Raw genomic sequence first — 144,179 nt, 5'->3', positions numbered from 1 at the left:
TACACAAATGGGGAAAAAATGGACCATAATTCTTAAAAAAGAAATTTAATATCATTAAATAAAATTTAATTTAATTTCTAATTATTAATAAAATATCTTACCAGAATGCTAGCCACACTTTCTAAAACTATGACCAGTGCCTTATTTAAATCTTGAATTATATTTCTAGTCTAGGAGTTCCAATCAATTTTGTTGTATACAAAGGCCATGATACTGATTATAGGAATATGCCAGATGTCTGTTTCAGCATCTGAGTAAATAAATTAATGAAACTCCTATGACTCTAAGTTAGGGTAATGTCATCTTTCATATCTGTATTAAAAAAACACAAAAAAAAACAAAAAAAAACTGGACATACATTCCTCATTATCAGTTCCCATCCTGTTTGTCATTTAAATATTTTGGACATTCCTTTTACATTCCAGCCAAGATCTTGCAGCGGACAGTAGAAAATGGCAGTTTGAACTTCAGATCATTGTGTCAACCGTCTCGTGCAAACCACAAAACCAGGCAGTGTAATCAAGATCTACCTAAGAATGAAAAATACTATCAGATACAATTTCACATTACATCTAAAAAAGGATAGCTATATTTAACTTGATCTAGTAGAAAATGTACAACTATCATACCCATATAATGTAGATTAACAAACTGATTCAAGATAAATACTATTATCTTCTTATCTTATATAATACAGACGTTACTTCAAAAAAGAAGATGATTACGTCCTACGCGTCAAACATTTAGTCATGCATATTAACCAATGACTTAAATTCTGCCAAGTCACTGGTTTTCCTGGCTAGCTCAGGCAACCCATTCCATGCTCTAATAGCACTAGGGAAGAAGGAGTATTTGTACAAATTTGTCCTAGCATATGGGACGAGGAATGTGCCTTTATCTTTGTGTCTTTCAGAGTATTTTATTAAATTTTGTTTTTGTATTTGAAGATTATGGTTCAGTGTTTTATGTATGATTGCTACTTTACTTTTGAGCCTTCTGTCCTGAAGACTTTCTAAATTTAGTGATTTTACTAAAGGTGTTACTCTAGTCAAATGTGAATATTCGTTTGTTATGAATCGCACTGCTCTATTTTGTGTCTGTTCTAGTTTCTTAATGTTTTCTTGAGTTGTGGGGTCCCAAACGGAGGATGCATATTCTATTATTGGCCTAACCAAAGTTTTAAATAACATTTTAGTTTTATGTTCTTATTTGATTTATAGAAATTTCTTTTAATAAATCCTAATGCTTTGTTTGATTTTTTTGTAGTTTCATCAATATGTGGATTCCATGACAGTTTTTCATTTATTATAACACCTAGGTATTTTGCGTTTTTAGTCTGTGTTACCGGTTTGCCATGAATAAGATAAGTGGAATTAATTTGTTTTAGTTTTTTTGTTACTCTTAACAACTGACATTTTTCTTGGTGGAAAGACATGCTCCAATTTGATTCCCATTTCTGTAATTCATCTAATTCTCTTTGTAAAATATCTGTGTCTTGTGTTGTTTTTATTGTTCTATATATTATGCAATCGTCTGCAAATAATCTGACATTTGTTCCTGAAGTAATGCAATTTGGTAAATCATTTATGTAAATTAAAAATAGTAGTGGACCCAAGACTGTTCCTTGAGGTACACCTGAGTTTACTATTATCGGTGTTGATTTAGAGCCATTTATTATTACAGTTTGTTCTCTCCCTATCAGAAAGTCCTTAATCCACTGATGCAGTGGACCATTAATGCCGAAATATTTTAATTTTTTAAGCAAACTATGGTGGTGAACTTTGTCAAAAGCCTTAGAAAAATCTAGTAAGATAGCATCTATTTGTTCACTATTATATTAAGCCAATCCTACACCCATACTACTTGTATACATAAAATTGGGTGGATCTAGAATTTTAGATCTAGATAGACTAGATTTTTATTAAAATTCTAGATCTTTTCTATTAAGTAATAAAAACCTTTAAAATGTATTTTAATATGGATGAAGCTGAACAGAAAGGATTGGAAAATAGTCGATGCCAACGCAGAGGCTCTTGTTCTTGTATGAGCCATAGTTGTCTATTGACTGAAGGTGGTGGAGATAATTCAACAAGATGATTTACAATGTAATTCAAGAGATCTGTCTAGGTTAGTTCATTATTTTTCTTGAAGATTTCTATGATCAAGTCTAGATTTTCTAGATCTAGCATCATATACAATAATTTCTAGAGATCTAGTGCTAAGTCCTATACATATGGGATCTAGATCTAATCAAGATCTATCTAAAATCAGAATAAAAAATATGGAATGTCACACTAGATTTAGAATAGAATAGCAAAGTTTTACCAATATCTAGATTTTTAGTCCAGTAAATCAACTTATATAGATCAAAATATAAATTAAATTCACCTTTATCTATCCCTTAGTCTGATGGACTGTTAAGGCACCACACAAGGTTTGTCGACCATTCTTTTCCTCACCGTCTTTTGAATGACTAATTCCTGAGAATAGTAAACCGTTATTGTTAAAGAATATACAGGTAATCAGTGCTTTTTTGTAAAGAAATAGGTGCCGGAGCTCAGTGATGGATTGCCTTTTAACAACTAATAAATAAATAATAAACTTTAAAATACAAAAGTAACTTTTTCGCTGCATTGAAAAAAGTGCCGGTACGCTGTACCAGTGCTTACTGTAATGCTGCTGACCTGAAAAATTGTAGTTAAACTAAATAATACAGTAATATTAAGCCCATACTAATTAGTCTTAGATATATAGATCTAGAAATTATATTGACATTGTGTAGATCTAGTCAATCTAGATTTCAAAGCAAAGAAAACAGAAGAACGGTAGACCATAAGGCAAAGACGATAGGATTGACATGGACCAAGCTGAAGAAATCCAGAATATTTATTAAAAATTTTAAGTTAGATCTAGACTAATAATCTAGAATACTAGGACTATAGTAATCTATACATTCTTTTCTAGACTCTACTAGACAAACTCTAATGATGATTCTAATATTAAATATGTAGATCTAGAGCAGTGGTTCCCAAATTTTTTTTGTCTCGTAGACCCCTTGCCATGTTTTCTGCTTTTTGGTAAAACCCCTGCTTAACTTATATTTTTTTTTTTGTATTTTTTTTTTTTAGATAAATTTTTTTAAATTTTTATTTTTATTTATTTTTTTATTTTTTTTAGATAATTTTTTTTTTTTTTTTTAATTTTTTTTTTTTTCGAGAATTGACTTTCCCGGTACTGACTTCACTGTAGACCAGTGGTTCCCAAACTTTTATAAAAAAAATTTTTATAATTTTTTAAAAAAATTTTTTTATTTTTTTTTTTTCCGAGAATTGACTATCTTGGGACTAACTTCACTGTAGACCAGTGGTTCCCAAAATTTTAGTAAAATTTTTTTTTTTTTTTTGTTGTTTTTTTAGAAAAAAAATTTTTTTTTAATTTTTTTTTTTCAATTTTTTTTTTTAGATAAATTTTTTTTTGTAATTTCTTTAGATAAATTTTGTTTTAAATTTTTTTTTGAGAATTCACTATCCCAGGACTAATTTCACTGTAGACCAGTGGTTCCCAAACATTCAGTAAATTTTTTTTTTTTTTTTTTTTTTTTTTTTTTTTTTTTTTTATATAAAATTTTTTTTTTTTATAAAATTTTTTTTAAATTTTTTTTTTCAATTTTTTTTTTTTAGATAAATTTTTTTTTGTAATTTCTTTAGATAAATTTTGTTTTAAATTTTTTTTTTTTTTTTTGAGAATTCACTATCCCAGGACTGATTTCACTGTAGACCAGTGGTTCCCAAACATTCAGTAAATTTTTTTTTTTTTTTTTTTTATTTTTTTTTTTAATTTTTTTTTTTTTTTTATAAAATTTTTTTTTTTTAATTTTTTTTTTTTTTTTTAGTAAATTTTTTTTTTTTTTTAAATTTTTTTAGATAAATTTTGTTTTAAATTTTTTTTTTTTTTTTGAGAATTCACTATTGCGGCACTGACTTCACTGTAGACCAGTGGTTCCCAAACTTTTTTGTTTCGTAGACCCCTTGCCATGTTTTCTGCTTTTTGGTAGACCCCCTGCTTAACTTATATTGCTTTTTTTTTTCAATTTATTTGAAAACTAATTTATAATTTTAGTGAGTTGAAGAGTAAAATGCAATTTAAAAATACATATAAGTATTAAATAATAACTCATTTTTATTGATAAAATTCAAATTTAACCAATTTAATATGTATTGCTGGAATCATCAAACACACTGGAAATGTTTTTTTACCCAGGCTTATCATCTGTTCCTATGGATGTCATGTTTCATACATTCTATAAAGAAGACATTCAAACAATAAATATTAATTAATTAATTTGTTTTAAGTATCATTGTAAAAATTTTCGCAAAGAGTTTCTCGTGTATCTTTCACGTGTCCGCCGAACTGTTTTCACTAAAGGGGAAGGGACGAAGGCGAGTAACTGGCGCCTTAGCCGGTAGGCTTCAAGCAGGAAGAGCTCATTAGCCACATAGCAGAAGGAAAACTGAATTTAAAAATCTGCTGCCTTGCAACTATTCCCAAACATGGGAAAGCTGTCGTGGGTCAACCCTGAGGAAAAATAAGGAGCTGGCAACCCCTAGGCAGTTTACAGCACACAGCACTACACCCCATCAGAGCCTGTGACGCCACTGGTTCCAAACTGATCCCAAACTGTATATATTTCCTTTGCAAAGAATCACATAAGAAGCTTTTAATTTGATAACTCATGCCACCGATGTGCCCTTGAACTGTATTTTTGTTTAAAGAAATTCTTTTAATAATATCAGATGTAGGTGTGTGTAAAACAGTTTTCACAACTACAACGGCTGGTAAAATCAATGTTTTACCTATGTTTCCATATTTTGCTATAAGTAAAGAGATATTGTAAGATGCTCACAAACCAACATCTTCTCTATATATATATGATGTTGAAGTGAGATTGTGTGGGTCTATTCTTAACTTTATCTTTGAGTGCTAGAAAATTTTTAAATCTTTATCTATTTTGTTAGGGTGACATTGTCTCAGATGATCCTCTAGCAATTGGTTTCGTATCATTATTTTAAAAAAGTCACTTAGGCAACGGCTTGTTTGACAAGGAAGGAATGAATCCCAGTTTTAAATAATCAATGCTGGACAGTGTACATTTCTTTTCGTTAAACATTTGTTACATGCAGACAAAATTAAAATTTTTAAATAAGTATTGAGAAGATTCTTTGGTTTGATTAGCAGGATATATATTTAAATGATTTACCAAGATAAAAATCATATATTACTGTATAAAATAATTACATTAAATGAATGTAAAAATTAAAAAAAGAGTGATTAAGTCCCTTAATGTAATTAACACCATTTTTTTTACAAAATACATTAAATTCTTACCATTACCTATCAATCAGTCTGTTGAACCATGGGGGCACCACACAAGATCTGTCAACAGCCCTTCTATATTCCTCTCTGTACTTAGCCCTGGATAAACCATTTCATGGCAGACCTGCCCATTCTTTCATGTCTTCACATTGCTCTCTGTCTTTCATTCTTCATCCTGGAACTCAATGGTCAAAGGAGCATAACCCTGGTATTATTTTCTGGAAATAAAAAAAGACTGATTTAGTCCCTTAATGTAATTAACACAATTTTTTTTAAAAAATACATTAAATTCTTACCATTACCAATCAATTAGTCTGTTGAACCATGGGGGCACCACACAAGATCTGTCAACAGCCCTTCTATATTCCTCTCTGTACTTAGCCCTGGATAAACCATTTCTTGGCAGACCTGTCCATTCTTTGATGTCTTTCCATCTCTCTGTCTTCCTTCTTTGTACACAAATGGGGAAAAAATGGACCATAATTCTTAAAAAAGAAATTTAATATCATTAAATAAAATTTAATTTAATTTCTAATTATTAATAAAATATCTTACCAGAATGCTAGCCACACTTTCTAAAACTATGACCAGTGCCTTATTTAAATCTTGAATTATATTTCTAGTCTAGGAGTTCCAATCAATTTTGTTGTATACAAAGGCCATGATACTGATTATAGGAATATGCCAGATGTCTGTTTCAGCATCTGAGTAAATAAATTAATGAAACTCCTATGACTCTAAGTTAGGGTAATGTCATCTTTCATATCTGTATTAAAAAAACACAAAAAAAAACAAAAAAAAACTGGACATACATTCCTCATTATCAGTTCCCATCCTGTTTGTCATTTAAATATTTTGGACATTCCTTTTACATTCCAGCCAAGATCTTGCAGCGGACAGTAGAAAATGGCAGTTTGAACTTCAGATCATTGTGTCAACCGTCTCGTGCAAACCACAAAACCAGGCAGTGTAATCAAGATCTACCTAAGAATGAAAAATACTATCAGATACAATTTCACATTACATCTAAAAAAGGATAGCTATATTTAACTTGATCTAGTAGAAGATGTACAACTATCATACCCATATAATGTAGATTAACAAACTGATTCAAGATAAATACTATTATCTTCTTATCTTATATAATACAGACGTTACTTCAAAAAAGAAGATGATTACGTCCTACGCGTCAAACATTTAGTCATGCATATTAACCAATGACTTAAATTCTGCCAAGTCACTGGTTTTCCTGGCTAGCTCAGGCAACCCATTCCATGCTCTAATAGCACTAGGGAAGAAGGAGTATTTGTACAAATTTGTCCTAGCATATGGGACGAGGAATGTGCCTTTATCTTTGTGTCTTTCAGAGTATTTTATTAAATTTTGTTTTTGTATTTGAAGATTATGGTTCAGTGTTTTATGTATGATTGCTACTTTACTTTTGAGCCTTCTGTCCTGAAGACTTTCTAAATTTAGTGATTTTACTAAAGGTGTTACTCTAGTCAAATGTGAATATTCGTTTGTTATGAATCGCACTGCTCTATTTTGTGTCTGTTCTAGTTTCTTAATGTTTTCTTGAGTTGTGGGGTCCCAAACGGAGGATGCATATTCTATTATTGGCCTAACCAAAGTTTTAAATAACATTTTAGTTTTATGTTCTTATTTGATTTATAGAAATTTCTTTTAATAAATCCTAATGCTTTGTTTGATTTTTTTGTAGTTTCATCAATATGTGGATTCCATGACAGTTTTTCATTTATTATAACACCTAGGTATTTTGCGTTTTTAGTCTGTGTTACCGGTTTGCCATGAATAAGATAAGTGGAATTAATTTGTTTTAGTTTTTTTGTTACTCTTAACAACTGACATTTTTCTTGGTGGAAAGACATGCTCCAATTTGATTCCCATTTCTGTAATTCATCTAATTCTCTTTGTAAAATATCTGTGTCTTGTGTTGTTTTTATTGTTCTATATATTATGCAATCGTCTGCAAATAATCTGACATTTGTTCCTGAAGTAATGCAATTTGGTAAATCATTTATGTAAATTAAAAATAGTAGTGGACCCAAGACTGTTCCTTGAGGTACACCTGAGTTTACTATTATCGGTGTTGATTTAGAGCCATTTATTATTACAGTTTGTTCTCTCCCTATCAGAAAGTCCTTAATCCACTGATGCAGTGGACCATTAATGCCGAAATATTTTAATTTTTTAAGCAAACTATGGTGGTGAACTTTGTCAAAAGCCTTAGAAAAATCTAGTAAGATAGCATCTATTTGTTCACTATTATATTAAGCCAATCCTACACCCATACTACTTGTATACATAAAATTGGGTGGATCTAGAATTTTAGATCTAGATAGACTAGATTTTTATTAAAATTCTAGATCTTTTCTATTAAGTAATAAAAACCTTTAAAATGTATTTTAATATGGATGAAGCTGAACAGAAAGGATTGGAAAATAGTCGATGCCAACGCAGAGGCTCTTGTTCTTGTATGAGCCATAGTTGTCTATTGACTGAAGGTGGTGGAGATAATTCAACAAGATGATTTACAATGTAATTCAAGAGATCTGTCTAGGTTAGTTCATTATTTTTCTTGAAGATTTCTATGATCAAGTCTAGATTTTCTAGATCTAGCATCATATACAATAATTTCTAGAGATCTAGTGCTAAGTCCTATACATATGGGATCTAGATCTAATCAAGATCTATCTAAAATCAGAATAAAAAATATGGAATGTCACACTAGATTTAGAATAGAATAGCAAAGTTTTACCAATATCTAGATTTTTAGTCCAGTAAATCAACTTATATAGATCAAAATATAAATTAAATTCACCTTTATCTATCCCTTAGTCTGATGGACTGTTAAGGCACCACACAAGGTTTGTCGACCATTCTTTTCCTCACCGTCTTTTGAATGACTAATTCCTGAGAATAGTAAACCGTTATTGTTAAAGAATATACAGGTAATCAGTGCTTTTTTGTAAAGAAATAGGTGCCGGAGCTCAGTGATGGATTGCCTTTTAACAACTAATAAATAAATAATAAACTTTAAAATACAAAAGTAACTTTTTCGCTGCATTGAAAAAAGTGCCGGTACGCTGTACCAGTGCTTACTGTAATGCTGCTGACCTGAAAAATTGTAGTTAAACTAAATAATACAGTAATATTAAGCCCATACTAATTAGTCTTAGATATATAGATCTAGAAATTATATTGACATTGTGTAGATCTAGTCAATCTAGATTTCAAAGCAAAGAAAACAGAAGAACGGTAGACCATAAGGCAAAGACGATAGGATTGACATGGACCAAGCTGAAGAAATCCAGAATATTTATTAAAAATTTTAAGTTAGATCTAGACTAATAATCTAGAATACTAGGACTATAGTAATCTATACATTCTTTTCTAGACTCTACTAGACAAACTCTAATGATGATTCTAATATTAAATATGTAGATCTAGAGCAGTGGTTCCCAAATTTTTTTTGTCTCGTAGACCCCTTGCCATGTTTTCTGCTTTTTGGTAAAACCCCTGCTTAACTTATATTTTTTTTTTTTGTATTTTTTTTTTTTAGATAAATTTTTTTAAATTTTTATTTTTATTTATTTTTTTATTTTTTTTAGATAATTTTTTTTTTTTTTTTTAATTTTTTTTTTTTTCGAGAATTGACTTTCCCGGTACTGACTTCACTGTAGACCAGTGGTTCCCAAACTTTTATAAAAAAAATTTTTATAATTTTTTAAAAAAATTTTTTTATTTTTTTTTTTTCCGAGAATTGACTATCTTGGGACTAACTTCACTGTAGACCAGTGGTTCCCAAAATTTTAGTAAAATTTTTTTTTTTTTTTTGTTGTTTTTTTAGAAAAAAAATTTTTTTTTAATTTTTTTTTTTCAATTTTTTTTTTTAGATAAATTTTTTTTTGTAATTTCTTTAGATAAATTTTGTTTTAAATTTTTTTTTGAGAATTCACTATCCCAGGACTAATTTCACTGTAGACCAGTGGTTCCCAAACATTCAGTAAATTTTTTTTTTTTTTTTTTTTTTTTTTTTTTTTTTTTTTTATATAAAATTTTTTTTTTTTATAAAATTTTTTTTAAATTTTTTTTTTCAATTTTTTTTTTTTAGATAAATTTTTTTTTGTAATTTCTTTAGATAAATTTTGTTTTAAATTTTTTTTTTTTTTTTTGAGAATTCACTATCCCAGGACTGATTTCACTGTAGACCAGTGGTTCCCAAACATTCAGTAAATTTTTTTTTTTTTTTTTTTTATTTTTTTTTTTAATTTTTTTTTTTTTTTTATAAAATTTTTTTTTTTTAATTTTTTTTTTTTTTTTTAGTAAATTTTTTTTTTTTTTTAAATTTTTTTAGATAAATTTTGTTTTAAATTTTTTTTTTTTTTTTGAGAATTCACTATTGCGGCACTGACTTCACTGTAGACCAGTGGTTCCCAAACTTTTTTGTTTCGTAGACCCCTTGCCATGTTTTCTGCTTTTTGGTAGACCCCCTGCTTAACTTATATTGCTTTTTTTTTTCAATTTATTTGAAAACTAATTTATAATTTTAGTGAGTTGAAGAGTAAAATGCAATTTAAAAATACATATAAGTATTAAATAATAACTCATTTTTATTGATAAAATTCAAATTTAACCAATTTAATATGTATTGCTGGAATCATCAAACACACTGGAAATGTTTTTTTACCCAGGCTTATCATCTGTTCCTATGGATGTCATGTTTCATACATTCTATAAAGAAGACATTCAAACAATAAATATTAATTAATTAATTTGTTTTAAGTATCATTGTAAAAATTTTCGCAAAGAGTTTCTCGTGTATCTTTCACGTGTCCGCCGAACTGTTTTCACTAAAGGGGAAGGGACGAAGGCGAGTAACTGGCGCCTTAGCCGGTAGGCTTCAAGCAGGAAGAGCTCATTAGCCACATAGCAGAAGGAAAACTGAATTTAAAAATCTGCTGCCTTGCAACTATTCCCAAACATGGGAAAGCTGTCGTGGGTCAACCCTGAGGAAAAATAAGGAGCTGGCAACCCCTAGGCAGTTTACAGCACACAGCACTACACCCCATCAGAGCCTGTGACGCCACTGGTTCCAAACTGATCCCAAACTGTATATATTTCCTTTGCAAAGAATCACATAAGAAGCTTTTAATTTGATAACTCATGCCACCGATGTGCCCTTGAACTGTATTTTTGTTTAAAGAAATTCTTTTAATAATATCAGATGTAGGTGTGTGTAAAACAGTTTTCACAACTACAACGGCTGGTAAAATCAATGTTTTACCTATGTTTCCATATTTTGCTATAAGTAAAGAGATATTGTAAGATGCTCACAAACCAACATCTTCTCTATATATATATGATGTTGAAGTGAGATTGTGTGGGTCTATTCTTAACTTTATCTTTGAGTGCTAGAAAATTTTTAAATCTTTATCTATTTTGTTAGGGTGACATTGTCTCAGATGATCCTCTAGCAATTGGTTTCGTATCATTATTTTAAAAAAGTCACTTAGGCAACGGCTTGTTTGACAAGGAAGGAATGAATCCCAGTTTTAAATAATCAATGCTGGACAGTGTACATTTCTTTTCGTTAAACATTTGTTACATGCAGACAAAATTAAAATTTTTAAATAAGTATTGAGAAGATTCTTTGGTTTGATTAGCAGGATATATATTTAAATGATTTACCAAGATAAAAATCATATATTACTGTATAAAATAATTACATTAAATGAATGTAAAAATTAAAAAAAGAGTGATTAAGTCCCTTAATGTAATTAACACCATTTTTTTTACAAAATACATTAAATTCTTACCATTACCTATCAATCAGTCTGTTGAACCATGGGGGCACCACACAAGATCTGTCAACAGCCCTTCTATATTCCTCTCTGTACTTAGCCCTGGATAAACCATTTCATGGCAGACCTGCCCATTCTTTCATGTCTTCACATTGCTCTCTGTCTTTCATTCTTCATCCTGGAACTCAATGGTCAAAGGAGCATAACCCTGGTATTATTTTCTGGAAATAAAAAAAGACTGATTTAGTCCCTTAATGTAATTAACACAATTTTTTTTAAAAAATACATTAAATTCTTACCATTACCAATCAATTAGTCTGTTGAACCATGGGGGCACCACACAAGATCTGTCAACAGCCCTTCTATATTCCTCTCTGTACTTAGCCCTGGATAAACCATTTCTTGGCAGACCTGTCCATTCTTTGATGTCTTTCCATCTCTCTGTCTTCCTTCTTTGTACACAAATGGGGAAAAAATGGACCATAATTCTTAAAAAAGAAATTTAATATCATTAAATAAAATTTAATTTAATTTCTAATTATTAATAAAATATCTTACCAGAATGCTAGCCACACTTTCTAAAACTATGACCAGTGCCTTATTTAAATCTTGAATTATATTTCTAGTCTAGGAGTTCCAATCAATTTTGTTGTATACAAAGGCCATGATACTGATTATAGGAATATGCCAGATGTCTGTTTCAGCATCTGAGTAAATAAATTAATGAAACTCCTATGACTCTAAGTTAGGGTAATGTCATCTTTCATATCTGTATTAAAAAAACACAAAAAAAAACAAAAAAAAACTGGACATACATTCCTCATTATCAGTTCCCATCCTGTTTGTCATTTAAATATTTTGGACATTCCTTTTACATTCCAGCCAAGATCTTGCAGCGGACAGTAGAAAATGGCAGTTTGAACTTCAGATCATTGTGTCAACCGTCTCGTGCAAACCACAAAACCAGGCAGTGTAATCAAGATCTACCTAAGAATGAAAAATACTATCAGATACAATTTCACATTACATCTAAAAAAGGATAGCTATATTTAACTTGATCTAGTAGAAGATGTACAACTATCATACCCATATAATGTAGATTAACAAACTGATTCAAGATAAATACTATTATCTTCTTATCTTATATAATACAGACGTTACTTCAAAAAAGAAGATGATTACGTCCTACGCGTCAAACATTTAGTCATGCATATTAACCAATGACTTAAATTCTGCCAAGTCACTGGTTTTCCTGGCTAGCTCAGGCAACCCATTCCATGCTCTAATAGCACTAGGGAAGAAGGAGTATTTGTACAAATTTGTCCTAGCATATGGGACGAGGAATGTGCCTTTATCTTTGTGTCTTTCAGAGTATTTTATTAAATTTTGTTTTTGTATTTGAAGATTATGGTTCAGTGTTTTATGTATGATTGCTACTTTACTTTTGAGCCTTCTGTCCTGAAGACTTTCTAAATTTAGTGATTTTACTAAAGGTGTTACTCTAGTCAAATGTGAATATTCGTTTGTTATGAATCGCACTGCTCTATTTTGTGTCTGTTCTAGTTTCTTAATGTTTTCTTGAGTTGTGGGGTCCCAAACGGAGGATGCATATTCTATTATTGGCCTAACCAAAGTTTTAAATAACATTTTAGTTTTATGTTCTTATTTGATTTATAGAAATTTCTTTTAATAAATCCTAATGCTTTGTTTGATTTTTTTGTAGTTTCATCAATATGTGGATTCCATGACAGTTTTTCATTTATTATAACACCTAGGTATTTTGCGTTTTTAGTCTGTGTTACCGGTTTGCCATGAATAAGATAAGTGGAATTAATTTGTTTTAGTTTTTTTGTTACTCTTAACAACTGACATTTTTCTTGGTGGAAAGACATGCTCCAATTTGATTCCCATTTCTGTAATTCATCTAATTCTCTTTGTAAAATATCTGTGTCTTGTGTTGTTTTTATTGTTCTATATATTATGCAATCGTCTGCAAATAATCTGACATTTGTTCCTGAAGTAATGCAATTTGGTAAATCATTTATGTAAATTAAAAATAGTAGTGGACCCAAGACTGTTCCTTGAGGTACACCTGAGTTTACTATTATCGGTGTTGATTTAGAGCCATTTATTATTACAGTTTGTTCTCTCCCTATCAGAAAGTCCTTAATCCACTGATGCAGTGGACCATTAATGCCGAAATATTTTAATTTTTTAAGCAAACTATGGTGGTGAACTTTGTCAAAAGCCTTAGAAAAATCTAGTAAGATAGCATCTATTTGTTCACTATTATATTAAGCCAATCCTACACCCATACTACTTGTATACATAAAATTGGGTGGATCTAGAATTTTAGATCTAGATAGACTAGATTTTTATTAAAATTCTAGATCTTTTCTATTAAGTAATAAAAACCTTTAAAATGTATTTTAATATGGATGAAGCTGAACAGAAAGGATTGGAAAATAGTCGATGCCAACGCAGAGGCTCTTGTTCTTGTATGAGCCATAGTTGTCTATTGACTGAAGGTGGTGGAGATAATTCAACAAGATGATTTACAATGTAATTCAAGAGATCTGTCTAGGTTAGTTCATTATTTTTCTTGAAGATTTCTATGATCAAGTCTAGATTTTCTAGATCTAGCATCATATACAATAATTTCTAGAGATCTAGTGCTAAGTCCTATACATATGGGATCTAGATCTAATCAAGATCTATCTAAAATCAGAATAAAAAATATGGAATGTCACACTAGATTTAGAATAGAATAGCAAAGTTTTACCAATATCTAGATTTTTAGTCCAGTAAATCAACTTATATAGATCAAAATATAAATTAAATTCACCTTTATCTATCCCTTAGTCTGATGGACTGTTAAGGCACCACACAAGGTTTGTCGACCATTCTTTTCCTCACCGTCTTTTGAATGACTAATTCCTGAGAATAGTAAACCGTTATTGTTAAAGAATATACAGGTAATCAGTGCTTTTTTGTAAAGAAATAGGTGCCGGAGCTCAGTGATGGATTGCCTTTTAACAACTAATAAATAAATAATAAACTTTAAAATACAAAAGTAACTTTTTTGCTGCATTGAAAAAAGTGCCGGTACGCTGTACCAGTGCTTACTGTAATGCTGCTGACCTGAAAAATTGTAGTTAAACTAAATAATACAGTAATATTAAGCCCATACTAATTAGTCTTAGATATATAGATCTAGAAATTATATTGACATTGTGTAGATCTAGTCAATCTAGATTTCAAAGCAAAGAAAACAGAAGAACGGTAGACCATAAGGCAAAGACGATAGGATTGACATGGACCAAGCTGAAGAAATCCAGAATATTTATTAAAAATTTTAAGTTAGATCTAGACTAATAATCTAGAATACTAGGACTATAGTAATCTATACATTCTTTTCTAGACTCTACTAGACAAACTCTAATGATGATTCTAATATTAAATATGTAGATCTAGAGCAGTGGTTCCCAAATTTTTTTTGTCTCGTAGACCCCTTGCCATGTTTTCTGCTTTTTGGTAAAACCCCTGCTTAACTTATATTTTTTTTTTTGTATTTTTTTTTTTAGATAAATTTTTTTAAATTTTTATTTTTATTTATTTTTTTATTTTTTTTAGATAATTTTTTTTTTTTTTTTTAATTTTTTTTTTTTTCGAGAATTGACTTTCCCGGTACTGACTTCACTGTAGACCAGTGGTTCCCAAACTTTTATAAAAAAATTTTTATAATTTTTTAAAAAAATTTTTTTATTTTTTTTTTTTCCGAGAATTGACTATCTTGGGACTAACTTCACTGTAGACCAGTGGTTCCCAAAATTTTAGTAAAATTTTTTTTTTTTTTTTGTTGTTTTTTTAGAAAAAAAATTTTTTTTAAATTTTTTTTTTTCAATTTTTTTTTTAGATAAATTTTTTTTTGTAATTTCTTTAGATAAATTTTGTTTTAAATTTTTTTTTGAGAATTCACTATCCCAGGACTAATTTCACTGTAGACCAGTGGTTCCCAAACATTCAGTAATTTTTTTTTTTTTTTTTTTTTTTTTTTTTATATAAAATTTTTTTTTTTTATAAAATTTTTTTTCAATTTTTTTTTTCAATTTTTTTTTTTAGATAAAATTTTTTTTGTAATTTCTTTAGATAAATTTTGTTTTAAATTTTTTTTTTTTTTTTGAGAATTCACTATCCCAGGACTGATTTCACTGTAGACTAGTGGTTCCCAAACATTCAGTAAATTTTTTTTTTTTTTTTTTTATTTTTTTTTTTTTTTTATTTTTTTTTTTTTTTTTATAAAATTTTTTTTTTTTAATTTTTTTTTTTTTTTTTTAGTAAATTTTTTTTTTTTTTTAAATTTTTTTAGATAAATTTTGTTTTAAATTTTTTTTTTTTTTTGAGAATTCACTATTGCGGCACTGACTTCACTGTAGACCAGTGGTTCCCAAACTTTTTTGTTTCGTAGACCCCTTGCCATGTTTTCTGCTTTTTGGTAGACCCCCTGCTTAACTTATATTGCTTTTTTTTTTCAATTTATTTGAAAACTAATTTATAATTTTAGTGAGTTGAAGAGTAAAATGCAATTTAAAAATACATATAAGTATTAAATAATAACTCATTTTTATTGATAAAATTCAAATTTAACCAATTTAATATGTATTGCTGGAATCATCAAACACACTGGAAATGTTTTTTTACCCAGGCTTATCATCTGTTCCTATGGATGTCATGTTTCATACATTCTATAAAGAAGACATTCAAACAATAAATATTAATTAATTAATTTGTTTTAAGTATCATTGTAAAAATTTTCGCAAAGAGTTTCTCGTGTATCTTTCACGTGTCCGCCGAACTGTTTTCACTAAAGGGGAAGGGACGAAGGCGAGTAACTGGCGCCTTAGCCGGTAGGCTTCAAGCAGGAAGAGCTCATTAGCCACATAGCAGAAGGAAAACTGAATTTAAAAATCTGCTGCCTTGCAACTATTCCCAAACATGGGAAAGCTGTCGTGGGTCAACCCTGAGGAAAAATAAGGAGCTGGCAACCCCTAGGCAGTTTACAGCACACAGCGCTACACCCCATCAGAGCCTGTGACGCCACTGGTTCCAAACTGATCCCAAACTGTATATATTTCCTTTGCAAAGAATCACATAAGAAGCTTTTAATTTGATAACTCATGCCACCGATGTGCCCTTGAACTGTATTTTTGTTTAAAGAAATTCTTTTAATAATATCAGATGTAGGTGTGTGTAAAACAGTTTCACAACTACAACGGCTGGTAAAATCAATGTTTTACCTATGTTTCCATATTTTGCTATAAGTAAAGAGATATTGTAAGATGCTCACAAACCAACATCTTCTCTCTATATATATGATGTTGAAGTGAGATTGTGTGGGTCTATTCTTAACTTTATCTTTGAGTGCTAGAAAATTTTTAAATCTTTATCTATTTTGTTAGGGTGACATTGTCTCAGATGATCCTCTAGCAATTGGTTTCGTATCATTATTTTAAAAAAGTCACTTAGGCAACGGCTTGTTTGACAAGGAAGGAATGAATCCCAGTTTTAAATAATCAATGCTGGACAGTGTACATTTCTTTTCGTTAAACATTTGTTACATGCAGACAAAATTAAAATTTTTAAATAAGTATTGAGAAGATTCTTTGGTTTGATTAGCAGGATATATATTTAAATGATTTACCAAGATAAAAATCATATATTACTGTATAAAATAATTACATTAAATGAATGTAAAAATTAAAAAAAGAGTGATTAAGTCCCTTAATGTAATTAACACCATTTTTTTTACAAAATACATTAAATTCTTACCATTACCTATCAATCAGTCTGTTGAACCATGGGGGCACCACACAAGATCTGTCAACAGCCCTTCTATATTCCTCTCTGTACTTAGCCCTGGATAAACCATTTCATGGCAGACCTGCCCATTCTTTCATGTCTTCACATTGCTCTCTGTCTTTCATTCTTCATCCTGGAACTCAATGGTCAAAGGAGCATAACCCTGGTATTATTTTCTGGAAATAAAAAAAGACTGATTTAGTCCCTTAATGTAATTAACACAATTTTTTTAAAAAAATACATTAAATTCTTACCATTACCAATCAATTAGTCTGTTGAACCATGGGGGCACCACACAAGATCTGTCAACAGCCCTTCTATATTCCTCTCTGTACTTAGCCCTGGATAAACCATTTCTTGGCAGACCTGTCCATTCTTTGATGTCTTTCCATCTCTCTGTCTTCCTTCTTTGTACACAAATGGGGAAAAAATGGACCATAATTCTTAAAAAAGAAATTTAATATCATTAAATAAAATTTAATTTAATTTCTAATTATTAATAAAATATCTTACCAGAATGCTAGCCACACTTTCTAAAACTATGACCAGTGCCTTATTTAAATCTTGAATTATATTTCTAGTCTAGGAGTTCCAATCAATTTTGTTGTATACAAAGGCCATGATACTGATTATAGGAATATGCCAGATGTCTGTTTCAGCATCTGAGTAAATAAATTAATGAAACTCCTATGACTCTAAGTTAGGGTAATGTCATCTTTCATATCTGTTTTAAAAAAACACAAAAAAAAACAAAAAAAAACTGGACATACATTCCTCATTATCAGTTCCCATCCTGTTTGTCATTTAAATATTTTGGACATTCCTTTTACATTCCAGCCAAGATCTTGCAGCGGACAGTAGAAAATGGCAGTTTGAACTTCAGATCATTGTGTCAACCGTCTCGTGCAAACCACAAAACCAGGCAGTGTAATCAAGATCTACCTAAGAATGAAAAATACTATCAGATACAATTTCACATTACATCTAAAAAAGGATAGCTATATTTAACTTGATCTTATCTTATCTTATCTTATCTTATATAATACAGACATTACTTCAAAAAAGAAGATGATTACGTCCTACGCGTCAAACATTTAGTCATGCATATTAACCAATGACTTAAATTCTGCCAAGTCACTGGTTTTCCTGGCTAGCTCAGGCAACCCATTCCATGCTCTAATAGCACTAGGGAAGAAGGAGTATTTGTACAAATTTGTCCTAGCATATGGGACGAGGAATGTGCCTTTATCTTTGTGTCTTTCAGAGTATTTTATTAAATTTTGTTTTTGTATTTGAAGATTATGGTTCAGTGTTTTATGTATGATTGCTACTTTACTTTTGAGCCTTCTGTCCTGAAGGCTTTCTAAATTTAGTGATTTTACTAAAGGTGTTATTCTAGTCAAATGTGAATATTCGTTTGTTATGAATCTCACTGCTCTATTTTGTGTCTGTTCCAGTTTCTTAATGTTTTCTTGATTTGAGGGGTCCCAAACGGAGGATGCATATTCTATTATTGGCCTAACCAAGGTTAAGTAACATTTTAGTTTTATGTTCTTATTTAATTTTTAGAAATTTCTTTTAATAAATCCTAATGCTTTGTTTGATTTTTTTGTAGTTTCATCAATATGTGGATTCCATGATAGTTTTTCATTTATTATAACACCTAGGTATTTTGCGTTTTTAGTCTTTGATACTGGTTTGCCATGAATAAGATAAGTGGAATTAATTTGTTTTAGTTTTTTTGTTACTCTTAACAACTGACATTTTTCTTGGTGGAAAGACATGCTCCAATTTGATTCCCATTTCTGTAATTCATCTAATTCTCTTTGTAAAATATCTGTGTCTTGTGTTGTTTTTATTGTTCTATATATTATGCAATCGTCTGCAAATAATCTGACTTTTGTTCCTGAACTAATGCAATTTGGTAAATCATTTATGTAAATTAAAAATAGTAGTGGACCCAAGACTGTACCTTGAGGTACACCTGAGTTTACTGTTATCGGTGTTGATTTAGAGCCATTTATTATTACAGTTTGTTCTCTCCCTATCAGAAAGTCTTTAATCCACTGATGCAGTGGACCATTAATGCCGAAATATTTTAATTTTTTAAGCAAACTATGGTGGTGAACTTTGTCAAAAGCCTTAGAAAAATCTAGTAAGATAGCATCTATTTGTTCACTATTATCTAAACCTTTTGAAAAATCATCAATTAGTCCTATTAGTTGTGTTTCACATGATCTATATTTCCTAAAGCCATGTTGGTATGGTGTGAGGACATTATGTTTGTCTAAGTGGTTTATGATGTTGCTACATATTATGTGTTCTAGGATTTTACATGTGATGCTGGTAAGTGATACTGGTCTGTAGTTCCCTGGGTCAGATTTTTCTCCTTTTTTAAATAGGGGGGTGACATTAGCTTCTTTCCATTCCTTTGGTACTCTGCCCTGGTTAAGTGAAGCCTGAAAGAGTATTTTGAACACTGGGGCTAGCTCATTACTTAGTTCTTTGAGTAATCTAGCTGGAATACCATCAGGTCCAGAAGCTTTATTTGGTTTGGTGTTGGCTAATAGTTTTTGAATTCCATTTTCTTGTACTACTATATCTTCTATGTTGTCTACTTGGTTCAAATTCAGTAATATGTCTTTGTCTCCTGGGGCTGAGAATGCTGATGCAAAGTATTTGTTTAGAATGTTTGCTTTAGTTTCATTATCATTATGTATTATGTTATGTTCATCTTTTAATGGCGCTACGCCTGTTGTTTCCATTTTCTTAGACTTAATGTATGACCATAGGTTTTTGTTGTTATCTTTAGATATTACATTGTTTATGTATTCACTCTGCAGCTGTCTGCTTACTTTTTGGGTTAAGTGTTTAATTTTTATATACTTTTTGTAAACTCTTTCTGCATTAGTTTCTTTAAATTTTCTATAGAGGTTTTCCTTCTGTTTACAAAGCTTCTTTAGTCTATTATTAAACCAGCATTTATTTATTTTGTTTGATGTGTATTTAGTTGGTATATGATTTTCTATTATGCTTTTAAGATGGTTTTTAATGAAATTCCAGAGGTCATCGACTGGTTGGTTAATGTCTTTTTCTAATAAGAATGTTTGTTGAAAGTTTAGTGCAGCTTGGTGTAGTTGTGTTAGGTTACATTTATTCCAGAGTAAGATTTTTCTTTTGGGTTTTGTATTGGCTACTGCTTTTATCTGACTGTGTATTTTTATGATCTCATGGTCTGATAGACCAGGGATAATTTCATAATCAACTACTAATCCAGGTCTGTTGGTTAAGAAGAGATCTAATGTGTTGTTTAATCTAGTTGGCTTTTTACTGATTTGATCTAGTAGAAGATGTACAACTATCATACCCATATAATGTAGATTAACAAACTGATTCAAGATAAATACTATTATCTTCTTATCTTATATAATACAGACGTTACTTCAAAAAAGAAGATGATTACGTCCTACGCGTCAAACATTTAGTCATGCATATTAACCAATGACTTAAATTCTGCCAAGTCACTGGTTTTCCTGGCTAGCTCAGGCAACCCATTCCATGCTCTAATAGCACTAGGGAAGAAGGAGTATTTGTACAAATTTGTCCTAGCATATGGGACGAGGAATGTGCCTTTATCTTTGTGTCTTTCAGAGTATTTTATTAAATTTTGTTTTTGTATTTGAAGATTATGGTTCAGTGTTTTATGTATGATTGCTACTTTACTTTTGAGCCTTCTGTCCTGAAGACTTTCTAAATTTAGTGATTTTACTAAAGGTGTTACTCTAGTCAAATGTGAATATTCATTTGTTATGAATCGCACTGCTCTATTTTGTGTCTGTTCTAGTTTCTTAATGTTTTCTTGAGTTGTTAGGGTTAGGGTTAGGGTTAGGGTTTATAGAAATTTCTTTTAATAAATCCTAATGCTTTGTTTGATTTTTTTGTAGTTTCATCAATATGTGGATTCCATGACAGTTTTTCATTTATTATAACACCTAGGTATTTTGCGTTTTTAGTCTGTGTTACCGGTTTGCCATGAATAAGATAAGTGGAATTAATTTGTTTTAGTTTTTTTGTTACTCTTAACAACTGACATTTTTCTTGGTGGAAAGACATGCTCCAATTTGATTCCCATTTCTGTAATTCATCTAATTCTCTTTGTAAAATATCTGTGTCTTGTGTTGTTTTTATTGTTCTATATATTATGCAATCGTCTGCAAATAATCTGACTTTTGTTCCTGAAGTAATGCAATTTGGTAAATCATTTATGTAAATTAAAAATAGTAGTGGACCCAAGACTGTTCCTTGAGGTACACCTGAGTTTACTATTATCGGTGTTGATTTAGAGCCATTTATTATTACAGTTTGTTCTCTCCCTATCAGAAAGTCCTTAATCCACTGATGCAGTGGACCATTAATGCCGAAATATTTTAATTTTTTAAGCAAACTATGGTGGTGAACTTTGTCAAAAGCCTTAGAAAAATCTAGTAAGATAGCATCTATTTGTTCACTATTATATTAAGCCAATCCTACACCCATACTACTTGTATACATAAAATTGGGTGGATCTAGAATTTTAGATCTAGATAGACTAGATTTTTATTAAAATTCTAGATCTTTTCTATTAAGTAATAAAAACCTTTAAAATGTATTTTAATATGGATGAAGCTGAACAGAAAGGATTGGAAAATAGTCGATGCCAACGCAGAGGCTCTTGTTCTTGTATGAGCCATAGTTGTCTATTGACTGAAGGTGGTGGAGATAATTCAACAAGATGATTTACAATGTAATTCAAGAGATCTGTCTAGGTTAGTTCATTATTTTTCTTGAAGATTTCTATGATCAAGTCTAGATTTTCTAGATCTAGCATCATATACAATAATTTCTAGAGATCTAGTGCTAAGTCCTATACATATGGGATCTAGATCTAATCAAGATCTATCTAAAATCAGAATAAAAAATATGGAATGTCACACTAGATTTAGAATAGAATAGCAAAGTTTTACCAATATCTAGATTTTTAGTCCAGTAAATCAACTTATATAGATCAAAATATAAATTAAATTCACCTTTATCTATCCCTTAGTCTGATGGACTGTTAAGGCACCACACAAGGTTTGTCGACCATTCTTTTCCTCACCGTCTTTTGAATGACTAATTCCTGAGAATAGTAAACCGTTATTGTTAAAGAATATACAGGTAATCAGTGCTTTTTTGTAAAGAAATAGGTGCCGGAGCTCAGTGATGGATTGCCTTTTAACAACTAATAAATAAATAATAAACTTTAAAATACAAAAGTAACTTTTTTGCTGCATTGAAAAAAGTGCCGGTACGCTGTACCAGTGCTTACTGTAATGCTGCTGACCTGAAAAATTGTAGTTAAACTAAATAATACAGTAATATTAAGCCCATACTAATTAGTCTTAGATATATAGATCTAGAAATTATATTGACATTGTGTAGATCTAGTCAATCTAGATTTCAAAGCAAAGAAAACAGAAGAACGGTAGACCATAAGGCAAAGACGATAGGATTGACATGGACCAAGCTGAAGAAATCCAGAATATTTATTGAAAATTTTAAGTTAGATCTAGACTAATAATCTAGAATACTAGGACTATAGTAATCTATACATTCTTTTCTAGACTCTACTAGACAAACTCTAATGATGATTCTAATATTAAATATGTAGATCTAGAGCAGTGGTTCCCAAATTTTTTTGTCTCGTAGACCCCTTGCCATGTTTTCTGCTTTTCGGTAAAACCCCTGCTTAACTTATATTTTTTTTTTTGTATTTTTTTTTTTTAGATAAATTTTTTTAAATTTTTATTTTTATTTATTTTTTTATTTTTTTTAGATAATTTTTTTTTTTTTTTTTTTTAATTTTTTTTTTTTCTCGAGAATTGACTTTCCCGGTACTGACTTCACTGTAGACCAGTGGTTCCCAAACTTTTATAAAAAAATTTGTATAATTTTTTAAAAAAATTTTTTTATTTTTTTTTTTCCGAGAATTGACTATCTTGGGACTAACTTCACTGTAGACCAGTGGTTCCCAAAATTTTAGTAAAATTTTTTTTTTTTTTTTTTTTTGTTGTTTCTTTTATAAAAAAAATTTTTTTTTAATTTTTTTTATTCAATTTTTTTTTTTAGATAAATTTTTTTTTTTTTATTTCTTTAGATAAATTTTGTTTTAAATTTTTTTTTTAAGAATTCACTATCCCAGGACTAATTTCACTGTAGACCAGTGGTTCCCAAACATTCAGGAAATTTTTTTTTTTTTTTTTTTTTTTTTTTTTTTTTTTTTTTTTTTTTTTTAAATTTTTTTTTTTATCAAATTTTTTTTTTTTTTTTTTTTTTTAGTAAATTTTTTTTTTTTTTTTTTTTTTAATAAAATTTTTTTTTTTAATTTTTTTTTTTTTTTTTTAGTAAATTTTTTTTTTTTTTTTCTTTTTTTTTTTTTTTTTTTAAATTTTTTTAGATAAATTTTGTTTTAAATTTTTTTTTGTTTTTTTTTTTTGAGAATTCACTATTGCGGGACTGACTTCACTGTAGACCAGTGGTTCCCAAACTTTTTTGTTTCGTAGACCCCTTGCCATGTTTTCTGCTTTTTGGTAGACCCCCTGCTTAACTTATATTGCTTTTTTTTTTCAATTTATTTGAAAACTAATTTATAATTTTAGTGAGTTGAAGAGTAAAATGCAATTTAAAAATACATATAAGTATTAAATAATAACTCATTTTTATTGATAAAATTCAAATTTAACCAATTTAATATGTATTGCTGGAATCATCAAACACACTGGAAATGTTTTTTTACCCAGGCTTATCATCTGTTCCTATGGATGTCATGTTTCATACATTCTATAAAGAAGACATTCAAACAATAAATATTAATTAATTAATTTGTTTTAAGTATCATTGTAAAAATTTTCGCAAAGAGTTTCTCGTGTATCTTTCACGTGTCCGCCGAACTGTTTTCACTAAAGGGGAAGGGACGAAGGCGAGTAACTGGCGCCTTAGCCGGTAGGCTTCAAGCAGGAAGAGCTCATTAGCCACATAGCAGAAGGAAAACTGAATTTAAAAATCTGCTGCCTTGCAACTATTCCCAAACATGGGAAAGCTGTCGTGGGTCAACCCTGAGGAAAAATAAGGAGCTGGCAACCCCTAGGCAGTTTACAGCACACAGCGCTACACCCCATCAGAGCCTGTGATGCCACTGGTTCCAAACTGATCCCAAACTGTATATATTTCCTTTGCAAAGAATCACATAAGAAGCTTTTAATTTGATAACTCATGCCACCGATGTGCCCTTGAACTGTATTTTTGTTTAAAGAAATTCTTTTAATAATATCAGATGTAGGTGTGTGTAAAACAGTTTTCACAACTACAACGGCTGGTAAAATCAATGTTTTACCTATGTTTCCATATTTTGCTATAAGTAAAGAGATATTGTAAGATGCTCACAAACCAACATCTTCTCTCTATATATATGATGTTGAAGTGAGATTGTGTGGGTCTATTCTTAACTTTATCTTTGAGTGCTAGAAAATTTTTAAATCTTTATCTATTTTGTTAGGGTGACATTGTCTCAGATGATCCTCTAGCAATTGGTTTCGTATCATTATTTTAAAAAAGTCACTTAGGCAACGGCTTGTTTGACAAGGAAGGAATGAATCCCAGTTTTAAATAATCAATGCTGGACAGTGTACATTTCTTTTCGTTAAATGTTTGTTACATGCAGACAAAATTAAAATTTTTAAATAAGTATTGAGAAGATTCTTTGGTTTGATTAGCAGGATATATATTTAAATGATTTACCAAGATAAAAATCATATATTACTGTATAAAATAATTACATTAAATGAATGTAAAAATTAAAAAAAGAGTGATTAAGTCCCTTAATGTAATTAACACCATTTTTTTTACAAAATACATTAAATTCTTACCATTACCTATCAATCAGTCTGTTGAACCATGGGGGCACCACACAAGATCTGTCAACAGCCCTTCTATATTCCTCTCTGTACTTAGCCCTGGATAAACCATTTCATGGCAGACCTGCCCATTCTTTCATGTCTTCACATTGCTCTCTGTCTTTCATTCTTCATCCTGGAACTCAATGGTCAAAGGAGCATAACCCTGGTATTATTTTCTGGAAATAAAAAAAGACTGATTTAGTCCCTTAATGTAATTAACACAATTTTTAAAAAAAAATACATTAAATTCTTACCATTACCAATCAATTAGTCTGTTGAACCATGGGGGCACCATACAAGATCTGTCAACAGCCCTTCTATATTCCTCTCTGTACTTAGCCCTGGATAAACCATTTCTTGGCAGACCTGCCCATTCTTTGATGTCTTTCCATCTCTCTGTCTTCCTTCTTTGTACACAAATGGGGAAAAAATGGACCATAATTCTTAAAAAAGAAATTTAATATCATTAAATAAAATTTAATTTAATTTCTAATTATTAATAAAATATCTTACCAGAATGCTAGCCACACTTTCTAAAACTATGACCAGTGCCTTATTTAAATCTTGAATTATATTTCTAGTCTAGGAGTTCCAATCAATTTTGTTGTATACAAAGGCCATGATACTGATTATAGGAATATGCCAGATGTCTGTTTCAGCATCTGAGTAAATAAATTAATGAAACTCCTATGACTCTAAGTTAGGGTAATGTCATCTTTCATATCTGTATTAAAAAAACACAAAAAAAAACAAAAAAAAACTGGACATACATTCCTCATTATCAGTTCCCATCCTGTTTGTCATTTAAATATTTTGGACATTCCTTTTACATTCCAGCCAAGATCTTGCAGCGGACAGTAGAAAATGGCAGTTTGAACTTCAGATCATTGTGTCAACCGTCTCGTGCAAACCACAAAACCAGGCAGTGTAATCAAGATCTACCTAAGAATGAAAAATACTATCAGATACAATTTCACATTACATCTAAAAAAGGATAGCTATATTTAACTTGATCTAGTAGAAGATGTACAACTATCATACCCATATAATGTAGATTAACAAACTGATTCAAGATAAATACTATTATCTTCTTATCTTATATAATACAGACGTTACTTCAAAAAAGAAGATGATTACGTCCTACGCGTCAAACATTTAGTCATGCATATTAACCAATGACTTAAATTCTGCCAAGTCACTGGTTTTCCTGGCTAGCTCAGGCAACCCATTCCATGCTCTAATAGCACTAGGGAAGAAGGAGTATTTGTACAAATTTGTCCTAGCATATGGGACGAGGAATGTGCCTTTATCTTTGTGTCTTTCAGAGTATTTTATTAAATTTTGTTTTTGTATTTGAAGATTATGGTTCAGTGTTTTATGTATGATTGCTACTTTACTTTTGAGCCTTCTGTCCTGAAGACTTTCTAAATTTAGTGATTTTACTAAAGGTGTTACTCTAGTCAAATGTGAATATTCGTTTGTTATGAATCGCACTGCTCTATTTTGTGTCTGTTCTAGTTTCTTAATGTTTTCTTGAGTTGTGGGGTCCCAAACGGAGGATGCATATTCTATTATTGGCCTAACCAAAGTTTTAAATAACATTTTAGTTTTATGTTCTTATTTGATTTATAGAAATTTCTTTTAATAAATCCTAATGCTTTGTTTGATTTTTTTGTAGTTTCATCAATATGTGGATTCCATGACAGTTTTTCATTTATTATAACACCTAGGTATTTTGCGTTTTTAGTCTGTGTTACCGGTTTGCCATGAATAAGATAAGTGGAATTAATTTGTTTTAGTTTTTTTGTTACTCTTAACAACTGACATTTTTCTTGGTGGAAAGACATGCTCCAATTTGATTCCCATTTCTGTAATTCATCTAATTCTCTTTGTAAAATATCTGTGTCTTGTGTTGTTTTTATTGTTCTATATATTATGCAATCGTCTGCAAATAATCTGACTTTTGTTCCTGAAGTAATGCAATTTGGTAAATCATTTATGTAAATTAAAAATAGTAGTGGACCCAAGACTGTTCCTTGAGGTACACCTGAGTTTACTATTATCGGTGTTGATTTAGAGCCATTTATTATTACAGTTTGTTCTCTCCCTATCAGAAAGTCCTTAATCCACTGATGCAGTGGACCATTAATGCCGAAATATTTTAATTTTTTAAGCAAACTATGGTGGTGAACTTTGTCAAAAGCCTTAGAAAAATCTAGTAAGATAGCATCTATTTGTTCACTATTATATTAAGCCAATCCTACACCCATACTACTTGTATACATAAAATTGGGTGGATCTAGAATTTTAGATCTAGATAGACTAGATTTTTATTAAAATTCTAGATCTTTTCTATTAAGTAATAAAAACCTTTAAAATGTATTTTAATATGGATGAAGCTGAACAGAAAGGATTGGAAAATAGTCGATGCCAACGCAGAGGCTCTTGTTCTTGTATGAGCCATAGTTGTCTATTGACTGAAGGTGGTGGAGATAATTCAACAAGATGATTTACAATGTAATTCAAGAGATCTGTCTAGGTTAGTTCATTATTTTTCTTGAAGATTTCTATGATCAAGTCTAGATTTTCTAGATCTAGCATCATATACAATAATTTCTAGAGATCTAGTGCTAAGTCCTATACATATGGGATCTAGATCTAATCAAGATCTATCTAAAATCAGAATAAAAAATATGGAATGTCACACTAGATTTAGAATAGAATAGCAAAGTTTTACCAATATCTAGATTTTTAGTCCAGTAAATCAACTTATATAGATCAAAATATAAATTAAATTCACCTTTATCTATCCCTTAGTCTGATGGACTGTTAAGGCACCACACAAGGTTTGTCGACCATTCTTTTCCTCACCGTCTTTTGAATGACTAATTCCTGAGAATAGTAAACCGTTATTGTTAAAGAATATACAGGTAATCAGTGCTTTTTTGTAAAGAAATAGGTGCCGGAGCTCAGTGATGGATTGCCTTTTAACAACTAATAAATAAATAATAAACTTTAAAATACAAAAGTAACTTTTTCGCTGCATTGAAAAAAGTGCCGGTACGCTGTACCAGTGCTTACTGTAATGCTGCTGACCTGAAAAATTGTAGTTAAACTAAATAATACAGTAATATTAAGCCCATACTAATTAGTCTTAGATATATAGATCTAGAAATTATATTGACATTGTGTAGATCTAGTCAATCTAGATTTCAAAGCAAAGAAAACAGAAGAACGGTAGACCATAAGGCAAAGACGATAGGATTGACATGGACCAAGCTGAAGAAATCCAGAATATTTATTGAAAATTTTAAGTTAGATCTAGACTAATAATCTAGAATACTAGGACTATAGTAATCTATACATTCTTTTCTAGACTCTACTAGACAAACTCTAATGATGATTCTAATATTAAATATGTAGATCTAGAGCAGTGGTTCCCAAATTTTTTTGTCTCGTAGACCCCTTGCCATGTTTTCTGCTTTTCGGTAAAACCCCTGCTTAACTTATATTTTTTTTTTTTGTATTTTTTTTTTAGATAAATTTTTTTTAATTTTTATTTTTATTTATTTTTTTATTTTTTTTTAGATAATTTTTTTTTTTTTTTTTTTATTTTTTTTTTTTTCGAGAATTGACTTTCCCGGTACTGACTTCACTGTAGACCAGTGGTTCCCAAACTTTTATAAAAAATTTTTTATAATTTTTTAAAAAATTTTTTTTATTTTTTTTTTTCCGAGAATTGACTATCTTGGGACTAACTTCACTGTAGACCAGTGGTTCCCAAAATTTTAGTAAAATTTTTTTTTTTTTGTTGTTTTTTTTATAAAAAAAAATTTTTTTTAATTTTTTTTTTTCAATTTTTTTTTTTAGATAAATTTTTTTTTGTAATTTCTTTAGATAAATTTTGTTTTAAATTTTTTTTTTTTTTTTGAGAATTCACTATCCCAGGACTGATTTCACTGTAGACCAGTGGTTCCCAAACATTCAGTAAATTTTTTTTTTTTTTTTTTTTTTTTTTTTTTTTTTTTTTTAATTTTTTTTTTTTTTTTTTTTAGTAAATTTTTTTTTTTTTTAAATTTTTTTAGATAAATTTTGTTTTAAATTTTTTTTTGTTTTTTTTTTTTTTAAAATTCACTATTGCGGCACTGACTTCACTGTAGACCAGTGGTTCCCAAACTTTTTTGTTTCGTAGACCCCTTGCCATGTTTTCTGCTTTTTGGTAGACCCCCTGCTTAACTTATATTGCTTTTTTTTTTCAATTTATTTGAAAACTAATTTATAATTTTAGTGAGTTGAAGAGTAAAATGCAATTTAAAAATACATATAAGTATTAAATAATAACTCATTTTTATTGATAAAATTCAAATTTAACCAATTTAATATGTATTGCTGGAATCATCAAACACACTGGAAATGTTTTTTTACCCAGGCTTATCATCTGTTCCTATGGATGTCATGTTTCATACATTCTATAAAGAAGACATTCAAACAATAAATATTAATTAATTAATTTGTTTTAAGTATCATTGTAAAAATTTTCGCAAAGAGTTTCTCGTGTATCTTTCACGTGTCCGCCGAACTGTTTTCACTAAAGGGGAAGGGACGAAGGCGAGTAACTGGCGCCTTAGCCGGTAGGCTTCAAGCAGGAAGAGCTCATTAGCCACATAGCAGAAGGAAAACTGAATTTAAAAATCTGCTGCCTTGCAACTATTCCCAAACATGGGAAAGCTGTCGTGGGTCAACCCTGAGGAAAAATAAGGAGCTGGCAACCCCTAGGCAGTTTACAGCACACAGCGCTACACCCCATCAGAGCCTGTGACGCCACTGGTTCCAAACTGATCCCAAACTGTATATATTTCCTTTGCAAAGAATCACATAAGAAGCTTTTAATTTGATAACTCATGCCACCGATGTGCCCTTGAACTGTATTTTTGTTTAAAGAAATTCTTTTAATAATATCAGATGTAGGTGTGTGTAAAACAGTTTTCACAACTACAACGGCTGGTAAAATCAATGTTTTACCTATGTTTTTATATTTTGCTATAAGTAAAGAGATATTGTAAGATGCTCACAAACCAACATCTTCTCTATATATATATGATGTTGAAGTGAGATTGTGTGGGTCTATTCTTAACTTTATCTTTGAGTGCTAGAAAATTTTTAAATCTTTATCTATTTTGTTAGGGTGACATTGTCTCAGATGATCCTCTAGCAATTGGTTTCGTATCATTATTTTAAAAAAGTCACTTAGGCAACGGCTTGTTTGACAAGGAAGGAATGAATCCCAGTTTTAAATAATCAATGCTGGACAGTGTACATTTCTTTTTGTTAAACATTTGTTACATGCAGACAAAATTAAAATTTTTAAATAAGTATTGAGAAGATTCTTTGGTTTGATTAGCAGGATATATATTTAAATGATTTACCAAGATAAAAATCATATATTACTGTATAAAATAATTACATTAAATGAATGTAAAAATTGAAAAAAGAGTGATTAAGTCCCTTAATGTAATTAACACCATTTTTTTTACAAAATACATTAAATTCTTACCATTACCTATCAATCAGTCTGTTGAACCATGGGGGCACCACACAAGATCTGTCAACAGCCCTTCTATATTCCTCTCTGTACTTAGCCCTGGATAAACCATTTCATGGCAGACCTGCCCATTCTTTCATGTCTTCACATTGCTCTCTGTCTTTCATTCTTCATCCTGGAACTCAATGGTCAAAGGAGCATAACCCTGGTATTATTTTCTGGAAATAAAAAAAGACTGATTTAGTCCCTTAATGTAATTAACACAATTTTTTTAAAAAAATACATTAAATTCTTACCATTACCAATCAATTAGTCTGTTGAACCATGGGGGCACCATACAAGATCTGTCAACAGCCCTTCTATATTCCTCTCTGTACTTAGCCCTGGATAAACCATTTCTTGGCAGACCTGCCCATTCTTTGATGTCTTTCCATCTCTCTGTCTTCCTTCTTTGTACACAAATGGGGAAAAAATGGACCATAATTCTTAAAAAAGAAATTTAATATCATTAAATAAAATTTAATTTAATTTCTAATTATTAATAAAATATCTTACCAGAATGCTAGCCACACTTTCTAAAACTATGACCAGTGCCTTATTTAAATCTTGAATTATATTTCTAGTCTAGGAGTTCCAATCAATTTTGTTGTATACAAAGGCCATGATACTGATTATAGGAATATGCCAGATGTCTGTTTCAGCATCTGAGTAAATAAATTAATGAAACTCCTATGACTCTAAGTTAGGGTAATGTCATCTTTCATATCTGTATTAAAAAAACACAAAAAAAAACCAAAAAAAACTGGACATACATTCCTCATTATCAGTTCCCATCCTGTTTGTCATTTAAATATTTTGGACATTCCTTTTACATTCCAGCCAAGATCTTGCAGCGGACAGTAGAAAATGGCAGTTTGAACTTCAGATCATTGTGTCAACCGTCTCGTGCAAACCACAAAACCAGGCAGTGTAATCAAGATCTACCTAAGAATGAAAAATACTATCAGATACAATTTCACATTACATCTAAAAAAGGATAGCTATATTTAACTTGATCTTATCTTATCTTATCTTATCTTATATAATACAGACATTACTTCAAAAAAGAAGATGATTACGTCCTACGCGTCAAACATTTAGTCATGCATATTAACCAATGACTTAAATTCTGCCAAGTCACTGGTTTTCCTGGCTAGCTCAGGCAACCCATTCCATGCTCTAATAGCACTAGGGAAGAAGGAGTATTTGTACAAATTTGTCCTAGCATATGGGACGAGGAATGTGCCTTTATCTTTGTGTCTTTCAGAGTATTTTATTAAATTTTGTTTTTGTATTTGAAGATTATGGTTCAGTGTTTTATGTATGATTGCTACTTTACTTTTGAGCCTTCTGTCCTGAAGACTTTCTAAATTTAGTGATTTTACTAAAGGTGTTACTCTAGTCAAATGTGAATATTCATTTGTTATGAATCGCACTGCTCTATTTTGTGTCTGTTCTAGTTTCTTAATGTTTTCTTGAGTTGTGGGGTCCCAAACAGAGGATGCATATTCTATTATTGGCCTAACCAAAGTTTTAAATAACATTTTAGTTTTATGTTCTTATTTGATTTATAGAAATTTCTTTTAATAAATCCTAATGCTTTGTTTGATTTTTTTGTAGTTTCATCAATATGTGGATTCCATGACAGTTTTTCATTTATTATAACACCTAGGTATTTTGCATTTTTAGTCTGTGTTACTGGTTTGCCATGATTAAGATAAGTGGAATTAATTTGTTTTAGTTTTTTTGTTACTCTTAACAACTGACATTTTTCTGGGTGGAAAGACATGCTCCAATTTGATTCCCATTTCTGTAATTCATCTAATTCTCTTTGTAAAATATCTGTGTCTTGTGTTGTTTTTATTGTTCTATATATTATGCAATCGTCTGCAAATAATCTGACTTTTGTTCCTGAAGTAATGCAATTTGGTAAATCATTTATGTAAATTAAAAATAGTAGTGGACCCAAGACTGTTCCTTGAGGTACACCTGAGTTTACTGTTATCGGTGTTGATTTAGAGCCATTTATTATTACAGTTTGTTCTCTCCCTATCAGAAAGTCCTTAATCCACTGATGCAGTGGACCATTAATGCCGAAATATTTTAATTTTTTAAGCAAACTATGGTGGTGAACTTTGTCAAAAGCCTTAGAAAAATCTAGTAAGATAGCATCTATTTGTTCACTATTATCTAAACCTTTTGAAAAATCATCAATTAGTCCTATTAGTTGTGTTTCACATGATCTATATTTCCTAAAGCCATGTTGGTATGGTGTGAGGACATTATGTTTGTCTAAGTGGTTTATGATGTTTCTACATATTATGTGTTCTAGGATTTTACATGTGATGCTGGTAAGTGATACTGGTCTGTAGTTTCCTGGGTCAGATTTTTCTCCTTTTTTAAATAGGGGGGTGACATTAGCTTCTTTCCAGTCCTTTGGTACTCTGCCCTGGTTAAGTGAAGCCTGAAAGAGTATTTTGAACACTGGGGCTAGCTCATTACTTAATTCTTTGAGTAATCTAGCTGGAATACCATCAGGTCCAGAAGCTTTATTTGGTTTTGTGTTGGCTAATAGTTTTTGAATTCCATTTTCTTGTACTACTATATCTTCTATGTTGTCTACTTGGTTCAAATTCAGTAATATGTCTTTGTCTTCTGGGGCTGAGAATGCTGATGCAAAGTATTTATTTAGAATGTTTGCTTTAGTTTCATTATCATTATGTATTATCTATTAATCTAGATTACTAGGACTATAGTAATCTATACATTCTTTTTTAGACTCTATTAGACAAACTCTAATGATGATTCTAATATTAAATATGTAGATCTAGAGCAGTGGTTCCCAAAACTTTTTGTCTCGTAGACCCCTTGCCATGTTTTCAGCTTTTCAGTAGAACCCCTGCTTAACTTATATATTTTTTTTTTGTATTTTTTTTTAGATAAATTTTTTAAAATTTTTATTTTTTGTTTATTTTTTTTTAGATAATTTTTTTTGTTTTTTTTTTAATTTTTTTTTTTTAGATAATTTTTTTTTTTAATTTTTTTAGATAAATTTTGTTTTAAATTTTTTTTTTTTTCTTTCGAGAATTCACTATTCCAGGACTGACTTCACTGTAGACCAGTGGTTCCCAAACATTTAGTAAAATTTTTTTTTTTTTTTTTTTTTTTCAAAATTTTTTTTTTTTTAATTTTTTTTTTTTTTTTTTTTTTTTAATTTTTTTTTTTTTTTGATTTTTTTTTTTTTTTTTTCAAAATTTTTTTTTTTTTTTAGATAATTTTTTTTTTTTTTTAATTTTTTTAGATAAATTTTGTTTTAAATTTTTTTTTTTTTTTTTTTTTTTGAGAATTCACTATTGCGGGACCGATTTCACTGTAGACCAGTGGTTTCCAAACTTTTTTGTTTCGTAGACCCCTTGCCATGTTTTCTGCTTTTTGGTAGACCCCCTGCTTAACTTATATTGCTTTTTTTTTTGCAATTTATTTGAAAACTAATTTCTAATTTTAGTTAGTTGAAGAGTAAAATGCAATTTAAAAATACATATAAAGTATTAAATAATAACTCATTTTTATTGATAAAATTCAAATTTAACCAATTTAATATGTATTGCTGGAATCATCAAACACACTGGAAATGTTTTTTTACCCAGGCTTATCATCTGTTTCTATGGATGTCATGTTTCATACATTCTATAAAGAAGACATTCAAACAATAAATATTAATTAATTAATTTGTTTTAAGTACTAAAAGTTTTCACAAAGAGTTTCTCGTGTATCTTTCACGTGTCCGCCGAACTGTTTTCACTAAAGGGGAAGGGACGAAGGCCAGTAACTGGCCCCTTAGCCAGTAGGCTTCAAGCAGGAAGAGCTCATTAGCCACATAGCAGAAGGAAAACTGAATTTAAAAATCTGCTGCCTTGCAACTATTCCCAAACATGGGAAAGCTGTCGTGGGTCAACCCTGAGGAAAAATAAGGAGCTGGCAACCCCTAGGCAGTTTACAGCACACAGCGCTACACCCCATCAGAGCCTGTGACGCCACTGGTTCCAAACTGATCCCAAACTGTATATATTTCCTTTGCAAAGAATCACATAAGAAGCTTTTAATTTGATAACTCATGCCACCGATGTGCCCTTGAACTGTATTTTTGTTTAAAGAAATTCTTTTAATAATATCAGATGTAGGTGTGTGTAAAACAGTTTTCACAACTACAACGGCTGGTAAAATCAATGTTTTACCTATGTTTCCATATTTTGCTATAAGTAAAGAGATATTGTAAGATGCTCACAAACCAACATCTTCTCTCTATATATATATGATGTTGAAGTGAGATTGTGTGGGTCTATTCTTAACTTTATCTTTGAGTGCTAGAAAATTTTTAAATCTTTATCTATTGGAATGTAAAAGGAATGTCCAAAATATTTAAATGACAAACAGGATGGGAACTGATAATGAGGAATGTATGTCCAGTTTTTTTTTGTTGTTTTTTTTTAAATACAGATATGAAAGATGACATTACCCTAACTTAGAGTCATAGGAGTTTCATTAATTTATTTACTCAGATGCTGAAACAGACATCTGGCATATTCCTATAATCAGTATCATGGCCTTTGTATACAACAAAATTGATTGGAACTCCTAGACTAGAAATATAATTCAAGATTTAAATAAGGCACTGGTCATAGTTTTAGAAAGTGTGGCTAGCATTCTGGTAAGATATTTTATTGATAATTAGAAATTAAATTAAATTTTATTTAATGATTTTAAATTTCTTTTTTAAGAATTATGGTCCATTTTTTCCCCATTTGTGTACAAAGAAGGAAGACAGAGAGATGGGAAGACATCAAAGAATGGACAGGTCTGCCATGAAATGGTTTATCCAGGGCTAAGTACAGAGAGGAATATAGAAGGGCTGTTGACAGATCTTGTGTGGTGCCCCCAAGGTTCAACAGACTGATTGATAGGTAATGGTAAGAATTTAATGTATTTTGTAAAAAAATGGTGTTAATTACATAAAGGGACTTAATCAGTCTTTTTTTATTTCCAGAAAATAATACCAGGGTTATGCTCCTTTCACCATTGAGTTCCAGGATGGAATGAAAGACAAGAGAGCAATGTGAAGACATCAAAGAATGGGCAGGTCTGCCATGAAATGGTTTATCCAGGGCTAAGTACAGAGAGGAATATAGAAGGGCTGTTGACAGATCTTGTGTGGTGCCCCCATGGTTCAACAGACTGATTGATAGGTAATGGTAAGAATTTAAAGTATTTGTAAAACATTTTCTAGCTATGGTTATAATTACATTATAACAAGGGTAATAAACTTGTAGCTTAATTTTGTTGTTTTTTTTTAAGTAGAAATGAAATTTAATTTTTTTAAGAAGCGGCTTAATCTCTATATTCCCTTTTCAAGAAAATAAAACCAGGATTATGGTCCTTTTACCATAGAGTTCCAGAAGGAAGAATGAAAGAAAGACAGAGCAATGGGAAGGCTTCAAAGAATTGGCAGGTCTGACATTAAATGAAGTTTTATCCAAGGCCAAGTAAAGAGAGGAATAAAGAAGGATGGTTGACAGAACTTGTGTGGTGCCCCAATGGTTCAACAGATTAGGTAAAGGTAAGAAAATAATGTATTTTGTAAAATATTTTGTAGTCATGGTGATCATTTCATAAATACTAAAGTAATTTAAATTGTGGAATTAAACTATTTTCGAAATTGCATTTTGTATTGTGTTGCTATTTTGATTTGGAGCTTTGTTTTTGTTGTGCCGCTTTTTTTAATCTGTGCATTTTTTTGGTGGCTATTTTTAATCTGGCATGTTAATATTGAGGCTGTTTAGAATCGACTTGGGATTAGTTTTGTTAACCAGTTATTTTGAATCGGACTTGTCCATTTTGTGTGTATTATTTAGCAACGACTTCCTTTTTTTTAATTTTTTTTTTTTTTATGTTGGCTATTTGGAATCGACTTGCAATGGCTGTAGCTGTTTGATTCTTACTTGTCATTTTTGTGATTAATGCTCGGAATAGAACTTGTACATTTAAAAAAAAATTTTATGTGGTTATTTAGAATTGGCATTCAAGTTTTTCGTAGTCGCTGTTTGAATCGACATATGCTTTTTTGTGATTGCTGTTTGGAATCAAACTAGTGCATTCATTTTATGGTTATTTAGAATGGACATTTTTAAAATTTTTTTTGTAACTGATGTTCGACATCGGACTTGTGTTTTTTTTTTTTTTTTTTTTTTTGTTTAGAATCAATGTGTTTTGTATAGTGGCTGTTTGAAAAGAAATTTGCTTTTTTCGTGATGGCTGTTTGGAATGAAATAGTCCTTTTTTGTAATGGCTGATTGGAATCGGACTTGTGTGATTATGTTATTGATGTTCAGAATTGGACTTGTGTCTTTTTATGATCAGTAATATAAATCCGACTTGCGCATTTTTTTTTTGGTGGTTATTAAAATTTTTGTGATGGGTGTTTTTAATCATACTTATTTTTTGTGTGGGCTGTTTGAAAAAGACTTGTGTTTTTCTGTGATGGATATTCACATTCCGAGTTGTGCATTTACTTTGTGTTTTTTTAGAATGGCATTTTTATTTGTTTATTTTATGTGATGGCTGTTAGAAGTCTGACTTATGCCTCCTTTTTAAGATCGGTGTGGAGTTCGAAACTGGACTTGGTGGGGTTTTTTTGTGATCAATGTTCGGCATAAGACTTGTTTTTTTTTTTTTAAATCAACTGCTTTTTTTAGTAGTGGCTGATTGAATTGACATTTGGGTCTTTATTGATGGCAGTTTGGACATGTGTTTTTTTAATTGATGTTCTTTATCAGATTTGTTAGTTTTTCTTTTATCAATGTTTTAAATTGGACTTGTGCATTTTTGTGATCAATGTTCTGCATTAGACTTGTGGGCTTTTTTTTGTGATGGCTTTTTATGAGCTCTGTTTGAAATTAGACTTGTGTGTTTTTTGTGATCATTGTTTAGTAGCGGATTTTTTTTTTTTTTTTTTTTTAAAGAATCATGTGCTTTTTTTAGTAGCTGAATGAATTGACATTTTCTTCTTTGGAGATGGCTGTTTGGAATCAGACATGTGTATATTACTTAAGCTCTTCATCGGATTTGTGTGTTTTTATGATCAATGTCTGATATGGTGTTTTTCGTAGTGGTTGTTTAAATTAATTGCTTTTTTTTTGTGATGGCTGTTTAGAATCAGACTTTTGCATTTTTTTGTTTGTTTGTTTGTTGTTATTTAGAATTAACTTGATTATTTTTTGGCAGTTAATATTTGGAATCTACTTGATAACTTTTCTTTATGACTGCTTGGAATCGACTTTTGTGTTATTTGTAGTGGCTGTCTGGAATTATCTTGTATTATTTTGTTATGGCCTTTCAGAATCAAACTTATATTTTATCTTTTTTTAGGTTATTTAGATTTTATTTTTATTTTTTTGCTTTAGCTATTATAATCCAAATTTGCTTTTTTGTGATGACTTTTCATATTGACACTGGTTGAATAAAAATTTAATTATTTTTTATTTCACATGATGCAAGTTTACCTTTTATTTTGCAGTAATTAGATTCATTGTGAAGATGTGTGCACTGGGCTGGAACATTTCCAGAGAAAGCTGGACTAGCCATGCATCAGGTAATTATTTACTATTACTGAATGTTATTAAGGTATTATCTTACACCTATCTTTTCCTCAACTGATCTTAGGTACCCATTAGAGTTGGGTTGACTTGGAATTATCATAAATATCCTGGAATTCAAAACCCCAGTCTTTATGATGTTGTAACCTTCAGCCACCTAATCATCTAGTTAGTAGGTGAAAGAAGTGTATACCAAAAAATGGATGCAAAAACTATTATCTAACATAGAGAACATAAATTTAGATCTCTACTCATCTATCATGATCTAGTCAATCTTGATTAGAGTTTATAATAATTTTAGATTCTAGATCTAAAGCTAAATAATATATTCTATTTCTATATTTTTCAATAGACTCTAGACTAGATTGTCACTAGATCTTGTTAGTCATCTAGACAATCTCATCTTATTTCTCAGTTTACTCAAGACTATGGTCTCTAGCAAAGGTTAGAATTTTTTTTTTAATTCAGGAATTAAAAGGGCGCCTCGGAGTAACCCACCCAACTCTAATGGGTACCTGACATTAGTTGGGGAAAAGTATTTGCATATGGCCATTGTGCTGGCAGTGCTGGCCTTTGGGGATTGGATGCCATAGGCAAGGTGAATTTGGTGGCCCTTAATTAAAAAGAAATTGTGAAAAGTTAAAAATAAGGCTATTTCAATTGTTTGGTTGAAATAATCAATGCTGGCGAGTAACAAAATATTATAATGTCATTTAATTCCTTAGTTTTCAATTTTTTTTTTTTTTAGATCTTGATATATGTATTACATACTTTTTATTTTTATATATGTTATGGATTTAGTTTATTTATAAAGCAGTTTAATAAATATTCTTTTCAAATTTTTTCCAGCATACTAGCCAAGATTGGTACCTCTCCACAAATCAACAAAGACATCAACAAAGCTTTGTTAAAGCTAGTGACAATTTACATATGTTTTCTTATGTGGCTTAATTATAATAATGTCAAGAAAGTTAATTAAATAAGAACTATACATTTTATTGTTAGGCTTATGTTAGTCTTAACTATTTCTGTAATTCTTCATTATGGGGGGCATTATGAATCTTAGATAGTTTTCAATGGACCTCATTCACCAATTGTAAACAAACAACATTTAGCCACGTGGTGCTTTATCTCTTCTATATAATTTACGATCTCATGTTTAATTTATGATGGTTGTCACGAGACAGTTTTTTTCATTGTTTTATCAATAAGATCACGTGACTAAATGTTGGTGAATGAGGTCCATTCTAAGATAAGTTAATTTTTATTGATCCAATCAAATGGATATTCAGTTTGACTACAATTTTGCTTATAAAAAGCTCAATCATATAGTTTTGTATTAAATAATAGTTTAATTGCGTTTTAGGTACTGATAGTTAGTATGCTATGTAATATTTAAATGCAGTTTTTTATTATTAAAGATCATTGTTATGTAAAGAATGATTTTCTGTAATATTAGACATAATTGTAGGTCTTTCTGTGTAGCAACTATACTGCACACTTTTTTTTCATTCCTACGAGTAGATAATATAATTTATTCAATGATAATAAAGAGCTTTGAAATAAATGTCTTTATAATTCTGTACTTATTTCATAATAAAGTAATTTTTACTATCCAAGAAGAAATGCATTTAGAATTTCTATGTGAGAATGATATTTAAATATGTACAGTAGCATGACAAAAGAGCTTTTACATTATATTCTAAAAAGATGTATTACTCTTGCTTATAGCTATAACAATATTTGTCTTGATCTTTTGCAAAAATCAATTTTAAGATAAAACTTAAAATTCTGAAAATCACTATAACCCAAAATAGTGTACTATTCTGTTCATGCGTCATGGTCCCTCTCTCAACCTTGCTGATGAGATCCAAAAGAACGCTTCGAGTTACATTTGGCACCAACATAGTTGCAGAAGCTGCTGGAGGAAATTTCACGGTTTATACTCCCAACGCCTAAGGGGCTTCACTCCTGATTATTCCTTGAGGTTGTTACCGCAATGCAGCGTGGGTTTGAAATCACAGTACCCCTAGATGAATTGCCTAACTAGGCTGACGAGCTCCATCTACCCGAAGCTCCCGGTTTTGTGGCGCCAAGTATCCGCCTTCACCTGTTAGTAAGAGCAGTTTTGCCGGGCTTAGTATCTAAGCCACACGAGAAGGCCAGGTGCTGGACTTGGTTGTCAGAGGCTATCTGAGACGCTTGCCTTTAGGAGTATTTTATATACAATGGAAGCTTATCCCCACTGACACCCCCGGCCATGACAACCACATTAAGGTGCACAATACTTTGGTATCTAACTGTGCATTGTACCTGACTTAGTACACTCTGATAAAATTTATAAGATTGAAAAAGGTAACAAAAACTATTACCTTAAAATGCATCAATGCATTTCTATATGTTTTATTCTTATTCTCTTCCTATCAGTTATAATCTGGCGATATAAATCTATTATTTCTGTTGTTGTTGTTTTTTTCCATATCAGTTTTAAGCTGGCGATATTAAAAATCCACTAGGTTATTCCCCCCTTGGAAACTACTTTTAGTCTTGATCCAGCGCCTAGACAACGCAAAAAATCTGCTTAGAGACATAAATAGTTCTGTGAAGTTATAATTTGATTAAAATTTAAGGTGCTATTGACATGTATTATTATGAAGATAAAGTTGAAATAAATATTGAATTAAAATAGATCTAGGCTTATATCTAGTCGAATAGTAAAATTAGAAAATAGATCTGCGAAGTTATATTTTGATTTATGATGCTGTCAACATGTAATATTTTTAAGATAAGGTGGAAATTGATATCGATCTTTTTTTTCTTTTAGCCTTTATTATGGTCATATGGAGTTAAAGGGAAACTCCGATGACTTTGACAATTTTTGATATAATATGTGTTTTGATTTACAGATAATGAATATATGATTCTTTTTTTTTTTATTTGCAATAATAACTTAGTAATTGATGTTTTTCTGACGTAATTTTTCTGCGCATCCAAAACAGTCAGACTTTCACCGGGTTTCTATGTGACGTCACAAAGGTGTTTTAATCTATTGACTATTGAAAGTATAACAGGAGACCATACAGCAAAGTTTACATTCTCGTAAAAGAAATATATCTTTGTCTATGCAGTTAGATCTAGGATCTTGTAAGCAAAGAAAAAATGCGTATTAAAAGTAGATTTACATGCTTGACTAATCACGGCAGTGTGTATTTTCTCGCCAGACCACTCAACACACAACAAACACTATCGCTCGGTTGTCTTGTCATGACCGACTACACGTAGTCTAGACTAGTCTTACACTGACCAGTTTGTTCGAATCATTCAGACACACGATCTATTTACTTCTTGGGATAGGGAGAGGCTTAGATGAAAATGTTACTTTTTTTCTGGAGTTAGTTATCCTAATGCTTTTGGATCTATCTATACATGTTTATATAAATAACTGTATCATAGCTCTGGACTAGGCCGTCACTAAGCCTAACAGCCTAATAGCTACTGTAAGAATGAAGCGATACGATTGGTTAAAGTTTCAAGTTTCTCTTTCAGTATTGTTTAGGGAAGTGACGCATGAAATAACTTAAAAAAAAATCTCACAGAACCCCGTTTTTTTGGGGGCGTGGAGAATTTTCTGTCTAATTTATTAAATATAAAATTTTCTGAGCATTTAAATAACAAATGATATAATGTTTACTATTACAACTTTTTACGCAGAATTTAAATAAGTCAATAACTAAAATTTGAAAAACTATCGGAGTTTCCCTTTAATGCCTTTAATAGATAATATTTGGAATCTTTTTTTTTCTGTCAATGATGGGTGGGTGCATTGGTGGATTTATTTATTTTTTTGCACTACCACCCAATCTTCAATTAAAAAGTGATGCATCTTAGTAATCTTACTTTTTTTTTCTCGCTTATTTATAATCCCTCACACAGTGTCACACACATACATACACACACACACATTGGCAGACTGGCTGCATGGAGCAGCACATAATCCCCCAGCATCCTCATGAGATCCTGCTGTCGTGTATGGGACGCCACTATATGTAAGCATTCATTCACTAAAGCCCCGTGCTGCACGCATTTTACTTAATGATTACATTGAATAATATTATTTTTTTATGTAAAAATGCATTTAATAATGGTCACCTTGTCATATAAGAGCTGAAAATGACCAAAAGATTCATTGTTTTTACTTGATATTCATACACAATGGTTAAAGGGAGCCCGCCATGTTTGGTCTCATCGTTTGTTGTTTTTTTTTAAGGTCATACTATAAAAAGACATCCAATGAAAATTAATGATTTAAGTTTGAAGTTTCTTCCCTCCTATATAAATGCGTTTCTTGACTATAAAAAGAACTGCTAAGACATATATATATATATATATATATATATATATATATATATATATATATATATATATATATATATATATATATATATATATATATATATATATATCTTCTGTTTACAGACAAGAATAATCCGATTGGTTCGCGTGATTTTTTTTCTCTTATATGATTGGTTGTCAATGGACGCTTTAACACAGGCTCACAGCTGAAGTGAACTTATTAGTCCTACGTAGATAAGAATCTAGAGATCTATAACTTTGCTTAATTCTTTTTAAAGTTTAATTTTATCCAACAATTTCTTAAATCAAATAATGTTTTTAAAGAATCGTCATCGTGTAGACTTCGTAGATCTAGAAATTAAAATTGGTTTAAACAAGGAAATTACTCTGGCAACAGAAGCCGAAAGAGTCACAAGTCTATATTCTAGATATTAAGATAGATATGTAAGAGTAAGAGTATGATCTACTTGATTTAGAAAATCGCGATCTAACTTATCTAAGCATAGGTTGGTGAATGCTACAATCCCGAATTAGACATATTATAGATCTAGATCTAGAATTTTACAATATGGATTTAGATCTACGTAAGAGATCTAGAAATGTATATCTAGCCAATCTAGGTCTAGAATACTCTAGAACTAGATACTAGGATATCAAATCTACACTAATAAGACGGCCACGTCAACGACAAGTTGTCGTTTATTGGACCGCGCCAGGTTTCGTAAACACATTTGACTGAAGTATATGTGGCTTAAAGATTCAAACCTTCTTCGCAGCTTTCAAAAATATTGCAAAACAAAATGCAATGAGTGTTTAAATAACTCTATATATCCATATGACTTTTATTTTTATATTTTTATTTTAATTGCGAAAAAAAATGTTCATGACATTCATGACCCCTCCCCCTCCCTTTTTCCTGGCGATGTCTAGATCTAATTCTAAGGTACAGGATCTGATTAATTTGTGTTATAATCATGTCCCAATAAAAATAATGGCTTAAATCAAAAGTATAATTAAATAAATACAGGTTGGGAGCCTTGTAATTTAGGTCAATAAGTTTTCAATTGTCTATCAGTACGCTGACGAAATGGCATGACCCAACAGCGCACACCTATCTCTCTTTCTCCACTTGTTTAGCCGAAAAAAAGTATGGTGTTCTGCACTGATCATTTATGTTAAAACTAATTTTATTTATGTATATCTAAAGAAAGAAATAAAGAAGTTTTGTGTTGTTGTTATTTTTTTTGTTCCTTTTTAATTATGTTTATAGATGTTTAGATTTTTTTAAAATTCTTAGTTCATTGTTTACTTTATAGTGAAAATATACAATAGGCATATAAATACATTTAAAAAACTATTTTAAAATTCTCAAAGCTATTCTCATTTAAAAATCTTTTTACCAATGTTTTGCAAACGCGTAGATGAGTGTAAAAGACAATGACTTTTCAATGAACCATCTCTCCTTATATAAATTTTTATTACTTCTATAGCTGCCATTCTGTCTAGCATTCAACTAGGTGTTAACTAGAGTATCCAGCTTTAATAAGTACATAAAAAAGGGGGATTTATAGGCAGAGGAAGGCCCTAAAGAGTGTTAACCATAAGGCATAATTAAACATCTGGACCACTCTTAAGAAGATAAGCAAATGTGGGTGGGTTGAACAAGACTACATGACGGATATGAGTGTAAAAGAAGCCTACATGATGAAAGTAAAAAAAAAATGTTGCCTATAGTTAGGATTAGTTAGTTGCAATGTCGGCAACTTCACCACTGTCTGGTCCCAAGTCCGGAATGCGAAAAGAGGAGGGACGAGCATCTCTTCATATAAATTTAACTAGTAAACTAGAATAAATTTAAATTAAAAGTGATGAATTGCTACACATTATGAAATATGGCCAAAATAGAATACCATACGTTTTGTAAACAGTCAAAGACAAACAAAAAAAGCAAAAAAAACACATACACAATACCTTTCGTGAAGTCACAAAAAAAGTTAAAAAAACAACAACATTTATTTGAAATACACAATAAACATGAGATATAGATCTATTAAATATTAAATACAATCGACATACATTACATTGATTATTTATTCTAGATTAAAGACAGCGCTACATCATTATTTCTTTCTATGGCTAAATTAAATTAATCACAATTAAAGAAAATTTCATTTGACCCATTTGTATAACCGATAGGGACAAGAGCTGGGCCCTGTCACGTGACCAACTAGTGAAATCGCGAATGACGCAAATGTATAAAAAAAAAAAAAGGCTGAACGAGTGATTGGATTGGATGGTGTTCTTGCGCTGGAGTAAAAAGAAAATGATTTCATTGTGAAAATTAAAAGATTAAAAATGTTTTAGATATATTACTAGTTGTAATCCTTGCGACTGCTGTTAAATTACTGTCAGTCAGCATCGACCAGTTCTTACAGTAATATTAGAACATAAAACACTCCAGCGGGCCACTTGTGGCCAGGGGGGTCGTTATTTGCTCAGCCCTGCTCTAGATCTAGAACTAGATATACAAGATTTAGAAGTTCAGACGCCCAGATAACTAGATCTATTCCGCCCACCATGTTGTTTTTAAGCATATTGATCTCCTTTATCTATATTGAACTTCAAATAACATGTTTTAAAGAGAGTGTTTTGTTCTTATGCGTTCAACTATGTTTTTTTTATTTACTCAAATGAAGGTCTAAATAAAATGTTAATAATCATTTGATGAACAACTTGTTATTTCCTTTTTTTTTTCTATTTAAGAAATTATCAACAACAAAATATATATTAACAATTAGATTTATTTTTTATCTATTAAGTCACCAAGCAAAGCGAAATATTGATAAAATAAAACAAAAATATACACGAACATAATGAAACACGCATCTATATCTACACGATATGTTTAATTATTTTTCTTTTCAACAAAAGTATGCATTGTGAGTAAGTGATCTATACTATATAGAGCAATGACAATAAATTATAAAGATCTAGTACGGGAAACGTATTACTATAAGAAATAAGCATTTTATTATAGAAGATTAACAGTATCTTAAAACTTTAATTTTTATCTGTTTATGATTAAGACTACACCACGAAGAGAAAAAATTGTATTGAGCTGACACAGATCTAGTGACGACGTAACCCCTTTCTCGCTCGCCGTTAGGTCTTCTCAGTCCGTGATTATAATACTTACCACTACCCCTGGCCCACCTCTCGGGGGGGGGGAGGAATATGTAGAGTGTAAGAAAATCTTTGTTAAACGAAACATAATATAGCACCTGTTAATCTGTTATGTTTCACACTCCGAATTATAGTTTGGGTAGCGCGGGGAACATAAGCCTATGTTTAAGAAACAGATAAATAATAAATAAGCATATACACTACATACACACTGCCTAAATTTCCAGACACCACTATTTAGTTGTACAACATAATATTATGTGTTCATAAGATTTCGTGGATAAATGTGCTTTATGTCATCAGCATTAATTTGTGATCTTTAAGGGAATTTAAATAGCTTTTTCAGGTGATATACACTGTTACTTGACTCCAAGAAGAAGTTATTGGTGTTGTGATGAAAAGATCAACATCTAGCAGAAGTCTGACAATCCTGGAGAAAGAAATGAGATGAATAACAGCCACTGATCTTTTTACCATTAAAATTCATTATATTGATATGAATTCAGACATGAATTAAATACCAAACAAAAGACTTTCTTTTTTTTAAACATATACCAACATTAAATCTTAATTATAAATTGAAAACATTGTTTAGAACAAACATTTAATGGAACTTTTGGATAATGCTCAACTGACCAGAGATATACTTATTCTAAAGGAATTATTATTTGATATCACTTTGATGCATTTGTAACTGTATTTCTATATGTGGATTATGTTTGTGTAACAGCTATGAAGGATATCCAGCATTTTCTCATTCAACCAGTGATTTGTAACTGAATGCTTGAAGTTACAGTATATTATTATTATTAAAATTGGACTCAAGTCAGTGTGTACTATTTATATTTGTTACATGCTAAGTGTAGGTCCGGGACACAATAACACAGACCATTCTACATTTTGATGACCAGCAAGTCAGTGTGTACCATTTATCTTGGTTACATTACAGGTGTTACTAGTTGTTCTTAGCTAGATATCAAATTCATACTTTCATAGTGCAAAACCTATCAGTTTTGAAAAATATAAATTAAATTCTCAAAGATATGCCTTTTGAGGTCTGAATTTTCTTGAGCTGTATAGAGGAGACTCTTGCATTACTAACCATTGCTTTGACATCAGCATTTTTTCATTCATAATACAACTCAGGTTGTTGACAGACTGTAACAGACATCCATCCAAAGTAATAGATTGTCTACTAGGCATTTTATTATCATAATCTGGTTTAGTAGCCTGCTAGCCCAATTTTAGACTGACATTTTTAAAAATGAAATAGAAGCTAAATATCATCAGCAAAATTCAAATCCTCTAAGTTTAATAAATCAATTAAGATAATTTTTAGCAGAATGCCTTAAAGAGCTAAAATTAAATCAATTTTATAAGAAAATGATCAATATGCCTATTTTACATAAGGGGGATGTACTGTGAAATTTCAATTTTTTTATATAACTTTATAGTTAAGAAGATAGGCTTTAGGCATGTCTAGTCTAGTCTTTTGGGTCTCTATGGAGATGGTGGCCATCTAAAAAATAAACACAATGTTTAAAAATAACTTTTTTTATATATATTTTTAATTAGTACAAATTTTATTAATTTTTTTCTAACTTCTATCACAGTCCCAAACATTGACAATGTGATAAAGTGACCCCCCCCCCCATTATGTTTGCCTTTTTTTTCATTTCTTTGGTTGGATTTTAAGTACATAACTTTGGATTGTTGTACTTTTCAAATAGAGTGGTCTCTAATTTTTCTGCTTTTTTTCTAGTTAAATCAGCTAACCCATTTTTTTTACCACAGGTTATGTTGTGTCAACTAGTTTCTGTATATTTCAGTTGGTATTGTTTGTAGTTTGCTCATAGCCTGAGCAAATACTGATTTCCTAAGTTTATTATAAGTGTAAAAAAAAAAAGGTAAGAAAGTGAAGCAAATCAGCTAAACCTTACAAAAAAGAAGAGTAATATATTTACTTTATTTTTTTTTATTTGTTAGAGGGACATTTTTTTAAACAGAATAAGTACATGTACATTTTTTAATGACGGTCAACTCTCCACAATGTGCTCTTTTTATTTTAACATTTGTTAAGTCAAATCTTTACACTCTAACAAGTGTCAAGATGTGAGGCCAACATCTTAAAATATCTTTGAACAGTGTCCTAAAAAAAGAGCAAAAATACACAAGTTAATAAAAAGGTAAAAATTATGAGTAAGAAATAAAAACAAAAATACGCAAGTTAATAAAAAGGTAAAATTAAGAGTAAGAATAGACAATCTCTAAACTTGTAACAAAGTTTCAGACATGATTTTAATCTAACCAAAGCCATTTAAATCAAATTTAGTATTTCAAAAAAATTTGAATATAGACATTATTCAACATTATTTACAGAAATGTATTGGTGACCTTCAAGAAAGGAAATATGAACAAGTTCTGAACTCCTATTGGGCTGTCAAATGAAAAATGAACAAATTGCAGAATCTTAATGAACTGTCAAGGAGATATGAACAAGTTCCATACACCTAATAAGTTCTCTAAGGAAACATGAATAGGTTCTTAACTCCTAATGAGCTGTCTAAGTAAACATGAACATGTTGCAGACTCCTTTAGTTGTCAAGGAATTATGAATGAATTTCAAACTCCTTATAAGTTGTATAATAAAATATAAACAAGTTGCAAACTCCTAATGAGCTATATATTATGAAATATGAACAAGTTGCAAACTCTTAGTTAGTTCTCTAAGGCATTATTTTTCTTAATGGAACACTTCACACATTTTGAGTCATTAGCGAAACATTTTTTTTTACAGAGATAAATTTATGTTGTGGTTACTAGTTAAATAGGGTTCTACAGAACACAGTTTGGGAAACACTGATCTAAGAAAATATGAACAAGATGCAAACTCCTGATGAGCTAAGAAAATGTTAACAAGTTGCAAACTCCTAATGAGTTCTCAAAGTAAGTATCAACCAGTTGACAACTCCTTGTAGTGTATGGTTGTTGACCTGAAGCACCAAACTGCTGCGTCCTGCGGGAGGTTAGGACTAGGAAGTAATTATCTTCAACTCTGAAGGAACATCCGAAACATGTAAAACATTTTACAACAAACAAAACAGAACTTGAATTACATTATAAAGAAAATCAAGTTTAAATGAAATGAATAACTGTAATCTATCCTGGGGGAAAGCCTAAATGTAATAAACTTAGTAATAATGAAAAAATTGTATTCCAAAGAAAATCTAACTCACTAAAAAAATGTACTTTCAAATAGGCATTCTGGAGTCAAGAACACTAATGACAAGGCGGCTTATCTTGCATCATTCTCATTGCATAACTAACCCTAATCATAAAACACACACACACATATCAATGATACCATAACACTCCTAAAAAGTTGTCATAGGAAAGGGTTCCATACTCCTAATGAGCTGTCTAAGAAATTAAAAAGAAATTCAGAAATACTAATGAGTTCAAAAAGGAAATATGAACAAGCTGCAAACCACTAACAAATCCAGAACCTTTAATAAGGAGACATGACAAACTGCTTGTTAACTGTAGGCCACAAAAACAGATTTATAACCTTAATATCAACTTTCCTATAGATTACAAGGACTGAAAAGGGAACTTTTTTTTAGACTTCTATAAGATAAGCATAGGTGATAAGAATGTTTTACTAGATTTTTATGCGCTAAAAAGATTTGATCAGATTGTTTCACCAGACATCTATGAACTTTACAAAGTTTGATCAAAATGTTTCACTAGACTTTTATGCATATTACAAAGTTGGGTCACAATTTTTCACTACACTCATATGAACTAAACAAAGTATTATCAGAATTTTTCACTAGACATTTATGCACTAAACAAAGTTTAATCATAACGTTTTACTAGACTATATTCAAAAATCATAGTTTGATTACAATGTTTCACTAGACATTTAAGATCCATTTAATTTAAAGTTTAGTAAAAATGTGTCATTAGACTCCTATGTGCTTTAGATAGTTTCATAGTTACCTGACTTTGGTTCGAAAAGTAAAGGCTGTTGGTCATTGTGCTGGTCATATGACACACTGCTTGTTAACAATAGTGTGCTCCCAGATTCTGAAGGCCTTTCAGGACTTGTCCCAAACAAAGAAACCACTTTTTCATTTTGTTTTTGGATTGTTGCTAAAGCATGATGGAAACTCTCTTCAGTAGGTGATGTTAGCTCTGCATGGTGCTGCTTCATATGTAGATCATTAGATGAACTGTGAATGCTGATAATATGCTGTGTAAATCATTAGATGAACTTGGTATAAAAATGTGATTGATCATTACATGTTTATTTATTATGCAATAGTAAATCAATAGCAGAACTAAGAACACTGATCTGTAAGCAGTCAGAAACTTTTTCTATATCAGCAGCATGTACATTCCTTTGATCTAAAAAAAAAAAAGTTGATAAAATATTGCAGCAAAAATTACATTTTAAAATGCAAAATTTAAAATATAAAAAGTGTAATGCATAAGTTAAATGTAATATAATGATGGTATCCTTATCTTGAGTCCACTTCCTCATTAATGTTTTGTCAGCACTCACTAAAAGAGAAAACTAAGCTGTTTTGAGTACCATTTTATAAAGTTCTTCAGAAGGTATTGGTTGTAATTTGACAAGATGCTTTCAAAGGTTTCTAAACTTATTTAAGTTTCAGTACTCAGGCAACATTGTTCTGATGAAGGGCTGCACTGTATTGCTGTGAAACATCATTTACTAGACAAAAATGACAGTGCCTAACATTTGGCTTGGCAGTTTTTTTGGTACTGCTGCCAAGGTGGCTGATGACATTTCTCATCACAAACTATTAGGATGGTTCAACATTGATTTTTTTCCATTACATTGTCAAAGTTTAGTTAGCCTTTCCATTTTTTTATCTTTTCTAGAAGTCAGAATCTTTTTATATTTCTATAAATATGGGTGAACAGACTTCAGACAGATCTTTTTGGAGACAGCTTGCCACTCAATGCACCAAACAGAGGGGGAGGATCTAAGTCTAAAAGTATGGTTATTGTTTATTTAGTTGTTTTTTTTTGCTGCTATACTTGCAAGCATGCCCCTTGTATCAGTGGGTTGAAATCAATCACAATTGAATTTAATGTCCAGCTTTGTTTTAAAAACAAATTATTCCAATACAACTTTTGAGGAGTACACATAATAACTATTATTTCATAAGAAATATCTAGTCATTATTATTTGGTTGTTAATGCATAAATTTAAATAACATACCTGATGTTTCTGAAGAGGGATCACCAAATCAAATCCTGTAAACATATATATATATATATATATATATATATATATATATATATATATATATATATTCTGCGGCATTTTACATCTGGAGAGACGATCTTTTACCTTTGCAACTTCTTGTGTGACTAAAGAGGCCAATCCTTGATACACTGCTGCGATCGCAGGTTGGGTATATATAATCACCAGGCGCCGTTGCATTTTTACCCTTCTTTCTGCTTCTGTTGTGTATGACATCTGCAATCCGTGACCCTTCCTTTATGCTCTCTCTCCATATATATATATATATATATATCTGAAAAAATATTATAAACTATGATAATGAATAATGTTTAGTAGTCTAAATAAAGATCTTTTAAAACCATCTATTTTTAGAAATAAAAAGTAAAGTGTTAGCAGGTCAGGAGGCCCTGACTCCGGCTCCAAGTCAGGTCTGGGCCTTTCTGCTAACTAGAATTTATATCACAGTCTGTAGGCAGATGGTAGCACTACTGGGTGGGTTTGATCTGTACATCTCAGTCTGTGACCAAGGAGCTAGAGTTGCCTAAACAACCAGACAGCACAACTAAACTAATTAATCAAATGATGCACATGGGGATGCATTGGGCACACAATGGGAAGAACAGCAGACAACATTGCAAGACTAGACTGGAACCCAGAGAGGAAGAAACAAAACAAATAGAAATAATAGGAATACATAGGGAATTGGGGGGGGGAGAGTAATATTATTCTCAAATTAAAATGACAACAATAACATGATAAAGCGTAAATCTAGGTATACATTTTTTTATGTGATCAAAATTGAATTTAAATAGATTTAGGACTACATATGATGGAATTATTGTATAGATCTATGAAATTATATTTTAAATGTTTTGATGAAGATTTAAGGTGCTGACAACTTGAAACATTTTTCAATAAAGCTGAATTGAATGTTGAATTTAAATAGATCTAAGCCTAAATCTAGTGGACTAGTCTAGTGTAATGTTGTGTGTTATGAGACTTGTTGCATAGTATCTAGTATGTGCCGGAGGATACACGCAATAAATAACTTAGGTTTTTATAGAAAAGAATTTTATTTATAAATATTTATTATTTAATAGAAATATACGAGGTACAAGGAATGTGACTAGGTAGCCAAGGTCACTGAAGCTAACTGACAGGTTCAAGAAATGGATGAAACTGCGGAAGCGGGCTGGGAGGGAGTCAGGGGGTGGGGTGAAACTGCGGGAGCGGGCAGGGTGAGGGGTGGGGGCGTAGAGCTGGATGCGTGAACAACAGATTGACCAGAGAATGATGACTTCCAGGTGTGAATCTTACTGTAACAGGGGCCAGATGCGTTGCGGAATCAAACAGGTACTCTTGTCGCTGTAGGCCAATGAAGATATGCTTTGACGTGACTATCAGTGCTTGCTAACAGGGAAATGCTTATGCACAAAGTGATTGGGGCGAAAGACTTAGGCTAAAAGCTCACTATAATATAGCTCTTTCATCATAGCAAAAGCTTTTTTTTATTAATCGATATTTTTTTTATTTAATTACCATCAGTAATCTAATTACCATTGATGTAACCTGATAGTTCTGTTGCTTACTTCAGTATGCTTAGTCTCTGTTTTGTCAAAGACAGACATTGTCCTGATTATAATACCAATATTACAGTTGGTCTTTTCGGAATAAAATGCGCTAAAAAAATCAATTTTCTTCTAAATTAAGTCTCTATTGAAGAGTGCCTAATTTTCCGCCTTGTCAAAAAGTGCCCGATTTCCCGGTTCCTAAATTTCCGGGTGACTAAATTACTGGGAGCTTAAATTTCCAGACACCAGTCGATTGTGAGTCAAAAAGAATAAAATCATATTTTAGTATTACATCACATATGCTAATAGAAGAGCTGATTTTGTCACCCAGTCCATCTCCTTTAAACACAAACCCTTTTTCATTCATTGGACCAAGACAGACTCAACTCGGGTCACAGAGGTCGCTTCCCTCCCCTTGTCTCTGCTAAAGCAAAGAGGGACATCCAGGAGCCGCTAGCAGCCATCGTCTGGATGTGATGTCATCCTGGGCGTCTTAGATAACTTCTGTCCCCCCCCCTTCCCTTTTTACTATTAAGACTTAGTTTTCTTTCCCCAATTTCTCTTCCCTCCCCTCCTCTTGACATTCTCTCATTTTCTCCCCCTATTACTCCCCTCCACTCTTGTGAACGGTGATTGGTGTGCGTGTGTGACGTATCGTATGAGTTTGACTTACATAACGCACCTGTGGTGTATTGCTCCAGTGGTAAAAATGGGACGCCTAGTAAGTCAGGTATGTCTTTGCTGGTTGTGAGGTATGAACAATATAGGTATTTGGCGCAGTAGAAAGAGAAAGTGGGCGCTGTTTTCTTGTTGAACTTCCAGACCGCCGAGCAGCAACATTAGAACAGAATTAGAAGAGTACACATTTTGTATTTATCACCAACTACCAGGATCCACTTGTCCAGGTACTACTTAATGTTGTAGTTATCTTCGACTTAACTCTTGCGTTTTGACACAAAAAGTCAGCTCTGCAAGAGTTTATAGTGCATTGTTAACAGCGCTTAATAAATTGAATTATTATTTTATAGTTATTTGCAGGAGCTTGCAACCCTATCCTAACCCTAAGAGTACTTAAACCGTTAATATGAACATTATGCCTATATTTAGAGGCAAAATGTCGATTTCGCACATTAACGTAACCGATAGCTAATCAGTTAATGAGCAGATCAGCTAGCTTAAATATATAGCTCCTCCTTCGTAACTTAAGATGAGATTATTTCCCATTTTCTATGAATTTGAAGATGGCTATGGAGTCCAATTTTTTACTTTAAAAAAGCCGACCTCCTAGACGGCATTGGTAACTTGGGTTTGCTGCAGATATGCCTGCTTCTTTTCTCACTTTCCGTTTTTTTTATTCTTAGATCTACGTTTTTTGTTGATTACCGAGCTCCTTGCCTTATATCATGAAACACGACACTCACGGCCTCAGGCAATGAGAAAGGATCGTTTCCCTCACACACCTTGAGAGAACTCTTAAGGGTATCTTTGTAATTTTTTGTTGACCCTCCCACGTTATTGCTGCTGTGGCATGGATACTGTTTATCTGTGACAACTCAAGGATTTCAACGTATGTTATGTGGTCAAGCCAATAAACCAAATGGATTATTCTCTAATGCAACTCTAATGTTTGCTTATGCACCAACTTATGTCCAACCCAATTCAAAGATTAGCTAGGTAATGTGAACATTTACGGATTTTAAGCTTTAGCGGGCTTGCAATTGTCTCCTCTACCACCTTAAAATCATTTTCAAAACTAAAATGTACTAAAATGCTGGTACCGGTTAATCTACTTTTGTCTGGTCCCCTGTCTGGCTGTGATGTATTTGATATTAAACTGTTTTTTAGCCCTGAGTTGTCACATTCTTTTAATTGGTTGTGTCGTGTGGTGCAGTTTGCAGAGTGCCTGGGTAGTGAGAAACGTTACAATATATATATATATATATATATAATATATATATATATATATATATATATATATATATATATATATATATATATATATATATATATATATATATATATATAAATATCTTTGCCAGTGCTACAAAGCCAAGCAGCGTAATGATTTATACGTAGATTACCAGTGTATAATAGAGATATTGAGAAACAAGGTAGACTTAGACCAAACCTAATTTAATGATCCAGATATAGTTCATTTTTTGTTTGTTTTCAAGACTTTGCAGCCATCTTCGTGTACATATAAGATTACATTGTGCAAAAGTTTGAATATTGAGTCTTTAGAAAAGGGAAATATGTTTATCTTCATGCATAGTGAAAACGAGATTGAATGAATTCTTGTGAATACAATGCCATTGTGCTTTTTTTTAGTCAAATTATCAAATCTTTGGTCACGAAGTAACATTTTGTTTACACTACATATGATTATATTGTGATTCGTCTCCTTTAACCATGTTTGTTTGACTCATATAAAATAATTGATTTAATAGAGAAAACTTTTTCAAAGTGTTATTATAAAAATTAAAGTGAGTTTACTACTTAGAGTACTTAGTAGTTGGGCTTCTAAGATTGTAATTGGTTAACTTATAATCCTTTTTTAATTGCTCTTTTTATGGTCACTAATAGAAGTTATTGTAAACTGGTATGCTCCTCCTGACATCCTCCAAAACTTAGTCATCATTGAGACTAAAACATTACCATTCTACATCTAATCATTGACACTAACACATAACCATTCTCAGTCTAATCATTGACACTAACACAATACCATTTTCAATCTTATCATTGACACTAACACATTACCATTCTCAATGTAATAATTGACACTAAGTCATTACCATTCTTAATCTTATCATTGTCACTAAGACATTATACTCTAAATCTAATCATTGACATAACATTCTCAATGTAATCATTGACACTAACACATTATCATTCTCAATGTAATCATTGACACTAAAACATTACCATTCCTAATCTAATCATTGACACTAAGACATTATCATTCTCAATGTAATCATTGACACTAAGTCATTAACATTCTTAATCTAATTATTGACACTAAGTCATTACCATTCTTAATCAAATCATTGATACTAAGTAATTACCATTCTCAATCTAATCATTGACGCTAAGGCATTATCATTCTCTATCTAATCATTGACACTAATAAATTACCATTCTTAATCTAATCATTGACATAACATTATTAATGTAATTGTTGACAATAAGACATTACCATTCTAAAGTCATCATTGACACTTAAACATTACCATTCTCAATCTCATCTTGACACTAAAACATTACCATTCTCAATCTAATCATTGACACTAAAACATTACCATTTTCAATGTTATCATTGACACTAAGACATTACCATTCTCACTGTTATCATTGGCACTAAGACATTACTATTCTCAATGTAATCATTAACACTAAAACATTACATTCCTTAATCTAATCTTTGACACTAAGACATTACCATTCTCAATGTAATCATAGACAATAAGACATTACCATTCTCAATGTAATTATTGACACTAAGTTATTACCATTCTTAATCTAATCTTTGACATAACATTCTCAATGTAATCATTGACACTTAGACATTAACATTCTTAATGTAATCATTGACACTAAAACATTACCATTCTTAATCTAATCATTGACACTAAGACATTATCATTCTCAATGTAATCATTGACACTAAGTCATTAACATTCTTAATCTAATTATTGACACTAAGTCATTACCATTCTTAATCAAATCATGACACTAAGACATTCCCATTCTCAATCTAATCATTGACGCTAAGGCATTACCATTCTCAATCTAATCATCGACAAAAATAAATTACCATTCTTAATCTAATCATTGACATAACATTATTAATGTAATTGTTGACACTAAGCTATTACCATTCTAAAGTCATCATTGACACTTAAACATTACCATTCTCAATCTCATCATTGACACTAAAACATTACCATTCTCAATCTAATCATTGACACTAAGTCATTATTATTTTCAATCTAATCATTTACAATAATACAATACCATTCTCAATGTAATCATTGACACTAAGTGATTACCATTCTAAATCTAATCATTGACACTAAGAAATTACCATTCTATATCTAATCATTGACACTAAGACATTTCCATTCCCAATCTAATCATTGACACTAAGACATTACCATTCTCAATGTAATCATTGACACTAACACATTACCATTCTCAATGTAATCATTGACACTAACACATTACCATTCTCAATCTAATCATTGACACTAAGTCATTACCATTCTTAATCTAATCAGTAACATAACATTCTCAATGTAATCATTGACACTAAGACATTACCATTCTTAATGTAATCATTGACACTAAAACATTACCATTCTCAATCTAATCATTGACACTAACACATTACCATTTTCAATGTTTTCATTGACACTAAGTCATTACCATTCTTAATCTAATCATTGACACTAACACATTACCATTCTCCGTCTAATCATTGACACTAACACATTACCATTCTCAATGTAATCATTGACACTAAAACATTACCATTCTTAATGTAATCATTGACACTAAGACATTATTATTCTCAATGTAATCATTAACACTAAAACATTATATTCCTTAATCTAATCTTTGACACTAAGACATTACCATTCTCAATGTAATCATAGACAATAAGACATTACCATTCTCAATGTAATTATTGACACTAAGTTATTACCATTCTTAATCTAATCTTTGACATAACATTCTCAATGTAATCATTGACACTTAGACATTAACATTCTTAATGTAATCATTGACACTAAAACATTACCATTCTTAATCTAATCATTGACACTAAGACATTATCATTCTCAATGTAATCATTGACACTAAGTCATTAACATTCTTAATCTAATTATTGACACTAAGTCATTACCATTCTTAATCAAATCATGACACTAAGACATTACCATTCTCAATCTAATCATTGACGCTAAGGCATTACCATTCTCAATCTAATCATTGACAAAAATAAATTACCATTCTTAATCTAATCATTGACATAACATTATTAATGTAATTGTTGACACTAAGCTATTACCATTCTAAAGTCATCATTGACACTTAAACATTACCATTCTCAATGTCATCATTGACACTAAAACATTACCATTCTCAATCTAATCATTGACACTAAGTCATTATTATTTTCAATCTAATCATTTACAATAATACAATACCATTCTCAATGTAATCATTGACACTAAGTGATTACCATTCTAAATCTAATCATTGACACTAAGACATTTCCATTCTCAATCTAATCATTGACACTAAGACATTACCATTCTCAATGTAATCATTGACACTAACACATTACCATTCTCAATGTAATCATTGACACTAACACATTACCATTCTCAAAGTAATCATTGACATAGCATTCTTAATGTAATCATTGACAATAAGACATTACCATTCTCAATGTAATCATTGACACTAAAACATTACCATTCTCAACCTAATCATTGACACTAACACATTATCATTTTCAATGTTTTCATTGACACTAAGTCATTACCATTCTCATTCTAATCATTGACACTAACACATTACCATTCTCCGTCTAATCATTGACACAAAGACATTACAATTCTCAATCTAATCATTGACACTAAGACATTACCATTCTTACTGTCATTATTGGCACTATGACATTACCATTCCCAATGTAAACATTGACTATAAGACATTACCATTCTCACTGTTATCATTGACACTAAGACATTACCATTCTTAATATAATCATTGATACTAAGACATTACCAGTGTCAATGAAATAATTGACAATAAGAAATTACAATTCTCAATCTAATCATTGACACTAAGACAATACTATTCTCAATCTAATGATTGACACAAACACATTACCATTCTCAATCAAATCATTGACACTAAGACATTTTCATTCTCAATCTAATCATTAACACTAAGACATTACCATTCTCAATGTAATCATTGACACTAACACATTACCATTTTCAAAGTCATCATTGACACTAAAACTTTACCATTCTTAATCTAATCATTGACACTAACACATTATAATTCTCTATCTAAACATTGACACTAAGACATTACCATTCTCTATCTAAACATTAACACTAAGACATTACCATTCTCAATCTAATCATTGACACTAAGACATGACCATTCTCAATGTAATCATTGACACTAACACATTACCATTTTCAAAGTCATCATTGACACTAAAACTTTACCATTCTTAATCTAATCATTGACACTAACACATTATAATTCTCTATCTAAACATTGACACTAAGACATTACCATTCTCTATCTAAACATTAACACTAAGTCATTACCATTCTTAATCTAATCATTGACACTAAGTTATTACCATTCTTAATCTAATCATTGACATAACATTCTCAATGTAATCATTGACACTTAGACATTACCATTCTCAATGTAATCATTGACACCAAAACATTACCATTCTCAATCTAATTATTGACACTAAAACATTACCATTCTCAATCTCATCATTGACACTAAAACATTACCGTTCTAAATCTAATCATAGACACTAAGTCATTACCATTTTCAATCTTATCATTGAATTTAACACATTACCATTCTCAATATAATCATTGACACTAAATTATTACTATTCTCAATGTAATCATTGACACTAACACATTACCATTCTCAATGTAATCATTGATACTAACACATTACCATTCTCAAAGTAATCATTGACATAGCATTCTTAATGTAATCATTGACAATAAGACATTACCATTCTCAATGTAATCATTGACACTAAAACATTACCATTCTCAATCTAATCATTGACACTAACACATTATCATTTTCAATGTTTTCATTGACACTAAGTCATTACTATTCTCATTCTAATCATTGACACTAACACATTACCATTCTCCGTCTAATCATTGACACTAACACATTACCATTCTCAATGTAACCATTGACACTAAAACATTACCATTCTTAATGTAATCATTGACACTAAGACATTATAATTCTCAATGTAATCATTAACACTAAAACATTACAATCCTTAATCTAATCTTTGACACTAAGACATTACCATTCTAAATGTAATCATAGACAATAAGATCTTACCATTCTCAATGTAATTATTGACACTAAGTCCTTACCATTCTTAATCTAATCATTGACATAACATTCTCAATGTAATCATTGACACTTAGACATTAACATTCTTAATCTAATCATTGACACTAAGTCATTACCATTCTTAATCAAATCATGACACTAAGACATTACCATTCTCAATCTAATCATTGAAGCTAAGGCATTACCATTCTCAATCTAATCATTGACAATAATAAATTACCATTCTTAATCTAATCATTGATATAACATTATTAATGTAATTGTTGACTCTAAGACATTACCATTCTAAAGTCATCATTGACACTTAAATATTACCATTCTCAATCTCATCATTGACACTAAAACATTACCATTCTCAATCTAATCATTGACACTAAGATATTATTATTTTCAATCTTATCATTTACAATAATACATTACCATTCTCAATGTAATCATTGATACTAACACATTACCATTCTCAAAGTAATCATTGACATAGCATTCTTAATGTAATCATTGACAATAAGACATTACCATTCTCAATGTAATCATTGACACTAAAACATTACCATTCTCAATCTTATCATTGACACTAATACATTACCATTCTTACTGTCATTATTGGCACTATGACATTACCATTCCCAATGTAAACATTGACTATAAGACATTACCATTCTCACTGTTATCATTGACACTAAGACATTACCATTCTTAATATAATCATTGATACTAAGACATTACCAGTGTCAATGAAATAATTGACAATAAGAAATTACAATTCTCAATCTAATGATTGACACTAAGACAATACTATTCTCAATCTAATGATTGACACAAACACATTACCATTCTCAATCTAATCATTGACACTAAGACATTTTCATTCTCAATCTAATCATTGACACTAAGACATTACCATTCTCAATGTAATCATTGACACTAACACATTACCATTTTCAAAGTCATCATTGACACTAAAACTTTACCATTCATAATCTTTTCATTGACACTAACACATTATAATTCTCAATCTAATCATTGACACTAAGACATTACAATTCTCAATGTAATCATTGACACTAACACATTACCATTTTCAAAGTCATCATTGACACTAAAACTTTACCATTCTTAATCTAATCATTGACACTAACACATTACCATTCTCTATCTAATCATTGACACTAAGACATTACCATTCTCAATCTAATCATTGACACTAAGACATTACCATTCTCAATGTAATCATTGACACTAACACATAACCATTTTCAAAGTCATCATTGACACTAAAACTTTACCATTCATAATCTTTTCATTGACACTAACACATTATAATTCTCAATCTAATCATTGACACTAAGACATTACCATTCTCAATGTAATCATTGACACTAACACATTACCATTTTCAAAGTCATCATTGACACTAAAACTTTACCATTCTTAATCTAATCATTGACACTAACACATTACCATTCTCTATCTAATCATTGACACTAAGACATTACCATTCTCAATCTAATCATTGACACTAAGACATGACCATTCTCAATGTAATCATTGACACTAACACATTACCATTTTCAAAGTCATCATTGACACTAAAACTTTACCATTCTTAATCTAATCATTGACACTAACACATTATAATTCTCTATCTAAACATTGACACTAAGACATTACCATTCTCTATCTAAACATTAACACTAAGTCATTACCATTCTTAATCTAATCATTGACACTAAGTTATTACCATTCTTAATCTAATCATTGACATAACATTCTCAATGTAATCATTGACACTTAGACATTACCATTCTCAATGTAATCATTGACACCAAAACATTACCATTCTCAATCTAATTATTGACACTAAAACATTACCATTCTCAATCTCATCATTGACACTAAAACATTACCGTTCTAAATCTAATCATAGACACTAAGTCATTACCATTTTCAATCTTATCATTGAATTTAACACATTACCATTCTCAATATAATCATTGACACTAAATTATTACTATTCTCAATGTAATCATTGACACTAACACATTACCATTCTCAATGTAATCATTGATACTAACACATTACCATTCTCAAAGTAATCATTGACATAGCATTCTTAATGTAATCATTGACAATAAGACATTACCATTCTCAATGTAATCATTGACACTAAAACATTACCATTCTAAATCTAATCATTGACACTAACACATTATCATTTTCAATGTTTTCATTGACACTAAGTCATTACTATTCTCATTCTAATCATTGACACTAACACATTACCATTCTCCGTCTAATCATTGACACTAACACATTACCATTCTCAATGTAACCATTGACACTAAAACATTACCATTCTTAATGTAATCATTGACACTAAGACATTATAATTCTCAATGTAATCATTAACACTAAAACATTACAATCCTTAATCTAATCTTTGACACTAAGACATTACCATTCTAAATGTAATCATAGACAATAAGATCTTACCATTCTCAATGTAATTATTGACACTAAGTCCTTACCATTCTTAATCTAATCATTGACATAACATTCTCAATGTAATCATTGACACTTAGACATTAACATTCTTAATCTAATCATTGACACTAAGTCATTACCATTCTTAATCAAATCATGACACTAAGACATTACCATTCTCAATCTAATCATTGAAGCTAAGGCATTACCATTCTCAATCTAATCATTGACAATAATAAATTACCATTCTTAATCTAATCATTGATATAACATTATTAATGTAATTGTTGACACTAAGACATTACCATTCTAAAGTCATCATTGACACTTAAATATTACCATTCTCAATCTCATCATTGACACTAAAACATTACCATTCTCAATCTAATCATTGACACTAAGATATTATTATTTTCAATCTTATCATTTACAATAATACATTACCATTCTCAATGTAATCATTGATACTAACACATTACCATTCTCAAAGTAATCATTGACATAGCATTCTTAATGTAATCATTGACAATAAGACATTACCATTCTCAATGTAATCATTGACACTAAAACATTACCATTCTCAATCTTATCATTGACACTAATACATTACCATTCTTACTGTCATTATTGGCACTATGACATTTCCATTCCCAATGTAAACATTGACTATAAGACATTACCATTCTCACTGTTATCATTGACACTAAGACATTACCATTCTTAATATAATCATTGATACTAAGACATTACCAGTGTCAATGAAATAATTGACAATAAGAAATTACAATTCTCAATCTAATGATTGACACTAAGACAATACTATTCTCAATCTAATGATTGACACAAACACATTACCATTCTCAATCTAATCATTGACACTAAGACATTTTCATTCTCAATCTAATCATTGACACTAAGACATTACCATTCTCAATGTAATCATTGACACTAACACATTACCATTTTCAAAGTCATCATTGACACTAAAACTTTACCATTCATAATCTTTTCATTGACACTAACACATTATAATTCTCAATCTAATCATTGACACTAAGACATTACAATTCTCAATGTAATCATTGACACTAACACATTACCATTTTCAAAGTCATCATTGACACTAAAACTTTACCATTCTTAATCTAATCATTGACACTAACACATTACCATTCTCTATCTAATCATTGACACTAAGACATTACCATTCTCAATCTAATCATTGACACTAAGACATTACCATTCTCAATGTAATCATTGACACTAACACATAACCATTTTCAAAGTCATCATTGACACTAAAACTTTACCATTCATAATCTTTTCATTGACACTAACACATTATAATTCTCAATCTAATCATTGACACTAAGACATTACCATTCTCAATGTAATCATTGACACTAACACATTACCATTTTCAAAGTCATCATTGACACTAAAACTTTACCATTCTTAATCTAATCATTGACACTAACACATTACCATTCTCTATCTAATCATTGACACTAAGACATTACCATTCTCAATCTAATCATTGACACTAAGACATTACCATTCTCAATGTAATCATTGACAATGAAACTTTACCATTCATAATCTTTTCATTGACACTAACACATTATAATTCTCAATCTAATCATTGACACTAAGACATTACCATTCTCAATCTAATCATTGACACTAACACATTACCATTCTCAGTCTAATCATTTACACTAACACAATACCATTCTCAATCTTATTATTGACACAAACACATTACCATTCATAATCTTTTCATTGACACTAACACATTAAAATTCTCAATCTAATCATTGACACTAAGACATTACCATTCTCAATGTAATCATTGACACTAACACTTTACCATTCTCAAAGTAATCATTGACATAGCATTCTTAATGTATTCATTGACAATAAGACATTACCATTCTCAATGTAATCATTGACACTAAAACATTACCATTCTCAATGTAATCATTGACACTTAGTCATTACCATTCTTAATCTAATCATTGACATAATATTCTTAATGTAATCATTGTCACTTAGACATTACCATTGTCAATGTAATAATTGACACTAAGTCATTACCATTCTCAATCTAATTATTGACACTAAAACATTACCATTCTCAATCTCATCATTGACACTAAAACATTACCATTCTAAATCTAATCATAGACACTAAGTCATTACCATTTTCAATCTTATCATTGAATTTAACACATTACCATTCTCAATATAATCATTGACACTAAATTATTACTGTTCTCAATGTAATCATTGACACTAAAACATTACCATTCTTAATATAATCACTGATACTAAGACATTACCAGTGTCAATGAAATAATTGACAATAAGAAATTACAATTCTTAATCTAATCATTGACACTAAGACAATACTATTCTCAATCTAATGATTGACACAAACACATTACCATTCTCAATCTAATCATTGACACTAAGACATTACCATTCTCAATCTAATCATTGACAATAAGACATTAACATTCTCAATGTAATCATTGACACTAAAACATTACCATTCTCAATCTAATCATTGACACTAACAAATTTCCATTTTCAATGTTATCATTGACACTAAGTCATTACCATTCTTAATCTAATCATTGACACTAAGTCATTACCATTCTTAATCTAATCATTGACATAACATTCTCAATGTAATCATTGACACTTAGACATTACCATTCTCAATGTAATCATTGACACTAAAACATTACCATTCTTAATCTAATCATTGACACTAAGACATTACCATTCTCAATGTAATCACTGACAAAATGACATTACCATTCTCAATGTAATCATTGACACTAAGTCATTACCATTCTTAATCTAATCATTGACATAACATTTTTAATGTAATCATTGTCACTTAGACATTACCATTGTCAATGTAATCATTGACACTAAGTCATTACCATTCTCAATCTAATTATTGACACTAAAACATTACCATTCTCAATGTAATCATTGACACTAAGTCAATACCATTCTTAATCTAATCATTGACTTAACATTTTTAATGTAATCATTGACACTAAGTCATTACCATTCTCAATGTAATCATTGACACTAGGTCATTACCATTCTTAATCTAATCATTGACACTAAGACATTACCATTCTCAATCTAATCATTGACACTAAGACATTACCATTCTCAAATTAATCATTGACATAGCATTCTCAATGTAATCATTGACACTAACACATTACTACTCTCAAAGTCATCATTGACACTAAGACAGTACCATTCTCAATCTAATCATTGACACTAAGACATTACCATTCTCACTGTCATCATTGGCACTAAGACATTACTATTTTCAATGTAATCATTGACACTAAGACATTACCATTCTCAATCTAATCATTGACACTAAGTCATTACCATTCTTAATCTAATCATTGACACTAAGACATTACCATTCTCAATCTAATCATTGACACTAAGACAATACCATTCTCAAAGTAATCATTGACATAGCATTCTCAATGTAATCATTAACACTAACACATTACTATTCTCAAAGTCATCATTGACACTAAGACATTACCATTCTCAATCTAATCATTGACACTAACACATTACCATTTTTGTTGTTTTTATTGAAATTAAGTCATTACCATTCTCAATCCAATCAATAACACTAAGTCATTACCATTCTCAATGTAATCATTGACACTTACTCATTACCTTTTTCAATGTTTTCATTGACATAAGTCATTACCATGGTCAATCTAATCATTGACACTAAGACATTACAGAAAGTAAAAATCCCAGTCTTCACCAGAATTCAAACCTGAAACCCCTGGTTCAGAAGCTAACAACTTTACCACTCGGCCACCACACCTCCTACCTAATTTGACATTCTTTCTGATAATTAAGTAATAAAATGTATTCTTTGTCACAATTGGTCATAGCTAGAAGTTAGGCCTTTCTTAAAATTAGACAGTTTTTGTCTGACATGGTAGTTATCTTCTAATTCTTTTTTTTTTTTTTGGTTTCATTAATGTACTTAGTTTGTAGCTCCTTTTCCATATTTCATTGACCTCAGTTGATATCATGCAGAATGTCAAACTTTTTTTAGGTGGCATGCAATACAATAAAAAGCTATAGTATAATGATCTTGGCACAAAATTTTTTTTTTGTTTTAATTTTCGAAAAGGTCAATAGCAAATATTCTTTTTTTTTATGCTTTGCTAAGCCTACTTAGCATACTTTATAAAAGTGCATAATTTGACTATGGTGAGTAATGCTTATAATATTAGCTTTTTCTTGCATCAAAGTAAATCAGAAATTATTTTTTAAAAATCAAATGTTGATTTAACATGATCATCAATTTAGTTGCTCAGAAAAGAAAAAATGTCTTTGAATGAAAAAATGGTTAGAATTTTTAGAATAGTTAGGGATTAAAATGTAAAAAGAATGCCTTTTAGAATTTGCAATCTATATGGCAGATGATGTAAATGTCATCTGTTTCTGTGACCTACTGTTATAAAGGTATCATATGGCCAGCACAACGACCAACCTTCTTTACTTTCCCCAACTAATGTCAGATACCCATTAGAATTGCACTGACCCAAGGCATTCTAAAATCCTGAAATTCAAAAACAATCTTCAACAAGATTTGAACCTGAAAACCCTTAGCTCTAAAGCAACCGCACTAAACCACTTAGCACCCCCCCCCTCAACCACCACAGAGCTGTTGGGTGTTTGAGGTGTCCCTATCTCTACACAAAAAAATGCAATTAATTCTCAGAAAAAAGGACTATTTGCTTATAAATCAAATATTTATCTGATGATCAAAGAAAAACTCAAATCCCTTTAAAAAGTTTGTACAAATGCACATCTCCCAGTATATCAGAAAAACTGTGTTGCCACTCTTTAATGGTGCTTCACACATTGAGCATGTTTGTATTTTATACACCACATTAGATTACTATTGCTTTATGCCTGTGAAATATGGAAAGTATATCACCTGAAATACATCATGAATTAACTACATTTGCTGGGTATTTTAGTGAAGAAATTGTGGTTCAGAGAAACGCACTGCATGTGTCTAATGTCATTGCTGCCCAAGGCTGTCCTACTGATGGCTAGTATTCTTTTTCTGTAACTGTCCCTAACGATAGCGTTGTTGCTAAATTTAAATTTACCTTATTTGTGTTAGACACAATCAACTGAAAAATAAGAATCCATTCGAGATTTAAGTCTCAACTTTGAGATCTTTGACTGTTTGGCGGATCTTAAAATAATGACTGTAAATAAAACCAAACAAACTGCACATGTGTAGTAAATGCCTCTCCTTTTTTTTTTGATTTGTCTTTTCATTGTTGTTAATTAGTCATCTGTTCTTGAACCAGTTTCCACTGTGTAGTAGTCTTTTCGCTCAACAGCACATCCTTAATGACATAATCAAAAACCAACATGACCATCCTAAGGAACACGTCAGAAATGTCATCTTGAGGAAGAAGAGACTGCTGGCAGAAAAGCCTGATACCAAATATTGAGTTGCTGCTGCTGAGAATTTCGCAGTCGACAGACACACTGAGAAAAAAAAAAAACATGTTTGGATTTTGGGAGTTATTAGAGAACATGGCTTTACATTACATATCTTGATTCTTAACTTGCTTCATATGTCTCGCTTTTCGAGCAATAATAATGGTCAGTTCAACTTGTTTTGTCTTCATCCTAAAAGCTGCAATACAAAGAAGAATATCAGAACTACTCGATAAGCGATCATCAGCAGCTTGTCCATCGCAACGAAAATCAATGCATTAGTATATTTAGTAAAGTTATTGACAGTTTCAGCAGCCAAACATTTGCAGTTTTCGTTTGATCGAATGTAGGGAAGCACGGTCCTCACTGATAAAGTTAACAATGAATGTGTACATTGAAGATTTTGTTCACGTTTTTAGTTTGTTTTTTTTATTTCATGAATAAATAGAGTATTTAATGTTTACTGTTGAGGCTAAGACTTTGAGCCATGGTTAGCAGCTTGCACTCTGTGAAAAATCCTGAGGGCGCCCATGCCCATGGCTAGATCATCCAGATGATAGATTTAGATATAATAATAGTAATACAGATACTGTGAGATAGAATATATTCTAGATCTAAATCTACATTAGATAAGATAATAAAATCTAATCTAAACTTGTCCTCTAGTCTACTAGTGCCTCAAGGTCAATATTCTAGACCTAGATCTCTCTATATATAATAATAATTTAACTTATGAGTAATAGAGTCTAGAGATCCATATAGACATAGACTATCTACTAGATCTAGATTAACTAGATCTAGATATGATATTGATAATCTTAGTCTGAAATCTATCTAGACGTCTAGAGTCTAGATCTACTAAAATCTACTTACGGTAAAATCATCGTTAACTAGAATAGAAACAATAGTTACTAGATTTACTAGAGTAGATTTTACTACTACTACTACTACTACCTACTACTAGTACTTAGTAGTACTACTACTAACTAGTACTACTCTACTACTGTACTACTATACTGTAACTATACTCTTTGACTTAGACAAAATACTAATTATGGTACTAGATTTTACTAGATCTAGAACAGTTTAGACTATTAAGACATTTACCCGTGTTGCTTCATCCGATAAAGATAAATGTTCGCGAACAGACAAAAGAATTTTTAGTTTATTTATTTTTTTAGAATTTTATTTTGTTTCTTACGCCTCTTTAAAGTTTCAACCTGCGAATGCTGTGAGTGTGAAAGCAAAACACTCGCCATTTTGTTATTTATATACAAAACTATAGATACGAATTTCGGCTAAGTGATAAAGAATTTAGTAAATATACGATTGCTTTCAACTATTACCCAGTAGATCTAGATCTAGATCAGTGCTTTTCAAACCTTTTTCAACAGGTACCGCTCATCGATATCCAGTAAACTGAAGTAGATATACTTTACTGTCAAAGAATGGAGTTTTTAAAATAAAAACATCACTATAATGAAGATGTTAAAGCCAGACTCTATCCTGACTAGATATCTTGAAGTAACTGTTTAAAAACGGGCAGTGTATCTGTAACACGCCATTTTTTGGCGCCCCCTCCCCCCTTTTTTATTCTAGGAACAAAAATTGTAATATCATAAATACATTGCGCTCAAATAATAAGAATAACTATAGAGTGTATTACGTAGCTCAAAATATCTACAATATATAGGCCTATTATATAGTCACAATCTAAAACTTCGCTTCTACAAAATGCTAAAGTTTCTCGTGATAAAAAAAGGACTTGCTGTAGCCTATAAGGCTATAACAGTCATTTTTTTAAAGCCGTTTGTGTTCTGACATCTATTGTGTTTCAGATTCACTTATAACAGTTTTGTTTGGCGAAAAATTGATTAGCTATGACTTCTGTTTTAACTAAGAGAACAAAATATCGCATGTCTTTAGGTAAGGTAGGCTATATATAGATAATGTTTTTGCCAAGAGAATCACTTTTGAGATTTATTGAAATACATCATTTAGCCTACATGCTAAAATGCGTACTCAATTATACTAACTATAATGTACCTTAATATTCCATAATAAACTGTAGATCCGTGTTTCTCAAACGTTTACTAGCTGTGAAAACAATTTCATTTGCGCCCCCTTCCCTTTTTTAGCAAGATTTGGTCTAGGGAAGCGCTGAAAGCATCCCAATTGGGATCCGGAACGGTTTAACTCGGTTATAAGGACAAAGAAAAGTAACATACAGACATAATTTTCGCGTTTTTCTTTTAGAAGTAGGCCTAAATGTACAATATATTTTGGAATCCTAATGTACGTAGTAGATGTTCGTTAAAGCTGCTCCGTTTAGACTTTTTTTTAATTTTAATATTGAAACATTCGCTTGTCCAATGTGTAAATTTTTTTTTTAATGTTTTGAATATTTTTTTTCATATTTCAAGTTTATTGCACCCTAGCCCAAACTTCCTCCCAGGACAAGCGGGGATAGTGGAGGGTAGGGAGACCATCGATCATCTGTACTGGACGCATATACCACACAACAAGCCATATCCGTATCCCCTTATTAAACCGGCTAAAACCGATAGCAGACAACATCATATCAGAAGAACAAGCAGGTTTTAGACAAGGTCGCAGCACAACAGAGCAAATCATAAACCTCAGAATACTCTGTGAGAAATATCTCCAACACCAAGAGAATCTTTTCCATGTCTTTATTGATTTCAAGAAAGCTTTCGATTGAGTAGGCCTATAGCACGGAGCACTCTGGGCGACAATGGAAAAGTACAACATTAATAAAAACATAATCAAAGTTATCCAGAACCTCAACAAGGATGCCACCAGTGCCGTGTACTTCAACAATAATATTGGGGACTGGTTCAAAACCACAGTTGGAGTAAGACAAGGCTGCCTACTGTCACCAACACTCTTCAATATCTTCCTTGAAAGGATAATGGAAGATGCCCTCGAGGGCTATGAAGGTACTGTTAGCATTGGAGGAAGAAGAATTACTAACTTGCGCTTCGCAGATGACATTGACGGCCTAGCAGGGACAGAAGAAGAACTAGCTGACCTGGTGATGCGCATTGACAAGACTGCCGCAGCATATGGCGTGCAAATAAATGCCCAAAAAAACTCAAATTATGACCAATAGCCATCAGGGCTTTAAAAGAGACATCAGTATTGGAGGTGAAAAGCTAACTAGTGTTAACAGCTTCAAATACCTCGGAGCTATTGTCTCAGATGAGGGAACAAAACCCGAATTATTGGCCCGAATAGCACAGTCCATAGCAGCCCTTTCAAAACTTAAAATAATATGGAAAGATAAGGGCTTAGCCCTCGGCACCAAAATCAGACTGATGCGCTCTCTGGTCATGGCCACATTTTTATATGCTTGCAAGTCGTGGACGTTGAATGCAGAGCTTGAGAGGAGGATCCAAGCAATGGAATTGAGATGCTACAGAAGGATCCTAGGCATCACATTCAAAGACCGCATCACAAACCAAGAAATCAGAGACAGGGTTACTGTAGCGATCGGAGCCCATGATGACCTGCTAACTATTGTGAAAAGACGAAAGCTTAAAACCTTTGGCCACATTAAAAGATCTACGGGGCTCGCAAAGACCTTCCTTCAGGGAACAGTGCCAGGGAAAAGAAGAAGAGGCAGACAGAAAAAGCGATGGGAGGACAACATTAAAGAATGGACAGGCCTGCCATTGAGAGAGGTTCTAAACAAGGGGAAAAAAAGAGAGGAATGGAGAAAGACGGTCGACAAATCTTGCCTGGTGCCCCAACGGTCCAACAGACTAAGGGATAGGTAAAGGTAAATCTTCAAAGTTCACTTCAAAACCAATGTTGTGAACACATTCTCACGACGCTATACAAACATAAACAAGTATCAACTATTTCACCACACTCTGCAACGAATCTTTCAAGAAGAGCTCATAAAGCCTCAACAAAACTAGTTCTTTTCAAAGCCATCAAACTTTAAGGAAACCCAACGTCGTATGTTTAAAATTTGGCACAAGTGACCAAAACAAAAAGTCCAATTTCTACATTTAATGTTGAATGCAAAATCTCATTCATTCTCTTCTATGTTAATGCTTACTTAGGATGCAATGACACACACACACACACACACACACACACAAAGGTTGAATTGTACTTTTGATTGTAGAGTGCTCAGATAGATGAAAAAATTGAGACATCGATTCTTGGGTATAGAAGATCGTACGACTACAACTTGTCTTTGCTTGAGGCAGATAATTACCACCAAATAGTACGCGTACCCTAGTGCTATTAGAGCATGGAATGGGTTGCCTGAGCTATCCAGGAAAACCAGTGACTTGGCAGAATTTAGGTCATTGACTACATGCATGACGCGTAGGACGTAATCATCTTGTTTTTTGAAGTAACGTCTGTATTATATAAGATAAGGCACGATACCATGTGCATGATTTGATTATAGACCTAGGTTTAGATCCTTTGTATCTAGGAGAGTGGTAGCCATACTCGACTTCAAACATGACTTCATTGGCCTAGGGACACGCGTAGGGCGTAATCATCTATTTGAAGTAGAGTCTGTATTTTATAAGATAAAATACACCCCTCCCCCGGGTTGGCTTGCGGTAAAGAAGGCTTCAGGAAGCAACGTCAAGGAAAAATCAGGAGTGAAGCCCCATAAGTTGGGAGTGTCAACTATAACAACTGAGTTGGTGCCAAATGTAACACGAAGCGTTCCATTGAATTTCACCAGCAAGGTCGAGAGAGGGATTGTGACGCATGGGTCACCCAAAGGCTGGTAATTGGCTGGTAGACCAGAGAATCTCAATGTAGACCTATAGCCTACAAGTGCAACCTTATTTTGAATTGCTGTTCTTTCTACAGCGAATCCTCTACGAAATATAGTAGTTATGTTGTTAGTTCATCACTTAGAATGGGAGAGGCTTGCAATATGGACCAGGATCAAACGTGGACCACCTCGATATTATGGAATGTACAGTATTGCCGTAAACCAAATATTTAGTACGCAGTAGTGACTGCCCTTACTTAGTTTCATATCTATGTTCATACATCAATGTACAGAAAACGAGCATTTCCCAAGTTAAAGTAATTTTGCGTTTTCGCATATTTTCTTCTAAACTTTGTTCGTTATTCATTTCTGTATGAAATATGGATCGTTTGTGTATTCTAATATAGGCCAGTGGTCTCCATTAGATTCTTGACCATATCGCTAGTGTTTTATATCAGATCCCATATGTATTATAGGCTAAGTTTCTGTATTTTTCATTTTCTGTATTGCCAGTAGTTGCTAACAGTGGTTTAGACAAGAACCTGTTTGATGTCTGTTGAAAACAGAGATGTGGGGCTGAATCAAAAGGCAAATACTTCTAAAAAAAAAAACATGGACTGCAGCAGTAAATAGGATAATATTAAAGGGAAGCAACTTGGCAGAGTACAAGTATTATCAGATGTCCGATGAAGCTGAAATAGTAAAAAAAAACATTTCTAGGAGACTAGATGCTCTTTGGTGGTACAAAAAAAAAGGGGGCTAATGAAACTTGTAGATGATGTAGCTAAAAAGAACAGCCTCTATCATGCCTTGTTTGAGCAGTGAGATTGCAGCTATATAGTCTTTTATATTAAGTTGCCTGTAGTTCTGCTAATGCGCCCTTTTGGTGCCAGTTACTTATATTAGTGAGTTAATAAGGCTTTTTGAGTATGAAGTTTCAGTATTTCACATAACAGCTACACTTTCCCAGCTGTGACCTACATATAATGTTACATTCAGCAGACATAACAATGGTTCAGCTGTTATCACTTTAGGTTCTTATTCGCCCGCTACGATTTGTCTTAAATTTTCTTTTGGTTTCAAATGTGTAACTTCAGTACTAGTTTATAATTATTGATTTTCATTCAAACTGAGATGTAGTTATAAAGTATTTAGATCAGTGCAGTACATTGTAATGTGCTGGCTGAGAAGTTATGGAACAATGTCAGTATTTCTTAACTTAAAACTTAATCTATTCAACACAAGAAAATATATTAACAAGCAAAACTATAATCTGCGGACATGTCAGTCCATTTATTCAATGATCAACATAGTCAACCAAGGTCACTTAGACCCTTAATTTGAAGCAAACATAAATACATGAAATCTGTGTGTACAGCAACAATGGTCATATTTTAGAGTTCACTTCCAGTAGATCCCACAGGACTGGAAGCAATGCTTGCCACTAACACTAAGACTTTGAACTAGGACTGGATAGGATTTCAATTGAACAAGTGAAACGATCAACTCAACACCTTGGTCCATAAGTTGAACTGTTTTGAACCTGGAGAAATGACTCAATATAATTTGACCAGAAGGCAGATCTGTTTCAACAAAAGCCTGAGTTCTAATTCATAAGTCAACAATATCAAGAAAAAAAAAGTGTCACTTTGTAATTTTACAGAACCAACTGAATGGCCAGAGTCTAATGTACATGATATCACACATTCACCCACACTAGATCTACAGATCAACATATGTTACTATCTAAAAATGTTTGAGAAATATATAAATCAATGTTTCAAAAGGGAAAACAAAAGGTTTAAAAAGCTGCACATTGCCATCCAACTAACAATAGTCAACAAGAGACTGCAGTCTGGAAACATCCAGATCAAACTGGTTTTATTTTTTCTGTTTTTTGGAACATGTGAGAAGAAGTTAAGGAAATTATACACTTTCAATCAGATTACTAACTTAAGTACTAAGAGGCAACATTATCTATTTCTAGGCTCTAATTAGTAATATGATCACTAATATACCAAGACCCCCCCTCCATAATGACGGAAATAAAAAGGAACAGATTACGCTGGGCAGGTCACCTTGAAAGAATGTCAGAGAACAGAGGAGCAGCAAAGATTGTTCACAAAACAAACAAAAAGCAGGCACCTCAAAGGTAGGCCACAGTACAGTGGCTTGACGATGTAGAGGCAGATCTAGAACAGCAGGATAGATCAGAATGAAAAGATGTGCTATAGTAGGTCAGGGCCCTCCAAGGGCTGTAGTCCCACCGGGATGGATGAACATAATGACTATTTTAAAGTTAAACTGCCATTATTACAAACTATTGAATTCAAACATGAGAAGGACCAACTGATTTTTATGTTTTTTTTAAAGTGACTGGATTTTTTTTCTACCTTTCCCAATTGAAATGTTTAATTCCCAATTGAAATGTTTAATATACACACCTCACTCATGTATCTAGCAATGGAAAGATGACTAGAAACTTTAAGACCTGAAAGTATTTACCATAAAGACTAAATAATTAAGCCCCAGCTGACTACATAATCAAGTCTCAGTCCCTAGATCAAGGATATGATTTGTCTCTCTTTTCTTTCATCTTCAGTTTTGGAGATCCATCTGTTTCATTAAACTGTTCCTGGAGAAAAGGAAAAAATCAAACAAGTCAAAACTTAAGATATAGAGAGGTATAGAGAATTATTAAATAAATTCTCTAATTCAAAGCAAATGAAAAAAATAAAAAAATAATTAAAGAAATGTGCACCCATATAAAGCAATAGAACACTGCAAGTCAGACATGGTCATGCCTTATTACTGTTACACAAAAACTAACACCTGAATTGTATTACCAGCTTCAGATAAGAAAGATACTATACAACTATTGTAAATTAAAAACACATATGTTTAACATGGCTTTACAATAGATTGATGCTTACTTAATTTGAAGAAGAAAAAAAAAACTTTGTTTTTCTATTACTTGATTTCTAAATCAAAAGTGTATGTAATTAACGGACTGTAAGTAATCTATGTACATTGTTGTGGTACTACTAATAGCATTGGATATACAATTAATTTAGTTACATTTTAGTATTTAAAAAATAGTTTAGATGTATGTGTATAAAATAATTTGAAAACAAAAGCTTTTAGACCATGCTTATTTATGTCAATTATTTCACATGTGAAGAATGGTTCTTAGTGAATATAACAAAACCAAAAAATCAGTTTTCTGTCCATAAATGTTTACCTCTGTAAAATAACACAAATTAAACCTTTATGGCAATATCAAAAGGTCCTCAGTGCTTGCAAAACTCTCCTCCAGGGAACAGCACCAGGAAAAAAAGGAGACAGAGGAAGCAATGGGAACACAACATTAAAGAATGGACAGGCCTGCCAATGAGATTCTATTAAGAGGAATGGAGAAAGATGGTTGACCTATATTGTGTGGTGCCCCAATAGTTCAACAGACTAAGGGACAGGTGAAGGTGAAAAGTTTACCTTGCTCTTAGAGGAGTGACTCTGTTGTTTAGATTTCTCTTTATAATCTCTCTCTGCATACATTTTGGAGGATCCATTGGCTTCCCCATTTTGTTTGCCTACATTTAGTGGAGAAAAAAAAGTTTGGAGCCTTGAGGCAGTGCCTTCATCTCAAAAATATTTGTACAGAAGTGTGTAAAACAAGGAGTTCTAGAATGATTCTATCAATACGTACGTGAAGCTAGATAATGATCCTCACTTTTTCTTCTTTTGGAAAGTTCTGGGTCATAGGTTTCAACAGTGTTCCTGAAGAGAATCACTGGAGTTGATATAATACATTTATAATCTCTCCTAAACTAATTTAATACCACTTAACAATTATCCCAATGTGTCCTAGTCTACATTTTTATAGCATTTAAGAATAATACAATTCATAATCTTTTCTTAAAATATACACCAAAATGTTTTTAATTGCTTAAAATTTAATTTTGAATAGTTCCCCTTGGAATACACAGATTTCTTATTTTCAATCGTGTTTTTCCCAAAAAAAGGATGTTTTTCAAGAGTGGGGGCTAAAAAAAAAGGATCTATATTTAATATTAATTTTTCATATGAAAATGACATGGGATAGTGAGCTCAAGACAATTAATTTATGTTTTATATACATTATATATTAAGTTATGTTAAAATATGAATAACTATCATTAAGAACAGTTTTAGTTCAGTTTGGATCATAAAATGTGGTCTAGATCTTAATAGACTTGGTAAGTCAGTAAGTTTTTATTTTTACATTCCATTATCCAAAATAAAATATCGTTTAGGTTTTATAAATATTAGTATTTATCTAAAAAAGGCATACAGTCCCATTTAATTCTATACCAAACTTAACATTTTCCGAAAACAAACAAACAAGTTCTTGAAGTTTAATCATAACAGGATAGTGAAATACATATGAGCAAAATGGATAATTCAGTTGGAACATGGAAAATAATTATGGAGAGAAAGAGTTAAAAAAAGATTTACACTAGGACACAAAAAAAATAAAATAAACATACCCTCTTTTTATCTTTACGATCTTTTTCCATTTCAAAAGACTCATCAGCTTCTTGACTTGTGGGACTCTGTCAAATAATAAGTAAACTGGGAATTAGAGCTCTATATCTGTTGCTGTTACCAAACAGTGCTCTATCAAGTGGTATTTACTGTTAAAGTGTCCACTGATTGGTGTAAATACCACAATGAGCTTTAACATAAACATATTTTACATTTCACAAATTAGTTGACCAAGTGCAGGCAATTTTCTTTTCTCATTTAAGGTATAAACAACAAGAGAATTTTTTTTAAAGAGTAAATCAATGAAACAAAAGCTGAGATTTTATCTAGGAATAAAATGTTTAAAGTTAACTGCAGACCATCAGAGATTGATGATCCCAAAATGACAGCTAAAGCAATTTAAATTAGTTTTATGTAATTTGATAGTCTAAGCCATTATGAAGTCACACTTTAAACAACGAATATCCAGGTATATATTGTATATCACATAAGCTAAGCCACCCCATCATTTTTAAAAATTATGTTTAGCTTGGACAGAAGATGCCATATCAAAAATACTTTTAGAAGGAAGCAGGCTAAAAGAGATGGGGCTGACTTAGTGTGTCTAGAGGTCACAAGGTCATTACCTTTCTGTGCTTGCTTTGTCCATCCACTGGTGACTCCTACAATCAAGAAGTAAGTTGCACAACATATCAACATGACATGCAGTGGCTGTTGTGGTGGTAAAGAAGAAGATGATGTGGTGGCAAAGCATCTCATGTTTTGTTTTAGTGCCACAACCATGCCAGGCCAGTGTGCAATTCATCATGCCCTTATCTCCCCCCCCCCCCAAAAAAAAAAACCAATGAAAACATTGCTATATCAAACAACATATGATCAGGGCATGATGAATTGAAGACAATTGAAACAGCTTTCATTGCAGCAAGAAAAATATTTTAAAACAATTAAACAAATGTTTCTGATAAAAGCAAGACACTAATTAGTGAAACTTTTATTTGACTTATGAGTTTAGCTTTTGCAGTTGTAAGACCTAAGTAGAAAATCTCTATAAGAAGTCTTGAGAATAAGATATGGTTTCAAAGAAAACCTATTACCCTATGTGATTCACCTTCAAGTTTGGGTTGAATGAAGGTGGACAGCACTATCTCTCATGATATTTAATATAGAAGTTTTATTTCTAGGTTATGTTGGTATCTTTTTTATGTTACTGAATGAATATTATTTCAAGATCTTTTTTTTTTAATTTGGATACATTCATTTCTTTCTGAACAATACATTTTACAAATAGGCCCACACATGTTTAGACTTGGGTCAGCTTTTACTTTCATATGGGTCTTGTTCTAATGGAAGTAAAACATTTTTGGTCAAAAAAAATGAAACAGGTTTACATCAATAAACAGAAAGAAAGTTTTGAAAAATACATTGGCATCCATCATTATCACTTAGATAATGGACATAAGTTACTTTTAGAACCAACATTCAAAGTGATGTGCAATAATGAAAAATAGAGACAGACAAAATCAATGTTGCATACAATCTACTGCTGGTTTGTTTATTCATGGACCAAAATGTACAGTACACTCACAAAACAAAGTGTACAGTACACTCACAAAACAATGTGTACAGTACTCACAACTGTTTCTATCAAGTTTGTTCTCCCACCTTCCTGTTAACATTTCATTTGTATTCTTACTAGCCAAGAAATGTACTCAGTCCCTCTCTATGGTCAACACTTTCTGGTCTTAAAAAGTTTCTAGTCATCTTTCCATTGCTACTTCGCTGAGACCACTGTATTGCCACTGATCACGGCTCCATTCCACCACCCCCTTTTTTTTTGGAACATGCTAACAACAGTGCAGCATAAAGACAAACATATTAATTACATTTCCTGTTATTTACATACTACAAAAGACAAGTATTGTTAACAGAAGTAAGACAAAGGAACAATCGCACTGGAGTGACAATAAGCAGCTACACGTCAAAACATCATCACAAAACAAGCTGACAGGTAAACAGAGGACCAAGAATGCAATGCAGACAGGTTGAGAGTCTAGTAGCCCTTTTATACTGGAAGCTTTAGTGATGTTATCTAATATATAGCATAGTGCAAAATTTACTCTCAACATGGGCAAATTGAGTTGATGTCTACAGAAAACAGGTTATAACTCAAACATCACAAAGAAGCTTGTTTTAAACCTAATAACTATTTCCAATAGCATAAGTATCGGAATTTAAAAATGGATACCCATGGAGAATTCCAAATGGTCACTGCCTCAGAATACATGTCAAATCACAGCTTTCATCAATGTTAATATTTGTTATTGATATCTGCACTGAATTCTTGCCTTTTTAAATACTTTAAAACAAAATCCAGAAAGGGTTGGATGTTATAGGCCCTGCTAGTTGTTTTCATTTCAGTGGATAGAGGATGGAGAGTGATTCGTTTCTGTATGGCTCCTTCAGTATGACCTTGTTCTTAGGTTGTTTCAGACAGCTGCAGAGGATGGATTAACTCTTGTATCACAGCAGTACATCAACGTAGCTGGCAGTCACTCAACATGCTGAAGACACCAACTTCACTTGAGACTTCTGACCAGGTGGGAAGACAGCACTGCTTCGTTCAGACAGCAGCATTTTATAACTTTGCTCAAATAATGACTTTCTTTTGATATCAGGACTCTGCTAGTCGAATGGTTTGCAGGTGGTATTAACAGCAGCAAGAAGAGATCATTTATTATCTTCCCTACTATCAACTTTCAAGGCGTCTATATTTCAGTCATCATATGTCAGTATCTTTCAATAAATGCTTCTTTGACTTTAACTGCACATATTGGTAAACCAAAGGCTGATGAGCAGCATGTTTCATAAGACCAATTTCCTCTCTTCACAGAAAGATTTTTGTTCACTACACCTCTATCTCCTCAAGAAAAGGATGCTTATCAAACAGATCAGGCTTTTGACACCTTGAAAGGTAAATTTCTTCCTCTGTTCCATTGGTTTCTTTGGCAACAATATTACATGACGCAATAGGCAGTCATAGGCAGAGTGACGTTAGTTGGTTTCAAACCTGACCACTTGCAATATACATCAAAAAATAAGTTATCCATCCAAGATTTGTCTCTCTCTATGCAAGCTGCTTATCAATGTTATTGTTTTGAAGGAAGGGTTTCAAAGTGATCAAGCTCTTTGTTTTTAACATAGACATTTTCATTTCCCTTGTCACTATGCTCTCTATGTCTGGGATTCACCTTTTTCTCAAGCCGCAATGTATCAGTATCATCCATTTTGTGCCTTCGTCTCTTGTCATCTGGCCCCAGCATTTTTGGATCTTACTGCCTCCATTTCTCTTGTTTATTCAAGCTCTCTTCTGTTAATTCTCTCCTTGTTTCACCTTCTACTTCCGTTTCCACATTGATTTCCTTATTGATTTGATCTCTGCTTTGAACACTTTCCATTTGATCTTGTTTTATTCACATTAGACTTTGGGTTATCTTTGACACTTTAACACTTGACGGAGAGGATACTCCTTAAACCATATTGTGATTAGCTTGTCTGGGAGAACTTGTCTCAGGACAAAAACCTTCCACTACACTTGTATACTAACCTGAGATGACCCACTCATTTCCAGACGCCTTCGTTTAGGATCTGAAAAAAAATAATTAAGAAGTTTCCACTGAAACCAGATTTGGTCTTCAGAAAACTGTAATGGTATAGAACAAATGACAAATAAAGAATAATGCTTACAGTGATTGAGAAAAAGGATTGTCTGGCAAATGTGGACAAATAATCAGAGAATATTGGCATTGCTTTTGTTGCTAACTGATTGAATCAATCAAAAATGTATTCCACACTTGTAAAAGAAGAGCACTGCTTCTATTAACTGGATGTTTTATATCACTATTTATAAAGCCCCATAGAAAATAAATAATATGGAAAGAAATCATGTGACTTAAAAGAATATTTTTTCTCTCTTCAGTAGAACTAGTATACACAAAACTGTACAACAGGAGGCAGAGTGGTAAAATGTCAAGCTTTGAAATAGACGTTTACAATTCCAGAGAAAAATGAAGTTTAAATTCTGTATTTTAGGTCAGTCTATATTTAACTTAATTCTTAAAGGTACATTTAACTTAACTTTAACAGGTACATTTATTGGAAAACAGAAAAATTGTCACATTTTGCATAGATTAGAAACCAGCTATTTAGAAATACAGGTATCATAAGAACAGGAGATCTAGCCTTGAAAACTTAACTAACTGGCTACTTAATGTCCAGGAGATCTAACCATGAGAACTAACTGACTACTTAATGTCCAAGTTGGTCACAAGATTCCATCCCACTAAAGAAATGATGGAGGGCTAGCCCAAAAATAAATTGGTCAGTAAGAAGTTCACAGGAAGAGAAAGTTAAAAAAAAAAGGTAGATGAATAATCAACTTTCCTAACTGATCCTGAACTATTGATATTACAGTTGACTTTGTACCTCTTTCCTCCAAATGTTTGGGTGATGGCTCAGCACTATGTCTGTGGGAGGATGTGCTCAAGTTGTGGCTTGCACTGCTCCCTTCGTAGTCTTTCACCCTGGATGAATGTCTTTCTTCCTCCTTGGCAAAGGCTTCATGTTCTTTCCTCTCATGCTTCTCTTCTTTGGCTTTCTCTTTGGCCAGCTTGGTTGCTTCCCTGTCTTAGCGGTCACTTTTCTTCAATTTCTCCTCCTTGGGCGTTTTGGGCCTAACTGAGTCCTCAGTCTGATCTGTGCCTGCCTGCCTGTGGTATTGGTCAGGACTATCTCGAGCTTCTTTCTTTACTCTAACAAAATTGAAATAAATATTACAAGTTAAACCTGGGTTTAGTAAAAAAACATGAAAAAATGTATTTTACTAACAAAGAAAAAAAGAACGATGCATTTATTGTACAGATCAATTGGGTTGGGATGTTTGTACAATTTAAATTGTCATTTGACAATTGTGGTAAAGTTTAAAATAAAGTCATAAACAAAGAAAACTAGCACAAGAGAACCACAATTTAGATATAACACAAAGGAGAAACTAGAGCTCCATTCTTCAACCTGATCAAACCACATGAAAGAAAAAGAAGAATTATGTAAATAGAAAATGTGAGGAAGTTTGCTTTCCTTTAGCGCCAACTAGAACTGACAAGTTCAAGAAGTGACTGGTTCAAGAAGTGACAGACCTATAACTCCAATTAAAAGAGCAGGTAGAAGCAGTAGTCTGTGAAATAAAAGTCACTTGATGTCAGTTTACCATTGTAGATTCTCTTTTTTCTCTGCTGCTCTCTTCTCTCTTTCACTTTCTGTAGCTCTCTTCTCTTCTCTTGAACTGAGTTCAGGTTTGACATCTTTGGAGCGTCCTGTTCAACATAAGACAAATATCACAAATGAATAAAAAAGATCAGAAGAATCATTGATCCTAAAAATATTTGACAAGTTTAAGCCTGCCTTAAAATCTACATCTCTGTCAATCACTGATCCTAAAAACGTTCGACAGGTTTTAAACAAATTTAAGCCTGCCTTACCATCAACATCTCTCTTAGTACTGATTCCTGATGAGCTGTCTGACTGCCACTGCTGTTGTGTCTGATTCTGTGCTTCTGTATTGTTGGTTTTCTTTGGCTTAGGGAAAAAATATGTTTCATTACTTTCACACCGGGTAGATAAAAAATGTATTTTAAATAGTCCATTCATTGGTCTATGTATATAGTAAAACTGTAGAAAGCATTGTTATATTTTTTAAAATAAAATTAATGTTGTGAATGTGCATACAGTTTGACAACAGACTCACTTCTTTTATATGGAATTCCGTTTCTTGTACCCAAGTTGGTTTCTTGCTCATTAACTGTCCAGCATACCTAGCATAGCATTACATAAACATTTGTGAAGGTAGGCAAATATACATATACAAAGGCATTTATAAAATTAGACTAAACTATCAGGCAACTCATGTCTAGTTTTAGCTATAATAGATTGTTCTTTCTTACAATATAACTAATGCATAAATATCTGGTCTTTTATCCTTCTCCTCTTTACTAAGTTTATCCACTCGTCTTTCTATGACCATTCCAATCTGAGTCATTCTTGGAAAGTTAGGCAAAATCTGAGAGAAAACAAAATGTTATGTCACACAACTATATGTAAAGTAGAACAGCTGATAGGTTATTTACAAGACAATGTAAGGCAAGTGAATAAAGAAATGACCAATGTTGGGATTGTTAAAACAGATACAAAGTTAGGGATAATACTGTGTAGTGAATATTGGTAACTCAGTATGCTCACAATGATGTGAACATGGTCATCATTTTTTTAAAAATACCAGCAGATAATTAGTGAGAACTAAATGAAAACAGTTCACCAGATCAAACTGTCTCCAGTACAAGATCTGACAGGAGAAACCAATTAGATACTCAGTACAAGATCTGACAGGAGAAACCAATTAGATACTCAGTACAAGATCTGACAGGAGAAGACAATTTGATACTGGGCCACAAAGGGACATCTTTTCTGTATCAAACAAAACTTGATTCAGCCCATACAGTAACAGTTGCTTTGACATACAAGCAAATAATGACCTGAAAGAGAAGTTCAAGTCCAACAATTTTTTTGTTTCACCTGAAGCAGCATTTACCTTCAAAAACTATTAGCTGCTGAAATTGTGTCTTTATTTTCTTTTACAGACTTATGCAAGCAGGTATTTTCTTGTCTGAAAATAAAACTAGCCTGACCTTGTTGAAGACTAGTCTTTAAGACTATTGAATGAATCTTTCATTCTAGACACATCTACAAAACTATTAAATTGGGTTCAATTCTAATAGTTAGCTTCTCAATTTTTGATGACATCCTATCATCACCATCAACAATTACCTATAATAATCATTTGATACAAAAATAATCTCAGAATCTTCATTATCTGAAAGCAAGAACTTATCAAGAATTTACTTTGGTCAAAACAATCAAAGAATTTCTCATCTGACTGTAGTTCTTGGACTCCAAACATGTGATCACAGACTAAAGAAAGAAAAAGGTAACAGTTAGCCTATTTAACCAGTCTAACTAGAAAAGCCAATGCAAATCCATGTTTTGGGCACCCTAGATTCTGGATCTAGCACAGGGGTTGTACTAAAGGTATAAGAGATGGATGCACTGAGCTCTGTCTGACACAGGCTTTGTCTGCTCTGGTTTTATACTGTTGATGCACAAAATATTTTTTAAAATTTATAGATATATATTTTTAAAAAAAGGGGGGGGGGGGGGCAATTCTGTATTATTAAACATGATGAATAATGTCTGCTTATACATTGAGCAATTTCTATAAGCTTTTTGAAATCTGTTTTTTTTTTTCTATGGAGAATCCTTACTATATAAAGAAAAATAAGAAAAAACAGGTGTGAGAAGACCCATTGGCAGCCACATACTCCTATCAAGGTTAGTATAGGGCGGGGGGGGGGGGGGTAAAGAGTTAATCATACTCCTCACATTAGTAATGCTCTTATAGCTACCCCACCAGATCTGACTGTTTAACAAAAGAAGGGAAGGGTATCAGACCCCAAAAGTCCACACTCTAACCCTAAACCTAAACGCAAAGACATTTCATTTTAAAGTCTTCACCTTAGTTAGCCTAAAATGCCATTTATGACAAACATGTCTGTAATTAACATAATCAAGTCTGTTCATTTTGTTATTCACATCAGTTCCTTTACGGAAGACTGTTAGAAAACCTGGAAAGTTGAAGCACTCCTGAAAGTAAAAAAAAAAAAGTATAAAGTGAATAACTGGCCTAGAAAAATGTTAGCACATCTTAGCATGTCTTATCAGAGAGAAAGATTGTTCACCTTTTCATAGATAGCTGGACTGCTGTGCCACCTCATGACAGTCTCTAAAGCACTGCACAGAAATCTGCCATAACGTCAAGCCTCATTATCAGTACAGCTAGTCAAAAACAATTTACAAAAAGTTTCAGGCTCTATAGAAATCTAAAATTAGAAAAAAAAATCAATCTGGATTGAACAGGTTAGGTTTTTTGCATGATTACCCGACATCTACATATCTTAAAACAACAGTATGGGGTGGAGTTTATGTATTTAAAATACTGGTGCAAACATATATAAATATATTGTAATTTGAATGAATTCCAACTACAAATATTGTAGATAGAACGTGCCCAATACTTACCCTATCATAAGTAATAAGAGTGGAAAAATTGGGTGTTTTTAAATTATGAAGAACTTGTATAAAATGACCACAGTATATGGCATCACTGGCAGTGAAACAACAGTGTGGAAACAAGCAATACTGAAGTAGATTGGTGGTCATCTCAGACTTGAGAGTCCCTGGGAAACCAGAGTTAGAACAAGATCAGATATGGGTACAAACATATCAATGTATGTATATGTGTGTGTGCATGTGTGAGTACCTGTGGGAAACCAAGAATGTTTCTCCTCTTCTAGTCTCTCCATCACTCTCTGGACATGCTCCACCTGCCTCCTAGCTTCATCTTTCAATCTGTCAGTTAAGATCTTGCATCTTTCTTGCTCTTTACGTTTCTTGCTGACAGGCTGCGAGAATTGAATATCATAACCAGGTTGTTATTGATTTCTGAAGAAACTATTATACACAATCAAATCCCAGGCCATGATATAGAATACATTGACTACAAAAAGATCGGTCCAAAAATACTTGCATTGGAATTGGGCAATTACATCAACATGTTTTCTATAGACCATAGATGTCTAAATAGATCACAATTCTTTTTTTTATTATTTAAATCATAGTTGTGGCTTTGCTTTTCAACATACAATTATATAGAAGACAAGCAATCAAGGACAGACTAAACAAGGTGACTGAGAGATAAAGTGCTTGACTTTCAAACAAGGACAGACTAAACAAGGTGACTGAGAGATAAAGTGCTTGACTTTCAAACAAGGACAGGCTAAACAAGGTGACTGAGAGATAAAGTGCTTGACTTTCAAACAAGGACAGACTAAACAAGGTGACTGAGAGATAAAGTGCTTGACTTTCAAACAAGAAACTAAACAAGGTGACAGAGATAAAGTGCTTGACTTTCAAACAAGGACAAACTAAACAAGGTGACAGAGATAAAGTGCTTGACTTTCAAACAAGGACAGACTAAACAAGGTGACTGAGAGATAAAGTGCTTGACTTTCAAACAAGGACAGACTAAACAAGGTGACAGAGATAAAGTGCTTGACTTTCAAACAAGGACAAACTAAACAAGGTGACAGAGATAAAGTGCTTGACTTTCAAACAAGGACAGACTAAACAAGGTGACTGAGAGATAAAGTGCTTGACTTTCAAACAAGGACAGACTAAACAAGGTGACAGAGATAAAGTGCTTGACTTTCAAACAAGGACAGACTAAACAAGGTGACAGAGATAAAGTGCTTGACTTTCAAACAAGGACAAACTAAACAAGGTGACAGAGATAAAGTGCTTGACTTTCAAACAAGGACAGACTAAACAAGGTGACTGAGAGATAAAGTGCTTGACTTTCAAACAAGGACAGACTAAACAAGGTGACAGAGATAAAGTGCTTGACTTTCAAACAAGGACAGACTAAACAAGGTGACTGAGAGATAAAGTGCTTGACTTTCAAACAAGGACAGACTAAACAAGGTGACTGAGAGATAAAGTGCTTGACTTTCAAACAAGGACAGACTAAACAAGGTGACTGAGAGATAAAGTGCTTGACTTTCAAACAAGGACAGACTAAACAAGGTGACTGAGAGATAAAGTGCTTGACTTTCAAACAAGGACAGACTAAACAATGTGACTGAGAGATAAAGTGCTTGACTTTCAAACAAGGACAAACTAAACAAGGTGACAGAGATAAAGTGCTTGACTTTCAAACAAGGACAGACTAAACAAGGTGACTGAGAGATAAAGTGCTTAACTTTCAAACAAGGACAGACTAAACAAGGTGACTGAGAGATAAAGTGCTTGACTTTCAAACAAGGACAGACTAAACAAGGTGACTGAGAGATAAAGTGCTTGACTTTCAAACAAGGACAAACTAAACAAGGTGACAGCGATAAAGTGCTTGACTTTCAAACAAGGACAGACTAAACAAGCTGACTGAGAGATAAAGTGCTTGACTTTCAAACAAGGACAAACTAAGCAAGGTGACTGAGAGATAAAGTGCTTGACTTTCAAACAAGGACAGACTAAACAAGGTGACTGAGAGATAAAGTGCTTGACTTTCAAACAAGGACAGACTAAACAATGTGACTGAGAGATAAAGTGCTTGACTTTCAAACAAGAAACTAAACAAGGTGACAGAGATAAAGTGCTTGACTTTCAAACAAGGACAAACTAAACAAGGTGACAGAGATAAAGTGCTTGACTTTCAAACAAGGACAGACTAAACAAGGTGACTGAGAGATAAAGTGCTTGACTTTCAAACAAGGACAGACTAAACAAGGTGACAGAGATAAAGTGCTTGACTTTCAAACAAGGACAAACTAAACAAGGTGACAGAGATAAAGTGCTTGACTTTCAAACAAGGACAGACTAAACAAGGTGACAGAGATAAAGTGCTTGACTTTCAAACAAGGACAAACTAAACAAGGTGACAGAGATAAAGTGCTTGACTTTCAAACAAGGACAGACTAAACAAGGTGACTGAGAGATAAAGTGCTTGACTTTCAAACAAGGACAGACTAAACAAGGTGACTGAGAGATAAAGTGCTTGACTTTCAAACAAGAAACTAAACAAGGTGACAGAGATAAAGTGCTTGACTTTCAAACAAGGACAAACTAAACAAGGTGACAGAGATAAAGTGCTTGACTTTCAAACAAGGACAGACTAAACAAGGTGACTGAGAGATAAAGTGCTTGACTTTCAAACAAGGACAGACTAAACAAGGTGACAGAGATAAAGTGCTTGACTTTCAAACAAGGACAAACTAAACAAGGTGACAGAGATAAAGTGCTTGACTTTCAAACAAGGACAGACTAAACAAGGTGACTGAGAGATAAAGTGCTTGACTTTCAAACAAGGACAGACTAAACAAGGTGACAGAGATAAAGTGCTTGACTTTCAAACAAGGACAGACTAAACAAGGTGACTGAGAGATAAAGTGCTTGACTTTCAAACAAGGACAGACTAAACAAGGTGACTGAGAGATAAAGTGCTTGACTTTCAAACAAGGACAGACTAAACAAGGTGACTGAGAGATAAAGTGCTTGACTTTCAAACAAGGACAGACTAAACAAGGTGACTGAGAGATAAAGTGCTTGACTTTCAAACAAGGACAGACTAAACAATGTGACTGAGAGATAAAGTGCTTGACTTTCAAACAAGGACAAACTAAACAAGGTGACAGAGATAAAGTGCTTGACTTTCAAACAAGGACAGACTAAACAAGGTGACTGAGAGATAAAGTGCTTAACTTTCAAACAAGGACAGACTAAACAAGGTGACTGAGAGATAAAGTGCTTGACTTTCAAACAAGGACAGACTAAACAAGGTGACTGAGAGATAAAGTGCTTGACTTTCAAACAAGGACAAACTAAACAAGGTGACAGCGATAAAGTGCTTGACTTTCAAACAAGGACAGACTAAACAAGCTGACTGAGAGATAAAGTGCTTGACTTTCAAACAAGGACAGACTAAGCAAGGTGACTGAGAGATAAAGTGCTTGACTTTCAAACAAGGACAGACTAAACAAGGTGACTGAGAGATAAAGTGCTTGACTTTCAAACAAGGACAGACTAAACAAGGTGACTGAGAGATAAAGTGCTTGACTTTCAAACAAGGACAGACTAAACAAGGTGACTGAGAGATAAAGTGCTTGACTTTCAAACAAGGAGTTCCTGTTTCAAATCTATGTGAATACTGGGATTTTTAATTTTGGGACTTGGTTGGTTGTTGTGCTGGCTGTGGGCCATAGAAACAGATGATAATTACATCATCTGCCCTTCAGATTGCAGTCTGAAAAGGGAACTTACTTATTTTTTAAACGAGGTGGCAATTAATTTAAATGTCTGGCTAACTTTTATTGGCTGCCAACACAAATGGTTAGAATGATAAAGGAATGATAATGTGAAATGTGTTTAATGTTCTTGAAGTATACAGAATTAATAACATTATATCACATCTAGTCTACATACCATGTCTTTGTTAGCTTCCACTGTACTGATTTCATTTTCCTGCAGAAGATCTGTTTCTCATAAGCACCTTTAGGAACATACAAGTCATACATGGACAGTGACCAGAAAGTGATGTAGAACTGTGGCCTGGAACAAGGAAACATTCATTGGGTTACACAAGGGAATCAATCATTCATTCTTGAATCAAGCTGGGCTGCTATGTAAGACTTACGTCAGGTCATCCCAAATTTTAGATGAAAACACTGGCTTGATGGCTTCAACCACTGGTCCCATAACCTCTTTGTAAGCATTAATGTAGCAAATGGTCTAGAATCAATGAGAGACACAAAAAAATGTTTTATGTAAAAAGAAAATGAGTAGAAAAAGACAAAAGATTGAACAATATACTAAAAGCTACCTTATGATTCTTTTTGTCCTTCAACTTTTTCAGTTCATCATATTTGACCTGTAATGAGATGTAGAGACTTGGGTTCACTCTCTTAAGTATTGCACAACAGTCATTAGTATATTAAACTTTTTTTTTAAAACAAAAAGTGAAAGTTAAAGACTCCAGGGTAAATGATGATGCAGTGTGGCTTAGCACAATGACCTTGACTTCACCAGCTGTAGATGCATACCCATCTAGAGTAAAAAACCATAATGCTTCACCAAGACCCAATCTGTGACTTTTGATTCAAAAGGCTCAACACTTTATCAATCAACTACCCTGCCAAACTTAAAAATGGAGCACTTAAGAATAATTATAAGAACAATTTAAAGATGAAAAGAATTATTTGCTTTTCAAAGAAAAAAATTAAGAAACATATTGTTATACTAAATCTGGGCAGACAATTCAATTTGAAGCTTACATTGATAGCATGTGCATAGAGAAGTTTGGAGAGAAAGAAGGCAGCTGAATGAGGCATATGGTAGGTTGATAACAAGACATCAATGGGAGGTAATCTCTTCACAAACTCTTCTGTACTGAGTTGCATGAAGAGGAAACTTTCTTGTCATATTTTCCACTGTCACTAACAACTAAGATGGGCTGTGAGGTTGAGTGGCATGAACTGCTTGGACATGTAACAAGGGGCATAAGTTTGAATCTCAATGTACATCAGGAAATTTTTATATTGACATGTGATCGAGTTGTGTTTGCTGAGCGCCCAAATAAAAATGAAGCACAAAAACTTTCTCCCAGACACCCTCTTTTTTTAAAATTCTTTTTACTTGGCTACAGTGTCAAAATAATTACAAGTGCAGGAAAATATTAATAAGGAAGCATGGTCAAGAGGCTAAGTACGCTTGAACTTGGCCTGGCTACCTATGAAGGGGGCTCGAGGTTCAAAACCAGACTAAAGGCAGCATAGAAAAACCTTCTCCCAGATACCCCCATTCCCTCCCACTGGTCCACAAATGAAATTGGACCATAGCACTCTGAGCCTGCCACATAGCATGAAAGTAGCACTATATAAAAGCTATAATTTTACATAGGAAAAGAATTATATACAGACAAATGAACACATTTGATGAAGTTAATGAAAATGTGTGCCATTGCCTACCTGATCATAGAGTTTTCCAACTAGTTTTAAATGTTTGTTGACATCTTCAGCAAATACAGTGCTGTCTCTCTGCTGAGACATCAACAAGCACAAAGATAGGCAAGGTCGTGCTCTAACAATGTGTCTTTTAAGCGAGTAGAAGATTTTTTTGTGTTCCGAATTTGAGAAAAGATGCTGCCCTGTAAAGTACACAAAATGCATGAGTATAATAAGATTGTACATTCTGCGTGTTCAATGACACTATTACTTGAGATGAACTGTACCTCTTGTCTGACCAGCTCTCCACCAGCCATTGCTTCCAACTGATCATCTGTGACTTTTTCAGAGATTTCCACCCCAGCCATTTTTTGCACCACCTCTCTCAAGAGCAGTAGATCAATGCTAGAAATACAATGTATAGCATACAATGTATAGCTGTGTCAATAATTCTTTTACAAATTTACATTCAAGTGATGCTAGGGATGATGCTCCAAAAAATATTTCATTAAAACTAATGTATTACTTTGGAGCCAGAGTGAGATATTCATGTTATATGTTTTCATCCTGTCTTTCTCTGGATTAGCAATGGCTTCAATGATACAAACTGTTTCTAATGTAAGGATCATTAAGTATTATCTATTATTCATGTTTAATTGTTTGACATTTTTAAAATAGAATGTATGCATTATTTTCACCAAACAGAATAAATAAACTCATAAAATGGAAAACTAGAGATTATCCCATGTCATAATCATAGGGAAAAATATTTTAAAGAACATTATTGTAACAACACTTTTTTCTCTGTAAAATAAATTTAAAAAAAAAAATCAGGAAATTCAATACATCTAGGGGAAAAATTTAAATGCAACAATTGAAAGCCCTGTTCAAGAGACAAAAAGGTTTATACAGTTTTAAGATATTTTTGTTAGCCAAGATTAATCTTTTCAAACTAATGTAGTAAATGACTACAACATTAAATTACACTTGAAGAGTTAAAGAACATCCAGACCACTTTAAAGGATACATGTTAACATGTCATAAGAAATAGTTGTCAGGTACTTGAGGGAGTCAACTACTGGACCAATCAAGTTATCATACCGCTGGATCTGGTTCAAAATCTAAAGATAGTGATCACAAATTTGTAGAAAATTTACTCAATCAAAAAATCTAAAAGATATTTTACAATGGATATGATGATCCTTACACAGCGACAAATAAATTGTAAGAAAAAAATATACATGCATATACTACATATTCAAATACAATGCTAGGATTACTATGACTCAACTTGCCTAACTGTCGACCAGAGGGTTTCACCGTCTCTTTAGAAAGACGCCTACAGAAAAAAAAGGAGATTGTTTAAAAACATGTCTACCCTAACTTTATGATTTATGAATTTTCGAATCAAGTATCTCAATTTAATTGAGAATCCTATTTATAAACACAAACTATAGGCAGTTCATGGCAGTGTTAGGATTAAATACAAGAGAAAGCAAGGGCAATAATTGTCTAAACATCTCAGGACACAAGTTTTAGACTTACTTCATGATGTATTTGGCTCTATCCAGACAATCTGCTCTTGTACTCATAAGTATTGGATACAAGAAAAAACTCTAATTTTTCCATGTCCCATAGAGATGATATCTGAATGGTAAAAGAAAGTTGTTTTTTTTTTGCTTTCATTAAGCCTCTAAGTTGGCAACACATTTTCTAGGTAGGGCAACAAGAAAAATGTTATTGCTAAAGGGAGGCACACACAAAAATCTAAAAGATGACGCCCACTTCGATAAAAACAAGTGTCCATGATCATAAGATAATTACAGATGTAGCAGCATTAGCTTTCTCACCTTATCTCATATGGATAGAGCTTTAGTAGAGTCCACAATTCTTCCGCCATTGAAGAAGAAGGGAAAGAGATGGTAGCAGGACTTCTTCAAGAGCATTTAAAAACCCATAGTAAGCAATTTCATCCTCTGGACCAATGCCACCGGAGTGATGCTGAAATTGTCATTTAAAATTATGTTCACTCTGTTCTAAAATACACACTCAGGCTATAACTGTATTCAGTGTTAGCTTGGTTTAAAAAGTGTTGAAAAGTAATTTTTCATTTAATCTATTCATGATCTTTATATTTAAAAGTTTTTAATAACCCATTGTAACAGAATGTTGTACTATTCATTTCAGTTCTAAACATAATTTATTTTGTAATACCATTTTGTATATGGGAATTCTAATACTTTGTCTTAGATATAATAGAATTATGTGCTGGTGATTACTTAAGGGATATTAATTGAATATGATCTCGCTTCTAATTGTAATTCATTTAAATATTTATGAAAAAATAATTAGTTGCACAATATTTTTTTTTAATTGCAAAATAAGATAATCATATTTACAAAAACATTAAAATTATATTTGGAACCTGAAAGTGCTTACCTTTGACATGAAGGCTTTAGCCTATCTCATTATTTTCACCATCAAAATAGGATCCCGAGAAGCATATGGACCAGGTAATACAACATTGGCATGGCTAAGTGATAGAGCTGGTGATAGTTGTAGGCTAGAGGACAATCACAGGATTCTACTTTCTTAACTCTCCACTTGGCTAACACAGATGCTAACCCTATGTTCCTGAAAGACAAGAAATTACGATAATAATAATAATAATAATAATAATAATAATAATAATAATAAAAAAGAAAAAACCGCTACCATTATCGATATCGCCGTACCACTGTCTCATAATTTAAGAAAAACTGAGATAGAAAAACAAAGAAAATATGGGAACCTGGGCTTGGAGATTAAGCGTCTATGGAAATTGTCCAAAATAACAATATACCCCATTGTTATATCAACCGAGGGGATAATAACAACTGACCTCACAGACACATTCAAGGCCCTTAACATTCCTAGGAACATATTCGTTGCCTGTCAGAGGGCGGTACTGCTGCAGACCTGCCACATCACCAGAAAATTCCTCAGTGGAAACTGTTAAAGGGACTACGATGAATTTTGTTTCTCTTTAGCGAAACTCGACCCTGGCAGTGCCAGAGAATGACTACTCGTTCATTTCTAACATAATAATAATAATAATAATAATAATAATAATAATAATAATAATAATCTTTATTATCCGTAAGGAAATTTGTCTTACAATTTGTGCATTACACCAAACAAAAAACATTATAACTATAAGAAACCAAAGTGTACATTCACACCAGACTCACTCATAATTTACATGTGACAAAGTTTATACCAGGTTGTTCTTATTTAATGATTTGATTGCCAGGGGAACAAAAGAGTGTTTGTGTCTGTTTGTCTTTGCTATCGGTGTCTTGTATCTCTTTTGTGATGGTAAAATCACAAAGTCCTGACACAAAGGGTGATTCTTTATTTCGAGGATCTTGTTAGCTTTTTTATAGATGTTTGTCTCAAACAACTGCCCAAATGGGGTTTGTTTTTTGCCAATGATTTTGCCAGCAGCATTTAGGATTCTATTAAGTTTATTTTTATTTTTAATGCTCAGATTGCCATACCAGGCAGTGATATTGAAACTTAAAATATTGCAGATGTGAGCGTGATAAAACATAGCCAAGGCCTTTTCGCTAACATTAAACGAGGACAGTTTTCTTAGTAGTCGTAATCTTTGCTGCCCTTTTTTGCTGATATAATCAGTATTTGCAGTAAAATTTAGTTTATTGTCTAGGATAGTACCAAGGTATTTAAAGGTTTGCACAATTTCAATAGTCTCTCCAGCTACAGAAACAATATCATTTCCCTTCTTGTCCCTACGAAAATCGATTATCATTTCTTTGGTTTTTTTTACATTTAATAATAAAAAATTATCTTTACAGTATTCCTCAATGTGTTCTAGTTCTTTGAAATACTCATTTACGTCTGAGCTCTCTGAGAGCAGGGCAAGAAGAGCCGCATCATCAGCGAATTTTGTGAAGGAGCAACAATAACTATCGGATTGAAAATCATTGGTGTACAAAATGAACCACAATGGCGATGTTACAGCCCCCTGGGGCGCCCCTGTGTTAACTATGCGTTCATTAGATATAACATTGTTTACCCTAACCCTCTGAGCTCTCTGGGTCAAAAATTCATTAGCCCATAGTATTATGTATGGACTAATCTGCAACGCTTTCATCTTTTCAATGAGTAAATGAAGTTGTATAGTGTTAAAAGCTGATGAGAAATCCATAAAGAGCAATCTTACATAAGTGTTCGGTAAGTCCAGATGTTTGTAGACACAGTTTAAAATATTTAGGATGGCATCGTCTACACCTTTACCCTTTTGGTAAGCAAATTGTAAAGGGTCTAACTTATTACAAAGATCATTCAGAAGAAACATTTTAACCAATTTTTCTAAACATTTAGACACAATGGAAGTAAGTGAAACAGGTCTATAGTCATTCATTTCCTTTGGTTTGGAAACCTTTGGCACAGGTACAATTATAGATGACTTCCACACAGGTGGTATCTCATGGTTTAGTAATGAAGTAGAAAAAATATCTTGGAAAGGTTCAGCTAGTTGTTCAGCACATTCTTTTAAGATTCGCCCTTTTATTCCATCAGGCCCACCAGCTTTCATTGGGTTGACGTTTTTGAAAATGTTACAAACTTGCTCTTTAGTAATCGCTAATTCTAAGCAGTTGTTAACATTGACATCCTCAAGGGCTTTGAGTCTTAGATAATTAAAATCTTTCGTGTCGAAGCGACAATAGAAATCATTTAACTCGTTGGCCAATGTTTTTTCGTCTCTTGTAGCAAGATTATTTTTAAATTTGACTTGTGCTCCTGCCATTTTGTTCATGATGCCCCACGTCTGTCTCATGTCACTTGTATTAATTGAGTCTTCCAGCTTGGTGCGGTAGTTTCTCCTCCCTTCCTCAAGAACGACGTTGAGATTTCGTTGAGCAATTTTCCTTGTCTGTCCATCGCCACTCATAAATGCTCTTTTCTTTTTGATTATTTCCCGTTTTATTTTTGCAGTGACCCATGGTTTATTGTTGGGGTATATCTTGATGCTCTTAGTACTGACACACATGTTTTCACAGAATTTGATGTAATTTGTCACTGCGTCGACCCATTCTTCCAGATTTGAAGTGGTCTCTTTGAACAAATTCCAGTCAGTGCAGTCTAGACATCCCTGTAGTTTGAGAATATTGTCTTGTGTCCATTCTTGTACGTTTTTTTGAATGATTTTTCCTTCTTTAAGTTTTGTACGGTAAGTAGGCAGCAGTTGTATTGTTTTGTGGTCCGATGATCCTAGTGGTGGCTTTTCACGAGATGTGAATGCTCCTTTGATGTTACAATAACATAAGTCCAGAGTTCTGTTTTCTCTTGTCGGACATGAAATGTGTTGATAGAAGGTGGGTAGGTCAACCTTCAAGGTGCATTTATTAAAATCACCCAGTATAACTACTGGTGCGTCCGGTGACCTTGTCTGAAACTCATGCACTACGTCAGCGATTATTGCAGCTGCAACTTCCGTTTTGGCTGTAGGCGGAACATAAACCAGGACAATGTAAATAACCCCAAAGTCTCGTGGCAAATAAAAAGGTCTCAATGAAAGCGCCAGTAGTTCTAGATCCGGACAGCACATTCTCTTTTTAACCGTGTAGTTGGTACAGTATTTGAGGTTGATGTACACACAAAGCCCTCCACCTTTCTTCTTCTTAGACTCAGCCGTTCTGTCAGATCTCACGCAAGAGAAACCATCAATAGCAATCAGATTGTCGTTGTCATCCTCCTCTAACCATGTCTCAGTAAAAGCCAATAGACAACTTTCCCTAAATACGTGGTCGTAGCGTACATGGGCACATACCTCATCCACTTTATTTCTTATTGAGCGGACGTTAGCTAGAATAATCGTAGGAAGTGGTGGGCGAAACCCTCTTCTTCTCAGTCTTTGCCGTAGTCCTCCTTTTTTCCCTCTTTTCCTTGTACTAATAGAGGAAGGGTAGAAACAATTTATATGTGCATAACACGGTGGAAGAGGCTTCCTCTTTGAACGAAGTCCGAGGAGTTGATCTTTGCTATAATGAATAGATCTAGTACTAGAACGGCCGCCATCTTGGCTCGCCATTTTTCTTCTTTTATTTCTAACCAAATAACCAAAGTTGAACAAGTCTAGATCTAGTAAAACGTTTAATGTAAATACTCTTTGTAGAGCCCACCTTGAAAACAGAAGTCTTCCTCTGCATAACTGATAACAAAAGAACATTCAATATACATCCAGCAAAGAAATAATAATGAATAATGAAAGCACAAATTGCATGTCGCCACAGTGCAGCGCCATTTTGAAAAAAAAAAAAAAAAAAATAATAAAACTAGTTGTTTTTTAAAATTCTTATGAAAAAAAAACTCGGTAAAACATCATACTGATATTAGTTCTATTTAGAAATGTAAACTTACTTTTCATATAGAGGTTCTATCACTCTATTTACTAATGAGCAAAGGGCATAGGAGATGGATGGATGAACCAAAATAAAGTTTTCAGGCAGCCTGTCAATGATGGTCCTAGCATTCTCCCAGGCTCCTATTTCTAGCAAAGCTTCACACAGACCAAGTTTTTGAATGTTTTCTCTCTGAAAACAAAAAGATAGCCAAACTTACTTAAGTCATATTGTTAACCACTTCTTATTAATATATATTCTTTAATCTTTCAAAACAAAGAAACATGTTTTGTTATTCTAAAGCACAAACTTAACATTGTCATTAATTCTGCATGTGTTTTTAGTAAAGATGAAGTTAACCTTTCAGACTTTACAATCTATGGGGTGGATGATGTAAAGGTCATTTGTTGCCAGGTCCACTGTTAACAAGGGTGTCATGTGGCCAGCACAACAACCAACCACCTTTACTTTTCCCCAACTAATGTCAGGCAGAGCTGGATGGACTCAGAGGTGCTCTAAAGATTCTGAGATAAAAAATCTCACTCTACATCAGGATTCAAACCCAGGAAGCCAAGAGCTTTATCACTCAGCCACCACATCTACTAAGTGTATTTAACCATTTTGTCACATCATTGTTTGATAGTTAGTGACATGTATTTTGTTGGGAAGCACGAAGTAAATGGTATATTCATGTTCACAATGTTTGACGTGGGAAACAAGCATTCACAGTTGAATTGTGGGCAAGAAATCTCGTTCTAGAATTTTAACCACATGGGTAGAGGCAGTGATCGCCATGTTCTTAAACTGTAAGGATGTCTAATGTAGTTGATTCAATAGTTTAATACCAGTTGTTTACTTAGAATATTTCATTGGATTTATGAAGCATCATATGTAATTCTTTATGGCTGGAATTGCCAGTGAACTGTTTTTGTATTTTATAGTAAATAAATCTTGTCAGCTAACCAAGGTCTTATTTGATGAATTTTAATATGTGTTGTTCTGTATGAATTGGAGTGGACTTGTGTGACATCAAGTAGTACAAAATTCATCTTTACTTACACTACTATATACAATCAAACGTCACATAATAGCAGTGACACCATTGTTATACTACTAAGCTCAAATACAAACTGTCACCACCTCAAAGTTGGTGCCATACAGAGATACACTATTTTGATATTACCAGTTTAATTCACAATTCATGGTTTCTGAAGGTGAACACTTTTAACCTTAAGCTAAGTAGTTACTTGATAGCAGTCAGTAAGGGGCAGGCATTGAAGGTAGTCACTTGAGAAAGTTATTGCAAGCAGTCACTATAGAGTTATTATAAAGCAGTTGACATTTGTAAGTTTTTAAGTTATTACTATTTTTGTCAAGTATTTCTATAAAGGATTATTACTGATTATTCTTGGATTGTGTATCAAATTTCCTATGTAGTGTTGTTATATACATATACATTAAACATATTTGTGTCTGCTACATTAAGTGTTATTTCCTTATTTATGAGAGCTGTATAAATGTGCAAATATTCATCCTGATAATGTCTACAGCAGTGATGCTCAACCTTATTTGACCTGCGGGCCATTTTAACTTTCGAAACGCGTGTCGCGGGCCACATCAACAAAAAGGTATGAAAAATGAAATCAAAATTCACCTGAAACTATTTGAAACTATTGAATCTAGTACTTACATTAATTAATGGGATACTAAAAGTCTATCATTTTTTACGCATCTTAAAATGGTTTCATTTCTCTACTTAAAATGTGAGCAACATTTTAGCTACCTTTACCACCAACTTATTTTCTTGTCTCTTTTCGGTAAATATTCTCATCGGTCCTCCAATCTCTAGGCGTAGTTTAACCAAGACGCGGCTCAAACCAAGAAGGCCTTCATATTTGTTTTATAATGCCGATGTATATGGGGTTTTTGTTTGTTTGAAACAGCCCTAGAGACTTTCTTTACAAAACAAATATGTTGGCTTATTATCATGTCCCACAAAAAAAGATCCATTCACTTTAACTGGTAGACTCTGCATTCAGAGTTCCATTTCATAAACTCGCAAACGCTCACTCGTTAAAGGTCGTGGTATCAATCCATCACAGAAAAAGTGAGGGTCCTAACGAAGGTAAAGATACATTTACAACTATTTTTAATGGGGGAGGATTTTCTACTTTTTGTGCCGACATTTCGGCGGGCCGGATGGAACCATATGGCGGGCCGGTTCTGGCCCGCGGACCGTACTTTGGGCATCACTGGTCTACAGTATATAACTCATTATAATATGAACCCACCCAACCACCATCTAAAATAACATGGTGACACAAACAAAACACAAAAATTAAAAGACATAGAAAGTAGAAATAATGGCATACAATTTTGAAATGTTTATACTAATGAACTAATAGCTTTAACTACTGCTAGACCTTACCAAATCAATAATCTGTTGTTCTTCTTCTTTCTTTTCATCCTCTTTTTTATCAGCCAATATCACAGTACTCAGCTTTTTAGCATAGGCTTTGGCATCTGAAACTTCTTTGTTGTGAAATGGAATTATTTCAGAGTCTGCTGGTAATAACTGTCAAATTCACAACCATAATATTACCAGTACATCCAATACAGAAGAGCCAAATTTAGCCCATAAACAACAGCGTAAAAACAAATTATAAAAATGTTTAGAATGACAACTACAAGCATTTGGAAAAAGATTTCTTTAAGTAAAAAAAAAAAATACAAGTTGGATGTTTTTGAAAGCTGTGAGGCATATTTTCATGTATTTTATACCCTGCATATAATTGTCACCTGCACAAATTACAAATTAAGTAGAAACAAAATAGTACGAACAACACCATTACATACCCCACATGTGCAAAGTGTGACTAAATTACTGGTAAATAAAGTACCATCATTGGTACTATTTGTTTTCTTGAGGTTTATAATGAGATGCTCATAAAGCTTTCCAATGTACACATAAACAAAAACACAGCAAACTGTATAAAGGTATAAAGACACACCAGTATGTTGATAGGTTCCGTTATGCTTTGTTTATGAATAAAATAATTCTTGTTAACCCAGTACCTTTTTACACTGGCACAGCTGCCATTCATTTGTAAAAATTGTATAACCCACAATAACTATATGCAAGAAAATACAGTAGATGTACAAGTTCAGAGTATTTACCAAAATCAACTTACATAAGGATACAAGTCATCTAGATCTACCAGCTCATTCTTTAATAAAAGTGCTGCACATGTGAACAATGATTTGGGAGTGCGCCAGTCAGCAGACTGAGAAATAGAACAATTTAAATGAAACAATGTCAGGATAAACAAAACACAAATATGTTGACATGTTTCATGATGATAGCTTTAATTCTTCACATAAACTTTTATCCTAACAATGGCTCAGACAGCAGAACAAAGAGTATTACCTCTCTGAAGTGAAATTTAAATCCTAGAATATGGCACAAAGTCAACTTGTCTATAATGTATGCGCGCAGGAGTGGAACATAGAAGAGGCTCTCTTCAGGATGGCATTCAAAAGCTTCAAGGATAACGTCTAACATGCGGTTAGGATGAAGATCAAAACAACCTAAAAAAAATATAAAGAAAACAAAAGTTGATAATTAAGTTACTAATTTACGCCCTTTTGAATTTTAAAGTTGAAAATTAATTTGACTGGTTTTTATTACATCATAATGGACCAATGAGTTACCAATCAATGATTGAATATTCTGCAGCACTTGTTCCCAGGAAATCTTGAGATTGAAATCTGGATTTAATTTAGTGATTAATTTTGAGTAGCCTTCACTTTCTTCTCTTAACAAATTAAACTTCTGCTGCTTGTAACTGAAAAAAAAAAAAATAATAATTATAACACAGTAGCTCATGCTTGCATAGAATTTCAAAACTATTTGTAGGCTATGATTCACATTCTGTAAACAAAAATAATAGAAAGAAGAATAAAATTGGAACCAAATTAATTGCATAACATTTGGAAACCATTATTTTTAAACAGCTCTATTGCTAACTAGCACAGCACCTTTGCTAATCACCTCATCTTAATATTTTAATAATTGCTAATCACCTCATCTTAATATTTTAATAATTGCTAATCACCTCATCTTAATATTTTAATAATTCCTATTTACAACTGACTAAAGTTGTGTTCTGGTTTAAACATTTGAAGGTTAGGGATTTGGAGGGGTCAGGGTTGCATACCAGGTATGCCTTTAAGCAGGTTCCACTGTATTCCTAATTCCAATCAACAACTTACTAAAGTCGAGTTTTGGTCTTCACATATTTCTGATTATATCCAACTTGAGAACTGACTAAACCAACCAACTCTAAGGAGTCTTGGTCTAATCTTTCTTTTAAAAGGCAATCAGCTATAATAGTGTTCTGAAATAGTACATAAAAATACTTTTTTAAAAATACAACACTACTATTAATTAAAATATTGTTTTCTTCATATACTGCTGTTTAAAAAAAAACAAAAAAAAAACATTTATTAGATGAAAAGGCACACACTTTAAAAATCTATAATAAAATAAAACTAGCACAGATTATTATCATGCCTGAAATAAAATGAAATGAAACAAAGACCAAAATGAATAAGGATTTAAACACACTTTTAAAAAAATAGAAACTAAATGCACCCATTTATCTGATGACTGATTCTGTCAAACAATGTTCTTTATGGATTTCTTCTGATAAAAACATTTTTTTCTAAGACAAATAGCTTACTCGTAATGCCCCAACTAGTGTAATAAATTTCTCTCTTGTCAATTCATCAGAGCAAGCAGTTTCAACATCTGAAATGAAAAAAAATCAATTAGTGTTAAATATATGTACAGAAGCCTTAATTTTTAGATTCCATTTACTTAGTGTTAGTGTGCTTTAAAAAAATAGAGGAGTCTTACCCACTATTTCCAGTACATCAGCAAGTGTAGATGGTAGCCATGGAAATGTTTCCTGAAATAAAAGACTTGGTGCAATATATGCCCAGATTGGTTTTTTAAAATATATAACATCTATCCTAGTTATAGTATATAACATCTATCCTAGTTATAATGAAAAAGAAAGGAAAAAGAACAATAGGCAGACAGAAAAAGTGAAGGGCAGACATCAAAGAAAGGACAGGCCTGTTGTTAAAAAAGATTCTAGTCATGGTTACAAAAAGAAAAAAGGAATGGAGAAAAAAAAGCAGATCATGTGTAGTGCCCCAACAGACTAAAGGATGAGTGGTGGTGGTTCAGCATTGACAAGTTTGATTTTTTTTTAATGATTTTTATTTTATAGCAATTTAAAAGTAAATTAAGGAGTGGAGATGCACCTTTGAGAAGACTATTTTAAATGAAATATCACATATGTATGCTAGGTTTCAATCCTTAGGAGTATCTACATATAATATATATTATATAGATAGTCTAGATCTAGTTACAGTTATATTGCATTACTTAGAACTCAATTTTACTTCAACTCCAACAGTTCAAGTCAGTTGTGAAGCTGAGATTGTTTAAATTTTAGTGTTTTGACTAACTTTACTTAAGTTTGAATGGCAGTTACTGAGTGAGTTACTGATTACTTACTGATAACTGTTACGTAAGTCACTGTACAGTGTAAATAATAACTTCTAGACTCTAGCTAGTAACTAGACTAGTCTAGTAGTAAGTCAAGTAGTACTACTTATCACTACTACTAGACTAGTACTGAGTAGTAGTGTAGAACTTGAACTTCTAGTTCTAGATCTAGATTATAGATCTACTATGATTATAGTATTTTATAGTATAGTAATAGTATAACTAGACGAGTAGATCTAGATTATTTAATAAGTTTAGAGTTCTACATTTAAGTGTAGTGTTCACAGACTGAGAGGAGTCTGAGTACTCTCAACTCTAGTCTGAGTAAGTTGAACTTGGAAGTTTCAGTGGAAGTGTCACCAGTGAGAGCAATTATAGTCTATGGGTAAAATCCGCAGGTCGCCATTGCCAGCTAGGCGTCCTTATCTACCTTTTGTTGGCAGTGGCCAGGGAATGGTGTGAGGTGGTTTTATTATAATCTTATCTTTTAAATTATAGACACGTCTTCAGGAAGATAGGCTAATTACGTCAAATGCGCTTCATGTGTCAATCTAGTCATGCATGTTAATAAGTGGCTTTTGAATCGCTATGTTGTTGGCCCTTTTGGATGAAGCCTACTAATAGCACTGTCTACGGATGTAGGCTATTACTAATACATTATTTTTGAAAACGTTTTAGATTAAATTAGTATTACACTGTAGTCCGTTAAAGATGTAGCCCCTTATATAAGAGAATATAAAACATTTAACAATTTTATGCGTGCCATAGTGGCATTCATAAGATCCTTTAGGCCCATTTGAGTACCGACCCACCGGGCATTGCCCAAATGCCCATATAGCCAGTCCGCCCCTGCTTGTAATAATATAACATTATTATTGTTATAAAGGAGGCTGTTACGTTTATAGGCCTATGTGTATTTATAGATGTTATCATGTTATGTGTTTTTCTTTTAGTCTCCCTTTTTCTACTGATCGAACAGAAAAAGACAGCTGGGGGTCACTCACAAAGGCCACGAGATACACATTTGAGACCAAAAGAAAATCTGCTGTCGAGGACAGAGGCAGACGGCAAAAAGAAAATCTAAATCGACCACCTGCGGACAATGGTTATGCTTGCCCTGGGTGTGGCAGGGTATGTAGGTCACAGCTATCTGCAAGGGCTGCGCAGCCACGGGAAATACTTTCATTCCTCACTCATTTTCGGACTCGAAGACAAGCCTTATTAGTGTGTTCACGTGTTTTTCTCAAGTATGTTAGGCCTATAAGTGTGTATTACAGTCTCCTGTTAGTGTTGTTTTCATCTTCTTGTTTTCATGTCAATAAAATTGAGTTGCATCTTACACATCAGTGTTGAAATCAAATATTAGACTTAATTGATAGCCTAATATATCAGGGGCAATACAGTATTTTAGATAAATAGCCAACTCATTACTAGCCGCAACAGAGTCGATAAAAGAAACGTAGAAAAGAGCTAACCTAATAACGTATATGCTTCCATAGGCCATGACTAATTTAATAACCCAGATAAACTCGTCTTTTGCATCCATCTTAGTGAAGGCTACATTCAAAATGAGAATATATGTTAAACTTTGCGAACACATTGAGATTTTATGTGTGTGTGTGAACTAAGAGGGATTCGTGTTCAGTACCAGTACATGACGATGATGTTTTGTAGACATCTTTGATCACGAATGAGAAGCATTTTGTTAACCGGTACATGATGATGATGTTTTGTAGACAACTTTCAGCACGAATGAGAAGCATTTTGTTAACTTCTATACATGGACAATGGTTATGCTGTGCTGGGAGAGGCAAAATATGTAGGTCACAGCTGGTGCTGCGAAGCATTGGGAAATACTGCATTCCTCATCAATCTTCGAACTCGAAGACAAGCCTTATTATTATAGATCCTTAGTTTGATTCTTTCCCTTTAACAGGACTATCTTCTTTACAGAGAATCAACTATACACTAATAATAACATAATGAAACAGATTTTTTTTCTCCAAAATATTAACATGGGCATTGAGCTGAATTTACTTTTAAGTGTATTTTAGGTTTGGCTTAGTCAAATTGTAATTAGAAATAATATTTTATTTATTGTTCTTTTAATTAAGTTCATTATGACATCTTTCAATTTGTAGTCACTCACCATTGCCATAAGGCATTACCATTCTCAATCTAATTCATGCATTGGCTCATAATGGCTAAAAGCCTTAGTGTGATATTCAGTATTTTTGAAAAAGAAAAATGTTTTGTTGAATAAAAAGTTGCATTACATTTTACAATTTTAAGTGAAGAAATAAAAAAAAAATGATTTAGAAAAGAGGACCATTGCAGTTCTAGTCAAGACATTGAATGCAAAAAGTGATCACTTATTTCAAGGAAGAGGTAATGAAAAACTGGGTAAAATTTTTAATTATCTTTAAATAGGAAAATCACAGAAGACTGAGTCCATGTTTTGACTTTCATATATAGATTTATGGATTTCAAATATTTACACTTTTCTTTAGAGTAAACTGTTCTGGTATTCGACATACATCCAAGCTTGTGCTAGTTGTGCGCCAGACAAAAGAAATGTTTGCTTTACATGTTTAGGCTGTACCTGCAGAGTTGAGGATAACTAAATTCCAAGTACAAACCTCCTGCAAGATGACCGGGATGTCATTGGGCAGAGTATGAACTCTGGACCATTGAGAACTCTGATCAACCAGGCAGCTATCCAATGTTTATGATCAAAGTTAATATGATTAAAATAGATGCTTCCATAGAGTGGTTTCAAAAAAAAGAAATGTAATGATTTCTGTGACATATCCAAGTAGAACATTAAAGTTTAAAAAAAAGTAAAAATAGGCTTACAGATGATCATAGTTTATAAGTGTGGAAAGAAACAATTTAATTTAAGAATCTATATTTATGAACTAACTAAAACACAACAGATATGTAAGCATAAATAAATAAAAATGTTAATTTGAAAACATCAACAGTGAAACAATTTTATTAATTTTTTTTACAATTGTAAAATAATATAGAAAATACAATAGACTTGCATATAGGAACACTGGACCAAACACAGTGATGTTTCCTACATTTTGTGACTTTACCATCACAAAAGAGATACAAGACACCAATAGTAAAGACAAACAACACAAATAATCTTTTGTTCCCCGGCAATCAAATTATTAAATAGAAACAAATAAATAAATTTAAGTGATTTTAAAAATGGCCTCAAAGATTATGCAGACACCTTGTTTTCACATTTGGAAAGATTGCAATCTAAATGGGAACAAACTGATACCAGAAAATGAAAATCACTGATTACAAAACACTAGTATATATGTTTAAATATTGATAATCACTGAATGCAATTACATTAGAAAAACGTTTAATATATACAGAATGGAATGTTCTTAATACCTTTTAACAAAACTAACTACAGCCAAACCTAGTTGTATTTAGATTTCATAAGAATAAATTGTTAAATATTTTTAAAGTATTGACAAAACCATCATAAGAAAATCAACATACAATTTTCATGTGTCATATTACTTCTCTTCCAGATATTCATTCATGTTAGCTTTAATTCTTACAGGCCTAAGTTAAGTTAGGTGTTAAGATGTAGGTGAGATCTCAATTGCTATTTAATTGTGTTGGGCTGTAAAAAAGTATTCAAAATTTTAACCAGTCAATATTTAGAATTTTATAAAACCTAATCAATTTCCATAAAAAAATTGTAGAGCTTGGCAGTGACTGTACAAAGATTTAAAAGTGAGACTTTGATAGAAATAAATTAAGCTATACTAATTATGTTACTATTTTACAAGCATTGCATAATTTTCAAGCCACTTGTCACTGAATCTAATACAAGATTATGAAAATGAGCCAAGCCATAGCTGTCTGTGCCAATAGCTGCTAAGCCAGATACTGGAGAGGTGGGAATAGTTGCATTGAATAATATAACTCCATCCAGAGCTCCAAGTGCACTTGAACCCTGAAAAAATTTTTTTTTTAAAAATAGAGTTATAATCCTGGTGGTGACAAAGATGGGGGTAGTGGTGTGTGTGTTTTCAGCCAATGCAAAATGCCCCAGGCCAGCGCTAGATGAGCGGTCAACCAGGATGAGTTGTGACGGTCACCTGAGAAGAGTGTCAAACATTGCGGTTTGGGCAGGATCAGTGTTCTGAATCGAACTCAGGCCAGTCACAAGAGATGTGACTCACTCAAGAGTCATGTGATTAACGGAATCCGGTTCTAGAATGCCATTAGAGACCCTATATGAAGAACAAAGGTACCAGAGTTGACTCAGTCACAAATTCTCGATCTACCATTCAGTACATTACGACAGAGTTCAACAAAGTACAGCGAAGCCAGCAGAGGTCTTGCTACAACAGTACAGATTTGATACAGCAGTTCAGATGTCCATGACAGAACATTGTACAGTCAGTGTTATGTGTTGCCAATTGTACAGTATTAGCTGTGATTTGTTGGACATTTAAGTTTTTGGAGACCTGAGTTGTCAAGTGCAGTTGCAGAGAACCTGAATAGTGAGATTTGTTACAATAGGTACATTTCAATTACATATTCAGATTTGATCATTTAAAGATTTCTTCTAAAAAGAAAATAATTTGATTTTAAAATGATAAGTTTACATATTTTTTTTTAGTATGTCAATGCAAGTTATGTTCATCGAATCTTTGTTCTAGCTCTATTTAATAACAAACTTTATGAAACGATAAAAAAACTGTTTTTCTATGCTCTTTATGAATGTATGTTGGCCAGCTCTCATTAATATATAGAAGAGTGGCTATGCAGGCTTTGTACACTAGCATTTTGGTTGGTGTGGTCAGTTGTTTTTTTTCCCCAAATACAATTAGAGAGTTTTTCCAATTCTTTTTGTCACCTCAAGGTCTAAATGTCTATTGTATTAATATAAAAAATAAGGTTTAGTAACTAAATATATTACAATATGCATTTTCTAGTGTGTGAAATGGACAGCTTACATGGATAATCATGAAATCAGAAAGGCTAATTTAGCACATTGCAATGACTTAGTGAGGAGCTTTAAGTTGTTTTAGTGAACTTCACTTTTTATATTAGAGATATTTTTTAAAAAATGCTTAAATGTGTAATAATTAGTAAACTTTATCATTAAAATTTTATATTCAATGCTTTGAGTCAGTTTATAGAATAGGCTTGCAACAGTAATAACCAAGCCAGATTGCATTATACAATCATATTTAAATAATGAGCAATGTATTATATTTTTATAAAGTCTTACATACTAGAACAAAAGTTTGGGTTTCCAAAGTATTGCAAAAAAAATTATTCAGTTTCTATATACAAGGTGGCCCAAGAGTAGTTTTACAGGTTTACCACCCCAAACTACAGCCTAGTGTTTTTTTTATATACTATACTATATAAACTACTATTTGTTTATCAATCATACTACTGCTACAAGTGTTGATATTTACTTGCTACACTACTTGCTATTATTTACAACAGATACTAGTATTTGACCTATTGTATCTTTCATCATTTCATGCCTTGTTCCAACTAAATACATTGTAATAAGAATTAAAGTAACACTGTAGAGAAACCTAAAACAAGGCTTTATTAAGCTAGAATGACACATGAACTGATGAAAGATACTAAGACAATAACACATTAAAACACATTCTCACAATGTTACACCAACATAAACAAGTATCAACTATTTTATCACAATGTAGCTATCATAGCTATCATGTTTACCATTAAAACTGATAATTTATACTCTGAGGAATGTTTTTATTGGTATTACTAAGCAAGTAGCTTCCACCATATGAAAGGTAGTTTAATAACTGTAAACTTACTTTTGGGTCACCCTGTATATCAACATCTGTAACAAGTCTTTCTGTAAAGCTTGCTAACCTGCTATTTCTATTATGTTTGGCTTTTATAGTAAAGATTTCAAGATTTGAACACTATACATGTATTTCTACTTAACATTGGTTTAAAGTACCGGTATATATATATAATCCTTACCTGTGCAGTCTTGTGTTGCAATTGGTCTGTAATACCCAGTTTGGCATGAACATGAATAACTTCCTGGTGTGTTAACACACTTTTCATTCTTCAGACTATTGCAGCTACTGGTATTTGTACACTCATCTACATCATCATCACATGTTGGACCAGTCCATCCCTTGTTACAGAGACAAGTTCCATTTGTTTTGTCACAAGTTTGTTTGTTTGTTTTGAATGAAAGCTGTTACAGTTACACTGTTGGCTACAGTCTTTACCATAGAAGTTGTCACTGCAAGCTGTGGAGATACATATGAATCTTGTCACTAGTAATATTAATTGTGACAATTATTTAATCACTATTCTTCTTCTTCAGTCCGATTTCGAAGCTATACTAAAGAGCCAACAAGAAGCTTTTTAACACAAAACATTTAGTATAAACTTAGTAAAATAAAATAGATATGTTCTTGTACATATATTAATTTTTTAAAATAGCTTTTATATAGGCCCACATTCATGCTAATATGATGCTCGGAGTATTCATTTTTGGATCAGTGGGGAAGGGGGGATCCGGGAGATGGTTTTCTGTGCTGCCTTTAGGCACTCAGTAAACACAGCTCAACTCGAGTTGAGTATCAAACCTCTAGCTCCTTTGCTATGTAGCTAAGCCAAGCTCTAGCTTACTTAGCCTCTTGTTTAAATATCCCACACTGAAATGTATTTAATCAAAATATAAATCATGTTAGTATTTAAATCTTTAATTCAATAATATACTAAATTCAACAGGATAATCACTATAAGTATGCACAGTGACCAGATTGCAATACTTTTGGTATTGAGACCAAATATAGTATCAGTACAACTCCTATGTTCAGCTCAAATGAAATGTTCATGTCAGGTATAAATATATATAGTTCGTCAATCGTGGTTCTATGATGATCACTTTGTCATCCAGGGGGCTGAGGGCTTTGCACAGGGGTTTTATGCTTCCTCATGTGGCTGGTGTGTCCTATGTGAGCCTGGAATGTTCAGCTGCACACTGGGCAGGTTATTCCAGCTGGAGCTAGAGTCATGGACTTTGCTTTTCTTCTCTGGCATTTTTCTTCTGCCAGCGTGGTTCTCTTTTCCTCAGCAACCTGTGTGCCAGTTTTCACAGCGCGACCCCATGATGCTCTGTCATGTGCCTCTGTCTCAAAGGTGGCTGAGTCTATGCTGAACGCCTTCAGTGAAGCTTTGAGGGTGTCCCTGAAGCGCTTTCTTTGACCACCTTGCCAGCGCTTTCCTTTGCTTAGTTGGCCATACAAGAGTCGTTTAGGGATGCAGTGATCTTCCATTCTGCAGACATGTCCTGCCCATCGTATCATTTTCATTTTGTTAGAAAGAGGACCTTTACTTAAAAGAAAAGCTGCAACTCACATATATATATATTACCCATGGGTCTTTATTTGTGTTATCACTGATTTTATCACTGATATAGTGTATTAGAAACAATGAAACAAAATAATAATGTTATAAATGAAGCAAATGCGTGAATGTAATAATGTTATGTTTTGCGTATGCGTGACCTTTCGGTAGTGTCTAGTATGTAATAAACACACAATATCATGAATGGCTTTTAAATGTAGACGAATAAGTTGCTGCATTAGGGAACAAATTTTTGTAAAAACTTTTGAAACACAAATTTGAAGGTTAATTTTATTAATGAAATGAATGGACTATATTTTGTAGGCTCATGTGTTATAGTTAAAAAAAATATTTGCGAAGAGCAGATCTATCATCTTAGAATAAGATCTAGGCTTAGAGAGATTTTCTGTTCCGCACATGTGTGACCTGTGTCTTGTCTCATGTAAACATGGCTATATGATCTAGATCCATGACATAGTAATACTTTCATAGAGTTGGGCAACTTTTTTTTAGAGGGTCTTAAGTTTGTTTTAGAGTTACTTTACATGTTATTTTTCCAGTTAGTATTCAAGGAACATTTATGCCAAGTTTTTATCAAAATTGGTCTAATGGTTTTGATTTCTATTTGGGACATACCTATATACATACGCCTTACTTTCTGATTCATATTATAGATAGGCTATATAAGTAGTTATATTATAATAATTTATTCATTGTTATTAAAATTTTAAGGACGTGACAACTGTCTATAAATATTATTCTAAAATAAAGAAAATACGTTAAGAGACTATATGATACACTTACACTGGCAAATAATTCCATTGGCAGCCAAAGATTTACCAGGAGGGCAGGAACATATAACACTTGTATTGTCAGGTGTTTCACTGCACAGATCACTACAGGAACTAGAGCTGCACAAGTCTACATCTGATACAAATAATACAATTTCTATATAAAGACATCACTAAATATGAAATGAAAAAAAGAAATATATTAGAAACAAAAATAGTAAAACATTATTTAAACCTAAGCCTCAATCATTTTGCAGAAAATATTTAAAAAAAAAAAAAAACCTCTACAGGTTCTCAAATCACTGTTTAAAGCTTGTCCTTTAGGACAGAAACAAGTTTCATTGCCATTGACATTAATACACTGGTACTGACAAAGTGAACTGTTGGTGCACACACTGGTCACTGTGAACAAAAAAAGATTACCATCAGAATGAAACTCAAATTTTAAAATGACCTATCAATAAAGATGAATGGACAAGATATCCATTTTAAAAAATTGAGGTAATTATGATAAAAACCAAGAAAAAGTTCCCTTTAGAGATCTAATATCATAAAGATTAGAATATGTAGAGCTCATGGATTATCTGTGGTTGACAGTTAATGAAGTGGCCTGATCAGCACAATGATTCTTTTCTTCTCTTTCCCTAACATATCATGCACATCCTTTAGAACTCAAACTCAGTACAGTCTAAAAACCTGAGTTAATGTATTTCTAAAGCAAGACTCATATTACAGATAAAAGCAGAGTGTTTTAGCTATTATCCATCGCATTTCCAAATCAATTACAATAATTAATAACATTCTTCATTTTGTAATTGCATATAAATGTTTAAAGGAATCAGTACTATTTCTTTTTTCAACTTCACTGCTACTAAGGAGCCAACATCTCATTCAAAGTCTCAACTATTATCTAATAAAAGCCAGGAAAATCGATTGTTTTTCACAAATAAGATAATCTTACCATCACATGTATATCCATCTCTGTTGAGGACATAGCCAGGTGTGCATGAACACCTGTAGTTGCCCAATGTGTTGATACATACACTTGTACATCTGTCTATTTGTCGAGCACATTCATTGATATCTGAGTACCAAAATACAGAAACACTAGATTAGATGCATGTTATCTTTTAGAGGATCTACTAACATAGATCATTATTAGAAAAAAAAAAGTTACATTTTTCAAAACTAAACTAAACTTAACTAGTGAGTGTGCTGAACCACACTTCTTATAAATTACCAATCAAATTAAAACAAAGGCTATAAAACAAAAGGTATTTCCTACCATCACATGTGTTAGTTGATGCATTATAAGCAAATCCTTTATAACAGCCACAGCTGTAGCTACCAACAGAGTTCTGACATGTCTGCTGACAAGTCTTTAACCTTGGATCCAAACATTCGTTGACATCTAAAGAGTTCAAGCAACATTTATGACATATCACACATAAAGTTACGGTACACTAAATAAATAAATAAAGGAACAATATGTTAATTAATACAATTTGTTGAATGAACATTTAGGAAAATTTTTCAAACATTCATAATAAGAGTTAACTACAATTATTTATTTTTTTTTATGAAATGACATTGAACTATCTGTGGTATCTTACAACTAGATAAAAATTTGTTTTGATAAATTTCTCTTAAATCTTTTTTTTAAGAAACAGTTCTTGTAAGAAAAAGTTTATATCAATTATTTTGTTTACTGACCTTCACACAATGTGCCATTAAGTCTGTAACCAGATTTGCAAACACATGAATCAGGACCTATATGACTCACACAATCCTGTCTGTCATTACACTGTAATTCCCCATTTGTAAACTGGTTCACATCCACATCACAGAAAACTCCTAGGGTTGGGAAATAAGATGGAATAATTAGATCTAGTTCTTGGTAGATTTATTTAGTCGCATTTTAAGTGTTTTCTTGTGAGAAAAAAGTATTATTTATATGTTCATTAAATCTGATTTTACATTCATAACAATAAATAAAGGACAATAAAAAATACAATGAATCTTACATCACGATGTCATTGATTTGTTTTACAAGTTTTGGATGTTCCTTCAGATTTGAATATAATTACATCCTAGCCTAAACTCTTACAGAAATAAATAAGAATTTCTATCCAGAGCACAGAGTTAACATAGCATTATAATCTTGTATATACCTGTATATCCAGGTCTACAAATACATCTTCTAACATTATCACATCTTAATGCTCCAGTAGAACAAGAACAAGATCTTGAACAATTGACTCCCCAAGTTGTGCTACTACAGTCTGTAAGCAGGAAACATTGGAATCAATGTCTTGAAACATTAAACACAACAAATTTATTTTATTTAAACAAGAAAATATATTTATATTACTTAAAAAAAAAAAACAAGCTTATATTAAGCATAGGTTTATCAATTAGTTTGGGTCAGTCATGTAATTAAAATCGTAATAGATCTAGACTAACAATAAAAAAGCATTTATAAAAAAAAAAGGAAAGGAGGGGAAGAGGGAACTCATGGCTCAAGCCAACATGATAACCATTCTGCTAGTGGAGAGCTTATGAACACAAAAAATGTATAGTTATCTATTGTTTCTATAGTCTCGACCTATTTTTCAGGTTTGTGTTCACTCAGACAATGACCTACAAAGTAGACTAATTCAGCTTATAACAGCCCTTCAGCCAATTACAATTTATTTCCCTTGTTTGAGATACAAAACAAAATAATTAATTGCCCATAGTTAATTAACTAATCTGTTAATTTTTTAAATTGATTCTTGTGTTGTCAGGTAAAAGAAATAAGCTTGATCCGAGATTGGGTATGGGAGAAATAACTTTTTACCAGAAAGACAGACAGAATGAGTTGATATAAGCTTTGTAAAAAAAATCAATATAACATAACAAGAAATGAAACATTTCTATTTAAAAAATCTCACAGATCACCAAAAACAGCATTTGAAAGCATTTCCATAAGAGTTTTTAACCATTGTTTTATAAATAGTATTTAAGATTTGTTATACTATTGCAGTTGCGTCCATCATTGTCCAAACTTGACCCAGGGGTACATGAACAGCTGTATCCTGGTACTCTGTTAACACATCCAGACTTGAAGCTGTACAAGTTCTTTGTTGATACTTCACATTCATTGATGTCTGTAACCAAATTGTGACAGTGAATGTTAATCTCATTTTAAAACTTCCTATCCTAGAAAAGATTCCAGTTATACACTAATGTCATAATTAAGATAAACCTTACCTTCACATGTGTCTTTGCCAACTAGATTGTAACCATCAGCACAAAAACAATATGAAGTGTTCTGTTGAAAGTCTACTGTGCATCCTTGAGAGCAGTTCAGTTTCTCAAAATCACTGCATACATCTTTCACTGGAAGTGTCAAAAAAATTCATTAGCTTTTTATTTGAACATTATAATACTTAAAGTAACTATTAAAAAAAATAAAAGAAAAAAATGCAAGGCCAATGACACTAGCTCCAGCTTGAATAACCTGCCCAGTGTGCAGCCGAACATTCTGGGCTCACATAGGTCTCACCAGCCACATGAGGAGGCAAAAAAAAAAACCAGTGCAAAGCCCTAAGCCCCCCCCCCAACCTGGATGACAAAAGTGGTCATCATCAAACCACAATGGACGAACTATATAAACAGAGAGAGAGAGAGAGAGAAAAAGAAAGTTGGAGTAGAGAAAGAGAGAGTCAGGGATAGATATACTTAATAATTACCTAGTAGACATGTTAGCCTATCATCATTTAATCTATACCCGTAGTTACAATCACAGTTGTATTTTCCAGGCACATCAACACAGATTTGTTGACATTGATGGTCCCCATTAGCACATTCATTGATATCTGAGGAGATTGTAACAGAGCAACTTGAGTTTTTTTTTTTGGATTCAATGATTTCTAAAACATTTTATTAGCTCTAGAATTAATGTCTAAATTGATAATGAAGTTTATCAAGAAAATAAATCTGTGTCAATTATTTGATGTGAAACATACTAATGCAGTCCCCTTTATCATTTCTTGCATATCCAGGCTTACAGTTGCAGACATGACTACCAAAGTTATTGACACAATCTTCAATAAGTGGGTTGCAGTTGTTTAGGGCAGGATCAACACATTCATTTATATCTAAAACAAAATAGAATAGAAACAAATATAGCATTTTTAGGCAGTAGTGATAAATGTATACGTTGTTATATTTTTATAGTATTTGAGGAGATGAGACGTTGTTCCAGGAATGAGGAAAGAATTTTCTGTTGGACATAACTTTATAAGTTTCAGATGTTCCATCGGGCATTAAGATTATTATGCCTTAGTCCAAACCTCCTGCAGGATGGCGACAAGCAAATTTCGCACCTATGGCCATCATAACGACAATCCTAAACACATGCTACATACCAAGGCAGCCATCATCCTGGCTGATTATGTTAAGTGAAAGTAATCTGGCCATCATAACGACAATCCTAAACACATGCTACATACCAAGGCAGCCATCATCCTGGCTGATTATGTTAAGTGAAAGTAATCTCTTTAGATATACCTAAAGAATAGGGGTTAAAAAATGCTCTATTTTCTTTTGATTAATTTTCTGGATAGTAGTGACATGGGATAATGAGCTCAAGACAAGAATTTTTATGATTTAGGCATGTTATAATTTAAATTTCATGAAAATATTAATATCTATCATAATAATACTTTTATTTTAATTTGGATTTTAAAATATTAACTACATATTGTCTAGATCTACTTCATTTTTAAATTCCATAATCAAAAATTAAATTAAAATTTAGTTTTCTAAACATTAATTTTTTTTAAATAAAAATGGCATGCATTCACTTCTCTATCAAACAAAACATTTTCTGACAACAAACAAAAAAGTAATTGAAGTTTAATTATAACAAGGTAGTGAAATACTAATGAACAAAATGGATAATTTCAGCAAAATGTGAAAAATAATTACAAAGAGAAAGAGTTAAAGGAAGTATCAACAAATCTGTTTAAAGAAATAATTCATACAGCCCTAAATGACTTTAAAAAAAAAGGAAAAAAAAGCTTAAAAGACAACATCATTAGTAATGTAGTATTAGTAGTCAAAAGTACTGACCTTGACAAGTTCCATTTCTAACATATCCAATAGGGCAAACACAGGAATAGCTTCCCAAAGCATTAACACAAACATCACCAATCAAACAGTTGTCTGTCCTTAGTGTACACTCATCAATATCATTGTTGCAGTTGACTCCCTCCCAGCCTATGTCACATACACAGCCTCTGACAGGATCACATGTCCCGTGCCCACTACACTGATAGGATTGATTGCAGTTGACACCATAGAAGGACTTCTCACAAGCTGAAATGTGTAGACCTTTCTTATTAAGTAAAAAGCTTGACAGAAAAAAAAAAGGCAATTTATTATCCTTGGATTTCAATGGAGTTAGCATTTAAGTTACTATTCATTAATATTTTGTTTGGTTAAAACCACAGTTACTTTGAACATTTCCAGAAAACAGTGCTTGCAAACATCATCATAAATGTGTATTTTTATAGCTATTATAAATTTTACATTTTAAACACAGCATTTATCATGGGATGATAGCATTTATAAATGACTTTTATAAGACATTAGAGAACACTTATTGCAAATGTAAATAATTCTTCAAATTGAATTTTAAAAGCTTTTTTTTTTCTTTCCCAATAAAATGAAGAAAAAAAACAACTTCAGAACAAATGGAAAGAGTGTTTTTATTTCTGCCAATATATTTGACTATTAATGTACTAAAATAAATGCCAACCTGTACAAGAAGTTCTATCTGCTTCTAGTTTAAAACCAGCATAACATGAACAAGTAAATCTGCCATAAGTGTCTGTACAAATTTGACTACAGGGCTTCTTGGCAAGACTGCATTCATCTATATCTGAAGAGGAAGAGAGCTTTTTATTTTGTAATTGCAGTAAAGAATTCCAAATAATTTATTATCAATTTTGCAACATATAATATTGATCTTAAAAATATTCCTAAATTATTTTATGATGCTTACAAAAAGATAATATAAAGAAAAAGATGTATAAACCCTACATAAAACAAATTAAGAAATCAGAAATTACACTTAGTCTAATATATAAGAAAAGATCATATAAGAAATACATTTCTGATTGTTTTGTCATCTAATTTTGTATAATGCAAGAAAACTTATAATTGTATTTTATATTTACTTGTGCATGTTTTGTTATCTCCCTGAAGTGCAAACCCCTCTTGACAATCACACCTTGCTGTACCATTGTTAACAAAACATAGCTGGGAACAATTCAGGGCTTGGCACAGCTCTACATTACTTGAATCTGTAAGTTATTTTAGGTTGAGCAATATTAACAAGCAACTACAAGTATTATTCAATAATATATATATATATATATATATATATATATATATATATATATATATATATATATATATATATATATATATATATATATATATATATAATGAATGTTTTTAATATGAAAGAATAAAATTACATTTGCAGTTAAATTTTGTTTTCTCTCTTTATCTTAGAAAGAATGCTTAGAATTATCGTAATAATGAAATGCTGAGCATTTTGTTAGTGGTGTGAAAATATGCACAAACATGTACATGCATGTTATAATATAAGACAAGTTAAGTTTGCCAAGTTTTTGAAGATCACAATAGATGTGAGCAACTCATAATACAATATATTAGGACCTTGAAGTTTTCAAAATTAGTACAAATCAATAAGCATCAAAAGAAAAAAAAAATTTTATCTTCAGCTTACTTTTTTCACAAACTCCACTTTGGAGAGTATATCCATTGAAACAATTACAAGAGTAACTTCCAATTGCATTGACACAAGTTTGTGAGCAGTCATCTATGTTCTCTTCACATTCATTGATATCTAGCACAGAAAAAAATCAAACAGCCAAAATATGGGGTCCAAATAGATCTAGTTTACAATTTTACCACTATTAATTCATAGAAATAGAAAACAATACAAATGTTACCATCACAAATGCTTGTGTTGAGTGTATTCAATCTGAAACCAATGTTACAGCTACAAATGTAGGATCCAACAGTGTTTTCACATCCTTGTGGACATGTCAAATTATCTTTACATTCATTGATGTCTAAGAAACAGAATGTCAGAAATAGTAAAAACAATCATCATTTTCTTTCTATGAAAATTTTAAAAGCCCATAAATTTAATTACATGTTAGTTTGATTAATACAAATATTTGTCTTATAAACTTCCAGATTGTCAGAGTAGACCATCCATGTTTTTTTTAAAGATAACTACAAGGTACAAAAATTAGTTTATGTTTTAAAAATCATGTAAATGAATTAATTTTATATTTTAAGTTGATCACCGTCAAATTTCATTAGTGTGTTTGAGAGACTTAAAACCTCTCTTCCAAAAGCACTGGACATTTCCTGCAGTTGTGCACAGTGATAATAATAATCTTTATTATCCATAAGGAATTTTGTCTTACAAATTGAGCATTACACACACAAAATTATAACTATAGAAAACAAAATATACATTTTGTGAAATATTTTTATCAGATAGTTGAAATGTATTTAATGATTTGAATGCAAGGAGTTTTTGTGTCTGTTTGTCTTTGTAATGAGTGTCTCGTGATGGTAAAATGACAAAATCCTGACTCTAGGGTGCTTTTTATTTCTAAAATGTTTTTTCTTTCTTATGAATGTTTTTCACAAACAGATGCCCAAGTGTTGTTTTTTTTTACCATTAACTTTACTAGCAGCATGCACATATATCAACATACAGGTAAAGAACATGTGGCTTCACAGACTTGTCATGTTTTAAGTTGATAACATGTACTATTTAATCATTTAACACATGACATTTAACAAACAAAATTATAACTTAATATTATTGTTTCAAATGTCTAATAAGGGTAACAGATTACATTTTTCTATACAAATGAATACGAGAATCAGGGATTCAACATAATTAATTTCTACTAATGAACTTACAAAAAAAAAAAAAAAGTCACGTTGGTGTATCAGCTAACTGACAGTACCAACCCGCCACTCCCTCACTCTCGCGTTCTTCATTTCTAGACTAAATCTAATTGCTTTTAAGAACCAATCAACGTATAGATCTAGACACAATGTGTTCCCCCACCTTTTCTGTTCCTCCCCCCCCCCAACCATGACCTCCGTGACCCAACAGGATGGCTTAGCGTGACATCCGTGACCGCTCGTAAGCTAGTCAAGAGAGGGAAGAAAAAAAAAGGATTCGAAATGCGTAACGCGACGGGTTAAATGCGTATTTGCGTACTGACGGTCATTTTTGGGAGATTTTGCGTAATGAATAAGCATTTTGCGTAACGGTAGGCAGGTCTGCTCACAGCTTAAATAGAATAAAATGTGCTAAATTTTAGAAACAATATAAAAAAATCCCAATCAATAGAGTAAAAAAAAGTTTGTAGTACTCCTTTTCAGACCTTGTGATCTATAGAGCAGATGATGTAAGTATCATCTAATTCTATGGCCAACAGTTAACAAGGGTGTCAGGTGGCCAGCACAACAACCAACCAACCACATTTACTTTCCCCAATTAATGTCAAGTAGGCCTACCCATATGATTAGGGTTGGGTGGATTCAGAGGCGTCCTAAAAATCCAGTTCAGAAGTAAGTTCAAACACCAGCCTTTACTGAGATTTGAACCCAAAACCTCTTGGTTCAGAAGCCAAGCACATTAAAACTCAGCTACCACACTGCTCAATTATAAAATGTCTAATAGATCTAATGAAAATTGCAATTTAAAAATTAATCTGCTATCATATTATCTAGACCTAGATCTTGGAGTATCCTGTCTAGTCTCTACTCTAGATTTTTTTTTACTAGATCTAGAATCATTTAGATTACATTTCTACAACTAGACCAGACTTGAGACTAGTAATATTGTAATATTTAATTATGAGTATAAGGCTAGTAGTAGTACAACTACTCACGCACTCACGGTACTAGTACTGGTAAGTAGTACTACTACTAGTTACTAGATCTACTTAATACTTAGACTTAGTATTTAGTTTATTTAGACCAGATGACTATAGAGTCTAGTAATAGTAATAGATCAGATGATCTAACTACATCTACCAGATTCATTTAAAATTTATTACCGAAATCGTCAGTAATTCGTCAGTTAATTCAAATAATTCAAATAATTGCCGTCAGTGGCGTCTGTTAGAATCTGTTTACTAATCTCAATTGCAAGAGAATCAACAGAATCATCTAGACTTGATATGGGAATTTGAAATCTATCAATTTTCCCTGAATTTCTATGACAAACATTGAGTGTTGCCATGTCTTTTATTTTTAGATCTAAATATTAATGTCATTGTTTTTGTTTACAATGAATCATGAAAGGAATCTACCTAGGAGTAGGAGACTAGGTCTATTCGTAATTTCAAAACAAATGAGTTGACTGTATGTAAGCTTAAAAAGTTTTTTCTTTTTAAAAGCCACGAAATTAAACTAAATTATCAGTTACCAAGGATATTTTTCAATACATCAATAGGTTTTATTTAATTTAAAGATTAAACGTATTTTAATATCCCGAATTTCATTTTCTTTGTCAGTTTTCTGTAGATCTATTCTTCTTACATAGATTCTAGATGTATGGCGCAACTAGATCTAAATCCTCCCCACCCCCATTTTTTTTTCCGCGGAAACGCTTCAAAGACCAGGTTAGGCGTCAACTTTCCTTGGCTGACAGAAGAGAGCACCTGGTTGCATGCGGCCTCAGAACGAGACAGCTGGAGGTCACTTACGAAGGCAGCGGGATACACATTTTAAAACCAAAAGAAAATCTGCTGTCGAGGACAAACGCAGACGGCGAAAAGTAAATCTAAATCGACCATCTGCGGACAATGGTTATGCTTTGCCTGGATGTGGCAAAATATGGGAAATACTGCATTCCTCACTGATCTTCGGACTAGCCTTATTATTATTAGCAGGATGTCCAAAGAGTGGCCTTTTTTCCTTGTGCAGCCAGCTTTGCTTTGGACGACCCTTTCTTCAGTGCCTCTCGACTTTCGACCCATAAAAAATGTTTTGGATCTACCTTTGAGCTGCTGAATGTAAAGAAAGGATCCTGTTTTGAAAATTTCGATTTCACCAATGCCCATTGTCCTTTTCTTTTTAAAGCTATTTTATAGGCAGCATTACTTAGGGAATTAAGGTGCCCTTACTACCAAGGCATCAGCATGCCTACTTTTCAATGTTTACCTGCAAGTGTTTTATATTGTTACGAATCTCGCTATCCTGGCTTTCTTCAAACTGCACCACACGACACAACGAACTTAAAGAACCTCACAACTCAGGGCTCCAAAGTAACAGTAGCAATTTAATTTCAAATACAATACAACACTCTACAGTTGGCAACAATATTACACAAACTGTCCAAAAACCTAGCCTTGCTCCGCCTGAATTCACACACCGTACTGTTTCTAACTTCGCCTCGTACTGGTCACATTGCGAGGTAACGTGAAGTCCAGTCTTTCTGACACACTCGCTCTTATATACTGTCTCTACTGGCCTTCTAGAATCGGATGGAACGTTCTTGACCACTCAGAATGATCACAATCGCCGTGACTTGCGTGCGTAATATTTACACACAGGTCGTTGCCGAACTAGCATGTACTGTCACTGGTCACAGTTGACCGCTCGTCCTGCGCTGGACTGGGGCGATTTGCGTCGGCTGACTACACACACACCACTACCCCCATCTGTTCCACCACCAGGTTTATAACAATATGCTTGTGAGTCTTGGACACTGACTGCAGAGCTAGAGAGGAGGATCCTAGCAATGGAATTGAGCTGCTACAGAAGGATCCTAGGTATCACATTTAAAACCGCATCACAAAGATATTAGAGGCAGGGCTACTGCAGCGATTAGACCCCATGATGACCTGCTATCATAAAAAAACTTGAGCTAAAAATCTATGGCTATATTACAAAGTCTTCGAGGCTCGCTAAGACCTTCCTTCAGGGAACAGTACCAGGAAAAAGAAGAAGAGGCAGAAAGAAAGTGATGGAAAGATAAAGTACATAAAAGAATAGATGGACCTGCCATTGAAAGAGGTTCTAACTAAGGTAAAAGACTAGTGGAAAGGAGAAAGATGGTGAACAAATCTTGCATGGTGCCCCAATGGTCCAACAGACTAAGGGATAGGTAAAGAGGTTTTTCAGCAGCAGGTATCAAAACTCTCATGTTTCAAATTGACTTAAATCTCTTTACATGTTTTACAACTAAGAAATGAAAATGAAGATTTATCATTCCTTTTTGTAAAATAATCACAAAAATTACTTGATATTTGTCTGCATTTAAAGATTCCTTGCTTTGTGGTTCAAATATTTAATTAGTGAAATGAGAACATTACTTTCTCATTATGATGTAGGTATGAAATTTCAAAACATAAGTCCACCCAGGTCTAAGAGCTATTTGATCTTGATTATTCACACTGCACTGTCAACATAACCTACCCTCACATTCATTAACTATTAATCAGATATTAATTTCTTAACCTAAAGAGAAGCATGTTATTATTTTTTTTAAAGCTAAATGATCAAGTTTTTTTTTTATCTCAAGATTAGCTTTAATAAAGTCAGTCTGAGGGAACTTAAATTGTGCTTAAGCAGGTATGATTGGCAGTTTCATAATGGTGGATTAATTCAAGTCTTGTCATCTATTTAAGAAAAATGAAACAACATAATGAGTTAAATATTTTGTATTTTATTCTCTATACCCATAACTGTTACATATGATCACTTACAATACATCAAACACACATTAAGATAAATAGACCACACAGTCCATGTTTTCTATGCTACTAACATTTGAGAAACAAATGACATCCCTATTTTGAAAGTCATTGTTAGTCCCATTTCATTCAGAGATTAAATACACATGGACTCTGCACCAGGTGTTTTTAGCAATGAACTTATAAACATGTTTCTTGAATCTTAGCCACATTAAAATCAAATTAAGCATTATGCTCAGTCATTAAATAAAACATTATGTAGCACTGTCAGATGTTGATTACAATTAAGAACATACACAATAAAAAAAAAAAGAGCAAAGTAAAAATGAAATGCTCTAAATGTGGTAAGTTTTAAAAATCTTCTATTATGACTGGGATACTTTTTAGATTTCTAGCACTCCATAAAACACTCTAAGTGCAAGGTGGAGTACATTGGAAGTCAATGAAGGATGAGAAATTTTTACCAACAGCATAGAACCAATGTCTTGCATACCCCACCAACAAGAGACAATGTTGATATAGATATCACAAAACAACATCAACATGTTAAGACAAACACTAACACACAAATATTATGTGAGTACATGACATCAATAAAGTAGTACAAATATTTTGAACTTTCAAAGACTAGGTGATCATTCACTTTTGATTTCATTTTTCAAAACAGACAAGTTCAATTTTTTTTTGTGGCAAAAACAAAATGGTTAAATGTCTCCACCAGATAAAAAAAAAATCAATTGATAAACCTTCAACAGCCTAAAAAATATAATTAATTAATGAAACTGTACATAAGTAAGTTTTGAAGTACTAATACAATACTTTAGGGGGACCATCACCAGTTGAAACAAATATCAAACCCATTAAATCTTACATTCTGATTAGTATAAGCAAATAGTATTTGAAAGAGATTAATAGAACTGCTCTAAAAAAGTAAAGTTATTGACACAGTGCAGCATAGAAATCAAGAACCAAAGACTAAATCAAAAGCAGACAATGGATTGATGCACTAAACTAGCAGTAAACAGCTTGTTTATCAATGTTTTTGATTTATTTTAAAATTTTAGCTTTAATTCCAAAACTCTGCCTTAAAAGTTTAATTGTGTCTACCATGCTAATAGCATTTCCTCTGAGTGTCTATAAATCTTTGCAGAAGTAACATCAAATGGGTTTGAGTATAAATATAACTATTACCAAGGAAAAAAATTCTGATCAACAGATTTAACTTGTGCTAATTTAAAATAAAAATTGGTTCGAATACATAAAAATCACACAAAAAATGATTAAGTTGTAATTTCATATTAGTTCTTAGTACATGTATGTAAATACATAAGTAAGAACTAAAAAAATGTGGGTTGAAATCTACGTATGTATGCACTAGAACTTTATACCCTGAACATGTAGAAAATAAAAACAAAAACAACTCATAACATAACAAAAAGATTGTATGTCATAAATATAAATATCTGATAACCTCTTAAAATGTAATCAATTCATCTGAGGTGAAACAACAGTCAACAATCTTTAATTGAAATGATTTTCAGTTTCTGTGTCAAATTAAAATTATGTGATGCATTCAAAAGTTGCTAACATAAATAATTCTATTCAATATAACTGTAACTATATTTACAAAAAATACAATTTTTTTCAAATAGGTTTTTAAATTTAAAATTATTTTTATATCATTACATTTTTATTTTGATTCATCAGAAATTAGCTAAAATGTGCTACTGATTTCAACTACCAGTGTTTGTATGTAAAATGCCACTAAATATTTTGATTGCACCAAATAGTAACACTTTGGAAAACAAACATTTGACTAAACAATTGAATTAACAAATAAACATTGTAATATGGCATAAATAGTAGTCAATCTAAGGAAGTCATAGTTTTCAAACACATTACATAAAACTAGTAACAATTTGGACAATGTTACCATCTAACAAGTTTTTTTTTGTTTTTTAAATAAGATTTAATAATGACATGAGAAAGGGACCAGCAACATGGAAAGTTGTCTGGAACTCCATGTAGTCAAAAATGCTATAAAAAAACTAACCATATTATCCATATGAACATTTTAAAATTGTGCATAAAATGGCTAGTTTGCCAGGGTCACTAACACTAATGGTACGTTCACTAGATGAAATAAAGCCAGCTTTAGAATTGAAGAAGGAAATGGTGGAACATAACAGGAATGTTGAATCATCACAACCAAGTGAGCAAACAATCATTTGGTAGCTAATTAAGTTTTGAGAATCATTGCAAAAAGAAAGTTGGCAGGCGTGTGCTTTGTAAATGACCTGGCATTATAACATCAAATCATTCATAAAATTAAAAAACAAAATATACTTAGTAAATGATAATAATGCTGATAAATATTTTATTCAAAAGCAAACTTTCGACAAATATTGAACAAATTAATGAATTAAAAATTTTGATATCACATATTGAAATAAAAAGGTCAAATAGCCTTTGCTATCCAAAAAAAATCCAACATAGTAATCTTTTTTTCTTTTTTAGAATGACAAAAGCATTTTATAATTTTATTTTGAAATTTTATGAGCTCAAAATCACTTAGTTATTGTAATACAACTTACAACTAATAACATGTAATATGGCTGCCTGGTCGTGCGGTTTGCACGCTGGACTGTCGTTTGGATTTATCGATGGTCCCGGGTTCAAACCCTGCCCGCTCCCATCCCCCGTCGTCCTGCGGGAGATTTGGACTAGGAAGTAAACTATCTTCAACTCTGAAAGAACATCCGAAATATGTAAAACATTTTTTTTTACATGAGGTGGGTCTATGGTTAATTATGTGTTTATGAGATTTAGTTGGTATCAGATTCAACTTGTAAACAAGTTTAAACCCTGACTGTAATGGCAGAATATTATGATATGAACAACTAATAACAAAGAAAAAAAAAGATTAATTTACACAATTTAGTCAGCCTTGAACTTGAGGCTATGCTTTATTCGTCTTGGGAGGTGTCAAATAGTCTTTATCATCTAAATCATCTTGGTCAACCTCATGATCACTTTCCTCAGTACTAAGTCTATCAAAGCCTTTATGAGAATTCCAAGTAAAGCCTTTAAGGTTAAAAACCTTTCCCTTCTTTCCATGTCCATAACATTTAAATTTTCCTAATGAAAAAAAAAAAAAGAACAAATATTAAATTGTAGAAAACATCCAAATTTTAACAAAAAGAATTTAAAAAATTAAATGCCTGTTATGTTGTAAAGGTTTTTAAATGACCTGAATATATTATAAACCGCCCAATAATTTTTATTTCATTTTATAGTATTGATCATTAAACTAGAGGAAAGGATTAAAAATTCTGTAATTTAATAATATAAAAAATGTTTTAAATTTCATTCAATCTAGCTAAAAACTAAAACTAAAAAAAAATTTATAACACCAGACTGATGTGCCCTGACTAGAAGTAGCAACAAGATGACTGGTACCACAAGTAAGATGCCAATTGATGACAGAGGGAGAGACATCACTGCTATCTTTGATAGCCTCAGACAACTCTGTGGTATTGGTTTCACTCTGGTCCAATGGATTGCTGACAGTAACTGGCTCTGAGTACTTTCCTCAACTGTGGCATAAAATTGAATAAAGTTAAGGCATTGTAGCTTTTCCTAAGATGTCTACACAAATTACTTTTCACCTTATGAAACTAGGAAATTTCTTGAAAAATCTACACAGCTATTTGTAAACTTCAGTTGAGCCGAAGCAAAGTCTAAGTTATTTTACTTCTACCATTTTCTTTGCTCTAATAAAGAGTAAGCTAGTAGTTCACAATGACCACTCAACACAATAAATTCAATTATTGAAAAGATTTTCTTTCTGTATTACAATCATCGCTTGCACTTCTAATCGGATTCAATTTGCTTTTACATGTCTCTAAGGAAAGTGATAAAATTATAGACAATAAAAGAGTCCAGGACGTTTCATTCAGAGAGTAGTACAGATCACAAGTACATATTTAGATTAATACTGATGCAAACTTTTTAACAGCCAATTATAAACTAATAACAGACTTTACAAATGAACATTCACATCAACATTCATTACCAGGTGAATGTGAAAGCAATCTTCCTTATTTACCTTTGTTATGCTGTGAACTTGACTGTACTGTAACAGGTCTGCTAAACTTCCAAACACTTTCAGGGTCCAATTCCCCTACATAGATGCTATGTGTTACTGGATCTGCTGCTACATAATGTGGGTTTCGCATGTTCTGAAAGATTGTGGAGATTTTAATGTAGTTTCCCATGAGGTCAATACATTCAAAACATTTTTACTTTGTAAAAGTTGAATAAGAATAAATAAATAAAACATAACTTTGATAAATTATGTTACAATGAGAGAGATTAGCTATTTGTAGTTAAACTAAGCTGAGTTTTGTTGTCACATGAAATAGAACTTTACATCTGGTACATTCCACATTTCCAACAAATATCCAGTATTTATGTCTGATGTGAAACCCTGGACAGTTGTATCAATGGGGCCATCAAAAGCAGGACCATTCACAGCATACAGTAAACCTCCTATAGAACAAAAAATGAGCTGTTTGATAATGCAGCAAACTACTGACCAAAATCTACAATAAAATATTAATGGTGATATTGTCACATTTTTCTTTGTTTACAAAATAATGAAGTCTCATCTTCTATTAGCTATGTACCAGTAGAAACATAGTTTGAACTTTAAAATGCTGATAAGGGGAAAAACCAACCAAGCTAAGCACATTTATGTAACCTAATTTATTTAGCTTAAAATCTTTATTTTGCTTAATATTTTTTTTAAGTTCTGGATGTTCCTTCAGAACTAAACATAACTATGTTCTAACCCAAACCTCCTGCAGGATGACAGGGGATGGCAGTGTTCAAACTCAAAACAATCCTGATGAGTTCGAAGGGCATACCACAAAATGTGGCTATTGAATACAATTCATATGGTATCTGGTTTTATAGTTTTAAATTGTTATCATGAAACATGACTTGAAAATCATGCACATCAAACTAATAATCAGATATATATTTAGGAAGTTACCTGCACCAAACTGAACATTCCTTTTCCCAAAGGACATCAAAAAAGTTCCATCTTTGGAAAATTTCAGAACTCTGCTATTACAGTACCTGTTTTACAAAAAGTAGGCTTGTAATAAAACAATCAAGATTTGATTATTTTTACATAATTCAAAATTCAAATTTAAAATATATTTTTTAATGCCTAATCAGTATCAATGGACTCATTTATTTAAAGCAATATTTGCTGACACAATATATAATTACAATTAATTGCAAAGCCTAGTATTACCCATCAGATACAAAAAACTCTCCAGACATAAGAACAGCTACATCAGTAGGTTTACAAAAAAGATTTGTAACTTCACCATGTTGGAACTTCTGTCCTAGTGTCATTTTTGGTACAGTCTGACCTGGTGGTATTTTAAAAACCTAAAGAGAAACAAAATTATATTAATTTGTAGACCAAAAGAAAGTACAGTAGTGAAGGAAATCAATCTTACATAACTAAAACAAATTAATTATTTTGTTACATTTTTTTCATCTGATATCAAGTGCTATAATATTCAGTGTTAGAATTCTTGTGTTTTTTTTAAAGCTTTTATGTTGTCAATAAGATCAATTCAATTTGTTTAACACATGTTGAGAAGAACAACAAAGAAATGTTTTACCTGATGCATTGCTACATCTGTTAACTAAATATTTCCTTGATGGTCCGCTGTAATACCATGAGGCATAAAATACCTGAAAATAATACAAGTTGGGTTGCAGTCATCATTCAGGTTATTGAAACAAAGTTTACAATATTTAAAAAAAAAAGGCAAATTTTCAAATCTGTGATGTTTCTTTAATATCTGATTAGTCTCATACATATTATAACATATTCCCCTTATTAATTATTTGTTTTAACTCTCTCTTAATCAAGGATATTAATAAACAGGTAAACCTTGGAAATCTTTTTGATAACTTTCATAGCAAAGTTTATGAAACAATATTAGGAATCAGCCTGCCATCTTTGTAAGCTAATGTTTTTTATGGAAGATAATACAATTACATTCTCTGGTATTACTCATTGGTTTGGTGTGCAAATTATTTTATTGAAAAAAAAGTGATTACACTTCACATATCCTTTCATTTTAATCAATAAATGAATTTAAATCTTGTACATTTTTTTATACAATGCTATCTACTCATTATATCCCTTCTCAATGATCTATATTAATTTCAAAAAGAAAGAAGGACATGGTGCACTAGGGATTTATATTTGGATAATGTTTGTGACTTATGAATGAGTTTCATCCTAAGCTGCATCCTTTAATGTACATGTCTTAATACTAAATTGTGGGATGTGTGGCTCTATGGCATAAACCCCTTGGATAGCTAACTAAAGGGGCTTGATTAGAATTTTAAATCTGAGAATTGACTCAATCTGAATTTTGTTTACAAAGCACCTGCTTGATCTGAAATATGATCCTAGAACTTGATCCTAAAATGTGATTTCTAGAGCTTCCTAAGCCTCTAATCTTTATGTATTGAAATTTTTCTAATGTGAAAGACAATGTTTGTTTGTTTTTATTTAATCTGACAAAATGAAACAAAAAAAAGGGAAAACTAGACATGTTAAAGTCTCAATTATAAAATTATAATGGCAGGATAAATTGTTGATAGGATGGCTGTTAAAAATGTATTTGCTATTGTGAATTGCTAGATTGCAAGCATATATAGCCCCCCACCCCAAAAAAAAAGCATGCTTCTGGAAAAAGGATCTCCCCTAAGACTGCATAACATTCTAATCTCTAGCTTGTTATCTTAAAAGAAACTGTTCTTTAAATCATAAGCAGATAAAAATACTTTACCAGCACTGCCTCATCAGCAATTTAAAGCCCTCTGGGCAAGTGCCTGGAACAGGAAGGTGAAGGATATTGCTTCCCACTCCCCAGATGATAGCAGAAGAATCCACATCTTTGTAGGGTACTTCTTCTGTCAACAGTTCCCATAAGACAACACCATAAGACCTGTAATTTAAAGAGTAATATGACACTTAAGTAAATTCTTACAAGATTCTTTGAAAAAAACTTATGACAAGTTTCTTGATATGAGACAGTGACTAAGGTTAATGGCTTAAAACCATTTCTTTATCACTGCACTTAGTTAAAATATGTGAGTCTTTGTTGTTGTTTTTTTAAATTATAGAGCAATTATATTTATGAGCTTTGTCAGATCAAAAAAAAAACACAATCTAATAAAATACACAGAAAGTCACATTTCCCCATATGAATTTTTAAAAAGTGCTCTTCTTCCCTAGTGCCATTACAGCAAAGAACGAGTTGCCTAATCAACAAGGAAAACCAATAACTTAGCAAAGTAAGTCTTTAATGAACATGTAAAGCTTAACATATGGATATTTGTAAGATGTAAATATTCATAAAAACTTTTCTAGTAAGATCAAAAGCAAAATATGTTTGATGTTAGTGTAAATTGATAAGAATATGAGTTGGATGCTAGTGTAAATTGATTAGAATTTTAGTTGGATTCTAGTGTAAGTTGGTGAAACTATTCTGTTTTTGTATTGATAATTGTTCATAAAAAGATGATGGATTTGATGTACAAATATCCAATAATCTTTTAACTAATATGAATTTAAAAATCAGTAAATATATAATTCTTTAGTTACTATATAGTAAACCTTGTTTGCATAAAAGTATAACATATGAAAAGGATTTCAGATATTCTAGGAAGCAAGTCTTCCATTACTGGAAGGGAAAAACATTCTCTTTTAAGTGCCTTGCTGAGAGGACAAGGATCTAAACAGATACAGAGTTTCCCAGATTTTTTAGTTGCAATCACATTCAACTGACCCAGTCAGTAAGTTTATCAACAGGCACAATGATTCCTTTTTCTGTTAGCAGTTCTAACTCAGACTTTACTTTAGCCTGCATAGCTAAAGGTACACGACCAGATGGACATGTAACTGGTGTTATGACAGGATTCACTTCTAAGTGTACAACACCAGGTAATTCACCCTGCTGATCATCTAATACATCAGAGAACTATTCAACTATTTTTGTCGATAACCTTGGTAGAGGCTTATCAACACTTTCAAAAGTATGATAGTTTATTGTAATTAGTCCCATTTTTTCTGACGTTTTCTTCCCTAACAGGGGAGTTAAGTCATCTTTCACAACCACGAAATCAACACGATATCTCTTGTTGGTCATTGGATTTTGTACTACGAGTTGTACCTTTCCACTCGAGTCAATCTGACACACAATCTTCTCACCAGCTATGATCATTTCAGCTTTTATGATCTTATTGTTTGGTCCACCTTGTACAGCAAGCACAGCCTCATCACTAGAAGATAATGAATAACAATCATCACTGTCCTCCTGTACACATTGCAGTTTCTTTTGGTTGCATTGAATGCCAAAACAATTTTTTTGTTTACAGATATTACATATTTTACCCCATGCAGGACACAGTTCCTTTTTAAATGGGTGATTTTGACCACAAAATTTACATTTGCGCTGTTTATGAGCAGCATTCTGTTGTAGAATATTTTTGCGAGACAAAACAGCAAACGCCTCATCCTGAGGTGGTGAGGCATCAGATGTACCTGTTTCTAGTACCTTTAGTTGCAAGTCAGCAGCTTCATTTGCCTTGCAGATTTCTATACAAGTCTTGGGTGTTAGTTTATGTTCTTGTAAGAGTTCTTTCTTTGTCCTTGTGTCTCTGATGCCAACAACTACCATTCAGTCTCTTATTAATGACTCTTCCATATGGTTGCAAAAATTGCAAATTGCTCAAATGCACATATTATGTCTTGAACATTGTGCTTTGGTTTAAAGGTGATACTGTTGTATACTGCCAATGCCTCTGGGCCGATAGTGTGCAAGAACAGTGCTTTGGCATACTCTTCATCTATATCGTTTATTCTCTCTATAGTGCAATAGTTCAGCCACATTTGCTTGAAAAGCTTCCATTCCTCACACCCTTTCTTCACACTTAAAGGAGGTGGAGGGTTAATTCTTGGTTTAAAGTTAGTTTTACTTACAGTTTCCATTTTAGAACTTTTAGAAAGCTGCCTCCATGTTAAATTATCACAATACACTAACAATACTGATGTTTAAAATTTACACTCCATTTTTATTAACGTGAAACAAGGAGAGAACAACCAGCAGAGATAATACACAGTGAATACACACAACTGACACACTTAAGAGTAAACCGTGAACATACTGAACAATAGAACAAGGTAGACTACAAGAAAACAAACAAACACACACACAACATACATAAACATAAATACACCTATAAATGTAACAATGGCTACAATGTTGTAAGCCATAATAAAGCAGTGTAAAAAAGATTATATGACAATGAATTATTTTCTAAACTAAAGTATTTCAGAACAAAACCAGTGTAAGTGTGTGTATATTATAATATAGCAGTAAATTGCGCCTGTTTATGTTTCTATACTAGCATTAGCAAAACAAACATAGACTTACCAAGTAAAGCATTGGTTTCATTCAACTGAAAGGCTATGTTTGCATTCTCATGGAGCCCAAACATTTCTGGCTCATCTAAAAGTGGTAGAGATTCAATGTAAACCTTGACAGTAGCCAATGTTTTCACAAGAGGTGGATAGTAAATACCTTTAAAAATAGTTAAAATTAAAAAAATTACCTTCTATGGCACATACAGGAGATTTAATAATAAACAACAATTTTTTTTTTTAAAAAGACTTTCTTTCTTATGGGGCTGATGACTTCTTGTAAGAGCAATTACTTTGCTCTTAATTACTGATAATAAATCTTTTAAAAAGGAACAATTTTTACCCGCCCCAAGGCGCACCCCCCCCCCTCATATACCTGAAAAATCCTTGTTAAGCACATGCATAAATCTAGTCAAGGTTAAGAAGTTACTCATCAGGGAACTCTTGTATGCTGATGATGCAGCTATTGTGACTGATTCTGATATTCAGCTACAGTCTCTGGTTGACAAACTATCTGCTGCTTGCCAGAAGTTTGGCTTAAACATCAGTCAAAGCAAAACTAAGATACTTGTCCAAAACACAAACACTGCACCTCAAGTAAGCATTAATGGCCAACCACTAGAAATTGTTGATCACTTTTGTTACCTTGGCTTCATCATATCCAGCAACACTCTACTGGATAAAGACATTAATAACAGGATAGCCAAGGCAATGGCCACCATGTCACGGTTGCAGAAAAGAGTCTGGGACAACATATTGCTGACTAACAGTACTAAAAAGCCCTAATCTACCGGACCTGTGTGTTGAGCACCTTGCTGTATGGAAGTGAAACATGGTCAACCTACTCATGGTCTAAGGCACATCTTTAAAATAAGGTGGCAAGATAAGATAACCAATGAAAAAGTGCTACGAAGAGCAGGGTGCCAGGACATCCGCTGTTATCAGCAGCAGACGCCTTGGCTGGCTTGGCTATGTTCGTAGAATGCCAGTAGGTCGACTTCCACAGGACATTCTGTATGGCGATCTAATAGAAGGCAGGAAAGCCGCTGGTCACCCAGTTTTACATTATACGGATGTATGCAAACGCGACATGAAGCTCTTCAAAATTGACACTAGCAGCTGGGAAGAGGTGGCACTGGATAGATCCACACGGAGAGAGCATAAAGGAAGGGTCACAGATTGCAGACGTCATACACAACAGAAGCAGAAAGAAGGGTGAAAATGCAACAGCGCATGGTGATTACATATGCCCAACCTGCAATCGCAGGTGTGTATCAAGGATTGGCCTCTTTAGTCACACAGGAAGTTGCAAAGGGAAAAGATCGTCTCTCTAGACGTAAAATGCCACAGGAAATCTAGTCAGAATATATAAAATTCAAGTTTGGTGATACAGACAGACATGGCAAAATTAAAAAAGAGTAACCTAGACTAGCATTTAATAGATCTAGATCTATGATCTACAAGGTTCTAGTTTGCAAAATATTCTATTAATTGAACTCTTTGATGGATGGCTGCCTGGTCACGTGGTTTGCACGCTGGACTGTCGTTCAGACTTATCGATGGTCTCAGGTTCAAACCCTCCCCACTCCCATCTGCTGTCGTCCTGCGGGAGGTTTGGACTAGGAAGTAATTATCTTCAACTCTGAAGGAACATCCGAAACATGTAAAACATTTTACAAACAAACATGAATATATGCAGGAATACTTTGCTGATGTATGTGTATTCAGGATATAGATTATCTAGACCTCCAGACCAAATTTAATTGTAAGATATTTATATTTTGAAAAATATAAAGGTCAAACCAGAGTTTTCAAGTGCGCCAATTAGCTGGTTATTCTTTTCCCCAAGTTATACTTAAATGGTCAAATTTGTAAGAAAATTGTTAAAGCAGTTTTCAAGATCTGTGTCCACCCAAGTATTTGTTTTTTTACCCTATGAAGAATTTGCAAGCTGATAATTATAAACTAAAAACTTTCTCACCCTGACAAACACAACCAAATCAGTCTTATTCAGATCTACTTTTACTATGTTAAATCTTTGCTCAAGTTGCATAGGATTCTGAAATCAGATTAGAATGGATTTATTCTAATTTGTTATAACAACTTCAATTCTATTAGATTACATCCCTCTCTATGACACGCATCTTACACAGGAATATAAACTTGATCAGTTTTAGCCTTTCTAAGCCCTGCATCATTTCTACAATCTATATAAAATGTTGATGTGCCAAAAACTATTGACTATAACAGTACCTTATCCTAATCTAATCCCTTTACAAAATGTTAGTAGAATATTTTTCTAACTTACTGATGAGAAAGCAATTTGGAATATTTGTATTTTACATTAAAATATGTTGATCTGTGTTAAGGACAATGTGTGTGTACTGACTGAAGTAATACTTGTACGAAGACTAAGATGCTACTTTTGAAGGTTGAATATGGTGTATAAAAGGAAAGTCACTACTGGTGAAAAAGGAAACCGGTCCATAATTTAGTTCTAGTTTGCAATCTGCTAATACACATTGACATATGCACCAAATAAATTGAATAGGACATAACTTCAAAACATACTTTATTTTGATTATACATTACAATTACCTGATTCCGAGTATTTATATTTTGGTTTTTAGGTTTCAGGTTTGAAAAATAAATTGTCCTTAATTAAGACATCTTTCATCTTGGGCATCTGTAAAAGAAGTTTTTAAAAATTCAATTAATTGTGTTTTATACTGAAAAAAAAAACAACACATAAATATCAGCAATCAGCTGCCTGGTCATGCGGTTTGCGCACTGGACTGTCGTTCGGATTTATCGACGGTCGAGGGTTCAAACCCTGCCCGCTCCCATCCCCCGTCGTCCTGCGGGAGGTTTGGACTAGGAAGTAAACTATCTTCAACTCTGAAGGAAAATCCGAAACATGTAAAACATTTTACAAACAAACAAACAATCTAAAATTTGAAATTTTTGAATATTGATAAATTTGGAAATTATTGAATATTGATAAACTGTTAAGTCTTTGATGGATGTGTATAGTTTTAAAATTGTAGTGGTATTTTATTTTAAAATTTATTTTTTTTTGTTGCGTTTAAGAAAATGTGACAATCATTCTTACTTCTTATAAATAATTAAATGTGGGCCATCTTTGGTCTAATGACAAAAAAAGTTTGGTCTAGCTGGTATATAGTTGCTGATAAAATACTTTTCTCTCTAAACTCATTTTAGAAAGACAGGCCCATTTCTGTTACTTCTTTTATCCAGCTAGGTGCTTAAAGCCTGATATTGTAAGTCTATCTGCTGAGCAAAATCCATATAGAAAGTCTATAATCATGTTTGATATAGCATGCACTGTTATGTCATTATCACAAGTATAATCAAATTTTAAAAGAAAGAAGACAGTGTAAATATTTTAAAATAATATATTTTTTGTTTATACATACAGATAAGCATATGGCATGCATAAATCTAGTCAGAATATATTAAATTCTAGTTTGGTGATACAGACACAGACATGGCTACATTAAAAAAGAGTAGCCCAGAGTAGAGTAATGGATCTAGATCTATGATCAACAAGGTTCTAGTTTGCAAAATGTTCTTGAAAAAGTCTAAGTATTTATTTAACTCTTTGATGATACATGCTGATGTATGTGTATTCAAGATATAGAATGTAAAAACAACGAAGCCCAAACAGAATAAAAATGTAGAGATTGTTAACTAATTATAATGCAAATTTTTAAATAGCAGAATAGAGGTAAATGAGTTGCTCTTGTAACACTCTTGTTTAAAAAATGCTATATATTATTATGCAATAAAAAAAGTTTATGGATAGAGTGCTGATGAAAGATTGAGAAAACAATATTTGAATTCGTTGAGCTGTATTTAGTGTGGTCTTTTTTTTTTTAGTAATCTCTTCTATGGTTAGATTAGATCTAGAATATAGATCTATAACTTATAACAGGAAAATTATTTTAGGTGTAGAATATTCTAGAATTTAAAGAATTTGATGTAGATGTAATAATGTAATTACTAATAATTACTAAGACTAAGGTCTAAATCTAGATCTAGATTATTCTAGATCTTAGATCTCATTCTATAGATCTAGTAGCCTTTACTATCATGCTATGATTTTAACGTATTTAAAAAAATCCTTTTCCTTTCTTAGAAACAGGTTAGTTTACTAGTCAATCTAGAATCTAGATCTAGATGGTAGATCTAGCTCTTTATCTCCGTAATTATTTTCCACGTTCTGACGGAATTATTAATTTAATCCGATTGTAGTGCAATAACATGTTCTAATTATAATGGCATAACGTTTTTATTTACAGTCATAGAATAATGAAATGTTTTTGATATTGAATAAAAGGAAAATGAATGTTCTTTTTAGATATTACAAAATCAAGTGCATAAATTAAAGTGTTATTGTTGTTTTTTTTTGCTTTATGAAAAGTAAAAATAAAAATCTGAAAACTCACCATTGGACGACAAAAAATTTAATCCAAGTCACATAAGAAGATCATTTCTATTTCAAACTGAATTAAATGCTATTGTTTTATAATCCTTATTCATATTTTCATGAAATTGAACCACTAAAACAACAAAAAACTCATGGAGTACAAAACTGGAGCACATTATCCAAGGTCACCACCATAGAAAATTTATGAGAAAAAAACAAACAACTTGCAACATTAAGTTTCAGTAAGAAAATTATTACACTGCACATGACTGACATGATATCTTTCAAAAAGTAATTCATTGCTATTTATATAATATTTGCCTGAACAAAAAACAACTTCCATGTTTTAACTGTGGCAATAAAATTAATCCATATGGATGTGTGGGACGTAACGACAAGTCTAATCCCATCATTGTAGTCGTGGCCAGAAATGTATCAATTTCATAGTTAGAAACTGGTTTCCATTTTGTAAAAATGGATGCCCTGCGTACTGGAGTGTTTATTTTTATTATGTAGACTGCATAACTCTTTATTGCATCAACAAGATTATCAGATCTAGTAGAGTAAAGCTCAGTTGACTCAGAATCGAGTAAGCTCATGTTGACACCTCTATATACCACATTGGCTGAAGTAGATTAGTAGATCTAGACTAATCTAGACTTATAATCTTATTCAACTTATTGGAAGGAATATATGTTACTGTATGTAAAATTGCTTTCTGTTTTAGTACGTATCTCTGCATTTTTCAAATTTGTTGAAACAGGCCAGAATCTAGAAATCTAGATGTATTCTTTGCGGTCTTTGCGCTAAGGCTAATACGTCTAGTTTAGTAGTTTTTAGGAGGGTCGTGGCAGGTTCATCAGCTTATGAACTATCAGATTCAGATCTAAAATCTAGATCTAGAATAATCTAGATCTAACAGTACTACTAGTTACTAAGACTAAGTTAGTAGTATAAGTATAAGTATTAGACCAGTCACCAGTTATTAGACTATTAATTTAAGTATTAACTATTTACTATTACTCATTAAGAGTCATTAGTAACACTGAGTGACTGACACTAAAACTAAAACTAGTAAAACTATCACAATGAACAGTTAAAACAAATCACTGTTATCTGAATCAATAAGGTCTTTTACATGTTGATCTGAATATAATTTAGATCTACAAGTTTTAGAGGATCGACCCATTTCCAAACATAAACAACAACAAAAAAAAAGACGACTTTCTGTAATATTAAACCCACGTTGAAGGAAGTAAACCGTGAACTCTTCTGCAAGCGGAAATCACGTAGATTTAGAATATAAGCATTTAAAATTATTAACCAAGAATAGGAACGAAACAAAGATGTTTAACTGCACCGACGACAATGTTGACGCTTAATCGGCTTTTACAAAAATGACCGACGCTATTATCGTCGCTTGGGAGATAAAGAGCTAGATCTAGAATCTAGATCTATAATTCTATATAGACTAGACCAGCGGTTCTCAACCTTTTTAGCTCCTCGACCCCCTAATCCAATTTTAAACTAGACGGCGACCCCAACCATACAATCTTTTTCGTTCATTGGCTGAGGTAAATGTGATTTACCTGATTAGATCATCTCCATAGAAATATTTCATTCCGCAATGGCGTTACGATGCAATTAATCGACAGTAATTTCGGTTGTTGAAAAAGTATACTGCAACAACGAAGATGTGGTCCGCAACAAATATTTTCAAATAACAATTATAAAAGTGAAAAGAAAGAAGTAACTACCAATAAAAATCACGTCTACTTTCATTGATGATACATTCACTTAAGTGTCATTCGTATCTCCTGGCTATTTTTCAGTGTTCTTAGATCTATCTCTATTACTCCCACTTTTTATTTTATTGATACTTGACGATCGTTTCATAATTTGTCCAGTAATAATATAATCTCAATGATTTTCCAAACCTACGTCCTACGTCATCTTAAAGTATAAATGTATTTCGACTATAGAACACATATGCTTGTTACAACACGTTAGAGCAGGGGTTCTCAACCTGTGGGTCGCCACCCCCTTGGGGGTCGATTGACCATTTGCCAGGGGTCGCCTAAGACCATCGAAAATATGGATTGTTATTGTCTACTCTTCTATTGCTGTATGTGTGTGTGGGGGGGGGGGGGGTCGCGGCAGAGTGGGGGATTGTAAAAAGGGGTCGCCGAACTTAAAAGGTTGAGAACCGCTGCGTTAGAGACACACAGAAATATATTTAAAAAAAAAACAACTTCCGATGAAAATAGCCCCCCACCCAAAAAAAAATTATCTTAGGCGACCCCTCGCAAATAGTCATTCGACACCCAAAGGGGATGATTTAGCTCTAGATTTAGACATACAATACATCTAGATCTAGATTAAAAATAATTAAATGTAGCATTTGGCTCTGGATCTAGATTCTAAGAACATATCTAAATCTAGTATTATAGTATCTAGACTACTATAAATAGACTATATATCTAATCTAGATCTACGTATAGATTATAGTCTATATTAAGTATTTAGATCTAGATAATCCCGCCATCCCCTAGGCCTAGGCATTCGAGGACACATCAGTTTACCTGGTTGACCTAAAAACAAAACATGGGCTGCTCTATCTTACTCTAAGTATCTATAATCTATATAGTCTATATATATTAAACACAGTCAGTGTCTGACAAAAGAATAAGACCCCAAAGTCAGTACTGAATATTTTTCCGGAGGGGGGGCTAAAAAGCTATGATAGCTTGTGAACTGTGTTACATATACATCTAAATCTAGATAAATTCCGCCTTCTCCAAGCCACCTGGATGACCAAAAAAAAAAACGTATCTTCGAGCACGCTCAGTGTCTGTCGCACACACATACAAAAAGCATCAACGTACCAGCATGCTTAGTGTTTGTGACCTCATTAACGGCTTGACCTTAGCTACTTGGTCGATCAATAATTGGCTCCTCCCACTAGCATCATTGTTGTCAATAAAACTAGAGCAATGTTTTGGGGCTGTGTAGAATGTTGGAAAGTGGAATTGTGTAAGGAGAAAGGGGGTGTAAACAGAATAATAGAGTGACTTATTGTGTTTGAGTGAATTATTTTATCCATTTGTTATGACATTATTATCTGTTTCAAAGGAGTGTCTTTGCAACACATTGCGCTTTATGGCAATATATATGTATTGAGAGAGAGAGAGAGAGAGAGAGAGAGCTGTGCTGGTAGGAGGTGCTAACAAAGGGGAAATGCGTGGTCATTTTTTTTTTCAAATTTCGAATTTTATTTTTAAAATCAGTAATAATTATACAGTTTAAGAATAAATAATTATCTTAGCGCGGTATTACTGATAGCTTATATTAGAATAGTCACTAGTAGATCTTAAATTTACAAAAATCCTACACACACGTAACTGCTGCACGCTAGATCCATTTTTTTCAAAAATAGGGCGGGGTAAGACACACTTGACCTGTGTAAAAGTGTTGGCCTCCTTCAGTCGTACAACGACTAAGGTTATTCTCGCAGAACACTTTTTCATGTATATAACTGTGGGGCCCTATTGTGGAGAGACATTCCAGTCCACATTTTACGCAAGTTAAGGTGGCATATTTCGCTTTGTTGGTCTATCTAGATGAGCCGGACATTTTCGTGTAGCACGCTTAATTTTCCAGAGCTGAGGTCCATGATTTTTCACTGTCCATACATTTCTTGGTCACCATCTCTATTCACGTAGTGCGTTCTAGGGCTATGTCTTCCCAGTATCAATTTTCACTGTTTTGAGGTCCCGTTTTATCTTATTTTATATAATACAGACGTTACTTCAAAAAAAAAAAAAAAAAGAAGATTACGTCATACACATCATGCATTAAGTCATGCATATTAACCAGTGACCTAAATTCTGCCAAGTCACTGGTTTTCCTGGCTAGCTCAGGCAACCGTTTTATTACATCCAGATCTAGATTTTTCCTTGACAAATGTTATTTGTTCGCTACTCAATACAAGGCAGTCTTTTCATCATTTATAGCAACTAGTCAACGTATCGAGACATCGACTATACACGCTAGGCCTATCTGACCAATCCAACACACTAATGGTCTACTGTCCAACTTTTAGTGTTCAGTTTAGAGCAGAGAGGGAGGGATGTGGATGAAAGTGTTACATTTTTTCCCTAGGGCTGATTACCCGAATGCTCTGAGCATATAACTGTCTGTGTAGATCAGGGGTCTTCAACCTTTTTTGGCCTACCGCCCCCTTTTCGATTTTTTTATTTAAAAAATCCGCCAGCGCCCCCCTCTAAGAAAAACAGTTATAAAGAAGCGTGAGAAGGCAAATTTGAACAAAATATCATCTATTTATTAATTTGTATGCTGTCAATAACACTTTTCCCGCTTGGGAGACGACCTCATGCCAAAGGCGATTGTTGTGAACTCCTTGGCCTATGTCTGACGAGCTTTAAGGAGGACTGAGTTACATAGGTGCCCCCCCTACACCGTGAGCGCTATAAAGATTTATTCAGGCATTCAGGTGCCATTTCGCTCTCACTGGCATAGAAGAAAGTAACTGGCAGCATTCTCTGGCAGCAGATAGCCTCTGAGAGAAACAGTTCGAGAGCTCTTACAAAAACTGCGGGACAAACATTTGATACTCAAAGAAAAGCCAGCATACAACGGCTTTGTCTGCATAAAAATTCGGGATAATATGTAGGTCGCAGTTGGGTTTGCGTAGTTATGTGAAACAGTGGACTCAGCCGTAATCTTCGGAATTAAAGGCATTAACAGCCAATATTATCATTATGCAAAAATTATGTCAAATAATTTGCAGTGATTACACACAAAAATTAATTGTAAAGACTTTCTTTCAAATCCTAAGAAAAGTCTCCGTTTAAATTTTTGAATATTAGGGCCTACTGTTTTAGGTTTAATTGTAAATTTAGTTTTATATTTTAATATAAATATTATTATTGCAGAATTCACTACAAAATGAAATTAAGCTAATGGGAACCTTGTATCCCTTGCGGTCTGACAATATTAGAAATTTCAAGCTTTAATTTAGCCAAAGCAAGGCGAAGGTCTCCTCTAGTCGCTACATCCTGTCTATTTCTTTGCTTATTCATTAACTTTGTTATGCACTAAATCTAGGTTAACCATGTTTACTGAAAAGCTAAAACATAAGCCAATTTCGACCACAGTTTTGGAATTTTACTGAAACATTTAAATGCAGCCACATCTCTGTTGTGCCTCCAGGGACGTAGCTAGGAATTTCCATCGTTTGGGGGCCAGGGGGCTTGACATCTTTGGGGGCCGCTGCATTTTGCGTAATATTTAATTTAATTAATTAAAAAAGCACTAATTTGGGCCCCTTCCTTAAATGGGGGCCCGGGGGATTTTCAATTTTCCCTTACCCCCCACCCTAGCTACGCCACTGTGTGCCTCCTATGTTTACATTCTTTTTACTGAAGACATAGTTTTGTAAAACTATTTTTTCATGCAACTCAATTTGAACGTCAGTAACAGATGTTTAATAATTGTCATTTATATATTTTTTTTCTAAATTTTAGAAGCGAATCTTAATTTCTTCATAGAGCATTGTTATGGGAATTGCATAGATATCGGTGTCCTTGGGCAGTAATTCATTTGTCAACAAACAAGTTATGTGAGATTGTAAAACTCTTTAAAATAGATTTAATATCTCGATAAAAGAGAAAATGATCAATAAAAGTCAATTTCTTTCCTAGCAGTCGGAGGTTGGTTTCATTCATTTGTGTGAGATGTCTACCATGTAAAACATTTTTTTAGCCTTCTTTAAGTCATCGCCAACCGTTGAATCTTCCCGTTTCTCAAAAAAAAAAAAAAAATTATTTAAGAGCTTTAAAAAACGAGCCATAACACTTAACAAACCTCTTTCGAAATCCAGCGAACTTCATTTTACAACAAGAGTCTAACAACTTTTTCATCATTCGTTTCACAAAACTGTTGAAAGATGCGCTTTTTTTCGGCATGGGTTTGTATTTTATTTACAGTTTTATAGTTAGATTCCAATAGAAATGAAATTGCGGGCTAAACTTTTCTTGTGTATCATAACTCACTAGATGAATAGTGAAGAGATTTGTTCTTTATTCTATATTACCCATGAAGTCATTGTAGCGTCCAACCACTGATGGTTTCCTACATGTCCTCAAAAGCTACATAACTAGACAATTTTGAAATAATATTTCAATTCTAACAGAAAAAAAGTCTTCTTGTGTTACATATGTTTTAAAATAAATTTAGTTTTAATCAATTTTTCAACAATATCATACGAATTTTTAAAAAACTATGCATTTTTCTAAAAAGCCATTAAAACATATCCTGCTTTGCCGTTTTTTGTTTTTAATTGTAGATTTTTATAATTGTTCATGAATATTCTTAACTTATTTTTGGATATCGCTATATGTTCGTGAAGCCATAGACTATATATTACTATAGTCTATGGTGAAGCCGACTTGGTTTCATAACCTCGTCTGAAAATGCCATCAAAGTAGAACTTACTTTTTTTCTAGTGGCAATTCACTAAATCTCAAGGAAATATTACATGACATACCAGTGAGTTTTCGTAACAACATTTTATCAATGTTTTTTGTTTTTAAAAAGTTAAATTATTCTATTAAATGTTACCTTTAATGTTTTTTGCAATTAACTTTTACATATCAATATATTAACATATGTAGATAAAATAAACTAGAATCTAAAAGGCGTATTACCTAGTTTGTTGATCAAATCTTAAACGTTTATACGCGAAAGATTCACGGACAATAGATACTCTCCAATCATAACAAAAGAGTAAGAATTTAAAAATAGAAAATAGGATTCCCGAACTCAATTTCTAACGCTTTTTCTGTTCTTAAATTAGAAACAGGTTAACTATACTTTGTCTATATTTAGTTTCCCAGCTTTAATGTTGAAGAATTTTTAATTTTTTTTTTGTTTCAGAGCACCTTAAGTTTCTATTTTCCGCCTTTATGCCCAGCGCCCCCTACCGCCCCATTTTGTGCCCAGTGCCCCCCTACCGCCCCTTTGGCTCTCAGCGCCCCCCAAAATCTCGAAAACGCCCCCTAGGGGGCGATATCGCCCCCGTTGAAGACCACTGGTGTAGATCAATAAATCTAGATATCAATACGGCAAACTATAGGATCTATAAGCCAACGCTTTCGAACCATCTGTCAAATGTTTAGGCCTATCTATAATATATCTGTTTAAGTTGAAACTATAAAAACAAAGATTCTCCTGTTAGTAACAAAGTATAGTTTGGTGCTAATTAATTACTTAAAACCTCTAAATATTTTGTGGGAGGGATTGCGAGCCGATTTATTAATAAAGAATCCTGACAAAGACCGCGAACAAATACCAAGAATTTAGCGGAGTTGCTTTACAAGATTCACCAACCCCACTTTTAATTATTTTT

At 32.3% G+C, this 144,179-nt stretch overlaps 2 protein-coding genes, 2 long non-coding RNA genes and 1 pseudogene across 11 annotated transcripts; all 5 read right to left on the bottom strand.

Moving 5' to 3' along the window:
• Nucleotides 1-45,437: 45,437 nt before the first annotated feature.
• LOC129926073 (uncharacterized) lies at nucleotides 45,438-51,356 on the bottom strand. Of its 2 annotated transcripts, XR_008777757.1 has the most exons (5): nucleotides 51,180-51,356; nucleotides 51,048-51,082; nucleotides 49,799-50,206; nucleotides 47,818-47,945; nucleotides 45,438-46,226 (listed from the first exon to the last, which is right to left on the bottom strand). It is a non-coding gene; the product is annotated as an uncharacterized LOC129926073 (long non-coding RNA). The 2 variants fall into 2 exon arrangements; XR_008777758.1 differs by lacking the exon at nucleotides 47,818-47,945.
• Nucleotides 51,357-65,914: 14,558 nt separating this feature from the next.
• LOC129926086 (uncharacterized) lies at nucleotides 65,915-69,215 on the bottom strand. The gene is made up of 2 exons (XR_008777767.1): nucleotides 68,933-69,215; nucleotides 65,915-67,873 (listed from the first exon to the last, which is right to left on the bottom strand). It is a non-coding gene; the product is annotated as an uncharacterized LOC129926086 (long non-coding RNA).
• Nucleotides 69,216-76,301: 7,086 nt separating this feature from the next.
• On the bottom strand, nucleotides 76,302-109,006 carry LOC129925727 (THO complex subunit 2-like; annotated as a pseudogene).
• Nucleotides 109,007-111,492: 2,486 nt separating this feature from the next.
• Nucleotides 111,493-117,251, bottom strand: LOC129925995 (fibulin-2-like). The gene is made up of 10 exons (XM_056027610.1): nucleotides 117,221-117,251; nucleotides 116,077-116,322; nucleotides 114,969-115,100; nucleotides 114,693-114,818; nucleotides 114,211-114,339; nucleotides 113,976-114,107; nucleotides 112,672-112,812; nucleotides 112,244-112,369; nucleotides 111,920-112,042; nucleotides 111,493-111,500 (listed from the first exon to the last, which is right to left on the bottom strand). The coding sequence occupies exons 1-10, from the start codon at nucleotides 117,249-117,251 to the stop codon at nucleotides 111,493-111,495; spliced, it is 1,194 nt and encodes a 397-aa protein (XP_055883585.1).
• Nucleotides 117,252-122,733: 5,482 nt separating this feature from the next.
• Nucleotides 122,734-138,676, bottom strand: LOC129925695 (peptidyl-glycine alpha-amidating monooxygenase B-like). Of its 7 annotated transcripts, none has more exons than XR_008777399.1 (12): nucleotides 136,770-138,643; nucleotides 134,899-134,986; nucleotides 132,314-132,460; nucleotides 129,665-129,823; nucleotides 128,480-128,552; nucleotides 128,101-128,240; nucleotides 127,834-127,919; nucleotides 127,210-127,328; nucleotides 126,886-127,018; nucleotides 126,237-126,373; nucleotides 125,710-125,915; nucleotides 122,734-125,524 (listed from the first exon to the last, which is right to left on the bottom strand). XR_008777399.1 is itself a non-coding variant. In XM_056025769.1 (12 exons), the coding sequence occupies exons 6-12, from the start codon at nucleotides 128,486-128,488 to the stop codon at nucleotides 125,781-125,783; spliced, it is 759 nt and encodes a 252-aa protein (XP_055881744.1). In that variant the 5' UTR covers nucleotides 128,489-128,552; nucleotides 129,665-129,823; nucleotides 132,314-132,460; nucleotides 134,282-134,359; nucleotides 134,899-134,986; nucleotides 136,770-138,642; the 3' UTR covers nucleotides 122,734-125,780. The 7 variants fall into 7 exon arrangements, 6 of the variants coding, with proteins under 6 accessions (XP_055881744.1, XP_055881746.1, XP_055881745.1 ...); XM_056025769.1 differs by adding an exon at nucleotides 134,282-134,359 and having other exon boundaries at nucleotides 122,734-125,915; nucleotides 136,770-138,642; XM_056025771.1 differs by having other exon boundaries at nucleotides 122,734-125,915; nucleotides 136,770-136,915; nucleotides 137,889-138,642.
• Nucleotides 138,677-144,179: the final 5,503 nt, after the last annotated feature.

This window comes from Biomphalaria glabrata, chromosome 4 (assembly GCF_947242115.1).
Source record: "Biomphalaria glabrata chromosome 4, xgBioGlab47.1, whole genome shotgun sequence".
Taxonomy (NCBI): Eukaryota; Metazoa; Mollusca; class Gastropoda; family Planorbidae; genus Biomphalaria; species Biomphalaria glabrata.
The sequence above is the reverse complement of the archived record's forward strand: the minus strand, read 5'-3'. Positions and strand labels throughout refer to the sequence as shown.

What these genes read in the sequence shown, in the direction of transcription:
- LOC129925995 (XM_056027610.1), bottom strand. Translation starts at nt 117,251, where the DNA reads ATGGTACAGCAAGGTGTGATTGTCAAGAGGG. An exon ending in AGGTGTGATTGTCAAGAGGG is followed by an intron (nt 116,323 to 117,220) that starts GTTTGCACTTCA and finishes TACACATTTCAG; the next exon opens with CTTGTGAGAAGTCCTTCTAT. An exon ending in TGGCAAAGACACATGTGAAG is followed by an intron (nt 114,108 to 114,210) that starts GTAAGGTTTATC and finishes ATTTGGTTACAG; the next exon opens with ACATCAATGAATGTGAAGTA.
- LOC129925695 (XM_056025769.1), bottom strand. An exon ending in AAATGTGGAATGTACCAGAT is followed by an intron (nt 127,019 to 127,209) that starts GTAAAGTTCTAT and finishes ACAATCTTTCAG; the next exon opens with AACATGCGAAACCCACATTA. An exon ending in AAGTTCACAGCATAACAAAG is followed by an intron (nt 126,374 to 126,885) that starts GTAAATAAGGAA and finishes TTTATGCCACAG; the next exon opens with TTGAGGAAAGTACTCAGAGC.